Source organism: Notechis scutatus, chromosome 5 (assembly GCF_049901735.1).
Source record: "Notechis scutatus isolate UNSWTSFEM ecotype Mainland chromosome 5, rNotScu1.2, whole genome shotgun sequence".
NCBI lineage: Eukaryota > Metazoa > Chordata > Lepidosauria > Squamata > Elapidae > Notechis > Notechis scutatus.
The window spans coordinates 28,998,720-29,142,898 of record NC_142013.1 but is presented as its reverse complement, the minus strand read 5'-3'; the positions used below and the strand labels follow the sequence as shown (position 1 = coordinate 29,142,898).

At 36.5% G+C, this 144,179-nt stretch overlaps 1 protein-coding gene and 1 long non-coding RNA gene across 2 annotated transcripts; one reads left to right on the top strand and one right to left on the bottom strand.

Moving 5' to 3' along the window:
* Nucleotides 1-59,679: 59,679 nt before the first annotated feature.
* On the top strand, nt 59,680-131,792 carry GAP43 (growth associated protein 43). Its single transcript, XM_087966397.1, has 3 exons — nt 59,680-60,069; nt 95,750-96,347; nt 131,007-131,792. Exons 1-3 carry the CDS (start codon nt 60,040-60,042, stop codon nt 131,093-131,095), a joined length of 717 nt encoding a protein of 238 aa, XP_087822523.1. The 5' UTR covers nt 59,680-60,039; the 3' UTR covers nt 131,096-131,792.
* LOC148130420 (uncharacterized) lies at nt 122,703-124,926 on the bottom strand. Its single transcript, XR_015749773.1, has 3 exons — nt 124,694-124,926; nt 123,393-123,470; nt 122,703-122,809 (listed from the first exon to the last, which is right to left on the bottom strand). It is a non-coding gene; the product is annotated as an uncharacterized LOC148130420 (long non-coding RNA).
* Nucleotides 131,793-144,179: the final 12,387 nt, after the last annotated feature.

The following is a 144,179-nucleotide window of genomic DNA, read 5'->3' as shown; positions in this document are numbered from 1 at the left end:
GGACCAGAATTCCTGTCACTAAGCAAGGCAGTTATTAAGACAGCTGTGCCTGTTTTGTGACCTGTTTTGCCATGGTTGTTAAGTGACTCACTGCAGTTGTTAAGCAAATCTGGCTTCTCCCATTAACTTTGCATATTGGAAGCTGAAAGTTGCAAATGGTAGTTACATTATCTCGGTATACTGCAGTTATCATATTGCCAAGCACCCAAATTTTCAGCACATGACTGTGGAGATGCTGAGAGGCCATCCCCTAACCACTGCAATCCTCTCAACTTACAGTGATAAAATTTATGTGGGAAAAGAACCACAAACCATATAGCTGCTCTTTTATGGTGTGCCAGCTCCATCCAGAATACAAGCTGTAAAATACAAAGGGCATAGGCAGCAGTGGTGGGATTCAAATTTTTTTACTAGTGGTTCTGTGGGCGTGCCGTGGCTTGGTGGATGTGGCTTGGTGGGCATGGCAGGGGAAGGATACTGTAAAAATCTCCATTCCCACCCCACTCTTGGGGGAAGGTTACTGCAAAATCTCCATTCCCTCCCTATCCCACTAACCTGCTTTCCAGCTCTGTTCTCCTGTGCAGGGCAACAAAAGAAGATTCCAGCCAATCAGCCGGGACTTGGGAGGCAAAGAATAAATGGGGGCGGAGCCAGTCAGAGGTGGTATTTGCCGGTTATCCGAACTACTCAAAATTGCTGCTACCGGTTCTCCAGAACTGGTCAGAACCTGCTGAATACCACCTCTGATAGGCAGGGAATCACATCAGAACATGCATTTTTTAAAGTTAAAATTGAATTTTAATTACTATGACTATAATCTTAATTATGAGGAGTGGAAGATGACATTTGTTTCTTTTTAGAGACAAACCAGAAGAGAGTATCAAGAGGCTAAGCCTCTTTACAAAAAGCTATTCAATGTATGGTAAAGATCCTGACCTTTGTGCATTTAGCTGATTACCTGGAGATAAACTGTGTGTACAAGGGCTGGCTGTGATATTCTCTTGCAAGAAATCTGAAATCCTGTGCAGACTGCGTGAAAAAAAAGAAAAGAAATGTGCATACATTGTAAATCCATAGGCACTGCAAAGCAATTACATGAATAAGATTTAAGCTGGAGCAGAATTATGTTCTTAAGCATTTCTCTTTTTAGCTTCCCTTCTCTTTCAGGTTTTTAAAATTTTTTGCTTGTTTACCTCCCCCTCCCCCTGATTTACATCAATTTATTGATTGGAAAAAATAGCAAGTTTCTTCTTGTGACTTTTGTAAAAGGTTTGAATATAGAAAGAGAGATTTCTATTATAATATCATTAATTAATATAATGCTTAGCTCTCCTTTCATGAACTAAACCTATATAACTGATTTTTCCATGGAGTCCATGGCATCTGAAGTCATATTGGGACTAATGACACTTGCACTAAAGAACTGAACACATTTGGGATTATGACTAATGGTATCTGCTTTCTCATTCTAATGTATCTTATTTGGAAAAAGACACTGGAAACATGGAGGCTGTTTGAGAAGATGGTTTAATGGTGGACAGGACAGGCTTGAAGCTCCAAAGTGAAAAGAATGATCACATGCTTCAAGGTGAAGGAAAGATCAAGAAGGGCTGATATGCTGAGAGTGCCTGGTTTTATAACCTTTGTTGGGATTTGAATTGGAGCTTGTATTCTGATTGGTTGTCAGACTCCCATGGGGCCATGCAGGGGCAACTCTGTAGGCTGTCCTGAGTTCCAGGCTTGGTTGAGCCTTGCTGGATGATGATGCACTGAAAGGGCTTTTGGGCAATTGCTATAGTTTTACCTGGAGATCTTTGTTATGTAAAGTATTCTGGCCCAGGCCTTAATGGCCCACCCATTAACAAAAGTGGGGGTGAGCTTCTGCTTCTGAGGTGTTTCTGTTCTTAAGTTTCTACTCTTTTTAGGGGAAATATTCTGCCTTTTTAATATTTCCTAGGATATTTCAATTTTCTAGGAGAGGGTTGGGTGCTAACTTCCTACAGTACAAAAAGAGATGGAAACCCCTTCCCCAAAAACAAAACAAAAAATGCAGCATATTTTAGCATTCTCCACAAAGCCATCCAAATAAGGATGAAGCATACAAAACCTGACTGACTAATGTGAAGGGGGAAAAAAAACCAAGCCCCAGCCCAAACATGGAAACTTATAGGTTAAGAAACTGGAGTACCCTGAAAAAGGGTAGAAATAGTTAACTGGAATTTGGGGGTGAATTGGGGAAACATAATATTGGAGCCTCTTATTTCTATAACTGCTAATCAGATTTGGAATGGCTTGATTTTCTGATAGAAGATGGAAGAATTCCATAAAAAGGCTCAGCTGTAAAATGAATCACTTCCCTTCTCACATAAACTACATCTGAAAGAAATTATTTGATTTATATCCTGCCTTTCTACTAGGTTTTCAAAGAAACATAAAGCAGCCCTTCTTCCAATTTCTTTCCCCATAACTGTGGGGAAAGCCTCATATACCTCCTGTGAGATATGTGAGGCTAAGATAGTGAGCAGCTCAAGTCACCTAGTGAATTTCTATCAGTCTGAATTTCCATGTGGATTTTAGTCCAGCTTCTTAACCACTAAATTACATATACTTCTATACTTCCATATAGCTTTTGTAAGTCTAAGAGCAGAATTTAAAAATGATAAATTGATCACATAATAGCACTATAGTAGTTATGTGTATTCTGAACATGAAACATTCAGATTAATTTTGAAATGAATAAGCACATATTAAGAATTAACAATTCTGCAGAATGGTAAAAAATAATTAACTGAAGTAAATCTTGAATCATTTTTTTTGGAATATTGAGGAACAGTGACTGACTTATCAAATACAAAACAAGTAGTTATACTAGTATACAAATGAAGGCAAATATATCCCAGCATAATGCTGCAGGATCTAATTTGAGTTGGTCACTGGGACCAGAGTGTAGTGTTTGGAACTTTTGGACTCATGCTGGAACCCATGTAGGGAATTCTCTACAATGTGTGCACCAGGTTGTTTTATGTGTAGTATTTATGTAGTGCCTGGTATTATTATTATATTTATATGATTAAACTTATATGATGGTAGTGATCCATGCACCATCTCTCCCAGTTATGTCTTTTCTCTGATCTTTCCTACTTTAGATGCAGACTGTCTGGATTTCTTTGGTTAATCATTGGGAAGGAAAGAATCATAGAGGTCTGGATTAAGTAGAACTTGAACTTGAAGAGCTACAACCCCCAGAAGCAGCAGATGGTGCACAGCCTATGCTGCTGGGATATTTCAAGAAAACACAGTCTGCTTCCTTCAACTTGTTTCAAAGAATGCCAGATATTTTCTGTTGCCTTCATATTTGCATGAAAGATGCTTGCTTTTCAAAACTGGCCAAGAAAATACAGCTTTTTCATTTTCTGTTCATACGGTAGAATTTATTCATTTGCTTAGCTGCATATGACACTTACTTTAAAATGGACATTTTATATATATACATTTTTGCATGTATTAAAATAATTTTTCCCCAACACTTTATTGGGTTTTCCCATTTATACATAATACCATTACTAATTGAACAATACTGTGACAATATATATATACATTTATACATCCTATCCAATCTTTCAATACACACTACTTCCATACTCTCGTAACAATTATATACATTATTTACATTTTCTATTCTTATATCTATTGTCAATCCAGATATACCATGTTTCCCGTATTGCATTGTATTCCATGTCAGCTTTCCCTTTTAGTTCCGTAGTTAATTTGTCCATTTCCACGCGCTTGAAGAGAGAAAAGTCTTAATTTTTAAAAACTATAAAACAGGAATGCAGAAGCATCATTGACCATTTTTCCATTTAGAATAAATACAAACATTTTTTATTACCTGTATCAGTATGAGCTAGACATGAGTCACACTTTTATTCTTTTTATTATTAAAGTATATTTATATACATTTGCTCTTCTATAAGATACTAGGTCAGTACAATAAGCATTTCAGGCAGGAGAGTCTTGACAAAGCAATCTCCTTAAAAGCTATGAGACTGGAACAATTCATCCTATTTATACTTTTGAACTGGAGAAGGCTGTTGTGCCAAGATTAGAAAAATCTGCCAATGGAAGCAGGTATTTGGAAGGCTGGAAAAGGTTATGTGCTACCCTTCATGTCAAACCTTGCCATCTGATTTTCACAGCAACACAGTTAGTGAAAATGACTGATGTGTCTGCACATGTAGGGTGGAGTGAAAAATCTTGTGGGTTATGAACAGATAGTTAGATCACCAACAGCAATAGTAAGTGACAGCACATGCCTTCAATCATAGCTGCCATTTATGCACCACTTTCACTTGGCACCCAGCCTGCCTTTAATGGAATGTGACCCACATCTGGGAATGAGATCATCTGTAATCCATTTAGCGGAACTGTATGAGCAAAACTCTGAGGCCAGCATTATGTTCCCAGTATTATGATTAGGAGAACAAAACCTGCTGCATCTATTTCTACATTTGTAAAGTTATTTTGCAACAAAATACAGCATTTCTGAATAATTTCTATATCAGGAATTATATTTTCCCGGAAGCAAAACAAATGCACCTAAAAACTATTTTATATTTTGGCCCATCCTTTTTCAGATTGGGTTTTCCAAAGATTTAACCGCTGGAAAATAATAGACAAAGAGTAGAAGCTTATTTGCATAACAGTCTAAGTAAGAATTAATAAATACATGCTGAAATTTTAAAGTCTGGTAATACTAATCTATAAGTAAGATTTTAAGATTACTATTTTTTTCAAACTGTAAATGACTACTATCCTGAATTCTTAACTCTGATACTTTATAGTTTAATTGCTGGAAGTTGGAACATCCAGTTTAAAGGGACTTCAGATAGTAGCTGATTGAGGATTGAGAAAAATCCAAGATGATAATTATTTTGGATTAAACTCCAATTAAATAGTGTGTCAGTCCTTCAAGGACAACTGACTAGGAAACCAAAATCATGTATTAATAGTACTTTTAATATAAGGTTACAGTGACAATAACTTGGAAATATGAGTGTTCTTTTTATCTTCTTTCCTCTAGGGAAGATCTTGTCTGAGATATTGTCTTATGTTACAATTATGCCTTACATTCAGATTTCTTTTATCTGACTATTGACTTGGTTGTGCCATTCTGTTCCTCAAGGTGATTCCTTTTTCCTATGCATTGTGTCATAAAAGAAAATAAAAAATGACCTCACTTATGTACTTGCTGACTGAGGTTTTTTGCACAGCATGTTGTGTTGACATAAAACCATGGATTTGTTTAAGAATTCTAGCAAAAGAGAGTTCACTACTTCATATGGCAGCTTGTCCCACTGGCTGACAACTTATACAGTCAGGAAGTTCCTCTTGATGTCTAGCCTACTTCTTTGTAGCTGTAATCCACTGGGTATAGCTTTCTGCCTTCAGCAATAGAGAATAAACTCGTCTTTCTTTTAATGTGACAATATTTCAATATTTTAAGATTAATATGCTATATGTCTGGTTGTTTTTTCTGTAGTTAAACATACTTGGGTTCTTTAGCTGTTCCTCTTGTGACTTCCTTAACATATTTTTCACCATTGGTACATTAGTACCATTAGTCTTCCTCTAAATATGCAACAATTTATCCCTGTCCTTTTGAAACTGATGGAATGCAGTACTTCATATCACATCTGAACAGAGCGTAGTAAAATAATTGCTTCACCTGATCTGGAATCTTTTTAATTGATTTATGATTATGCCTTCATTATCTTATTTTATAAGGCTTACCTCCTTCACCATTTGTTCCCTCTCAGGATTTCAAACCATAGGAACAGACTAAACTTTCCTCAAAGTCTACTTATTTGAAAGCCAACATGTAAATCTGACTTTTTCAGCTCTTCTCCTCAGGATACTACTAATTCAAGGATATTGTATTCAATGACTTTCTTTCAAGGTGACAATTACCTTTCATTTTGCAGCCAGTTCCTTCCCATTGATAAAAATTAGGTCCATGTTTCTTTTTTCTTCCACCTTCTAGAATAGGGGTGTCAAACTGGTGGCCCATGGCCTGGATGGGTCATGCACAGGCCACATCCACCTCAGCTCCACAAAGGGAAAAAACATCTTGAAACATCATGTGACGGCAACGTGTCGCTGAGAGTTTGACACCTGTGTTCTAGAAAATGAAAAGCACAAGAATAATAAATGTACAATATAGGACATCTCAATAAAATACTAGTTGTCTGATATATAAGAGTCATCTGAATCTTCTGCCTTTCTAGGTTGTCTATAATAAACTCCCACTTATAATAACATTTCTCCCTCCTTTTAATTTTACCCAATACTTTGCAAAGGATTTCTATATTCTGGTAGAATTTATGTGTAAGTATATATTTCTTTCTTCATATATAGTATCATGCCTTCATTTTTTTTCTTTGGGGTCTGTTCATTTTGAAGAAACTGTAGTTTTCCATTGTTGTGTATCCTAAAGAATCACACAATGCTTATCACATTTTCCAGAGTTATGATCTTTAATTCTCCATGTTTGCTTTCAATAGTCTGTACATTGATGTAAAATCACCTGAGGTTTTTTGAGTGGCACCACATGAAGGCTTCTCTGTTGCATTTCCTGCAAAATTCTAAGTCTCTCATGTGCCTGTCTCTCCCTTTATTTTCTTCTTTCTTGAGTCTAGTCCTTGTACACATGTTCATTTCTGGCCTATTACCACTTTTGTTCTAATTTAATAACCTTCTGATAAAGCAGGTGAAGCCAAAAATGTGATTTCCAGTTTTTGTAAGATGTATATCACTTCTTATTAGAATTCTTTCATGAAGGCATCATAGGTCATTTTTCCTGGAATCTAAACTCTTCTCAGTGATTATATCTGTCTCATGCATGCATGTCTCAGAAACTATTGTGACTTCCTACTTCTAAAATCTATCTCCAACTCTCTTGTGTGAAGGAAAATTTTAAAAAGTTTTCATTTTCTTCTTTTCAGCAGGCATAACAAGCATCAATTATGTTAATGTAGTGGCATATGTATCATGATATTATTATACCAACAGTGTAATGTTGCATAATAATTTCTGATTTAAATATAATCCTCTAATTTGGTGCTTAGATCGTGATGCATGTCTTCATGATTGCCCTTTTTGCCTACCATAATGGATGTCATCGCTCTTCTAGAATATAAGTAACAAAATCTGGAAGTGAGAATCTCTTTTCTAGTGCAAATTAATTTTATATAATTGATTTCCTCTAAACATGAATTAAATGGTTAGTAGCTAGTATCAGTTTATTGTGGAAACCTTGGCTTGTGCCAACTGCATGGATTTTGTTACTTCAGATGGAATAATAACAATTAATATTTGGAACACTCCACTCTTTGTGACTTATAAGCATTGGGCACATTAAATTTTAACTGGCAGCATCTTAAGCTTTGTAAAATTTGTACATCTACCTTGAAAAATAGAGCAAATTAGTGAACTATTAGTGCTTCCATATGGATGATTCCTGATGCTACTAATAATGTGCATTGATTATGTTTTTTAAAGACAGTTTGTGAGAAGAAAAAAGACAAAGGTAGTAGTGGGAGTACACATGAAATTTGCAAATGAAAAAAGATGTCCAGGTTTTTCTCTATATTTGTTAATAGGGAATGATGATTGCATGATAAAAGCTTTTATGAAAGTGCCTCAGGTTTCAGAAAACATGTAGAAATAGCTCTAGTCTTTACAAACTTGACTGCCTGTGTCATTAATGGGTCCATTTAAGTTATCTAGGGATGTAGAAAATATAATTACAATAGTAAGCAATTTTCTTGAATCATAACTTGTGTCTCCTGACAAGATTACCAGAAATAAAGAATTTTTCCTGTAGAAGAAAACTGACAAGAAGCAGGCCAGAAATGAGCTGCTAGAAATGATCATGGACATTATAAAGATTGTTGGTTGAAATCTGCTTGCTTCAGTCTTTCTAAGACTTTTAAGATTTATTTTTATTTATTTATTTATTTGATTTGCCAATTGTTTACAAGATAATAAGTATAAGTGTATACATAGTTGTGAATACATGAAATGGGTACATATAAGAAAAATAAAAGAATAAGAGAAACAATAGGACAGGGACGGTAGGCACGTTGGTGCGCTTATGCACGCCCCTACAGACCTCTTAGGAAAGGGGTGAGGTCAATAGTAGACAGTCTAAGGTTAAAGTTTTTGGGGTTTGGGGAAGAGACTACAGAGTTGGGTAGAGTATTCCAGACATTGACCACTCTATTGCTGAAGTCGTATTTCCTGCAATCAAGTTTGGTGCGGTTAACTTTGAGTTTGTATCTATTGTGTGCTCTTGTGTTGTTATGGTTGAAGCTTAAGTATTCATTGACAGGTAGGACATTGCAATGTATGATTTTATATACCATGCTTAAGTCAGACCGAAGACGGCGTAATTCAAGGTTTTCTAGTTCTAGAATTTCAAGTCTGGTGGCATAAGGTATTCTACAACGAGTAGAGGAGTGGAGAACTCTTCTTGTGAAATATTTCTGGACTTTCTCAATTGTGCTAATATCAGATACGTAATGAGGGTTCCAGACTGATGAACTGTATTCGAGTATTGGTCTAGCAAATGTTTTGTATGCTCTGGTTAGTAGTGTGATATTAACAGAGAAAAAGCTACGTAGGATTAGGTTAACAACTCTTAATGCCTTTTTGGCTATGTAGTTGCAGTGGGCTCTAGCACTTAGATCATTAGAGGTGAGTATTCCAAGGTCCTTTACAGAGCTTGGGTCATCAACAAGATCTTGACTATTCAGCTTGTATTTTATTTTCTGATTTTTTTTGCCAATATGTAAGACAGAGCATTTATTTGTTGAGATTTGAAGTTGCCATTTGTTTGACCATTCAGATACATAGTCAAGATCTTTTGTAGGGTAGCAGTATTGTCTGTGGTATTGAACAGCTTTACATCATCAGCGAAGAGAACACAATTGCTCTTAATATGATCACAGAGGTCATTTATGTAGAGTATGAAGAGAGTTGGTCCTAGAACACTGCCCTGGGGGACACCACTATTGACAGGTACTGGATTTGATAGGACGCTCCCGATTTTGACCATTTGTTGTCTGTTTGACAGGAATGCTTCTATCCAGTTATTCAGTTGTCCAGAGATACCATAGGATTTTATTTTTAGGAGTAGTTTGTCGTGTACCACTGAATCAAAGGCTTTACAGAAGTCTATGTAGATTGCGTCTATTGCTTTGCCCTGGTCGAGTTGTGTCGTCCATATGTTTTTGCAGTGTAAGAGTTGCAGATTACAGGATAGTTTTTTTCTGAAACCAAATTGTTTATTGGAGAGTAGGTTGTTTGTCTCTAAGTGGAGGATGATGGATTGGTTAATAAGTCATGTTTAAAACACCCACATATATCCACTGAGCTTTTTTGGAAAATCTCTCCAAACTCAGAAAGATCCATTGCAGGAAAATTATTTCACAGTAGTTAATATTTCTATATAGTACTTTCCATTGCCTAACCTAAATCTTAAAGGCAAGTAAGACATGGTGATATATCTACAGATATTTATCCAATTGTTTTTCAAATCTAAGGGAAAAAAATGTTGAGGTACCTTCTGAAGTAAAACCAGTTTGAAAGTTAAAATTGATAAATAATCTGTACTCAATTTTCTAAAGTATATTTAAATTTTGAAATGCCATTCTACCATGAGGAATTTGTTTACAATTCTGTCTCTGAACCCAAACAGGAAATCATAAATCAATATTAAGAAGGTTCAGAACAAAGGAAAGAAAAGACCCTGAGGATGTTTACTGAACACAGAATTCCAGCTCCAAATCAGAAATGGCAGATGAAAACAAATAGAATAGAATAGAATTCTTTATTGGCCAAGTGTGATTGGATACACAAGGAATTTGTATTGGTGCAAATATTCTCAGTGTACATACATTAGTCATGAGTCAAGAATCATAAGGTACAACACTTAATAAAAGTCATAGGGTACAATAAGCAATCAAATCATACTAGGAAACAGTCAATATAAATCATAAGGATACAAGTGACAAAGTTACAGTCATACAGTCATAAGTGGGAGGGGATGGGTGATAAGGAGTGATGAGAAGATAAATAGTAATAGTAGTGCAGACTTTGTAAATAGTTGAACAGTGTAGATTATATTCATGGCATTTTACTTATTGAATTATTGAAACTTTTATTAACTTTTGACTGTGTGGCTCAGCCTAGGGGCAGCTGTATAAATCTTATAAGTAATGGTTTTAGTATTTATCTATAAACCTACAGAATTGTAATTTCTAGACACATACCCACAGAAGTGTCTTTGGACATGATTGGTCAGGGGAAGCATTTAGCTTTCTTATTTGAAGTATTTTTTATGTATTACTTGACTGTTATTAGTATGTGTATGTATTTTGTAGATACACTCCACTGTATAGGCTATGATCATAATGGATCTGCCCATCATGGTCATAATACGTAATGGTCATAGATCAGGCCAGTCACATGACTGCTCTGATTTTTATTACCTTACGGCAGTCACTAAACCAACATTATTTTTGCTGAAAATAAAAATGCCATTTTTAAGCAAAACCTTCATAAAATACGTGATTGTGGCATGCTGCAAATGGCTGTAATTCAGGGTAAGTTTCCTAGTGCCCAAAGTGCAGTCATGTTCATTAATCTTAAAAGTACTATATTTTTATTGACCATTTGTAGTTTGGAAAAATGAGATAAATGGAAAATCAAATAAACTGATTCAATTAATAAGGTTTTCTCATTGTGATAAGTAATTTTCTCTTGAAACAGTTCTGCAAAAACCTCCATATGCCAATGTCATTAGTGATACCAATGAAAGATGTGCAAGAATACAAACTAAATTCCTATTGAAAAAGTTTTACAATGAATCAGGTGTAACTTTATGAAAATGTTTTTAAGTTTGACAAATTATGGAAATCTAGACAGATAAGAATAATGATGGAGCAGATGTATATTAAATCCTTCTGCTTGGAACTGTTCAGAGTCAGGCAATGAATGCAATCAGACAAATAGTTAAGGTTAAATACTTATTTTTCATGATTGCTGCCAGTGACCACATTACAGATTCAAATGTTTCATTCTTATTTATTCCTTCATTTGCTAATTGCAATTGGCCTCTCTTTTGTGTCTCCCTTCTGGTACTGGACATGATTCTCAACATAACCAATCACTGTGATAGAAAATAACAGTATTTATGTTTATGATCCTCTAATTGCATACTTGGAGAGAATAGAAACAAATAAGGTTCAATGATTAGGAGCTGAAGAGAAATAGAAGAGGATGGCTAAATATATGCTAGGATGGAAGGACAGACAGTGTAAGGAAGACTCTAAAGAAGACTCTGTTGTATTCAGGGGTGGGATTTAACTGGCATTACTACTGGTTCAGTAATTATGTTTTGTGCGTGCACGCGTGAAATAAAACTAAAGCTGTGCTGCCCAGACAGCTAATAAGTGCTGCGCATGGGTGTGCAGCGCTTGAAAAATGCCTTTTTACTGCGTTTTCAACCTCAGCTGCGCCGCGCAAAGCAGCTGAAGTTGAAAAAGCAGGAAATAAAGGTCAGGCAAGCGCCCAGGCGAGCGGGTGAGCCAAACAGAGCTACTGATTCTGTAGAGCCGGGCAGAACCAGTAGCATCCCACCCCTGGTTGTATTGGTATTACTCTGAATAACTTAGAAAATCTAATAGTAAACACTTTAACAAGTGACATTAAGATATAAATATTCTTGAACTTATATTTCAGACCTTAGAGCTCAACATCTTTAAGCTCTTTCACTATTTTAGAGGGTTAAATAAGTAGATTTATATTGCATTCTTGGATTTTTTTTGTTTTTTGTTTTTCACAGAGGTAATTACCTCACTAAGTAAATGGGTTACCAGATTGATCTTTGTTCATGAGCAGGCTCACAATAGGAGTTATAGCCATGTTTTCTAAATAGGAAATGTTCTCATTTTTTAAAAAAATGACAAATATAACCCTGCCTTAAGTATTCCAATGAGTTTTGAAAGACTATCATACAGATATTATATGATTTCTAGGCTCTTTAGACTTGGAATTCGCCTACTCATGTACTATGTAGCCAACAAGTTAAATAAAGAATAGAAAGATATTTATTCTTGTAATAGAATAATTCCATAGTCACAATTATCTGACCAAATTAGAGCTGGCTAAGGTGTTAATGGCACAATTAGCTGACTTGCTCATTCTGCCATTCCTATTTTTTTTTTAAATATATTTGTTATTTTTATATTTTAAAAACATCTCATTTGGTGAACAATGTGGTTCCAGGTTTTTACATTTCAGTACAAACATGACCTTAATTACATATTCATCTTTCATATTCAATTTCATATCATATTATTTTTTTTCCATTTTCCTTTAAATATTCTCCGATATTCTTATATTCATTACACTTATTTTATCCATTCCAGTTAATATCATAACTTATTTCATTTTTCTTTAAATATTCTCATATCTTGTTTTACAATAGTATCTAAGATTCTTATTTCATTTCTATATTCATGATACATATTTACTCTTATCTGTCATATTTGCAATTTTGTCACATGCTGTTATTCTATTCATTATTCAGTAAGTTTCATCCTAGTTCTAATAATTCAAAAATTGTCCCCTTTAATTGTTAATTTGAGTTTACTCATTATAAACATTTATAAAAAAAAATTATTTGTTATAAAAATTTATCATAGTATTGTCACTAATTGATTATCACATTCAAGGTTAATAAACAATAGTTTCCTAACTACTACATATCACATATACATGATATTTAACAAAGCGATGAATAAAGTTAAAATGAATTATGAGAATTGTAATGGAAAGATAGATTAATATCTTTGAAATAATAGATGATTTAGAATTTAATTGAGAGAAAGAATACCATGCGGAATCAGACTATATATACATACACGCATACACTCACACACACACACACACACACACATGTTTTCTTAAGTTTTCGCGGGTACTTATGGTATGGTATTCAGCTTTGTTTGGGTATTTTCCCATGTCATTATAGTTGTGCTTTTAAAGTTGTAGCAACATTTCGGCAGAATCTCATCTGCCATCATCTGTATTGTGTTCATATATATATATATGATTAATATCTTTGAAATAATAGATGATTTAGAATTTAATTGAGAAAAAGAATACCATGCGGAATCTGAATATATATATATATATATATATATATATATATATATATATATATATATATATATATATATATATATATATATATATTCAGATTCCGCATGGTATTCTTTCTCTCAATTAAATTCTAAATCATCTATTATTTCAAAGATATTAATCTATCTTTCCATTACAATTCTCATAATTCATTTTAACTCTATTCATCACTTTGTTAAATATCAATTTATATTCTTATAATAAATTCCCATTTCCACATTTATTCCAATTATTCCAATCTTTTCTATTTTTTAAATCTATATTCTTATATATCACAACACATTACCTTGTAGAATCCCCCTTCCTGTTCATCTTTTACCCATTGTCTCTGATCCTCCTGACTATGTAATTTCTTTTAATTTTTGTTCGCTTTCTGCTTCCTATCATTTTCTGGTCCTTTCTCTTAATCCCCCCTTTTTTTGCTTCTTACACCAATGTTTTTTCTCCTCCCTCTTTTGAGCTTTCATCTGTAATTCCCTTTCCTGCTGTTTTTTTTAATTTAACTTTCCAACAATTCCCTCTTTATTTATCCCATCAAACCTCAAGATTTTAGTTTTAATTCTCCCCCCGTTTTATTGTTCGCTGTTCCACTTGTTCTTTAAAGCTGATTTCTTTTTTGTTTAACTCCTCCCCTTCTGGTTCTATTTGTTCTTCTTTAATCAGCGTCACCATTTCTAATTTATGTAGTACAATACTGCACAATTCCAAACTTTCATGCATCATTTCTTTCATATTTCTTAGATCCAATTTTATTTCCGCACATATTTCTGCCATTTCATACACTTCTGTTTATTTTTATTTTCCCTTTCTTTAATATTTAAGTGCAATTCAATTTTCCAGTAATTTATTTCAGCTAGCATCTTTAATATTTATTTTCAACAGTCAATGTCCATAAATCTTTGTTTCCAAATTCCTTTTCCAATTCTTTTCCAAAATCACCAAGTAACTCCAGGGTAATTTCTTCACATATCTTTTTTATCTTTGTAATATTCTAGTATTTCACTTTTCAGGGTTTCTGTATTATTATTGCAAAGTTCCTCTTATTTCATTTTTTCCATTCCATTTTTTTAAAAATAAACTTTATTAGTCTTTTGTATATTTTAAAAATAAAACAAAAAATAAATATCATGAAGTTAACAGTTTTGTGACATCAATCTTAGCCATTTCTATCTTTTGTGCATATTTTCAAATATATACAATTTTGTGTGAATATATACATTTAATCTATAAGTTGCTTATCTTTAATTCCTTCATTTTTTGTCTTAATTCGATTCAATTATACCATTTCCCCAAATTTTACAGTATTCAGACTCCTTTCTCATGTACCATTAAAGTCAATTTGTCCATTTCAGCACATGCCATTATTTTTTGAACAATCAGTTCATCCAATTGTATACAGTTGTGCTTCCAGCATTGAGCATAAGCTATTCTAGCAGCCGTTAAGATGTGTAATACAATATATTTTATATTTTTTCCACATTTCTTTTTGAATATCCCTAACAGAAATAGTTCTGGTTCCAATTCTACTTGTTCCTTAAGAATTTCTTGTAGCCATTGTTTAATTTTAAGCCAATATTTCTGAGCTTCTGAACAGGAAGGACCACCACATGTGGTAGAGTGTACCCTCTTTCTTTCTACATTTCCAACATGGCAGATTCATGTTGGGATATATCTTCACCAATCTCACGGGGGTTAAATGCCATCTATAAAACATGTTATAAATATTCTCTTTGTATGATGCCAATTTTGTTAGTTTATAATTTAAGTTCTAAATGCTTTCCCACTCTGTCAAATTTATATTATGTCCTATGTTTTGAGTCCAAGCTATCATACATCCCTTAACAACTTCTTCTAATTCTACCTCTAACAAATATTTATAAATTTTTGTGATTTTTGTTTTCCATCTGGGCCTGTTAAAATTTTATCCAATTGTTGTAGTTCCAAGTATATTCCAAAATCTTCTATATCCTTTTTGTATCTATTTTGTAGTTGGAGATATGCCCACCAGTCAATATGTATCCCTTGTTTTTGGAGGTCCTGATTCGATTTTAATTTCCCTTGTGCATCTAAAACGTCTTTATATTTTGTCATTTTACATAAATCCTAGTTGTTTGGGTGTATCCTAGTTTCCATCGTAGATAGCCAAATTGGAATTTTCATATAGTATCTCCTTCTAATTTTAATCCAATTTTATAAAATCTAATCTAATCAAATGTCTATGGAAATATAATTGTTTTTTGGTTCCTGTATCCTGTATCCCACAAAAAGTAATGCCATCCTTTTTGCAGGTCATGGCCCTGTAAACTTAATATTCGCTTATTAGTTAAATTAATCCATTCCTTGGTCCAAATTAACATTGTCACTTTGTAGTACAGCTCCCAGTTTGGGAGTCCAAAGTCTCCTCTGCTTTTGTTATCTTGTAATGCTTTCATTCTTATTCTAGGTTTTTTCCCTAGCCATATAAATTTTGCCGTAATTTTATTAATCTCATTGAAAAATTTTTTTCTCTAATTTAATGGGAATTGTTTGAAATAAATACAAAAATTTGGGTAAAATGGTCATTTTGATGGCTGCTATTCATCGTACTAGTGATAATTGTAGTTTGGCCCATAGTTCTAAATCTATCTTTGTTGTATAAATTTGTTATAATTATTCTCTTTTATTGTTATGCAGTGAGCAGTCAACTATATACCTAAATATTTAATTTTCTTTGTTGTTTGTGGTTACATTACTCTTTCTAATTCTATTTTTTGTAATTCCTTTAAATTTTTAGTTATAAGTTTTGTTTTTTGTCTATTAATTTTAAGGCCTGATAGTTCCTCATATCTTTCCAATTCTCTAATTATCTCATTCCCTGTCTCTTTGGGTCTTCGATAAAAAATACCAGGTCATCTGCAAAGGCTTGGAATTTATATTCTTCCTTCTTGACTCTATTTCCTTTTATTCCTGGGTTCTGTCTAATTTGTCTTAGGAGACTCTCTAGTGACAAGATAAAAAGCAGAGGTGACAGAGGACAGCCTTGCCTTACTCTCCTTATTTTGAAACTCTGAGTATTTTTGCCATTTACTATAATGTTCGCCTTCTGGGTAGAATATATTGTTTTTATTATGTTCTCAAATTTATTTCCTAGTTTCATATTATAAATTTGTTGTATCATGAATTTCCAATTTAAATTATCAAATGCCTTCTGGGCGTCCAGAAAAACAAGGGCCACCTGTTTCTCCAGATGTGCCTCATAGTATCGCAGAATGTCTAACACTATCCTTATGTTGTTTCTAATGTGTCTACATGGCAAGAATCCATTTTGGTTGGAATGAATATATACTCTTTTCAGCCTGGTTGCCATTGTAGTTGCAAATATTTTATAATCGGCATTCAATAATGATATTGGTCTGTAATTTTGGATTAATCTATTATCTGTGTCCTCCTTTGGGATTAACAAGATATATGTTTCTGTTTTGTCTCCCCTTCCCTTTCCCCCAAAAGGTAAGGGATTATACACACACACAAACATCGACAGGCAAGCTGGCTCGAACTTCGCAGAGCAAATCCTCTGTAACTGATAACATTCTTGGCATCCCACTGCATCCTACCTGCCAAGTCCGAGCTGGCAGCAATTGTAAATCAAAGTCTTACTCACACAGAGGGAAATGGGTCTTTTACTTCACAAAGCACAAGGCAATCCACAAAACAATCGTTCTTCCAACATAGTCATGAATAAAGTCTAAAGTAAGTTAAACTTTGTCCCGTACAAAGTTTAAGGAGAAAGCACAGCCACTTTTATCCCCTGTGGGGTGTGGCTTAGTAACTCAGCTCACTCTCTGACCCTCCCATGCTTCCTACGTTGCTGCTCACATTTCTCCCTACGACGCTGCTTGGGATTGAGCCAAGATTCCTCCTCTTCACTCCTTGTCAGGGGCTGCTCCGACATGCCTTCCTCCTGATTCATCTCAGGCTGTTCTTCTCGGTTGTCTGATGGAACCTGAGGCATTACCAGGGAGGAAGGCATTGGCAGGGAGGAAGGTCCTGGGGAGGAAGGCATTGCCAGTTCCTCCCCCTCATCTTCCAGGTCCTCTTCCTCTGACAGCATAGGCTCGGGAGTCAGGGCCACAACATGTTTCCTTCCATGATTCTGGCATTTTGACTTCTGTCAAGACTTCATTGTATAAATCTAACATCAGTGGTCCTATTTGCTTGTCCATCGTCTTATATAATTCCCCTGGGAGACTATCTGGCCCTGGCATTTTATTGTTTTTCTGATTCCTAATTGCTTGTTTCAATTCTGTAATAGTTATTTCTTTAGATAAGTTTTCCCTTAAATCTTCCGCTATTGATGGACTCCCTTCCTCTTTCAAATATTCTCCTATCTTTTCTTCAACTACCCCCTCACATTTATATAAATTCTCAAAATACTTGTATGCAATCTTTTTTTATCCTTCTATTGTATGTTGGTAGCCTCCATTTTCATCTTGTAATTGATGTATTGTTCTTTTTTCTTTCTCTTTTTTGAGTCTGTATGAAAGCCATCTTCCCAGTTTGTTTGCTTGTTCAAAAAATATTGTTTGGCTGCCTTTAAATTTTTCACCATTTCTTCCTGTTCCACTATGTTGCGTTTATGTTTAGTTAAGGTCAATTCTCTGTTTAGTATTTTGTGGCATTTTTTGCAACTAAATTTCTAAATTTTAATTGCTTCCTGCAGGGTGTTTTGTTGGATCCACGTTTCTTTATTTCTTTTAGCTGTATAGGATATTACAATCCCGCGCATATAGGCCTTCATAGTATCCTACAAATTTCATGTTGATGTGTGTTGTCTATTATTTTCATTAAAAAATAATGCTAAGTCTTCTCTGAATTTCAGAGTAAATTCTTTATCTTTTAGTATTTGTGTATTTAAAGTCCATCTTTGTCTTGGGTTTTTTTTTTTTTTTTTTGGTCTCTCCAGGTTATTTTAAGCAGATTGTGATCTGCCCAAGTGTTTGGTAATATTTCTATGTCTTCCAATTCTCTTCCTATTCCTCCATCCATCCAGGCCATGTCGATACGAGACCATGATTGATGTGGATTGGAATAAAAAGTAAATTGTCTTTTTTCCAGGTTCAATTTCTCTAAATGTCTATCAAGTTGATTTCTGCAATCATTTCAAGACATGATCTTGGTAGTACTCTTCTTCCCATTTTTCTTTTCACTACTATAGTCTTTTTTGTAATCTGTTATTGCATTATACTAAGTCTCCTATGATGCATATATTTCTTTGTTCTGATTCAATGATTTTGTTATGTAGCTTTTTATGAAACTCTTGTTGATTTCGTTGGGTGTATACACTACTACTAATAGTACTGTTTTAGGGCTATCAACACTTCCATCACCAATATTCTTCCTTTGGGATCCACAAAAATTAATTTCGATTTTATTTCCTCTTTAATACAGTATACAGCTATTCTTTTTTCCATCTGCTGAAGCAGTGTATAATTTTCCTAATTTAGAGCGTTCTAAATACTTTTCATCTGTTTTTTTGGTTTTGTTTCTCTTGTAAACATACTATATCTACTTTTTGTTTAATTAGTTTGTCTAATGTTCTTTTTCTCTTCGTTGCCAAATTTAGTCCATTTATGTTAATCGATAATAATTTGATTTCTTCTCCCATCGTCTTATTTGCATCTCAATCTTTTTTGTCTACTAGGCCTTATATCTCTTTGAGATTTTACTGTCACCTTTAGATCTTCTTGTTCTTGTTGTGGTTGATCTATCTCTTCCATTCCCTGGTCTCCTTCTTTATTTTCTTCTTGTTGTTGTTCCTGTTCTTCTGACTGTTTGATTCAAGTGCTTCTTTGCTGCTTTGGTCCTCCGGTCCAACTAGCTGGTCATAGAAGTCTTGTGCCTTCTCTAAGGTGTCAATTATTTTTTTTCCTCCTATGTAACTAGCATCCCCAGGTGACCAGCCACCTGTAGAGAATGTTCTGCTTGGTAAGCTGTGTAGCCAGAAATCCTGTCTCTGCTCCCTCACCCTGCTTGGGACCTGTTTTAACATCTGAATCTCTTTCCCCTTGTACACTATTGGTTCATCTCTTGTCATCCTATATATTATGTCCTGAATCTTTTTCCTTGTGAACTGTATGTGCACTTCCTTCCTTCCATCTGGCATAGTTTATGCTCACCCTGTAGACGTCATCCATTTAATTCAATATTTCATTCTTGTCTCGCTATAATGTTTCTGCTAGGATTTCGGCCATCATTAGTTCTAAATTTTCTTCCTTTGTTTCCACGACATTCTGGAGGTACGACGCTGCCCGGTCCATCTCTATGTGAATAAGAGAATCTTTCTTTATTATTTTCATTTTTTGGTCGACCAATTCCAATTTTTTCTCCATTTGTTCTGTCCGTTTTTCGACTTCTTTTATTTTACGTTCATTCTTTTCTAGTACCTGCTGAATTGAGCCAACTATCTCATCTAATTTAAGTATATCTGATTTCATTTCACTTTTTAATTTTCCCATTTCTTCTTTGACTTCATTTATTTCTGCTTTTATTTCAGTATGGTTCTCATCATTTTTTACTGAAGCTTTATCATCAATTCTTGTATCGTTAATAGCATAGTTTGTATATTAATATTTGAGGCTGCACTCTGCTTTTCTGTTGTAAGCATCCCTTCTATTGTTTTTTGTATTAGAGGTGAGGCTACCGCTGTTGAAAGTGTTGACACAGTTGTTGTCTTTTTTCCGGTCTTCACCGTCGTGGTAGTGATGCTTGTCATTTCCTTTAATATTTCACTCTGTTTCTCCAAGATACTTTATATATTATACCAAATCAGCATTCACTAGATCTTTGGTACAATACTCTGGGTTTGTCCCTTCCTGGATTCCTATAGATTCATTCCTTGTTTTGGAATTTCTCTTTCGGTATATCTTATTTTAACGTTAATTAATATAAACTACTAACAATGGAAATTACAAGTATTATATCTCTAATTATTATAACTCTTAGGAATCTCACTTTTCTATATAAAACCCTTAATAACCCTATATAGTCTTCAATTGATAGTCTTCACTTAATATCAAATACTATAAAATATAATAAATTCTTAGACAGAATATAAATTCATATATAATATATACAATAAGACACTTATTTAAATAATCACAGTTATCCCCAGTTCATCAACAGTTTTCCCCCTTATTAATATTTTTAAATTAAGAAATTAAGAAATTTATATGACTATATGGCTATATAAATATGAGTATACAATATATACATAATAAATATAAATATAATATGGACTAATAGGAAGAATTATTCTCTATATCTCTAATCATATGTTACTAATTTTATCAACCTTTACATTTTATAAGGCACTTTATAAATATAAATACGTTTCTAAAATTATATAAATAAACACTTATTTCATTAAATCATTAAATCAACTACAAGCAAGCAAAAAGCCAATAATTCAACAGTTCATCAGATATTTCACCCCTCGAGATCTCTTTCTACCAATCAGCCCTCTTATCTTAAAAGCAGAATTGCTGAATAATAGTTGTTCTCCTCAATGGACATCAGATCACCTCTGTTATTTCAGCTGCTTCCTCTTCTGTTTTTCTCTATCACTGACAGTGTCCAGTATAAGCAGTCTAGTAACTAGCATCAAGTTCCAATTTTAAAAGGATCAAACACTTTTCAAAGAATTACTGAAATATTTCCTTTAGAGAAGTGGCACTCTCAATTATGTCCAAGTTCCACCTTTTCTTTTAGCTTTCCCCCCCTTTTTAAGGCTTTTAAGTTTCAATAATTCCAATTATTAGCTATTATTTCTCTTTAACACGTTCAATTCCAGCATTTAATTATGCCTATTTAGTGCCAAAATCCATATAATTACCCAGTTTAATTTCCAAGTCTTTTATAATCTAATATTTTCTTCTGAATTTTCCACCCCTGAATTAGTTCTTTTCAAAGTCCAAAGCCAATTTCACCAGTTTCCAATTTTCTTCTCTCTCTCTCTGGTCGCCACTTCTACAAAAAAATTCTAAAAATTTCTTTATTTCTTAATTCTGGGGTCCCTTAATGTCCATGTGTTTCACCTGGTTCACATACCACTCACAAATTCTCTGCTCCAGCACAGTCTCAGTTTCTTGGACTGCCTCCTGTCTTCTCGGTGGACATTTTAGACTACCCCTGCAGCTCATCTTTGAAGGGGGTTTTCCTTATTGGGGAGGGGAGATGCAGCTCCCCTCAATCCTCCAATGGATTTCCATTTCTTCACCATCCCTCCAGGGTGATTCTGGTCCCAATTGGGACCCTCCAACAAGTGAGCATGGAGCAAAACCATGCACAATTGTGGATTCCACTCTGACACGACAGAAGAGTAACCTGAAGTCATCTGTTGTTCCTAATTCTGAAATAGTATATCAATTGCTAATTGTACTTTTCTAGAAGAGCAATAGCAATAGCACTTAGACTTATATATCACTTCACAGTGCTTTACAGCCTTCTCTAAGCAGTTTACAGAGTCAGCATATTGCCCTCAACAGTCTGGCTCCTCATTTTACTGAACAATTAGTCACATTCATTTCTTGCCTTTTGCTATTTTCAGCTTTAGAAAGTGATTACTATAGCTTGAGGAAAATAGCATGTTAGCTGTATGTTATGATTTCCCAAAATCCTGATGTGTCAGTAAAATATCTGACAATAATAATAATGCAATCATTATTTATTTTAAAAGTGGATCATTCGGAAAAAAAAGAAATATATTGAAATTATTTGAAGAACTTTATTCTTTGTTCTATATCTTACCAGGGTTATTTTTTCTTCTTTCAAGATAGCATTTGACTTTCATCTCTGGTGAGGTGGATGTCTCTTTCAGGATAAAATGTGGTGCTTTTGATTGGGCAGTTGGTCTGAGAGTATGTATTAATTTATTTATTTATTTTATTTATTTATTTGATTTGTCAATTGTTTACAAGATAATAAGTACAAGTGTATACATAGTTGTGAATATATGAAATGGGTACATATAAGAAAAATAAAAGAATAAGAGAAACAATAGGACAGGGACGGTAGGCACGTTGGTGCGCTTTATGCACGCCCCTACAGACCTCTTAGGAAAGGGGTGAGGTCAATAGTAGACAGTCTAAGGTTAAAGTTTTTGGGGTTTGGGGAAGAGACTACAGAGTCGGTAGAGTATTCCAGACATTGACCACTCTATTGCTGAAGTCGTATTTCCTGCAATCAAGTTTGGTGCGGTTTACTTTGAGTTTGTATCTGTTGTGTGCTCTTGTGTTGTTATGGTTAAAGCTGAAGTATTCATTGACAGGTAGGACATTGCAATGTATGATTTTATATACCATGCTTAAGTCGGACCGAAGGCGGCGTAATCGAGGTTTTCTAGTTTTAGAATTTCGAGTCTGGTGGCGTAAGGTATTCTATAACGGGTAGAAGAGTGGAGAACTCTTCTTGTGAAATACTTCTGGACTTTCTCTTTGAATAAATTTTATTAAATTTACAATTAAAAACATATCGACATTACATACACAAAAGGAAAAAAAAAAAAACAACAACAACAACAAAAAAAAAACACTCGGTCTTACAAACTGGAAAGAAAAGAGAAGAGGAGATGTAAAAGAAAGAAAGAAACAAAGGAAGAGAAAGAGAAAAAGAAAAAAAAGATGCGTTTAAAAACAGACAAGATATTACCAGAGAAAAAGCAACGTAGGATTAGGTTAACAACTCTTAATGCCTTTTTGGCTATGTAGTTGCAGTGAGCTCTAGCACTTAGATCATTAGAGGTGAGTATTCCCAGGTCCTTTACAGAGCTTGGGTCATCAACAAGATCTTGACTATTCAGTTTGTATTTTATTTTCTGATTTTTTTTACCAATATGTAAGACAGAGCATTTATTTGTTGAGATTTGGAGTTGCCATATGTTAGACCATTCAGATACATAGTCTAGATCTTTTTGAAGGGTAGTAGATATTAAGATAGATTATGTTTGGTTTGCTTTATTTGGAGATTTTTGATACAGATGGCTTGATTTGTTTAGTTCCATTGCTTCCTTTGGTGTTAATTTATGATGAGTATGAGATTATTGGGGGCAATTTGCTGACATTGTAAACCATGAGGAGAGTGTATATACTGTACAATATATACTGGAAGTATGCACGCAAGCAAGCATATTTCATCAGAAAGTTTAGAAGATATAAAAAATGAATGGATATATGTCAGGTATAAAATGAAAGGTCAAACTAAACCTAACTTTAGTGAGGTTCACAAGGTGTAATTTATCTTGCATATTTTTCAGATTTTAAGCAACATCTGATTGATGAGCATGAATTCTCATTAATAAATATTATTTACCGTTCCAATTTAATTTTCATTTGTTTGTTTAATAAATATAATATACTAAACATAATGCCTGTAATTCAGCCCATTTCTTGAAATGTATGTGTTATTTTTTACCTTTACCACACAATTCTTTACCACACAATTTCTTGTGCAGGTCTGAGGATCAAAATGATAAGAGATACATGATTTTTAATCTCAGGAAAGACTGTTGTGGAAGACAACAATTTAAATATTTTTCTCCATTTTTGTACCGGCACATATGATATTTCCCTTGTGTTAAGTTTGACTCATTGTGATTTCATGATGAAACCCACATAATTTTCTTTATTGCTATGGAAATCATATGGGATCTTTTTTTCCCAATATTGATTTCTGACTTCTATTCCTTATATTTTTATGAGCTCATATCCACGTATGAAAGTTATGTTTGTTACATCTGCCAAATTGATTGGTGTATTATTTTTCTGTTTGGCCATGTTTATTTTTACTTATATCTTCATGTGTTTTTCATTTATTTGCTATGCAGAATCATGCAGAATCATTAAGGAGTTGGGTGGCTTCTAAATTTGAATAAAAAAAATAACTAATACTGTTTATCTTTCACAAATCATTGACAAAGTTGCTGTCACTTAGCTGGACACAGTGTTCTGTATCCAAATCTAATCTTGTGTTTCTGCAATGATATGATCTCAATTTTTTTCTACATTCCTCTGACATTATTCAAGAAGACCTCTTTCAGAATATTAAAATATATTTCTTTGAGTTGAGCTCATTTTCTGGTAACTTCATACACACTTCCGTGTTTTTTCTCTCTTTGGTCATAATTCATTAATGCTTTCTTTTTTTAATTCCCAGTGCAGCCTAATGGTCACCCACCAAAGTTATAACCTAATTCTGCATAGCTTTATGAGATGAACTTTTTTTTTATTAACTAGTTTCATCTAACTGGACCCTGGTGAATTATATACCTAGAATGCAATGTCATGCAAAAAGCCAAAGAAGCTTGAGACATAATCAAAGAAAGAAAGAAAGAAAGAAAGAAAGAAAGAAAGAAAGAAAGAAAGAAAGAAAGAAAGAAAGAAAGAAAGAAAAGAAAAGAAAAGAAAAGAAAAGAAAAGAAAAGAAAAGAAAAGAAAAGAAAAGAAAAGAAAAGAAAAGAAAAGAAAGAAAGAAAGATGAGCACAAATGCAAAATATATTGCTGTGATCTTTTTTTGTACCAGCTCATATCCCAAGGTTTTGGATATTGTATTTTATACTTTAAAAATACTGCATTTTAACATTTATCAGACAAAATGTTTTCATTTCCAGAGAGATGGTTCACATCAAGACAGGCTCTACCCCAAATTCAGCTTTTTACACTCAGTTTTGAGATTGGATAGAAATACTTATTGGCATCTATATGGACATCTCAGTGTTATTCTGTAGGAGTATTCCTGCAATTTAGCAAAAATTAATGTTTGTATTCAGCAATAGCTTACTGACCATTTGCTACATCATGCTTTCTAGCTGAGACTTTGTGAAGCACATCCTAATTACAAAGTGACTATTGTTAGCTTCTTGAAATAGGTCAGATCAGGAAACAAGAGTTGTTAGGAATTTTGTAATGTAATTTAATGCAGTTAGCATACTGTAACAGTAGCTGGAAAACTGTCAAAGCTTCTCTCTAATTTAGAGATGGAGTCATTTTGAGTTTCTTTCTCACACTTTGTTACTTTCCCAAGCCTCAAATATCTTTTCTATAATAGCTCAGCATTCTTCTCGCCCTTCTCTGAGTCAAACCCACATTCTTTCACACCTATCTTCCCTCCTCCCCTGAAATAGTTGATGGTGGCAAAGGGAAAATGGTTTTTGTATTAGAAGTAGAAGATGAAAAGGTAGGGAAAATTAAAAAGTTATTTCCTTGGGTTTTGCCAAGTTTATTATACGTGTGTGATGAAATAAAAACACGAGGGATAGATCCACTTCCAAAACAGCAGTGAATAAGGTTCAAAACTTATAAAGGCAAGTTCTCTCGACTAAACCCCAACATTTGCAACTGTAAAACTCCACGAGTAATGCAGGAGAGAATTACATGAGGGCTCCTATGCTATTATCTGTTCTAGGTCAGTGGTGGGATTCAATTTTTTTTTACTACCGGTTTTGTGGGTGTGGCTTTGTGGGCGTGGCAGGGGAAGGATACTATAAAATCTGAATACCACCTCTGTTCTAGGTCTAATAGGAAAATGTTGTTATATATCTAATATAAGTTAGATTGATAATTGTATATAATGAATTATAAGATTCAGTTATAAGATTTGAATTATTTTTCTATACTGAATGGTATTATCCAAAGCAAATCAATGTCTGTATAGCTTCTCTTTTCCTATCAGTAAACATGATAACTGTAGAATAGTTGTGGGATAGTGTAACATCCACAATAAATAGCCTTCAAAGTACTGCTTGGGTTTTCTCACACCTGCCATAAGGTAAAAGATCCAGGACTAAAATTTAGAAAGTGGAAATCACAGCAGCAATCATCACAGGCTATTGTAGTAAAAGAGGAACATAACAATATTTCTGGGTAATAGCTATTCATTAATTGAATTAACTTCAACTGGGGAATGAAATGTTGTTGGCAAAGACATGCAAAAGGAATATGTAAACAATGGAGCCAGAAGGCTTGAAATTCAGAACTGCAGCCCATGATATTTTTGAGTAGAATAGAAGTACATTTAAGTAAGAACAATGCAAACACCTGTTGTTTACCTGATTTGTATTACTTGACCTTTGAATCCATAAGACAAGGCTCCTTGAGAAAATCCATTTTGACTTTAATTCTATCTTACTATCAGTTTTGAAGGCTGGTTACTAAGCGAGGCCATTAAAGTCCAATAAGCTTCTAAATGTCAGTTCAGAAGAAAAGGCCAGTTGCCTCCTATTTTGCATGAGGAATCTAAAAAACAACTGTCAAAGTGAAGATATAGGAACAGATGGAGATTTAGTATAATGAGTAGATGTGTTGTCTTCTCTCCTAAGATCAAAAGTTTCAATGCTGCCTGGTGAAGACATTTAAAACAGTCCTGCCTTTTTCTTAATTGGAGAGTGTTTCCCATAAAATGAACATGAAATCTAGTTGCACATGGGAGTGTGGTGACAAAGGAATTGAGTTAGGAAGACCCAATGCAGGAAAATGGGAAAAACCTCCAATCGAGAGATGAGCATCTGAGCTGGAATACCAACATGACATAAGGAACAGCAAACCTTGAAACAGGCAACAACAAGCAAGCCCCACTCAGCCAAATTCAAAAGACAGGGAGTAGAGCTGACATCTGGCATCTGCTAAGAAGCAACCAAAGCAAATCTATCCCATGAAACATCTCAAGGGCGAATTCCACAAACCAAGAAGAGAGGACTGCAAGTGCTTGGAAGTGAAGGGAGATATAGTATGAACAGGTCCATACCCATATCAAGACAGAAAAAGAATGAAGAAGGTTTTAAATTGACTGTGTTTGGCTACAAGAGCTAAACATCAAAAAATAAGAAAGATTGAAAGAGCTAGGAAATTTTCAAAAAAAGAAAATGTAGTGCTAAGAATTTAGAGAAAGGAAAGCTCATATATTAAATAAGAAGCAATAGTTGTACAAAATTTAGAGGAATAGGAAGACCATAGATTGAGATGAACAATAAGTAGGAAGTAACTATAAATATGGAGTTAGTTTTAAGATCAAAAGAATGTTAGCAAACATTTTACTTTGTATAATAAAGTTAGTCCAAGTAGGGCAAAAATCAAGTGGATTTTTGGCAGATTTCTAAATCTTTATATCTGAATTTGTACCAGCTTGAGAAATTCTTACTGAAAATTCTTAACATTTATTTATTTAATTATTTAAAAGACATACTATCTTTAGGTTCTCCTCCTGAAACAAAAAAGTACATCAAAGTGACTAAATGGTCTTTTTTCAATTTATAATAAAACAAATAATACTCCTATCTCTAAAATAATCTGTCCCAGATGATTAAAAGCCTTCTAAAAAACCAGCTGTTTTTCCAAGCTTTTGGAAATAAATTAAGCAGTTTCCCTAGCAAAGTACTGTAGTTGCTTGGATGGATTACCTCTTAAAGTTTAAATATGCTGGAATTCTTTCTTCAAAGCACAGCTCTTTTAAATCACGGTGTACTAATCATTATGACAAACATATTTATCTAATAAGTTTAAAACCTTATCTCCCATATAGCCTACTTTCATCCCTTCTCTATCCAATTAATGTAAAGAAAATGGATATAATTCTGCATGTTGTTTTCAGGATCATTCACATATACAATAAAGAATATAGTTGAATATTAATATCATAGATTAAAGCATTTTGGACTGTATGTAGATGACTTCATTATTTTGAACACTCCTGTACATTAATATTTCCCTGCACAACAACCAAAGGGACAAACCAAACCTCTTTCCTAATACATTAGCTTTCTTTTTCTTTTTTACACCAAATTATGCAAAGTGCTACTTATAGCTCATAGAAAATCACTCCAAATTGGGGGGAGGAATCAGCTTTTTGGCATTCTATGAGTGCAGATCTATTCTTATTGGAAAAATCATTTGTCACTATTATGATAAATCCATCCTTATAACTTGAGTTAGTTATGGAAACAATATTTGGTTTCCTTCCTTCCGTCTCTCTCTCCCTACTCTTCCAAAAATATTTATCTTTTTGCTAGAATTGGATCCTTATTTGTATGAACCATTTCAAAGGTTTTAGTCAAACAGTCAGTTTTTGTGTTCAAATGTATGCACATACACTCCTGCAGAAAATGCACACATAAACATAAACTTTTTAAAAATGACCTTTCTTATGAGAAGGGAGCCACCATGTTTGGTTATGATCATGGTGATGATTTCTGGTAAGACTTTCTAATCCAGACAATAGCAGAAATGTTAAAAATATCAACTATTGAAAACAGTAAACAATAGAAGGCCATTATTACTCAGCAAGGAAAACATAAATTCCACTGTTCAATGTATTCTCAGCTTTTTCTAAACTGTTATCCAACACTGTAACAGGAATGGTGGGCATTATGCTACCATTTCTGGAGATACTTGGTTGGAAATATCTCTCTGTGTCTTAATGCTAATGTGTATTTATTCCTGCACAAATGCACATTTCTCCATTTTCCTTCCCTTTTGAGAGCATGAAAGTTTTGTTTTCACAGCGCTTGCTTTCGTGCTTCAGCAGAGAACTGCAGAGAACTGAGTGACGTGAACAGACAGAATAACCCAGGAATAAAACAGTGATTGTTGAGAATCTGTAATTTCCGCTCCCTTCCTAAGCAGTTTTTAAAGCCCTTTCAAAGGTTTCTTGAATGCTTCAAAATAGAATGTCATTGAGATTTTGCTTCTCTAGTTTCCTTGGCAACAGGTTGGTGATGCTTCACCTAGAAATATGCTGTGTTTCCGTGGAGATGATGGCGTGGGTATGCTCTGATAATCACAATGAACATATAGCTTTGCCAATCCCCTCCTCTCTGCATGTATTAAAAGAGAGAGAAGAATGACATATTTTTATTTTTATCCAGATAAGTGTTAATTTGATTTATTTTCATCATACTTGCCACAAAGACATTACCAAAAAAATAATGCTAAGACTTAGCATATCAGTAGCAATAGTACCAAAATGTCAGTTTATCTCACATAGTCAGGAAGCCTTACAACAAAGCTGTAAGTAAAGAAATATCACTTTCCCTCTAATCAGAAATGGAGGCTGTGAGGCCAAAGAAAGCCACAAATCAATTCCTCTCAGAGATGAGACTTGAGTTCAGATGTCCAATTCTTAGCCACTTACTAAATGCCCTGAATTTTGCATGAACAGAAGTACTCAAATGTTTGAAAATTATTTGAGGCAAAGGTTTGGGTAAAAAGAATATACTGTATATTGCCTTTTAAACCTGCACGTGCTAAGTATATGCATCCTGGGTAATGAATTCCATAATTCAGCTGTGGTTGTGTGAAGTATTTCCTTTGTCTGTTTGATCATTTGCTTTGATCACCACCACTTAGTCATGATTTTTAAACTATTTCATTGAATAAGCCACAATTTATTTCACAACAGTCAACAGTCCAATAGTGTTTTATATAGATTAAACTGAGGAGGGAATTAGGATGGCTTATTGCTTAAGGTGTTAGGCTAGGATTGGAGAGACCAATTGAAGTCCATCAGCTATGAAAGTTTACTGGGTGCCTTTTGGGTACTTTCTCTCAACCCCAAATACTTAATAAAATTGATGCTGAGAGAACAATTGTTGGACAGGCCATTATGTACACTGCTTTGAAGTAGAAAAAAAGGAAAAATAAAACAAGTTGAGTAGTCTGAAAGAGTTCTGCTTTTTCAGTTTTTTTTCCTCCACAGCAAAAGCCTTTTTAAAATTTGAAAAGCCCAATAACAGAATATTATCTTGACTTCTCTACACATGTTCTCACTCCATGTCAGATCTTTTATAATGTTTCTGTGATCAAATCAGTTGTAAGCCACTCTTTGAAGGACATAATAATAAGCAACCAAATGATCTTCACTGATCAATTGTTATATTATACAATCATGGTCCCTTCTACTCCTTGTATTCTGTGATTTTTTTAATTCAATAAACATGAATTATGTCTATGTTCTTCCACTAGTTTTATATCGATTGGAATAATAACCCCATAACTAAGAGTCTGTATAAAACCCAAAATACTGAAGAAATTCTTGAATTAAAATTTTAATTAATCAATTTTATCAACCTGAAGAGAAAGTGTTAATACCGTGTTTCTCATATAATAAGTCCGGGTCTTATTTTTTTTGAGCTCGAAAAAATGGCTAGGCATCTTTTAGGGGTGACTTAATTTCCCCCCTTGCATCTTCGGGCGGGCGGGCGCGACGGCTTGGATGTTGACCTCGCTTGGTGGGGCACTTCGTATTGGGGTCAACGCAGGCAGCACCATATCCGGGTGTGCAACAAAAGTACTTCCTAACGGCAAGCCCCACCCCACCATTCCCCCATTTTACATGTTTTAATATAGGCCTTAATTTTGGGGGAGGGGCTTAATTTCATTTCATGCCTATAAAACATGCTGGGACTTCCTGTTGGGAGGCCATATTGTTGGAGAAACAGGGTAATTTCAGATACTGAATCATGTTTTGATGGTCAGCCCTGGAATTATTGTTTGTTTTCTTTTCAATGCCCTATCCTTAGTACATTGATTGGTTCATCTTGCAAACTCTACTACCATAAAAGTGTCTGTTCTGTAACACATATCACTTAAGGTTTTTCAAAACATAATTTATATGGCTGAAATGCAGTGGATCATTCTTGCTAAGAAAACAAGGTACCAGATTTACAAAAGGCCTCCATACATGAAGACAGAAGAACAATACATTAATCTGAATCTCGTCAAGATATGTGCAACATTTCTAAAGAACTATAATAGCTAGAACAAACCTTCTCATAACCACAATAGTTTTTTTTAATTCCAATGTTCTCTTTCCTCTGACATTGTCTCATACCAGAAAATTCAGTAGAGCCCTGTAGAAAGCTTGTAAAGATATTTTTATATATAAATTTGCATTTGCCTAATAAGCACAAAGCTGAAGCTGATATCCAGCATTAAATTTTCTTCCATACAAATGGCTAATTAAAGGATTAACTGAAGGAGAAGCCTGCAGCAGGTTCGGTTTACTGAAAAATATTAATAAGTTTACCAGGTACTGCTCCAGGGATTAGATTCCTCAAGCATATGCAACATTTGATCCACACTAAAAAAAATTAAAAACAAAAAGCAAAAATGATAAAACTTCAAAATAATCAGATTTTATTTCCAAATTCCACTGTAATTGACACTATCACATCTGTAACTTTTCACAGATTCTCAGTGCCTTCTTTAAGAAGAGAGGCAAATGTTTAAAGGCTTTCAGTGTCAGAATGCACAGTTTTAGACATATGTTCTTTTAGTATCTGATTCCAGATAAAAACTGGAAGTAAGAAAGCTAACTGAATTGAGATTAAGCTTGGAAGGAAAGAATGGCAGTTGTTGGCAAATAGAATCTTGTTCAGCCCAGCACTTACCTAATTCTGTCTGACCTTGTAAAACTAATCACCTCTGACCTGAAGTTAATCTATATCTGAGACATGCTAAGATTGAAGCAATATTGGGAAGTTGAAAACACTCTGCAAGAAAACAGTGACAAACCACTTCAATTTTGAGGGGGTCTAAATGCAGTGGTGGTATTCATTTTTTTTTACTACTAGTTCTGTGGGCGTGGCTTAGTGGGCGTGGCAAGGGAAGGATACTGTAAAATCCCCATTTCTACCCTACTCCAGGGGAAGGATACTGTAAAATTCCCATTCCCTCCCCACTTCACTAACCTGCTTTCCAGCTCCTTCTCCTGTGCAGGGCAACAAAAGAAGACATAGCCGATCAGCTGGGACTCAGGAGGCAGAGAACAGTTGGGGGCGGGGCCAGTCAGAGGTGGGATTTGCCGGTTCTCCAAACTACTCAAAATTTCAGCTACCGGTTCTCCAGAACCTGTCAGAACTGGCCGAATATCACCTCTGTCTAAATGATGATGCCAGCAGGCTTAAACGCAACTCCAAACAGACTTTATCTTTCAATCTTGTTTAACAAGATCCAATTTAGAAGACACCTAAACTGTGTCTGTGTATTGTATTTGAAGTTAAAAAAAATATAAATAAAAACTCTCAGGAAACTGATAATAAGTGAAATTGTGGCAAGTTGGACTTTTATCTCTTTTTTTTTCTATGCACCCTGACTAAAGTACTGACAGGCAACGGCTTCCACAAAAGCAAAATCACCGGCTTGATCTACAAAAACACACTGAGACATAATGGAGAACTAGAAGATGAACAGACCTATGGAACAGCTGTCCTGCCCTACATAAGAGTTACTACAGACAAAATCAGTAAGATATTACACAGGCGTCACATCAAGACTGCCTTCAAAACAGACAGAAAAATAGCAGCCATCCTTAGAAACCCCAAAGATAAAATTGACCTGGAAAACCAAGGCATATATGAAGTCCCCTGTGCATCATGCCTGGCCACATACATCGGACAGACCAATAGAAGAATAAGTACCCGCCTGGATGAACACAAAAATGCAGTAAAAAAGCTGGAACACACTTCCTCACTAGTCCAACACATGAAAGCCACAGGTCATAGCATCAACTTCAGTGGCACCAAAACCCTAGCCACTATAGAAAGCCCCAGCCACAGAATTATCAGAGAAGCCATAGAGATTGAAAAAAGACCTGAAAGCACGAATAGAAGAGATGATTCCACCAGACTGTCAATTATTTGGAAGCCTGCACTCACAAACAAAAAAAATCTCCACACCACAAGCCAGGCAAACACCTGGGCACAAACAGATCCCCCCAATACCTCCAGCTCAAACACACCCCAACCAGGCACCCAGATGAAACCTAGCTTCCTAACAAATGATAGCTGTCCATTTACTCGGAGCCAAGCTGCACTAAAAGTCTCCAATACAGGAACACAATGTTGCCAGCCAACCAAGACAAAAAAAGCCACAAAACAGACAGAAGATATTAGAAACACCAATCAAGCAGAACACAGCAAACTCCAAGACCAATAAACACAGACCAAGACTCCCAACCAATCAGGATGAAGAAAAATCCATTCTGGCACAGCAGTAGGCTAGCCCCAACTTTAAAACTAAAACAACTGTAAAAGTCTGACTCACAAACACAATACAGAAGCCTGATGATGGCAGATGAGATTCTGCTGAAACATTGCTACAACTTTAAAAGCACAACTATAATGACGTGGGAAAATACCCGAACAAAGCTGAATAATATATATATATATATATATATATATATATGTATATGTATGTATATGTATGTATATGTATATATAGTATGTATATGTATATGTATATGTATATGTATATGTATATATATATTCTCTTGAAGAACTTAGTGCGTATTTTAAGAATATACCAAGCAGAATTCGACTGGAAGTTATGTGTTATATTGAATGTTATAATTGTAAAGGCATAAATTGAAGTTTAAATAAGAGTTGAATGGATAAAAATTAAAAGATACAAAAGTGTCCATACTCCAATTAGTAACTTCAGGGAAAAATGAGAAAAGAAAATATGAAATTGAAACAGGACAGACAAAAGTATAAATATAATGACTAGAAAGGTATTGAAACTTAGAAAAGATATATAGATAGATAGATAGATAGATAGATAGATAGATAGATAGATAAATAGATAGATATAGATAGATAGATATAGATATATATAGATATATATAGATATATATAGATATATATAGATATATAGATATATAATTGAATTTAGAAAGGAATGAGATAATTAAAAGTAAGATTGAGAAAACTAAGGAAAAATTATTCAGAAAATGTTTAAATAGTAATAAGATATGGAATAGAACACAAAGATGAATATGAAATTGAATTTGTGTCTGTATGGAGAAGTGATAACCCGGGACCATGCTATTCTCAAAAAAAGAAATTTTACTTGAATTATGTTTTGTGAAAACCCAAATAAATTTTTTATATATAAAAAAAGACTGATCCCCGCCCCCTGGACTGCTACAGATGCAAAGGGTTAAATTAATCTTTCATTTAAAATCTGTGCAGGCTGAATTCAAATATACATTTAAGATCACAGTAAATTCAATCCTTATGCTTACTATCTTAGAATGCTCTGGGCTATGATGATAGTTTGAAGTGCTTTTCAACATTTTCTAAACCACATTAAGTAGACCTGGTAAAAGTATTATATAGATTTTGCTGTAAAATGAATGCTGAAGTAAATTCAGGTAAAACATCTAAGGAAGTATAATAAAGCTAAGACAGTATAAATAGCACTTCAATTGAATCTATTTCTTACAATAACAGGCATAAAATTACAAATGATTTAAAAGGTAAATAAAAACACATACAGACAGGTTAACTTTACACAAACATATATCCAATAATCATATGGTCCACATGATTGAGGATAAAATTTAGGCCATTATGCACTGTTTATGAGTTTTTATAGCAAAAAGACAGATCTTTAGTTACGCTTCTGTAATATTTTTTTATTTGCCAAAAGCAGTACTAAAAAAGATCTGCCAGTGTATTTTGCTGTTATAAGACTATAAATCTTATAAGCACATCTCTGTGAAAGTATTTCAAAAATATATGGGTGAGTGATTCTCCTTTACATTCTTCATATAAACAGGTATACCTACAAAATGGTTCTCCATGAGTGCAGATAGCAGGGTGTTACATCATAGCAGTTTCCTATATTGTCGATTAATCTTATAGTTCAGTTGTTCGTACATCCCTCAACTAAATTAAAAGACCCAGTGAAACCACAGAACACCGCTTGGTTGTTGTGGTTAAAAATGATTTGTTTGCTGGTGTCACTTATCCATATTTTAAGTTTAAATGTTTAAGTATTACAAACACTCATTCAATTCCTGAAAGATATATTTTAAATCTAATATTGCTTTGCATTGGAGAGCTCCAATGATTCATAACTATCATTTCAAATAAAGGTTGTGCACATAATACCCAAATATTTTTTTAAATTCTTCTGAAATTTCTTCTATCCCTTGTTTCTCATTAAAGAAAAACAATCTGTGCAAAAAGGCATCATTGATATTTCTGAATATGAAGAGATGCAGAGTGGAGAAGCTAAGCAGAAGGAACAGAAAAACAAGCTTCTACTTAATAGAAGTAAACAGATTAGAAGTCTGGGGGAAAAGTACAGTTTAGAACTTCCTGAAGAAGCAATGCCTATAGAAGAAAATAAAGGATTTATTTAATTTTTCTATATCCTTTTTCTAGGCTAGGTCTCTCCCAAGAGAAAATTCCTGATCCAAGATGCAATTCCTAAAAATATTGTCTCCAACTAAATCAGAAATGCAAGAAAACACCTGTTGATTATGTTAACATATGGCTAGATTCATAGTTAGCAAGAAGGGCATAACAGATAGACAGTTATAGAGATGATATAGATCAGGGGTGTCAAACTCGCATCGTCATAGTGGCGTCACATGACGTATCGGGACTTTGCTAAACTGGGCGCGGGTGGGGCCAGCATGTGATGCATCTGGCCCGCGGACCGCGAGTTTGACACCCCTGATATAGATAGAGATAATAGAGTTAAAGATAGAGATAAATAATGATAGAGATACATGTATATATGATAGCTCAGCGGTTAAGATGCTGAGCTTGCAGGCTGGAAAGTCAGCAGCCCAGGTTTGAGATCAGAGGTGCTTTTCAGCAGGTTCTGACCAGTTCTGGAGAACCGGTAGCGAAAATTTTGAGTAGTTCTGAGAACCAGCAAATACCACCTCTGGTTGGCCCCGCCCCCATCTATTCTCTGCTTCCCGAGTTCCAGCTGATCGCTGGGTCTTCTTTTGTTGCCCTGCACAGGAGAATGGAGCTGGAAAGCAGGTTAGTGGAGTGGGGAGGGAATAGGATTTTGCAGTAACCTGTGATGACCCAGAGTGTAACACAAACATAACAAAATCCAAAACATAAATAAATGTCCTTTAATGCCTCCAACTTGGCCCCACTGTTCAATAATTCTCAGTTGGAGATAAAACGTACTCAAAAATAGTCTTCAAAAGAAAGCGATACAGTCCACATTTAATGAGCAGATAGAGGTGAAAATAAAAACCAAACAAACTGATGAAATTTCCACAATGGAACAGAAGTATTTACCAAATTAAAGAAGATGACAAGGCGCAGTCTGTTGGAAGGACACCAACCAAGCAAAATAAAACACGCTTTGTCTCCAACGTTTGCCAGAACACAGGTCCAATGCAGTTCTTACACGTGCAGCCCATGAAGAGGATCAAGGCCCTCTCCTCCCAAGTAGACCACGTCTCTCCCTTATCCTCTCCTCCCTGCATGCCCTAGGATGGATAGGGAATGGGCCTGGGTCCTCCTCTGATTGCTCAGCCAGCAGCTGCCCTTCCCCAGCCTTCTCCACAACCTCCGGAGCCACACTTCCCCTCCCTGTCAGCTGTTTCTCCTCTCCCTCAGAGTTAGTCTCCACCAGGAGTATGGCATAGCCTTCCCCCAGGAGTAGGGAAAGAATGGAAATTTTGCAGTAACTTTCCCCTACCATGCGCACCAAGCCACACCCACCAAGCCACACCCACCAAGCTACACCATGCCCACCAAGCCACGCCCACAGAATCGGTAGTAATTTTTTTTGAATCCTACTGTTTGAGACCCAAGTGCCACACAATGAGGTGAGCTCCCATTATCTGCACCAGCTCCTGCCCACCTAGCAGTTTGAAAACATTAAAATGTGAGTAGATAAATAGGCCTCACTTCGATGCAAAGGGATATTTATCTTTCTCTATTTCTATTATCTATGTCTATAGAAAATAAAATAAAAACTTCTTTTTGGGCTGAGGGCTGTCTTTGATCTTTGGATAGAATGCTGGGGTCTTCAAAAAGCAAGCAGCGCCAAGGCTCACATTTGGACTCTGCATCTAATTTTTTTTTTTAATTTTTAAAAAAAAAAAAAAAAAAAATAATAAATGTGTGGGAAAAAAAAAAAAAATAAAAAAAAAAAAAAAAAAAAAAAAAAAAAAAAAAAGGGGGCGGGGGCCCCCGCGGGCCCTCTCCCCCCCCCCCCCCCCCCCCCCTAAGGGGGGGGAGGGCTCGAGGAGACACTCCAAGGGACCTTTGACTTCACTGCCACCATACCCTACGTTTTGTTGCTTGTTTTTACTTTATCATAGTATCATTTTACTACAAAATAAAATTCAGTACATGCTCATTTCTTTACTACAGTAGTGAATTTTATCATATTTTCTCTTGTACCAATTTGATTGGAGACATTTCTCATCTCCAACCTTAGGCTCTGTCCAATTCTTCTTTTCTGATATCCCAGTGGAAAAGGCACTAATACCTCAGACAACTGGCATGGCTCTATACTGGTTATATATTCAGCTCTCTTGCTGTCTCTTGCTTTTCATTCTTAGGATAAGCTTGGGCTGACCACAATTAGGTCTATCAGCAGATATTTCCCTTTAGGTCCAACTTTCCTTCCATTCATGTGAAGATCTTTCCTATCTCCATACTCTAACCTTTTCCAGTTAAAAATCCAACCCCATCTACCATTTTTTAAACATTCTAACCCCACTCCAGATCAGACTTCCAACAACTTTCCCTAATTTGCCATAAAACACTCCCATTCCAGACCAGAAAAACATTATCGTAATTAACCATTGGATGACATACAGTATATCTCTTTTTTGCACAACACACAGAACATGAAAAAGTGCTATTAAGGTTATTACTCTTTTAAATTTAATATTACTTTGAAATTGTTGTCAGCATATCTCCAAAGTAGAAGTTGTCAGGGAGGTAAAGTAGATCTCCATCACCTGCTTGCAAGCAACCTTAGATGCTAGAATTATCAATCCAACAGGATGATGATGAGCTTGGTGAATCAATAGTTAGGATTCAATTTAAAGGAAGCTTCTTCTCTTTTTTCAGAATTGAACATGCTAAAGCAATATCAAGATTAGTTTTATTAGTGGAAAATACACGTTATTGATAGAAGAAATTTTTTTAGTTTAGGGATGAACTGGGGTGGGTGGATGTTGTTGGTACTCTCTGAACTTGGTTGCTTTCTTGTAGATGTTTCATTACCAAACCAGGTAACACCAACAGTGATCATGTTGATGATCACTAATAAAACTAATTGTCAGTGTTCCAGAAAAACTTGACTCCAACAGATAACTCTGAACCAGACATATTCTCAAAGTTTCCTTTTATTAGAGTAGTAAACTGGCACATCTGGGAAATCCCGAATCTGAAAGTTCTGGGTTTCCCTCCAATAAGTAAAATATTACAAATCCATCCCCTGCCTCCATCATTCCATCACATGCCCCAATCATCATCTGTCCCAACTTGAGATGTCCCCTCTACTACTCCTCAGCCAAGTGCAGGAACAACATGATCTTGACTCTAAAGAAGAATGCTATTATGTCTACTACATACACTCCATGCAATTCCTCCCTCCCATCTTCCTAGGCTCAAGAATGTGGCAGCGTGGAAGCTTCTGGTGCTAATATGGCTTCCAAAGTTGAAACTAATGTTTTTTTGATCTGGGGTGGGACTGTTATATGGCAAGGTTATTATCTAGTTTATGTAATCAAGGACCCCACACACGTTACTACGTACCATTTATTCTGGAGGATTTTTTTAAAAAACTTTTTTTTTAATCAGCCAGATATATTCAATCGGAGGTACTGTGGGATCTTTAGCTTTGAAGAATATTTTTTATACCATCTGTATGGGAGAGTAGATCTGTCCTTGTAACTCAGGACACAATTAAAACCCTGATTCATGTTCAATTGCATTGTTCCTTTTATTGAAATATTTATGACCTCATATCTCAGGCCCTGAATTCCTTTGGAAGATTTGATGTTTTATATTTCCTTTTTATTAGCACATGTAGATTCAGCTGTTAGTGGAGCTAAATTTTGTTTTTCTTGTCAAGGATGCCAAATAATATTTTGGGGATTGGGTTAGTGATGAATTATCTTAATTTAGGCCCTGAGATTTTTCTGGTCTTCCAACTTAATTTTTCTTTCTTTTTTGCCAATGTTTTATTAGCTTTGTTCTTTTGGATTTGTTATGAAGGTTTTGAGCTATGATTCTATAAGAAGGAACAAGACAGAACAGTGACAACCAAAATTTCTGTGTCATATAGTGAACATGCAATTTTTGGAAATTAATGATGTTTATATGTTAATTATCCTATTTTTGAATGTTGAAACATTGCAGAATTATTCAAGTGAATGTTTAAAGGTGATAACTAAAACCATAGTTCTTCTGAATGTTCATTACAATGTCTGGATTTGGCAACATTCATATGTAAATATTAACATGTTACATTCTGGTATATAAGTCTAAGGGCTATTGTTATATTTCATTAACCATTGAGCATCTTAGTTGTTTTATTTCTGATCAAATTTCATTTTAAAATTAAGAAAAATAATTAAATAAGTATTTTTTTAAAATAAAAGCTAATACCTTGCTAGTTTATTATGGCTTATAATACTATAAACAGTAATCTTGCATTAAATATTTTTAATCTTATTTCATTTTTTCATCTTCAAATTCCCTAAATAACATCCTGACAAATATCAGAAAAGGGAAGTGCTTCTGTCCATGAACATTCACTTCACCTACTGCCAACCAATAGTGGGCCTTAAAACACGCTGACTCTCAAAACTAATTCTGTAGAAATGAAGATCTCTGCAGAAATAAATTGTTCACCCTACTCCAATCATAATTATTCAAACGAGCTACTTGCTACTCCAAATTGCTAAGCTTAGTATTACTATCACTTTAATTTACGTGAAAGAATACCAATAGATGGTAACTCATTCAAATAAATATAGAAAAAATGTACTGAAATGTTATACAATAGAGATATCAACACTACAAATAACTTAAAAGATACTGTGTTTCTCAAGAACTTCTAATACTGGAAGAAGTTAAATCAGCACTTGGCATTACCAAGTTTGAAGGCTGCAGAATTGATGGAATACCTTGAGAAATATTGTAAGGAACAGAAGAAGAATTAGTGACAGTTCTTATTACACTATGTGTAGGAGATGACAAGGCTGAGGGGTCAAATGCATAATCAGTCATGAGTCCTTGTGTGTGCCACAAAGATCCACCCTGAATGCTTTTCTTAAGTCCCATTAATTTCCCTTGACTGTTAGTAGCTCAGATTCTTGTAGAAACCTTAACCTTCCAATAGATCTTTATACTAATTTGAACTGCCTGAATCTCTTGATTTCCCCAGCACTTGACGCAATGCCGACAAATCTAGAAAACAAGCAGCCATCTGGCTGGAAGCCAATCTACATTCCACTACCAAAACATGGGGACTTAACAGAGTGCATAAACTATCATCCTTATTTCATGTGCTAGCAAAATAATATTTAGGATTTTGCAATGCAGATTTGTAGAAGTAGTGCTGTACATAGAAAAAATATGCCAGATGTTCAACCTAGCTTTAGAAAAGAAATATTGTTTTCTGATTTCTGATTTATGCTGGATAATTGGGAAAGTCAAAGCATACCACAAAGAAATCAATATGTACTTCATTGATTATAGAAATACCTTTGATTGTATCGAACTTATCAAGCTGTGGAATGTGCTTAGAAAAATGGGAATCCTGAACATCTCTTTGTCCTCATGAAAAACCCATATATAAGTCAGGAAGCTACAGCAGGGACAGAACATGGCAAACAGACTCTCTTGGTTGCCAAAAAAGTGCAACAAGGCTATAAACTCTTCCCTTATTTAGTCAACCTATGTGCTGAATATACTGTATTTTAAGGCTAGCTAGGTGGGAAGAAGATGGGCTTCAAAATCTGAGGAAGAAACATCAATAACATGTGCTATAATTATGACACTATTGTAACTGCCAAAAATGTAAAGGATCTACAAGTTCTACTAATAAAACTCAAGGAGCACATTGAAAAAGTGGGACTAAAATTAAATATAAAAAATACCGAACTAATGATAACATATACAATAATTATCCTTATAATTGCTCATGAAGATATTTAAATGGTAGACAGCTTCTGCTTTTTAAGAGCAACCACCAACAGTAAAAACAAAAACAAAAAGCCAAGCAATCAAAAAATATACTGCAGACTGGCACTTGGTAGAGCGGCCATGTAGGTCTCAGAAACATATTCAGGTACCTTAATGTACTTACAAATATCGGAATAATGCAAACGTGGTTATTCCTTCTGATATTCTTTGGAAATGGAACCAGATAGGAAGAGTATTAATACTTTTACATTATTGTGGGAGAAGACTCCTAAAAATATGAATAACAGCCAAGAAAACCAATAAAAGGATCATTGAACAAATCAACACAGAATTCTCATTCGAGACACAAATGACCAGACTTACATTTCTCTACTTTGGACATAATATACAAAAGCTTAGCTTGATGGAAAAGGCTCTAATGCTGGGAAAGGTGGAAGAAGGTAGAAGAAGAGAACAACCAATGGCAACTTATGTGACTCAGTTAAAGCAAAGACTGCACCATTGAAAGACCTGCAATATCAGGTTATATTGCAATAGAGAACATCAATGTCTACTAAGGATTGATGCTAACTTGATGGCACAAAATTCAAGTTTGGATAAGTGATTATGTTTTTCTATTTTCCATGAAACAACAGTCTATAACTGCCCTTGTTCTATTTCTGTTCTTCAAATATCCCATCTACACATCCCTTGATTTTGTTACTGTTAATATTCCCATTGCTACCTACACATTTCTGGTCTTTATAGAAACTCAACTTCCCTAATTTCCATCATTTTGTATTTTTATAGGAAGAATTATTAGCATTTGTTTTAATATGAAATATTGTTTCTCCTTTCCTGTGTGCATGTGTATAAAATAAAGCTTTAAATTTGGAAACTTCATTCAGCTATTTACTCCTCAGTATTTTTTTTAAATAAAGTTTTATTGAGTTTTAACAAAACAAATAAAACATCTTATTTGAGTACAGTATTGTTCCGGGTTATCACATTTCCATACAGACACAATTTCATATGCATATTCATCTTATGTATTCAACTTCATATCTTATTACTCTTTTTCCAACTTCTCACTATTTCTCCCTTTACTTCTCTTAATTTTCTTTTATGGTTATCTCATTTTCTTCTTATTCAATTGTATTTCTTTTACCTAAATTTCTATATCTTTTTATTCATTGTACTTATTCTTTCATCTGTCTTGTTTACAATTTCATATGTTCTCTTCCAACATTCTTAAGAAGCAAAATTCCCGCTATGATTGCCAATCGAAGTGCAACACCTTTAAATCTTATTGTTATTATCATATGAAATCACATTAAACATTGAATTTGTGCATTCTAAAATTATAACATTCAAATTTCTAATATCTATTTTATATCATGTAGATCTCATCATTCAGACTCTGCTTGGTACTTCCTCTTGAAAATGTAAAAAGAAAAATTCTAAAAACATAGCAAAAACAATATATATATATATATATATATATATATATATATATATATATATATATATATATGTGTGTGTGTGTGTGTGTGTGTGTGTGTGTGTGTGTGTATGTGTGTGTGTGTGTGTGTGTATGTGTATGTATATGTGTATGTGTGTATGTGTATATGTGTATATGTGTATATGTGTATATATGTATATATGTATGTATGTATGTATAGTATGTATGTATAGTATGTATGTATGTATATATACAGACGGACACAATACAGAAGCCTGATGATGGCAGATGAGATTCTGCTGAAACGTTGCTACAACTTTAAAAGAACAACTACAATGACGTGGGAAAATACCCGAACAAAGCCTAAGGCCATACATGTAAGTACCCGCGAAAACTTAAGAAAACACACACACACACACACACACACACACACACACACTAGTGTGGGAATAACTCTGACTCCAGTATTGAGTAATGATTAATCTAAGACCTTATACATACATGTCTGCCTAAAGGTCACCTAGATAAAACAAGGAAATTAAAAGTAAACACCAAAAACAATCATGCAGCTCAGACAATTGTTAATAATTCCATGTATTATGTTTAATTATTATCCACAATGTGAATGCTTACTATGTGTAAAATTCTCAATAAAAAGGGAGCACTAGAAATTGCTCTAGACTCTCATCCCGAGTTCACTCACTTGTGTCTCATCCTTTCCATGGGAGTCCACCACAAGTGGTGACCCCGACATGATCCACTGCGGCTGGTACGTGTCCGGACCTCTGTGTTTCCTCGCCTGGAATAGGTAAAGTACGTACTTAACTATTGCTGGACAATAGGATTTTTTCAGGGAGCATGGGGGAAACTTTCTCAGCCACAGGAACAGCATGTTAGTGAGCTGCTGAGGTTAGTCAGGACAAACCTCTTTTCTTTAAACCCTCTGGGGGAGCAAATAGTTCTTTCAAAAGATAAAGTGAAAGAGGTGCTGCAAGAGATCTGGCGGCAGTGTCCCTACTATCCAGAGAAGGGATCTTTAAAGTTAGACACATGGAGGAGAATTGGAACTATCCTTCATGAAGAGCCACGGGCAACAGCAAAAATTTTGATATACTGGAAGGTTGTTATGACTGCTTTAGAAATCCAGCAACAGCCTCTTTTAAAAACTTTAGTTGAACCTCCTCCTTATGAAGGAGTTGTGTTGCACCCCCCAATTTCAAAATTGGAATATGCCTTCTCTACCCCAACAGCGCTTACGCCTGTAGAGGAGAAAATCCAATCACAAACAGGGAAAGTTCAAGCAATGATGCATCAGGCTTTCAATGAAGGGAAATTAGAGCCTGACGAGATTACCCAGATGAATTTGTTTCCAGTTAATAGACAAATAAATGCTCAAGGAAATATGGAAATTGAATGGATTCCGATTCCTTTAGCTGTTCTTAGAGAAATTAAAAAAGCAGTTAAAGATTATGGTATTCAAAGTCCTTTTACAAAGGGGCTTCTGACAAGTTTGGCTACCTCACGCATGATTCCTAGTGACTGGAAAGATTTAATGAGAATGATATTGAGTTCTACTCAGTATGTGGTCTTTGACTCAGAATACCAAAGAGAAGCTATCACTAGGGAAGGAATTCAGGGGGCTGTATACGCCAGACCAAATCTATGAGGCAGGCTTGTTTGAATCCACTGCTGATCAAGCTGCTAATTTGCCTGATCACGTATTTCCAGTGGTTATGGCAGCTGTCCTTGGGGCATTGTCCCGCATCCAGGATGTGGGAACCCCAGCACAGTCTTTTTCTCAAATTAAGCAAACAGCATCTGAGTCTTATAATGATTTTGTGGAAAGGCTGCAATTGTCTATTACCAGACAAATATCTAATGAAGAAGCAGCAAAGGAACTTTTGCTGAAATTGGCAGTTGAAAATGCAAACGCTGACTGCAAGCGTATTTTACAGCCTTTGGTGGCTAGAGGTGAGATTACTCTGGCTGATCTGTTAAAGGCATGTGCAGTGGTGGGTTCTCAGGCTTACAACATGGAGACTTTGGCTATGGCATTACAAAAAGGGATGAAACCTACAGGAATTGTTTTAATTGTGGGAAACCTGGCCATTTTAAAGCTCAGTGCCGTGCCCTGGGGGGGAATGGCATTTAACAAAAACAAAATTAAGGACATCCGCCCAAAATCAGTCTGTCCAAAATGCAAAAAGGGTTTCATTGGGCAAATCAATGTCGCTCTGATCAGAACCAAAATCCGGAAACTAAATTTGGGGCGTGCAGCTAGCCCCGTCCCCAAGGCTGTCACAAAAGCATCGACTGCAATTACTGGGAATGCAGGTTTGAGTTTAAAAATGCTGAATTCAATTGATGTGACCTTTCCTAATCAAGTGTACATTGAGGACATTCATTTGCATGGGCCATTGCCAGAAAAAACAGTGGGATTAGTACTTCCCAGGTCTTCTGCATCAGAAAAAGGGTTTCTTGTTATTCCAGGAGTTATTGATCAGGATTATAAAGGGGTTATTAAGGTACAATTATACACTGATACTCCTACATCATTAATGGCCGGTGAATCTATTGCCCAGTTATTATTGCTTCCATACATTCCTATGAATCCTTTAATTGGAATCCCACGAACTGGCGGTTTTGGGTCCACTGAAATGACCAGTTCTCCAGTTGCTGCAGAATTGCTAGTGCTGACAAAAAATTTGACTACAGACCAACCAAAAATGACAATTGAAATTCAAGAAAAATCATTTTCTGGCCTTATAGATTCCGGAGCAGATGTCTCTGTGATACGCCAAAAGGAATGGCCAAATGAATGGGCGCTTGAGGACTCTCCAGCTGTTCGTGGAGTGGGTGGTATGCAGTTTGCTAGAAGTAGTGTACATTGGTTGAAGGCATTGCATAGAGAAACTGGTGAGACTGCAAGGATTCAACCTCTTGTGTTGCCCTTGCATATAAACTTGTGGGGTAGAGATTTGCTATCACAATTTCGCACAAAAATTGTTATTGGATAATGGAAAAATTGCAATTGTTAACCTCTCAGCCAGTCTGGATTGATCAATGGCCACTTCCAAAAGAAAAGCTTACAGCTTTACATCAATTGGTAGCTGAGCAGCTACAATTAGGACACATTGAGCCAACTTCTAGTCCGTATAACACTCCAGTATTTGTTATTAAAAAGAAAAATGGAAAATGAAGATTTTTGCATGATCTGAGAACCATTAACTCCATCCTTCAACCAATGGGAGCATTACAATGTGGTTTGCCTAACCCTAACCTGATCCCACGCAATTGGGATCTAGTTGTAGTAGATTTACGGGATTGCTTCTTTTCTATCCCTTTGCATGCAGATGACAAGAAATTATTTGCCTTTACAGTACCTGAATTGAATAACAATGCACCTACCTTCCGTTACCAATGGAAGGTTTTGCCACAGGGAATGCTAAACAGTCCAACGATGTGTCAGTCATATGTTCGAATGGCTCTGGCTCCATTCAGAACCTCTCATCCTGGGTGGAAGGTTTACCATTACATGGATGACATTTTAATTGCAGCTCCCGCCCACCGGGAACAGTTAAGGCAGCGTTACCTTGTCTTAAAGAGGTATTATTACAATTTGGACTTCATATTGCCCCAGAAAAATTCAAAGTCAACCGCCATATGCCTACTTAGGGCATAAGGTCCTTGCAACCTATGCTCATCCGGTCATTCCGGAAATCAAAATTGAGGAAAAAATTTCTCTAGTAAAATTACAACAAATACTAGGAGCAATTAACTGGGTTAGACCCTACCTGGGGTTAACTACAGCGGTACTCCAGCCCTTGTTCTTTGCCCTAAAGGGCTCTGCCAGACCGGATTCTGCTATAACCCTATCAGCAGAACAAAGGAAGGTACTGACACATGTAAATGCGGCTTTAACGCAGCGTTGGGTTGATCGATGCATTCCTGATACTCCATTTGCTTTGGCAATTTTACAAACCCCAGCCTTGCCTACTGCAGCTTTATTTCAATTACATGAAGCGCAGGTTTATATCATTGAATGGTTGCATTTGCAAAACACTCCCAGAAAAACAGTTTCTACTATGGCTATGCTTTATAGTGAGTTAATCATCAAAAGCCAAATCGCAGTATGCATTTATATGGCATAGATCTAGTTCAGTTATTTTTACCTATCTCCCTCACTTTGTGGGAAACTTGGTATAGTCAATCCATTGAATTGCAAATTGCTCTTGAAAATTGGCCAGGGAAGATTTTTTGCCACACCCCCAGTGACCCTCGTTTCCAGTTGCTTCAAACGTATCTGTAAATTTTAATTCAGTTATTGCTAAGCAGCCAGTTGAGGGAGTGACCGCTTATGCGGACGGTGGCAAGACCTACGGCGCTTGTGCATGGAGACAGGAAGGGTATGGAAAACAAAGATTACCCCTCCTCAACAATCAGCACAAAGGGCTGAATTAGCTGCTGCTATTTTGGCCTTACAGGAATTTGCACAAGAACCGCTAAATCTTATTGTAGATTCTCTTTACGTTTATCAATTGATACTTAACATTGAATTTGCTTATCTTTCTCCTGTTGATGCTAATCTTATGAGTTTGTTTCTAGCCCTGCAAAACTGTCTTCATTCTCGCACACATTTTCTGCATATCGCACACATTCGCAGCCACCAGCCACTTCCCGGGAGCTGCAGGAAGGGAATGACGTGGCTGGCCGAGCAGCCTCGGCCATGTCCTGTCTCTCGCTTTCTCCTGTTACTCCATGGGACTCACATAGCTATTTTCATCAAAATGCCAAAGCTCTTTGTAAACAATTTGGTCTCACTGCTGCAGAAGCTGCAGCTATTATTCAGCAATGTCCTAGTTGCAGTGCTCAATCCACTGCTCTTCCTCAAGGAGTAAATCCTCGGGGAACATCTGCTTGTCAGCTATGGCAGATGGATGTCACACAACACCCTCCTTTCAAACCATGGCACCATTTGCATGTCACGATTGATACCTATTCAGGATTTATTATGGCAACACCTCAACGAGGAGAGGCTACAAAACATGTAGTCAACCATTGTCTCCGCACCTTCACACATGTGGGGCCACCTATGGAGATCAAAACCGATAATGGCCCTGCTTACATTAGCACCGCCTTTTGCGGAATTTTGTCATCGATGGTCAATTATACATAAATTTGACATTCCTTACAATTCCACTGCTCAAGCCATTGTGGAACGAGCTCATCAGACGCTAAAAAAAGCACTCCTTCACACAAAAACAAAAACGGGGAAATGGATGGATATGGCTTGCCTTACATACAAAACATTCTTAATATTACATTATATACTTTAAATTTTTTAAACATGACAGGATCTCCGCTGCTACGGCAGCCAATAGGCATTTTGCTTCCTCCCTTCTGCAGGTACACCAAGACCGAAAGTTCGTATAGGAGACTGCCAGATCCAACGTGGAAAGGACCTGTCCCGCTGATAACTTGGGGCAGAGGATACGCTGCTGTTGAAGATGAGGGGACAGTTGTTTGGGTTCCTGCTCGCTGTGTTCGTCCTTATCATCAGCCAAAGGGGCAAGGGGATGGATTTGGGGGAATGGAAAAGAAACACGTTGATCCAGGACATGGGGAAGCTAGCAAACCTTCATAATAAAACTGATTGTTGGATATGTATGCACATGCCAACTCACAAAACATCAGGGCTTCCAATGGTTGCAGTACCTCTGGCCGAAGGTGACTGGTATAAGGGACAATGCTATGGTTGTTCAGGGATGTGGTCTAACAGTTGGACTATAAGTAACATAAATACCTTGCACCTTGGAAGCCGAATCCAAGAGGTGGCGGGTATCTGTTGGACCCACAATGAGACAGTAGAAAATATGACTTACTTGGGGACATATCCATTTTGCAATAAAACAATTGTTATTAGCAATGGAAGTCGGGTTTATCCGGATGACATGAAAACTAAAAATCTCACTTACTTTGTGCATAACATCACTAAATTTTCTATCACATCTTTGATCAATGAAAATGGGTGCCCATATATTCCTGCTACATGTTGTCCCACCATGGAGGACAGCAACCGGTTGCCTAAATGTGCAAATGGGAAATACGCACCACCATCCACTTATTTGGCTATGTTAATGGAATCCTTTGCACAATTAATCTATGCTGAACCAAATACGGTTGGTCATCTCCTGGGAGCAAATCTATGGTTGCTGTGTGGACGGATGGCCTATGATCGCATGCCAGCACGATGGAAAGGAGTCTGCACCTTTGGGAAAGTAATCTCATTTCATTGAAAAATCTTTGGGGACTGCTCATATCCGCAATGCGCGTTCCGCAACGGAAGTAAACTCTGTTTTGACTCATGACTACTGGACACAGATATCGAGGGGAGTTATTCCTCCTTTAGGAGTCATGATGAACTATAGAGATTTACATCGTTTAAACTATTGGACAATTACTATGTTTAAAGACACCATTAAAACTCTAAAGCTGCTTGAAGAAGAGCAAGGAAAAATCCTTGACTTTGTCCTGCAAACCAGATATGCGGTGGACACTATTTTGGCAGCTCAAGGGGGAGTTTGCGCTGTGATTCATACGCATTGTTGCATGTATATCTCTGATTTTTCTCCAAACATTACAGCTACTATACAGCATATGGAACAAACCCTGAATGAGAATCCATTACGATCGGAAGACGAGGGACTGGACGTGTGATCTGCACTTTGGTCCTGGTTGCCAGATGGTTCATGGATTTGTCATTTAATTGTTGGAGTGATATTGTTTTTTATACTTTCTCTTTGTGTATGCTGTTGTATCCAATGTCTCCCTGGACTTTTAGGAATGTGTCGGGTGAAGCCTACGGAAGGAGAGCTGTTGTTGCAGATGGCGCTACCGAGGCATCCGCGATCATCAAAAAACTAAAACAGGGGAGATGTGGGAATAACTCTGACTCCAGTATTGAGTAATGATTAATCTAAGACCTTATACATACATGTCTGCCTAAAGGTCACCTAGATAAAACAAGGAAATTAAAAGTAAACACCAGAAACAATCATGCAGCTCAGACAATTGTAAATAATTCCATGTATTATGTTTAATTATTATCCACAATGTGAATGCTTACTATGTGTAAAATTCTCAATAAAAAGGGAGCACTAGAAATTGCTCTAGACTCTCATCCCGAGTTCACTCGCTTGTGTCTCATCCTTTCCATGGGAGTCCACCACAATTAGTAAACAAAATAGTTATTCAAAATCATTCTAGTACTGGTATGAACCTTGTAAATCTTTCATGTTTCTTTTCAATATCTATCAATCTTTGAGAACAATTGAAATGTTTCCCTCCCTTCTTCATTATTACTTAACTGTTAATAAGTATACCATTGGATAGTCAAACAGTTTTATCTTATAAATTATTTACTATTAATAAGCAAAATAATTATTCAAATTCATTCTAATAACTGGTATAAATTTCCCTATAAATCTTTCACATTTCTTTTCAATATTTTATCAATCTTTAGAAACAATTGCAATGTTTTCCTCTCTTCTTTATTATTGCATTAATTATAAATAAACATACCATTACATAACAATACAGTTTTATCTCATAGATTATTTACTTATTTCATTTCTAACTCATTACAGTATTCTACTGTCACAACACTATCTTTTGTACCTTTGCAGAATCCTTACTTTTAACTTAATTTAACCATTGTCTCTGTGTTTTCCAGCTGAGCAAATACCTTTAATCCTAATATGTTTCCCCTTTTTCTTTATTTCCTGTTTTTGTCCCTCATAAGTTCTTTCCCTTTTGATCTTTCCCCCCTTTTTCTCATCCCTTTTTTATACCCTTCTCTCTCTAATTTTCCCTTCTGTAGTTTTCTTTTCTGCTTCTCCTTGCTGTTATACTTCTTTTTCAGACTATTTTTCTTTTTGGCTATTCCCTTTGATCTCAAACTTTTAACTCCTTTCCCCCCTTTCCCCCTTATTACCACACTTTGCATTATTTGATCATTGAAAATGGCTTCTTCTTTGTCCCGCGCTTCTTCTTGCTCTTGAAGCTTTTCCTTTTGCTTTTCATAGTTCAGGATCTCCATTTCAAAAAATTCAAATATGAAGCCAAAGGATCTTCCTCCCCTTTCTGCATCTTTTTTCTGTTTTTTAAGACTCATCTTCAATTCCTCCAGGAGCGATGGCATTTTAAACACTTTTGAACAACCACCCAATTGACTTTAAGTAAAAACAGAAAAAGAAAGAAAAAAAACCAATGCCAAAAACTTTTTTTTAAATCACCAAATGATCCCAGACTGTTCCTTCTTGTTTCTTTCTTTTACTTTTACTTTCCATGGGTTACTGTATCTTTTAATAAGATTTCAGTTACAATGTATCCTCAGGAGTCTTTTCAAAGTTTCACTGTTAATCCTCTTTATTTTTCCAGGTGGCACTCCATTTTTCCATTATTCCAAGTCCCACCCTTTTGCCTCCACTCTTCTCCTTTTTTAGGGCTTTAAAATGACCAAGAAAAAATCTTTATTCTCCTTTTGACACTTAGATTTCAGCTTAAGGTTGCCTATTAGTGTCAAAATAGATTAATATAAATTTCCTTCCATACCATTTGTAATTGTCAATATAAAGGTAAAAAAAGGGTTTTTAACCTCCTTTTCTCTCTCTTTCGCTGCTTAAAGATCTTCTTTCAGAAGTATCCCTCTAGGTACATTTAGATTCAGGGTACCTTGCTTAGATGTTCTCTGTTGTTTAGCCTGATCTGTCCTGCTTTTCTCTTTGTCTTCTTCCTGCACAATCTTATCCAGTCGGGTTCTTCTTTGAGGTGGCCATTTCTGACCACTGCTGCAACCACCTTCGAGGAAGGGAGTTTAGACCAGCCAAGGAGGAGAGATGCGGCTCCCCTCCCCTCAGCTAGCAATCTCCCCGCTCTTCACCACCTCTACGGGGTGGCTTCAGCCCCGAACCCAAAGGATCAGGGCGCTCCAGCGGCGAGCACAGATCGAAACCGCGCACGATCACAGATAGCTGAAGAGACCCAAACCGGAAGTCCTACTTCTCAGTATTTGTGTATCTGGATATTAGTATGAGATAATTATTTTTTGTAATAGATGTTTGATTGATAGCTTACAATTATCATTCTCAGTGTAAATGTAGAAATAACTTTTTATAAATTAGAGAAATAGTAATACATAAATATGGGACAAGCCCATGATATTTCTGTAAAAAATCTTTTCATTCTGGCCTATACAAATATAAGAACAAACTGCATATGCAGATTAGTATAAATATAAAACACCCAGCAATAGTTTTACCATGATCCCAAAGTTAATATATATCTTGCATACATTAAACTTTGAGGAGATTGTCCAGAGTTCAAAATGACAGTGCCATGAGGATACTGATATGAGTGATGTCTTTATTCTATTTCAATTTCAGTCCAAGGAAAGTATTTTACTTCTAAATAAGTTTTTGATGTTGATAATGAAATAGATGAGAACAATTAATGGTCTTGATTAGTTGACGCATCAAAGAAAAAAGATCCATGTTAGTCAGGGTCAGAGTGTTCTTACAGTTAAAAATTCATAATTTGTATATGTTCCTGGATTCATTCCAGAACTTGGGTGGTGATTATCTGACAATGTCAAAAACATTTACAGAGCTAAGATGGTGACTATTCCTGAAAATGTCAGATCTGGACACTATGATTCATGACTTACTTAATCTTTTTCAGAGTTCTTTGGCATGCTATATACGAACAGTTTTTCAACTATACTATAACAATTATAGGAAGCACATGAATCTCTAAGGACAGTGATACACTTCTTTTTGGATCTTTTCTGCATAAAAAAATTAAATGCTGATTCATATTGATAGATTGCTAGGATCTTTTCTGGATAGATTTGACATCTTTGAAACAACTACTATGGTCTTGCCATTATTCAGTATTTTATATTACATAGTCTGATAGGATCTAATGGCTAATCAATAAATTTTTATCATTATTACTGTGGTTTGTCACACAATCAGGCAGATGTTTAGATTGGGTTTGGCAGTTTTATCCAGCTATCAAGTCCTTCCCAAGGACCTGGGATAAGCAGATGGTTTCACCATTGTTGCTACTTTGCCATGCCGTTGTTTGTAGTCAGTCTGTACAATCCTCTTGCAGCAGATAACAAGGTGCTCCACTGTTTCTCCAGTTTATTTGCAGAAGCAGCATTTGGCTGTATCTTGCTGCCTTCTGAACTTTGGCTTTGTATGCATTTGTTCTTAAGGCTTGGTCTTCTGCAGCCAGAATTAGTCCCTCTGTCTCTTTCTTCAACTTTCCTGCTCTTAACCATTGCCAGGTCTTGAAAGTATCTGCTTTCCCTGCTATTCCTTTTTATATACTGGCTATATAATACTTTGCCTTGCCATGTCTCATTTGGATATTTTGTAGACCAGTTTGGTGTCTTCAATATTCGGTAAGCCTTCCTGGTATGCTAGCTTCAGTGCACCTTCTTCACTATCCTTCAGATATTCCTCCAATACCTTTCTTCTTCTTCAACCATCTTGCAACACTCTACACTGACCTATTTTTCTTGGTAAATAGAGTCTGCCATACATGAAGGGCATAATTCATTATCATTATTTTTCTGGTCTTCCTATACTTTTAGTTCTATTAAATTCAGTTCACTATTCCAGTTAAGTATCTAATGACCAGAATTGCTCAGGTCTTAATTGCCTTGACAGTGTTTCCTTCATTCAGTTTGGACTTTTCTCTTGATATATTCACTTCTGACCTCCTTCTTAACATTTGTAGTGATCATCTTCATCCAGACTCTTGATGTTATTTTCATAAAACATCTTGATTTCTTCAGCTTTTGCTATTTTTCCTTGTTTGATGGTGACTGTAGCACATTTGTCCCAGTCAAACTCCATTGCAATATCTTGTATATATAGATAATGCTGAGAAGCAATTCAGCTTCAGATGGTGCTTTTCTATATAGCTTCAGATTGTCCATGTAAAGGAGGTGGGATAGCCTGGCAGAAGTTTTTGATGTTAGGTAACCTTGTTCAGTATAGTTATCAGAAAAATCAGTGCAATGACAAGGTAATAGTGAGTCTTCTTGAAATATGCCTCTCTTGATATTAATCTCTCCCACTCTATCACCATCAACCAGCAACTTTGTCTTCCATTATTCCATTAATCTTTTGCATTGAGCTTCTGAAGTTTCTACTGACTTATATTATTTCTAGGCACTCAGTTAGCCAATCATATGGCAGGGAATCAAATAAACTTTAAATGCCATTTGGTAAAGCTAAAGATGTATACACAGTTTAACAAAACTTCTAATACAGTAAAACAATTCACATCTTCATTAAAGCAATAAAAGATAGCACATCTCTCCTAGCATAAAGTAAGCCAAATTTCTGGTAAAAACTGTTGATCTGATTCTAAAAAAAGAAGGTAAATCAAGGCCAACTTCATTACCACAGAAAGAATTTTCCTCAACTGGAATTCCATGATATTTTTTTCAAGAGGGAAACCAACAATTTAGTAAAAAGAATGCACAATTAAAACAGTGAATTATTGAGAACTAAGAATAGACTGAATGGCACTAGGGCATTTCTTCTTTGTTACATAATGCCATGGAACAAAGCTATTATGGAATGGAAGAGATGTATGCTTATTATCAAGATTAAGGGAGCAGATTTTGCCAACATATAAAATAATGCTTTGAATGAAAAGAAATTGTGAAGCTGAAGACATCTTTTAATTAATAGTCATAAATGTTAAAGCATATTACATTCAATAATTTATTTATTTAGCTTTTAATTATTTTTTGCTGGGCTTATATGTCATCCAATTATTACTACTTGGAGAAAATATGATAAAAAAGTTCATATCCTTTCATGAAATGGAACAGTGGTCAATTTTTTGGGTGGCCAAGATCTGTACTACTTTTTTAAAAAAATGAAGACAATAGGTGAAATGGATGTCGCCTTATTACCTATTTATAGAGCTGGTTTTTTTTGTCTCCTTTTTACTTTTTCTCTCCTTTGTTGTGATTTTTTTTCAATAGCTTATGTTATACTTCATGGGTTTATTACTTCACAATGTAAAGGAAATGAAACCTTCAGAGATGGAAGAATTTCCAGGTCTTTTAAGGGGAAACTTGGGAAGCACATGAAGCTCTACAGCCATAATGTTTCCACCACTGACCAAGCACAATTTCTGAAGGAGCCACTACAACACTATGATGGCTGGCCATTTCTAAAATAAATTACATATCTGGGATTGAAAATAGTAAGGTAAACAGAATAGAGCTAAACATGTTTTTTAATCAATTTAATTTTGATTGAACTCAATAGACTACATGTTTTTAGGCTTTAACTGTGTCATAAACTTGCAAGAGTGTTAATTATTTTGTATACAGTTTTCTTCAACGGGAATCCTACATTGTGTAACTTTAACTCTTATCCACAGCCAGGATAATGGGAGTAGAAGTACGGCTCTAGAATTCATTTGGCTAAGAAAGATTGCTTTCATCTCTATGATTTTGTATTGGCTGATGTATTATTGGCAAGAGAGAACTGTATGGGGAACAGGGGAGCAATTGCTTTTATTTAAACCTTCATTTCAGTAACTTCAAAATGGCTCTGATCCACAGATTTCCTGGCTTACATAAATTTTCACATTTCTAGAATTAGTCATTGTGCATCAGTTTCTCAGAAAACCCATGGAACTGAATATTCTAATTATGTTTGTAAAGCACAGGCATGCAAAGCATTTATTTTGGTATCTTGTTTCTTATATCAAAAACTCAACAAACACATTTTATTTTTTAAAAATAATTTTGATAGCTAGTAAATAACATTTTGAAAATAAGTTATACTGCTTGCAGATACAAGATAGAGTAGATTACCTGGCTTGACCATAGAATATATGAAAAGGATTTCAGGATCATATACAATCACAGGTTGAACTGAGATGCAGTTACAAAAAATAATCTATAATGAACTTCCGGTTTGAGTTTCTTCGATGACAGACAAATATGGAGCGCCCCGAGCTGGCTGGTTTCGGGGCTAAGCCACCCCGTAGAAGTGGTGAAGAAGGGGGAGACTGCCTGCAGGGTTGAGGAGAGCCGCATCTCTCCTCCTCAGCTGGCCATTACTCCCTTTCCCGAAGGCGGTTGCAGCGGTGGTCAGAAATGGCCACCACAAAGAAGAACTCGACCAGAAAAGAATGTGCAGGAGGAAGAAAGTTTTGGTTGACCGGGTCAAACAGCAAAAGCAACAAATAAGGTACCCTGGAAGTTAAACTATTAAAAAAAAAATAATAACATGGTTCCCAAAGAAGATTTCTAAGCAGCGAAGGAGAGAGAAAAGGGAAAGTATTTGGGTTTTTTTCTTCTCCTCCTATACTGACAGCTAAGAGTCTTAAGCAAGGAATTGGGGGAAAAAAATCCACTTTGACATTAATAAGCATTTAATGCTGAAAATAAAAAGTCAAAGGGATAATAAAGATTTTTGGATAATTAAAAGCTTTTGAAAACAGGAAAGGAGAGAAAGAATATAAGGGCAGGATCTGGAAGGGAGAAGACTGCCTGGAATTAAAAAGAACTTACAGTAAAATCTCAACAATACTTCCAAAAGATACATCTTAACTGAAACACCGCAGCAAAATAGTAAAACCCCAGGAAGAGAAAGTGAAAAAAGAAATAAGAAGAAACAGCTTGGGACTATTTGGATTATTTGGTGATCTCTGGATTCTTGGTTACTGCATTTGAATGACTAAAATCAACCGGGTGGTTGTTTAAAAGTGTTTAAAATGGCTCAACTTTTAGAAGAACTGAAAATGGTACTTTAAAAGTACAAAGAAGATGCACAAGAAGGGAAAGGTTCTTTTGGCTTTGTATTTCAGTTCTTGGAAACGGAGATTTGGAACTATGAGAAACAACAACAAATAATCTATAATATCACTTATAGTTTTAGACATATCATTGAATGGGCTAAATGATCATATACCATCATATCAGAGTAAATTCTTGATAACCACATAAATAAATATGATTTGTACTCATGTGTCCATCAGATCTTCCAATGGCTAAACCATTGCTTATTTATATTTGGGTCTACCCACCTCAGTGCTGGCCATCTTTTTCTTTCTTTCTACTTTTCCCAGCATTATAGACTTCTCAAGAGTGCTGGGTCTTTACATAATATATCTGAAATATGATAAATTGACCTTGGTCAATGAGTGAGAACTGTAGAATTATTTATTCCATAATCCATTTGTTAATTTTCTTAGCTACCCATGGTACTCCCAGGGGTCTTCTCCAACACCATATTTTAGGGGTGTCTATAGGGTATTATAAAAAAAATTAAGATGGTATCCATAAGAATGATCAAAGCTCCATCTGTTATTTAAGTGTCATGTGTAAATTAGAAGAACTTTGATCACATAATTGTAGCTACCATCTTGAATTCTGGTAAAGTCCAAAAGCTTCAATAATCTTTCAAATTTGGCTTCCATAGAGTGTCACAGGGAAAATTATTCTCTGCACAATTCTGCCTTGAAGATATCTAGATATCTTTCCCAACATCTTCATTGCTACCTTATGAGTGCTATTCTAAAGTATATTTTTTGACTGTTGGTTCCTTTACGGTTGATAGTTGATTCTAAAAGGCCAATAATTCTCACTTCATTAGCTTTATTTTCAAAGGTTGAAATAGGGTAATGAAATTTTGGCCATCACACCTGCAATGACAAGTTTACAAGAGTGAATATGATAGTACTCTCCAAAAAACTGAAGAGCTGCCATGTAGCAATGCTGGAAAAAGCTCCGTTTTTCCCCCCAAGCAAAATAAAATGATCAAAACAATATTCATATTATTGGGCATAAACTATACAGTAGTCCTTGATTTATGACTACAATTGACTCCCAAATTTCTGTTGTTAAGTGAGACATTTGTTAAGTAAGTTTTGACCCATTTTATGACCTATCTTGCTGCAGTTGTTAAGTGAATCACTGCAGTTCTTAAGTTAGTAATACAGTTGTTAAGTGAGCCTGCCTTCCTCATTGGATTTTGCTTGTCAGAAGATCGTAAAAGGGGATCATATAGCCTTGTGACACAGCATCGTTCATAAGTATGATCCAGTTTCAAGCATCTGAATTTTGACCTCATGATCATAGGGATGCTACAAAGGTTGTAAATGTGAGAAATGGTCATGTCACTTTTTTCACTGTTGTGGTAACTTTGAATGAACTGTTACTAAATGAACTGTTGTAAATCGAGGACTTTAATTTAGGTAGAACATTTGGAATTAACCTTTCTAAAATTGTATTACAAAATGTATACATTGAGGAAAAGTAAATGATATTATTTTTTATGATTGAAAGTTTTTCATAATAGGAAGTTTTACACTTTTACATTAGGAAAAGTTGAATACAAAAACAAATTCTTTTCCCATTATTTTTAATTTATAGCAGCAAGCAAATATATAATTGATAATGGATGATTATTGAATACATTTATTAGTTATATAGATGAGACATGGGCTAATCCAGTGGTCCCCAACCTTTTTTTATGCCGCGCCCGGTACGGCATCAGTTGGTGCGTCGCCATCTTGTTTTGATGAAAAGGCTTCCGGTGAGCTTTCTACCCGAAAAGCTCACCAGAAGCACTTTTTCATCAAAACAAGATGGCGGCGCCAGCAAACCAGCGGCCCGGTAGGATTTGTTCCACGGACCGGTACCGGTCCGCGACCGTGGTTGGGGACCCTGGGCTAATCCATACTTCTTTATAACCCCAAAGCAAAGAAAAGACTAGATAATACAGGTAGTCCTCAACTTACAACAATTCATTTAGTGGCCATACAAAGTTACACCTTTTGCAACATTTTGATAAGCAAAATCAATGTTGAAGCCAGATTTACTTAACAACCATGTTACTAACTTATCAGCTGCAGTGATTCACTTAACAACTGTAGCAAGAAAGGTTGTAAAATGGGGCAAAACTCACTTAACAACAGAAATGTTAGGCTCAACTGTTGTCTCAAATCGAGGACTACCTGTAGAGACTTGTTCTCTTTAAGGTAGATTTTAGAGATTTTATAACAGAATGGTAAAAGCAATACTTATAGTAAACGGGACTACTTCCTTGGACAGAAGGCGAACTGGAGAACTTGATGTAGAATTGAGAGATGTTAAGCATGCCTGCTTGCAATACTGTAGTTCTGGATTTCTTTAACAGACTATGCGGCTGGATTGGATAAACTAAAGTCTACTCCATATTTGTCTGATTTCATGCATCTGATACCATGCACCTGTCATTCTGTTAAGTGGAGATTGTTCTCAGTCTATGAAGGAGTATGTACAACTTCATAGTTTGCATGCAAATTGAATTTTTTTAAAGTCTTATTGAATGGACTTCCTAACATGTGCCTATAGATTTGTATACTTAAAGAATGACATCACATGGATTTTTTCCCCCTAGTGCTGCATAATGGATGAGCTTAGAAAATGTACCTAGAAAAGTAGCAAATGAGGAGCACATATGCTTGAGGGCTACTGGGACATTTCTGATTTTGTCAATTATATTCTGTCCACGCAAAGAAAAAAATACATGTGCTTGCAACATATTGTAATGCAAGTACTTCTTGGAGAGGGACATTTATAAACACACACACACACACAATCTCTGGTGTGTGTTTAGAACCCTTGTTTGATCTTATTCTACATGTGTGATATCTTCATAGTTGTTTATTGTTTTCTTTAAAGAAGCACAAAGAAAGGCAGCTGCCTTCCGACCACCATACCTTGCCACACCCCTCCGAACAATCTGCAATGGACTTCCCTCCCTCTCCCCCTTTTCCTAGCAATCTCTGAACAGTGGGAAAGTCGCTGGGTAATTGGGTCCAGATTGGATATGTTTAAACATTCATGAGGCTGGCAAAGGACTGAAAGGGGTGGTTGCCTTGATAGTGGGGGTGGGGTGAAGGGCTAGTCACCGAGAGCTGCCAGAGAACAATTCTGGGAAAGGGGAAAGGGAGCGAGCGAGCGAGCAGGCGCGGGCAACAGCATGTGTGATGAGCAACAGCGGTGAACCTTACAGATACTGCTAACTGTCCCGGTGTCTGCGTGCGTGCGTGCGTGTGTGTGTGTTTGACTCTCTCTCTCTCTCTCTGTGTGTGCCTGTGTTTGAGTGTGCGTCCGTGAGTGTGTATGTGTGTGTGTGTGTAAGAAGGAAGGAGGGGGAGAGAGAGAGAGAGGGAGAGAAGGGAGGGAGTGGAGAGGGTGGGGGAGAGATAAGAGAGAGTGAAAGAGAGAGGAGGAAAAAGGAGAGAGAAGGAAGGAACCACAAGGAAGAAGGGGACAATACAATCATGCTGTGCTGTATGAGAAGAACAAAACAGGTAGAGCTGGAGATATTTTTTTTATACATATATATCTGTTGGGGAATTCCTAGGCTGTTGACTAAAATGTTTCTGTATGTGTTGAATGTGTGTCTCTCTGTCTATACGCAGACAGACAGACAGACACACAGACATTTGGAGGGAGAGGCGACTGCTTCTAAGAGGCTCTTTCCTTTGCAATTCTTTAAGCATCTTTGCGCCGAAGGCTCAGATCACACACCCCTTCCATGAATGCAGTGGGGTGTGTGTGTACGCGTGTATGTTTTGCCTGTGGAGTCAGAAGGTGGAAGGTGGGAAGGCTGTTTAATGATCAGAATTGGGGAGAAACAAGGGGGAAACCCCCTCCCCCTGAAACCAGCACCTGAGAGAGTGGGAAGAAGATGGAATTTCTGAGAATAGTCTGTCTTGGATTTGGAGAATGTGGATTGCAAAGAGGAGAGAGTTGATTTTGGCTTGCACTGAAGGAAGGAGGATAGTCATTCCAATTCTGTCTATTTTTCTGAAGCTATGATATAAATCTTTCCAAGATATAAGAAAGGTTTTAATATGTTGGTGTTCACTCTGGCAGATACTAAAAGGCATGCTGTATAGAGATTTTGAATCATGGGTGTTTCCCCATCTTCCATTGTAAGATAATGTAAATGAAAAGAGAGTTACCCATTTGTTATCTTTTAATTTTCTTTTTCTCCTACATATGATACCATTTTTCTAAACTGAAAATAAATTAACTGCTAGGAGAAATTTGATGTAGGATGGAGAAATGGCTAAGAAGAAGAACTGGGATTCCCTCTTCTTCACAAATTTTCATGCCAGAAGCACTTGAACAATCTGGTAAAACGATAGAGGACCACGCCTCTGTTAGGTCTTAGCTCTGATGGGATAGGAAAGATGAAATGGAATTAACTTGGTGGAAACCTAATTCTATGATATTGGTTCCATGTAATTTATTTTAATGGCAGGAGAGGTGGATTGTGAAGAAATTGGGAAGGCATCTTTCACCTGGCCATGAAACAAGGATTGTGCCAAACTCTTTCTCTTTGGAATCACCAATGTACTCAAAATGCTGCTTTAGGAGGAATAGTATGGATTTATGTCATTCCACATGGATTTATTGAAATCATAAAATATTTTTGGCCTTGATATCTGTACCTGTAAAAAGGTTTTAATATATGCATTTTAAAGAGAAATGTACTTTTTCAGTGAAATAAAATGTACTCTTTCAGAAATGGTTATTGCCTAACGCAGTATTCTAACAATAAAGAAAAAAATGATATGATCCTATAAAAACCTCGGTTGAAATAATTACTGTAGATATATTTGATTCAAAAATGTAAAATATTTTTCGAAGCAGCATAGTGTTGGAAAGATAGTCTGGTATACCACTAGGGTGGGGCTGGTGTGAAGAACTTCCCCTTGCAATAGTGTTATTATTCTCCATACATGTCTGGGACTTCTGTTCGTATTACACTTAGTAAAACCTGAAATATTATGGAAATGAGACATGGATTAGCCAGAAGATAATGGGGCGAAAAAAAGGGAGGAGGTAGAAGGCAGACAGAAAGGCAAATTGAAACACAGTAATGGTGAAGCTTAGTAACTATTCGAATAAGGTAGAATCATTTCAAGGTTTGGAAATGATAGGCTGTAAAGTTGTGTCAATCATCTTTTCAAAACTGAGCTACAAAAGATATGGAAAAAAATCCATTTCTTGCCTTAGAAATCCTATTTTTTAATGATTTTTTATGAATCTGTAGCAAAGAAGCTGCTAAATCATAAAATTACAAGCACAAGCACACGCAAAAGGCAAACCTCCTCATACATCCTTTATGTCACACATTTTCATGAATGTAAGAATACAGTCAGAAATTGATAGATCTAAACATACTTATCAATATAGAAATCAATGTATTTTTGGCAGACACAAAGAGACACACCCAGGCATGTATATTCCGGTTCACATATTTATGACATAGAAGTGCAACTTCAACTTTGACACACCCACAAACACATGTATCCCCAGTCTTACCCTTTGAGCCATACTGCATTTTGCATACTGCATTTTGCATAAGCCAATTACACTTAACCAAAAAAAAAACTGCACAAAAAGTTTTAAATCATTCCATAAAATTCTGATCTGAAAAAGAGCAGACCCTTACCCCCTATTTGACCCTTGTCTCTCTTTTCTCTACAGCCATTCAGAACAGGAAAGCTAAATAGCAGTGATGCCATCAAATTGCTATGATAGGAAGTGGGTGTTTCTAAATCATAGGGAGGTCTCCTTGCTACCTAGGGAATCCCTCCCTGGATTTGTATGCAAAATGCAAGTAACAGAAATTGTATGTTAATTACATAGGGTGCCTGTCTACATTGGCCCATATCCTTGTGTTTGTCAGATACACTGAATCCTATAAAGATAAATGTAAGATATAAATAAAATTAATTGTATAATATTGTTGGGTTTTATCATACATTTCATCTGTCCCAACCAATGTCTGTAGGTTGTAGTGAAATGACAAAACCTGCTGACCTGACAGTGGCAACTAGCCTGATTTTTAACATACCCATTAAGGCTTTCAAAACACATTCTTATAATGTTGATAGGTACTGCAGATGGCAAATAGGAATGTGGAGTTGGACAATTGTAATCATGCACTCCTGAAGCTGATATTACATTCTGGATCTGGAGATAGGAATTGACTAGACATGCTACTCCGTGAAACAGTATCTCCTGTACGCATGTATGTATACAGGAGATAAGTACGTGGATGCTCAATTGTGAACAGAAGGAAGGATAAAACACTGGAATCAGTGTTTCTCACTTGCACTTGAAATTATTCTTATCTTATTATTCTTATCAACACATTAATGCTTGAAATTATTCTTATCTTATTATTCTTATCAACACATTAATGCTTAAGAGAAAGAAAGGTTTGAACTATGCCACACCCATGAAACTGAAAGAAGGGGAGGGGTGGAAGAAAGAGGTAGGAGAAAGCCTGCATTTCTTTCCTTTTCCACATGAGCAGCAAGGATAAGTAGGGCTCATTTGTCTGCCTGCCTGCCTGCCTGCTTGTCTGTCTATCTATCTATCTATCTATCTATCTATCTATCTATCTATCTATCTATCTATCTATCTATCATCTGCCATGTAATGTAACTGGCAAGGAAACTAGAGGATTGTTGCTATAATCACAGCCATATAGTGCACTGCTTATTAACACTAGAAATGCCAGGAATGGGCAAAAAAGGACAGGAGGATGGGAAGAAAAAGGCAGAATCAACTCTGAGAGGAGGTTACATTATATTAGCCTATTGCAGATCCCATTTGAAAACAACTGAATTCTGCCTCATGCTATAAAAATTGCAAACTCACAGGGGTGGGTGGGTACTGCTTTTATACCATTCAATGCTGAAGCAAGAGGGGGGAATGAAGGAGGGAAACAATTTTCTCCTTGTGGGGGTAAAGTGGGTTGAATGGAGGAAGCAGACACCTGATTATTACAGTAAGTGTGCTGTAGTAATAAGCCAGTAGAACCCAGCCAATTTCATTCACCATAAATTAAAATCAAACTTGAGTAGTGATGCTAGGTAACTTTTCACAACTTCTTAATTTCAGCATGCAAGTTTTTCCATGGTTTTATGATTTGGCAGATTATGTGTTCCTTTTCTCCCCTGATGTCTTTAAAGACTTCTAATAAATCAAATGGAAACGCTAACTCTTGATCCTCCCTTTCTTTCTCTCCCTCTGAAATTTTCTGAACTCCTTGGTTATTATGGAAATTGATTTTTCATAAATCACTTACTGTAAGCCATCTCTCACTGCATGTATGAACATCCCAGGAGGCTTTATTGAATGTAGTTCTTCCATAATGTAAAAAGCAACAAAGATGATTAGTGGAATAAGTCATTATTTTTTTGCAAGCACAACTTTTCTATCAGTATTTCATTCTATAATAGCACTGATAAGAGGTTTAGGGTTTCTGATAAAATATTTGAAACAATCTGAAGGCATATATGTGGGGGAAGAGCACACATGTAATATATTCTGTCCTAAACTCAACAGATATTTGTGCACGCAGAAGAAAGTAATTCTTCAGATGGAGATATGTATATTTGTTACTGTTGGACATTGGGAAAATCCCTCAAATCATTTATTTATAATAAAATAAAAGCATATATCAAACCCATATGGAAAATATTGCTTAACCAACAGCTGTCCTTCTGTGCAAGGATAAGATGATGTGGTTTTCCTAAAGGCAGTATTCTCAGATTATGAGTTTAGTATACATTACCTTGGCTGCAGATATACTACATCCTTTTCAAAACAGTTCTGTAGTATGAGAGTACATATCATCTTGTTTTGCTGTGATTAGTGTATGAAACATTCCTTGCTGCAGGGAACAGGACTAGGCTGTTCATAATGACAGACAGGTTTTGTGTCTCATACGGATGCTCTGCTTGCATGTTGATGTGGTGGATGGCTGCAAGGCTCTGCATCTCCTGTTCATGAAATTCCATGCATATAAAAATAGTTGCTTGTATAAATATAAGCTGCAGGTTCTACACTGCAAGCCTGGGTAATTTTTTCTTCTGTTAAAACCAAATAGGTTTTGACCAATGATTTGGAGGCATGCATTATTGCAAGGCTTAATGCATGTCTTAAAAAAACCCCCACCAACAAACCCACATCAATTAGGAGGTTTTTCCCAGTTGCATGTTTTTCGTCTTCTTGAGGAGTCAATTGTTACCATCTGAGAGTTTGGAGCATCCTATTTTGAATGGACTTTTTAAAAAAATCAACAGGATGTTCAGTTTTCAAAGAAGAATATTGCATTGTCCAACCGCCTTCTGCTTCATTCTTGTTTTCAGGAATACAAAATAAATATTCATATAGTAGGGTCATTGATCAACATTTTAAAAATTAAAAAAATACACCAGTCCTTTGGAGCTTATGAAATTACGCATGTCATGTGATTTCAGTGTTATGGGTGGGACAGAGAATTATCAAGAGCTGCTATCATATTGGGTTTGGCAGTGTATGAGAAAGCATCATAACATTCAGTTTATGTGAGTAGCATTTTTATTTCTTAAGTGTGCAGCAAAAGGTTGAGGTCCTGAATTCAAAGTGTTTAATAACCAAAGCCAACTATTTTGGCTTACAAAGAGAAAATCTTATGACTATTTTTCCCACCTCTGGTAAAATAAATGTTTATTAATATTAATATGTTTTGATAACTAAATAGCTAATGAATAAACTGATACTAAGACAACTATTTTACTCAACTAATGGGGGGACAGTCTTGATGTGATATATGGCACTAGTGTTGCAAGTACCATGTATGCAATCTGCTGAGTTGCTCATAAAAAGTAGCTGTTGCATATCTTAACTACTTTAGAGTACTGTATATAATACAAGTATGTTATTCATTATATTGAAAAGGTATAGAGTTTTTCAAAATATTTTAAATGTATTTTTTAAAACTTTATCATGTTTCTGTACAATTTTAAGTGTGTTTTTTTTTTTGTTTAAAAATGAAAAAAACACCCCACATATGTTCTTTGAATATATGCACCACCATGGCTTTTAATGCAAAATAATCATAGGTCTGAGCTGTTCGCCTTGCTTATGTGATTAAGGAACTTCCACACCAGTTAGCCATGCATTATAAGCATTATTAAGAAAAAAAGCTTCTATGCAGTAGAGTCCATACAGTACTCTTTTGCATGAAGAAAACAAAAATAAAAGCTAAAAAGGCTCCCCAACAACAGGCACAGTTGAATCATCTGGACCAAGTCTGTCACACTTGCAGCTCGTGGCCAGATGCGTAATGTGCTGGCCACACCCATGCCTGGTTTAGCGAAGGGGAAAAAGTTGTGATATATCATGTGACGACGCTGTGATGACACGACTTTGACACCCCTGGGACTCTGGACAGTCCAACATCATGGAGAAAAAAATCCAAGCCATGAAGGTCAGTACATGGGAGCCATAAGAAGTATAGATGCATATGTAAGTCAAAATTCGAACTGGTCATAAGATATAAAATGGACATTTTTTTGCTCAGCTGAGTTCAAAGAAGAGTTCTTTGAAAACAATTTTTCATCTCTCTCCTCTCATTGCAAATGGAAAATAAGATTACTTTGGATCTTTTCTTCTTACTCTTTCCTCAGAAAAAGATTTCTCTAATTTATTTTGGACTAAAAAAATCCACAAATCCCTAAAGTAGTAAAATTGTAATGTAAAGAAATGAATTGATTACTACTTTACTAAAGTATCTTCCCTGGGTTGTTCTTCCTGTATTCTGCATATTATTGAAGTATGTAGGATCTTTCCTGAAGTGTATTCTCAGGGGTGATGATCTTCACATGAATGATGCAACTGGGGATAATTTGGGTAGATCCTCCCTCCTGCTTTAGTACCAGGTAGATGAGAGGAGTCCATGTGCTTGCATCATCAACAGATAATTCTCAGCCACACAGAAGTGCATCCCCTTTTAATTACTGGGATGAGTAAAGGGTTCAAAGTGCCTAACTGACTTACAGAGTTCCTTGCAAGTTAGAGATGCAGCTGTGGATTTTGTGAAGATATTCAGTACATGCTTCTTGTTCCTGATTGACATTCTCTTGAATATATTAATGAGCTCCCCATTTGTGTACTCTATTTTTATGCTGGTAAAGAGAGATTTCCAATCTATTCCAATCTATAAAGAGAGATTCCCAATCTGGTAGAATCCCACCCCTGGTGGGATTCTACCAGTTCGCACCTATTCGCTAGAACCAGTTGTTAACATTCTAAGCAGTTTGGAGAACTGGTTGTTAGAAGAAATTACTGGCATAATCCTGTAAGGAAGGCAGGAAGGAAACATTCTGGTGTTGCTTACAGAAACTGCTTCTCTGTTAACCCTTATTACATTCTTGGCAGGACTAGACTTCCTGTCTCAGGAACATCTCTGGAGTTTTATTCCCCTCCTTTGCTGGTACTTTGCTTGTGTGGAGTGACCATTCAGAGTTACAATGGCACTGAAAAAAGTGACTTATGACCATTTTCACACTTACAACTGTTGCAGCATCCCCACAGTCATGAGAGGCCAGGCAAGGAGATGCGTGCCTCAGTGTGAGTGATATTGAGTTGGCCACGCCCAACCAATAACATGACCACCAAGCCATGTCCACCCAGTCACATGATTACCAAGCCACGCCCACCACCTAAGCCATGCCTACAGAGCCGGTTGTTAAAAATTTGAATCCCACCCCGTCTATAGCCAGCATGTAGAAATAGCAAAATACTTATTCCTGCACTATGTTCACCTGTTGGATTTCCACTGAGTTTATTATTATTTTTTGTTCATGTAATTCTTTCTTTCTGTGATTCTGAAATGGATGCTTCAGTAGAATTCTGAGTTATAAATGTACTTAACATTGCATAACTATTCACAGTTCTCAGATGCTGGGTCACAGTAGTCTTCACTGAGATCTTTTATGAAAGAAAAAAAGCCCACAAAATGTTTTTCTTCAATATGTACAAAACATTAGTTAACAGCTGTAACTCGAGTCAATCAAGATGCATTCTTGCTTGATGCAGTGAAAATGAAGGAGCAAAAGCTAATGAGTGTATGTGTATGTGTGTGAGGGTGTTTGGTGTGTTTGGTGTGTGGGGGTGAGAGAGGGTGGGGAATATATTAAAAAAAGGGAAAAAGCAGAGGCGAGCTTGTGAAAAAGAGCTGGACCTTCCAGTTTATACATGTCTGAGTCATTCAGGTCAGAGAATAAATAAGACATATTTACCAAAGTTTGCTTTTCTTAGAAAATAATTGTTCTTATAAATAATAATTAATAATAATATAAATAATTGTTCTTTATATTAAACTGTGCTAATTTATTTCATCAGCAATAAAGACAACAAAGATTCCCCTGGTATAAAAGATTAACAGATGTACTGTGGCATCATCTTGTCTTTAATATTTTGTCTTTAATATTTTTATATAATAATAAGCTTAAGGTAAACCGCTCCAAACTCGATTGCAGAAAATACGACTTCAGCAACAGAGTTGTCAATGCCTGGAATGCACTACTGACTTTGTGGTTTCTTCCCCAACCCCCCAAAACTTTAAACTGTCTACTGTTGACCTCACCCCATTCCTAAGAGGTCGGTAAGGGGTGTGCATGAGTGCACCAATATGCCTACCGTCCCTGTGCTAATGTCCCCTTTTATTTGTACCCATTTCATGTAATCATAATCATGTTCTAATTATATCTGTTATCTAATACATGCTTGACAAATAAAATAAATAAATCAGTTGATTGGTTCCATGAATCTTCTTTCATCTTGGATAAAGACTATCAAATGTATTCAATCTTGAAAGGTAGTGTTTGTGATTTGAAGAATATTGTCCATGAGAATGAAGAATCAACTCTGTCCTGATTTGTTTTTGCAATTATATAAACTCTTATGCCAAGTCACATAGCACTTTCAACATCCCATTGATCCATCCATATGTGTGTGAAGATGGATGTCTAGGACAGAGTGAGGGCAAGGGTTTGCATTATTAGGCAGTATCTATTTTGTCTTGTGGAAATTGATATATGGATGATGAAGAGTTCTTAGTTTATATAGGACTTTTTTTTAATGTGTGCCTCTTGTTATTGCACAGGCAACTCATCCACATCCACAATAATGTACGTTTCTTTCCATGAGGAAACCATACTGATTTGCTTATGTGGAAAAATAACATTAGGAAAAATATGGATGTAATTGTAGTTAGTGCCATAAAGGTGCTATTCTTTTTCAGGAAATTAGCAGTATTGTGTGTCCTCCTACTCCTCATTTGGTTTTTGGATTTTGGATGTTTGTCTTTTCAACTTCCTCCTAAAATGTGATGAGACTAGGTTACTAGTCTCATCTTCAAATTTTTCAAATCCTTCTCAGTGTTCATTTGTGTTTATTCTGGTTTCTTCTTTCCTTTGGTCCATTTTCAGACTGCTTTCTTAAACAACTTATTTGTATTCATTGCACTAAACCTATGCAAAAGATGCAGTTGCATACATTTCTGCCTACAGATTGAGAGGTACATCATGTCATCTGCTGAGATCAGAAAGCATGTTCTGAACAGGTGTACTTTGTAGTCCCTGAGAGGTGAAGTTGGATGTGAATTGAATTTACTACTGAATTCCTTGATTCAATACAACATAATGTCAGCAACCATCACCCGCTAATCCCCAACATCTGACAGACAGTTGCAATCTCAGAAAATGGTAGCATAATTTGAATGCTGTGGCTATCCCTTGACCTAGTCTCCATAAAGTTATTTTATCTGTTGAAGGGAAAAATGTTCTGTGAAAGTGAGTTTTGCAGTAAATTATATGTGTGAAGAAGTCATTCTTTTTGTCTCTCTTGCATGTAGTAAGACTGATCTGTGATTTTTAAAGGTTATTCCGTTTTATTTATTCTTATCACACTGATCATGTTTTCTACAAAAACGAAAAAAACAACTGCTTAGGTTGTCCTTAGTCATCCTTTTTTCACTAAGTGTGTTCAGCCTTGTGATTCCCCCCCAAAAAAGATTTGTTTTTTTAAAGTACCATTGTCAGAGCATTTTTTTTTCTAGATAAGATAATCATAATTGCACTACTGTTCTAAATCAGGAATTTAAAGTTGTTTTCCTAATAATTTCCTTTATGTTTTTCTTTCTGCTATCTAATTAGCAACACTGTAGCTGAACTAATCACATCAGAACATCCAGATTCAGTGAAATCTTTTAAACCTTTCTTGTAATGTCTAGGCATGGCCCAGGATCAAATCAATACTTTCTCTTCATAGGGATTTATGGAAGCAGTAGTGGCTGGCTTGGAGGGGCGTAGACATAACTGACATAACCATCATCCTTACAGTGCAGCCAAGACAGAAAAGTTATGATTGCAAGGACCTTGTAGGTTTGGTCACATCATAAGAAATGCCATCCTCTGGGACTGCAGTTTGAAAAGGCTAGATAAGAAATGCAACTTAATGCTAAACATGAGCACAAAAAAGAGTGTTTGTTTTGAGGGAAACAGAAATGTACTTTTAACCCAGTTGCCCAGTGGTGGGATTCAAATTTTTTATTGCCGGTTCTGTGGGCGTGGCTCGGTGGGCATGGCTTGGTGGGTGTGGCAGGGGAAGGATACTGCAAAATCTCCATTCCCTCCCCACTCCTTGGGGAAGGTTACCACAGGTTCTCCAAACTACTCAAAAATTCTGCTATCGGTTCTCCAGAACTGTTCAAAACCTGCTGAATACCATCTCTGCAGTGGTCCCCAAACCTTTTGGGCACCAAGGACCATTTTTGTTGAGAGAGGTTTTTCTGCAGACTGGAGGGGGCATGGTTTTGCCTGCATCCCGCAGATGGGATGCTTGTTTGCGTGACCCGGTTTCTGGCATGCTGTGGACTGGAGTCAGTCGATGGACTGGGGGTTGGGGATCCCAGTTTCAACCTTTTTTTCCTCTGTTTCATTATCAAGTTCAAGAGGGACAAAGTAAGGCCACTGGCATGGGAATACATAAGCATACATTTAAGAATGTGATAAAATGCACTATTTGAAACTTCATAAAATTTTAAAGTTGGCCTAAAAATAACAATTTATATTTGTAGTTCTTAATCTGGTAAAATTGTAGTTGATGTCCATGGCAGCATACCCCCATTGCACAAATAGGGGTTCATGTGGACTGTACTTTTGGTGTTTCTATTATACAGCTGACCTATGTCTGCTTTCGTTAAAAAAAGAGGGGGGTAGAATAAGGAATAGCCTGCAATTCATCCATACTGCACACATTTAGAAATAATATTTAAATAACTATGAATAGCGGCTGATTATGGATGGTTCTAAGAGCTGTTCAGTATTTTTCCTTCATGACTTCATAACTCCCCTAAGACTAAGGAGGATCTAATTATCTAACAAATATGGTAGCTAAGTAAGTTTTTGATTTCCAATGCCCTGTTTAGTTGCCTTATACTGTATTGCTGTGATATTTGAGCTAGAAGAAACAGGGGGGGAAAAAAGATGCCTGAATTTTTTTGTGTATGAGCAACCTCATTAAATATGTTCAGATTGAATCTGTAGCAGAGGTCTATCTGGTACCTAGTCTTCATTTCTGTCTCCACAGTGGCCAATTACTAGGAAATATGATATTTGAGGCTATAGATTAAGGAAGATTGTTTTATATTACACGACTTCCTAAGTTAATCTTTAGCCAGTTTCATTGAATATAATATAAAATGGCTTGAAAGCTAAGTTATATGTTACGCACAGAGCACAATTGTTGATGAATGGCAATTTGAGGCTAAATTTATATGGCAAGATAGCAATCCATTTCTTCAGATGTTGGGTAGGTGATGGGAAATATATAAAATAAATCATATATAGTTTAGAACAAAACATGAAATGTTCTAATGCAAATGCAGTTCACATATATTACACAATGTGAATAATGTTCAAAGAAACCATTATGTTAAACTAAAGATCAACAGATCAACAGCCAATATTTTTAGTGTCTGTTCAATTATAGGAGCTGTGGTGGTGCAGTTTTAGAATTCGATATTGCAGGCTAATTTAGTTCACTCCCAGGAATTCAATCCTTAACCAGCTCAAGGTTGACTCAGCCTTCCATCCTTCCAAGGTTGGTAAAATGAGGACTCAGATTGTTGGAAACAGTATGCTGATTCTATAAACCACCCAGAGAAGTATGTAAAGCACTATGAAGAGGTATATAAGTACTATTGCTTGCTATTGCTATAACAAGTTCTGTGAATCCATACAGAAACACTGTACAAGGTAGATTAAAATTAACATCCATTGCTTCTTCTTATTCTTGCTTTCCAGTATGGTTTGTAACTAAACTCTAAATGTATTAAAACTGGTATGGACAACTACCCAGGAACTAGAGTTTAATTTTTGTTTTTTGATAGTCTGGGGTTTTCATTGGGCATTGCAGTGTCAGGCTGTAAATGTTCATGATGTTAGGAAGCTTCTTTTTTTAAAAAAAAATAGGATAGTCTATGCACAGCTTCATTTTTTATTTTCTTGTTTGTCAAAAACCTGCCTAAAACTATAATACTACATTTTGATAGTGTAACCTTTCTGGACAGTGGAGATCCATTCAGTGTGAGGTTAGATTATGCAACCTAGGACAAGCTACCTCTAAAATCTGACTGAACAAGTGTTAAGTCCTTAATCTTATTGCCATCATTTTTTATAAATGAAAACTAATTTCAACTGTATAAATTATTGGATTTATGCAATGTGTGTTGGCCTCTGCTGTGAGAGGGAAGTTTTGTTGATTTTTTTCGTGTGAGTCTCTCTTTTCCTAGAGCTCTGTCTTGCATGTGCCTAATTAGGAGACGACTACAACTGGTTTCCAGAGTTTCACTTCTAAGACAAGTTCTGAAGAGAAGTGGCTCCACTTGAATTCCTCTGCTTCAGCTGCAAACAAAGAGGGTTTGCCATTGGATCAAACCTTATCTCAGATCTTGTTTCATGAAGTCTATTTCATGCTGGGTATTTCACTTAGTTGTTTCTTATTTATTCCTATGTATATGTACCTCTAATCCAAACAAGGTTCTAAGTGATTTGCAAAACAAGAACATGGAAATAAAAACAGCGGTAAATCAAAGCAAAACAGCAATACTCCTATGGAAAACTAATGGTTAGTATCTTGATAAAAATGTTTATAATAAAAGGAATTTCCTTTAGATTCAAAGAATGACAGCTCCTTCTGCTAGATCAGAGCTGTCAAACTCCCGGCCCATGGGCCGGATGCATCACACACTAGCCAAGCCAATGCCCGGTTGAGCAAAGGGAGAAAAAGTCGGAGATGGGATACTGCTGATTCATACTTGTTTGGATGAACTAGTTGTTAAGATTCTGCACAATTTGGCAAACTGGCAAATCGCACCACTGGCTGGCCTTGCCCCCGCTCATTTTTGGCTTGTTTTTCAGGCCATTTCCACACTGTTTTTGTGCCAAAAATGGCCCCAAACCCTTCTCTAAAACAGCCAGAAAACAGCCTGGAAAATGGCCTGAAAAATGCCCCCAAAATGGCCTGTTTTTGGCCACTTTGGGACCATTTTGGGGCCATTTTTGGCTGTTTTCAAGCCATTTTGGGGCGGCTTTTTGGGCCAAAAATGGTCCCAAATGGCCTGAAAATGCCTCCAAAACGCCCAAAAATCTGGCCAAAAAATGGGCAGGGGTGGGGCCATTGGTGGGATTAGCCCCAATCGGCTGAATCCTACCTTTGCCTTTGAGGTGAGTGACCAGGAGGCGGGGCTGGGTGTGATGAGTAACATCATCCACCCAGTCACACGACCAATAGGCCACGCCTACCCAGCCAGAAAACCGGTTGTTAAAAAATTTGCAGCCCACCACTGCAAAAAGTCCCAGTACATCATGTGATGCCACCATGACGTGAGTTTGACACCCCTGTGCTAGATAATAGAATTGCAGTATGTTATAGCAGAAAACCATTTTTATTCTGTATTTATTGAATTGAAACAATAAAGGACTGTGAATGCCACCTGTCCTCAGAACTTCAGTACCAATTCAGATGCCTTCTGCTAGTGAACAGATGGTCCAATCATACTTCAGCCAAAAAAAAGGCCTTGTGTTTTCAAGATGTAAACATCTGGAAGAGGTTTCTTTCTTTCTTTTTTGCGGCCTAATAACAGCATTAGGAATATAATACTGTATGTGAGTGGGCGTAGTGTTAAGCTGCTCAAAATACAAGAAATGTAAATTTATGGATAAACTGTAAAAACAATATGTTCTATGAATGTAATAAAAGATTTCATTTAATTTTGAAACTATTGAGAAATAGTCTGTTTATTAAATGAATTTAGGAAATCATTTTAAATAAATATGAGTATGTCACCAACAATTCATTAAGACTCAGGTGTCATGCAAGTTTCAAAAAATTATCTTATTTCAAAAATGTTCATGGCTGATAATTTTTTTTCAACTGAAGAAAGCCTAATATTCTTCTATGAACATTATGATGATTATTAATATTTCCAATTATCATTTTTTCAATTAGCATTCTTTAATAATTTTACAAGCAGAATATTACTGCTTATAAGCAGTGATATGAACAGAACTCTTATATTCAGAGACGTGCATTTCTTCACAAATGCATTGCTTCTTCATAAACCAGTCATCTTTTTAATGTGTTGTTCTCCTTTGAACAAATAGTCTGATCAGTTCATCCCAAACTAAGCAGATTTACATGATGCAAACCAGATTATATTTGCTTTCCTTCAGATCTTGCAGTTTGTTACTCTGTGTTTGCTTATTGGTCTCCTTTACTGCAATGTGTCTAGGATTTCTGTGTACTCTCCCATTTTTCATGCTTCCTCCATTACCATATGCAACTATGTTCCTAATACCTAGCAGTCTGTGATGTTGTCTTCTTCTTCCTTATAATTTCATTTAAAATCCTTTGGATAAGATTTATAAATCTTTTCCCATTGATTCCTACCTTTTTGAGATACAGATCTTTCTTGTCTATGAGTTTTTGTTTTAATCAGTGTGTACAGCATGGTCTAGAAATCCATTTTTTTCCTTCAGGATACCATATTCCTTGCCAGATGTTCACTTCCAAACTTGCTTTACTTTCTTGATCCTTGACCATAAGTAGGTAAGTAATGGATAAGTAAGAAAGAGATTTGAAATCTGAGATTTGAAATGTTGGTATGGAAACAAGTTTCAACTAAGATTCTCAATTCCAGGAAAGTCAACAAAAATTATGCCAAGGAATGAAAAAGGAACCCAGCACCTGCAACCTAGCACACTTGTCACAATAACATATCTGACTTGCACATAGCTGCTTTTGTCTCTCACTATCACCACTTTTTTATTCCTTGGTAGAGTTTTTGTTGACCTAGCTGGAGCTGAGAAAACTTACACCGGAGAGTTAGAATGCTAGAACTATTTTAAGTTGTTGAAGCTTGCTCTCCATACTAAAATTTCAAACCTCACCATTCCAGTAGTGATGAACTACCCAGTTTATTCTCTCTGTCTGGTTACATGTTTCCAAAAACTCATTATTGCTACTGGAATGTCATCTTCCTGTTTGGGGCTCTTCTGTGTTTCTGGCAACTCCCTGTTCCATATCCTCCTTGGATATCTAATTCTGCTGAATTTGGAATTGTTATCTGTATGATATTTACATTGTACTTCACCAAGTCTTCAAGAAAAAAGGCCTCCCAATCTTTTTGTCTTTTCCTGCAAGGGAATAGTAAGATAGGATTAATTTACTCTTCTGGTAAGAATGCAATTATAGCACAAGATCATGGAGCTAAGATTATAGACAAGGAAAAACAACTGGGCAATACAACAGTTTAATAACAATAGCAGCAACTGGGGAAGGAGCAGGACAATGGAAGAAATGTGGGTGCAGTATGACCATCTCTGACAGGCTACTTCATCTTCACTCTGCCTTAGAGAATCTAGACTCATGTATCAATTCTTGATGAGATTAGAGCAGTTGAAGATGCTAGAGTAATTCTATAAAAAATAGTAATTACAGATGCAACATTGTTACAGAGGGTTTAAAGACACATAGAGGGAATTTACTCTGAAAAATGGTGGCTACTCCGTTTGTTGTTCTTTTGTGCAGAGTATAGACCTTAGAAACCTTAACCATGTGCCCAGAGCCATAGAAAATGACACCTTTAGCTTAGCAGTAAAGGCCATCTTAGAAATTCATTGTCTAAATTTAAAGAAGAGTGTAGCTCTCTACAAAGAAATTTAGAGGAAATCTCCAGAGAAGAAGAACAGAAATGCGTTTAGATGAAGTACTCTGGCTATTCTATATTGTGCATACATATATTTTAAATATATAGGATACCTTTTTTAAACTTTATTGTTGCTAAATCAATTTGCAGCAGGGAATTACCTCTATCTTCTGTCCACTGCGGCTCTCATCTGTATGGATTCCACATACTTTTGAGCAAAATAAAAGCAAAGAGATTTGCAGACCAATCATACAATATTGTATGCATTTTGATTCTCAGATACTAAAGAAGCTATCACATTATTGGATGATAATGTGTTTCCCTATAATGAAAAAGCACACCTGTGTTTCACTATAATAAATACAAATTATGGATAGGGATAGTGCCCTCCTATTTTTCCAGTTATATTAAAAAAAAATTTAATACCCAATTGGGTTAGTGTTTATCAGAATGTGAAAGTTGTTACGGATTCATTCAGCTTTAGATAATTTCTTGTTGTTAATTACTAAAATTCTATTTCTATTCATGTGGTAATTTCTTTCTGATCTGATTTTCATTGCTTTCTGCTCCCTTTTTGTAGTATGCTCTCTACACACATGTTTATTCTGACCAAGTTAGCAGCATGCCTAATTATCCTCATTATAAGCATCCTGTGTTTCATTAGCTCCTTCTGTTACAGTGACTGTTCATTCATTTATGGGGGAAAATATGGCTTCATTGATCAAAATCAGACTTCTGATGACAGATGAAAAGAAGGAGGTATAATTAGAACAGAAAGGTTATAAATTCAATGAGCAACATATGATTAACATGAGGATATGTGGTTCAGCAGAACCCCTATGCAGTAAAGACCATTCCACCTGAAATGCAGGGAGCTTGCAATCTGAACATTTCCAGAAGGCAAAATATTGGGGAAGTAGTGTGCGATTAGAAAACAAAAAAGCATTCAGCAATTCACTAGGACAGAACATGACAAAAGCTCACCAGGATTAAATTAACAAAGATCATTCTAGTGAAGGAAATTCTCAATATATTGATCTATGACACAAAATTAGATTACTAATCTCCTAGGAGGTGGGCTAGAGAAGTGTGCTGAAGGTAACAAATGGAAATAAGAGTAAAGAGTTTTGTTTCAGCTGGGAGATAAAAAAAATCAAATGTACAATAGTACATAGACTTACATAATACTCCATAATGCTTTACAGCACTCTCTGGGTGCTTTACAATGTCAGCATATTATCCCCAACAATCTGGGTCTTCATTTTACTGACCTCAGAAGAATGGAAGGCTGAGTCAACCTTGAGCCCTGTCAGGATCAAATTCCAGGCTGTGGGCAGCATTAGCTTGCTGTGTCACAAAGTCTCCTAAGTATTAAGTATAGGTCATAGGGATACCTACCATGGTAATATACTTGTGAAAAAGAGTTTAGCATATTAGCTTAGTCAGCAGTGCAATGTGGCTGCAAAAAAAGGTAAACATAGTTTAAGGCTACATCAACTGAAAAATATTTCAAATCATAGAAATTAGCAATTTCTGTTTAATAAATTTACAAAGGCTTAGAAATTTGGGCAGCATACTATTAAATGTAATGCAATACTTAAAAACAAGACCAAATAACATCACATAGTGCTAAATATAACAGAAAACATACAATAACCAAGATAGATTATACCGTAATGGTTAAAATGCCAATATCTCCATGAGCTTGGAGAAGAAATATGAGTGTTTAAAGATCATTTAAAAATTCATAGAGCCAGAACAGAACACAGAAAACATACTTCTAAGTTCCATCAAATGATTTTCCTTAAGAGAAAAGATACAAAGCATGCCTGGTCTTTCAAATCTTATGGGACAAGCAGAAATGATGGGCTAGGAGAGGCCCCAGATAATGAGACTGTATGCCATCAAGGGTTTTATAAATGAGAACTGGCGCCTTGAATTGCATCTGGAAGCTTACTGATAACCAGTGTAGCAGGTGAGGTGGAGTGTTATATGAACATAGATGCTGAAATGCACCTATAACTGCTTGCAGCTTATGACTGATCTTCAAGAGCAGCTCCATGTAACGCACATTGCAATAGATGCTTTGGTTGAACACAATCCCAGGAACTTTTCTTTTCACCCCACTCTAGGAAGGATTAACAGGAAAGCAATGAAGCTCGTCAGAATGCCAGAAATTAAACCTTATAAAGAGAATTTGATGGAACTTGGATATGTTTATCCTTAAGAAAACACTGGAGGAGAAAGCACTCTGCCAACACTCTACAAAGATGTGTTCTGCTTTTTCCAGAGAGCAGGACAATTAAATCTAAAATAATAGCATTCATTTTACACAGAAGTACACTGCAGTTGAATGTTAGGAACACTTTCTAACAACAAAAGCAGTTAATCAGAGGAGTCAATTGTCGAGAAGGTTTCTACTTCAAGTAGAGGCTAAATAATATCAATTTAAAGATAAAGGTTCCCCTCGCACATACATGCTAGTCGTTTCTGGCTCTAGGGGATGGTGCTCATCTCCGTACAAAACCGAAAAGCCAGCGTTGTCTAAAGATGTCTCCACGGTCATGTGGCCAGCATGACTAAATGCTGAAGGCGCATGGAACGCTGTTACCTTCCCACCAAAGTGGTCCCTATTTTTCTACTTGCATTTTTACATGCTTTCAAACTGCTAGTTTGGCAAACTGCTGGGACAAGTAACGGGAGCTCACTCCATTACGTGGTTCTAGGGATTCGAACTCCCGACCTTTCTGATTGACAAGCTCAGTGTCTTAGCCACTGAGCCACCGCATCCCTATAGTATCAGTTTGGGGTTCTATAATTTGAATACCTGTACTAGAAAGTTGGGTGGCATATTTAATAAATTATTATTAAAACAGTACCTTGATTTCTCCTCTAATTCTTGCCTGGTATAGGAGTGAAATGGAAACAGCCTTCAAGATACAGTAGCACAGCTAGAGGGTGACTTTTTTTTTTTTTATCAAGGGCCTTCCAAAGAAAGCAGTTAATATGACACAGGGGAAACAGATTACCTGGAGGAAATAATTTACCCCAAACAAACCCAGACTGCTTGGAGCTGAAACCAATTCTCACAAGCTTAATTGGCTGTATCAATTAACACAATATTAGGCTTTCTTTGTTCTGTGTCTTATAGCAGGGGTGTCAAACTGGCAGCCCGCAGGCTGGATGCGTCACACTCAGGCCACATCCACCCCAACTCCGTGAAGAGGAAAAAGTCGTGAAACGTCACATTATGGCAACGTGATGCCATGAGTTAGACACCTGTGTCCTACAGAGGCCTTATGTCTTTTGTTTAAAGACCGAAGAAGAATGTAAGGATGGCTTTAATAGAGGAGTAGATAAATTCATGAATGATATATAAATGTCATCCATATCAGCCCTAGAGCAAAACATTCTGGCCTTTTAGGACTGCTTTCCAAAAGGTCATTAGATAGGACAAAGACCTGAATAAAAATGTTTATTTCATATTAACATTACATTAAATGCGGTAAATAAAATGATTTCCCATAATTTTTCCATTCTGTCACATTAAGAAAATCAAACTTCAATGGAAATTTTAAGAGCTCTAGGAATGGAACCTAAACTTTAGGATGGGGAGTAAGGAACTGTATGCAGTTCTAGATTTTGCTGTGTCTGCTCTGTAAAATCCTTAATTGAGAGGAAGTTAACCAATTACTGGAAATGGAGTAGTGAGGTACATTTTTGCCTGTTTCATGCTTTTTCATGTCCAGACACATATGACTAAGCACGGCTAAAATTAGAATGTTTCCACTAGAGGTATAAGTGTGGAAGAATCTATAATTTCTCAGCAACCCTGTTTCTGATGAGACACTGAAAACATACTTTATACTTTAGGTCCCCTAAATAGAGAGTTCAGTCTTGAGTACAGTCTTGAAGAATAAGTTATATAGCTTAATTTGATTTTTAAAAAGTTTTCCCCCTTCACTGTAGATGGATTCAGGTTTGTTTATGTACTGAACTATGTACTTGCTAGGTGTAAACACTTCAGTGTGGTCACTTTAACAGAATTCTCTGTAATATGTGAATAGGTTAGTATGAACAACCTTAGACATTTAATGTTAAAAGTAAATGGGCTCCTCCCAATCTCTGATAGAATCAAAATATTTTTGTTTCTTTTAATGTGTATCATGTAACATATTCACTATATATGCCTTTAATGGGAGTGTGTGTGTGTTTGCGTGCACACACACAGACCTTTTTTCATCATGTCTAATAAATCTTATTTCACTACTATTGCCAAGCCATAAGTTGAGTTTGTTTCACCAAAACACAATCACAATTTGTTTCCAGTTTAGTTGATGTCACTTCAAGTGCTGTTAGTGTTTCTATGTTATTAGCCTTATCTTTTCTTCCTCCAATGTGCATTGCTTCACACTAAGTGTCAAATTAGATCTGATAATAGTTAAGCAAAAATGAACCTCATTTGTGCACAGAGATCATTTACTGTATGTTGGGGTTGCCAGTGAACCGAAGTGGTAACTGAAGAAAACCTTTGAAGCAGTAGAGATTTCTAGAGGGCCTAGCCAGTTTAACAGGTCAAGGACAGGAATTTCTCTCATACCACTACAGTTGCCAAATTACCCTTTTGATTGCTTTATACAATCTTTGTAAATGCCAGTTTTGAGGAATCTGAGCAGTCTCATGCCAATGGATGTTTAGTATTATATATATATATTTTCCACAGACAGACAGACAGACAAACTAAAACTTCATCTGTCTGTTAGTTTCTAGCTGAGATTTCAACTCCACTACTTAATTCCAGATGGTATTCTAAGATTGTTTTGGTGAGGCAAGATAGCCATGGAGCTTTGGTAAAAGAAAAAGCAGATGTAAACAAAATTGATTCTCCCTTCAGATTAGTCACACGTTCCAAGATTGTGTCTTTGGCCTTTGGTCTTTGGCCTGTCTTTTATGGTCATATACTATAGTTTGCCCACTGTCCCCCCAATTTATAATTTTAACAGTAGCTGAAATCTCATAAGAAATTTAAATTCCTGCAAGCTCTCATGTAGACAATTAAGCTCATAAGATTTAGTGAATTTACAGGATGTCCACTTTTTAAAAAAATACTCATTTTGTTGATTTTGATTAAGAGGGCTCTCTAAGCTATTTTAATTAAAATGGATGCCATAGCTCCTTGGACTGCTGTGTTGTAATATATGTGAACCATATATGATGTGTCAATCATGTCATGATTGTTCCTGGTGGCTAAGAGATTCATGGTGTAGTCTATAGGAAAACTGTGCCTATATCCTGGAGTTCGATCCTAACAGCGTAACAGAGTTGGAAGCAACCTTGAAAATCTTCTAATCCACCCCGCGCTCAAGCAGGAATCTATACTATTTCAGACAAATGATTGCCCAAGTTCTTCTTAAAAATCTCCAGTGTTGGAGCACCCACAACTTCTGAAGGCAAGTTGTTCCACTGATTAACTGTTGTAACTTTCAGGAAATTTCTTCTTCGTTCTAGGATGGGGGTGAAGGATTGAGAGTCAAGGGTTGAGTTCCGTCCTTCCAAAGTCAGTAAAAGAAGGAGCCAGATTGTTGGGGGCAATATGATGACATTGTAAACCACCCAGAGAGTGCTGTAAAGCACTATGAAGCAGTATATAAGTCTAAGTGCTATTGCTATTCTTTGTCTACTGTTATTCTTTGTCTATCCACCCTCCATTTTCTTTCTTTCTTTCTTGACACATTTCCTGCACTTTGGTGTGCAAATAGTTTCAAGTTTAATCCTCACACCAATCTTGTGAAATAAATTGGGTTAGTAGGGATTCAGATGTTTTTAGACCATATAGTTAACCAACGAAGCTTCAGGTCCAAGGTCCAAGAAGAGATGGACAAGGTAGGCCAGAATAAAAACCATTAACAAAAAAATAATTCTAATCTACATTAGAGAGTTCTATTCCTTGGAAGCTGTAGTGGGTACAGGGAGTACTAGGAAGGACATACTATGGCAAAGAGGCTGCTTTTATTGAGCAAATTTTATAGCTCTTCCACCTCCCATCAACCACTGAGCCATACACCCTTCTGGACTGTTTAGTAATAGGTTGGTATTATCTGAACTGGAGAAGGAAGCATTGCCTGAAGCAGCCATGCATTAATACATCAACTCACAAATCAATATTCTCTCTGACAAGGCTTATTCCATGGAGACAAGCTACTACCAGCTGTGCTTGGAAGGAAAACCTGGCTAGCCAAGGAAAATTTTAATGAAGAAGTGTCTGGAACCTATAGCAATTCCTAGGACCAATATAGCTGGTATCTGGGAGCCACTGTAAAAGCACATAACGAATCATGCTAACAAAAGCAGCAACCATTTTGTTTTGCTGGTTTGGGCAAATTTGTATACAGTTTCCTATATGAACTTCTCTTTTAGCATTACAGCCTTTTTTCTTCTTCACATAGTATATTTCACTGTTTGACCATTTTTCTTCTTCTTTTTGCCCATTTTCTTTCCCTTTCTGTTATGAGTCTTACACTATTTGTCTCTTCTCGATCATTATTGATCTTTCATCATTCTTATTCTCTTTCACATTAGAAAACTTCTTGTTGACTGGCTACTTCTGAGGAAATAAGCAGGCAACCAGGTCTCTGAAACACCCCCCCCCAGCCAAGTTTCTGAGTTTAAGAATAATAATAATGAAATCTCACTTCAGTGTGAATGATTTTTTGAAATTATATGTATAACCAACACATTTTCTTTAAACAAAGAAAAATAATAATCCAACTTCCTTTTCTTTAACTGCTTGAGATATTTATCTGATTTTAAGAAACCTGTAGAGCATCTTGAAAGTTAATCGTTCTTATTTCCAGTGACATGAAATATTAACAATACAAATAAACAAGGGCTGGGGAAGATTTGCTGAACTCAGCATCTTCTATTTATTAGGCTTGGTGAAAACATCAGCACTGTCAGCAACAGGACGTATACTGAGATTCAATGTTAAATCATATGGACAGAGGCTAGTGTCTCAGCATGATTTTCTTATACCTTCTAGCTGCAAGTTTGTATTGTTGTTGTTTTTTTGCTTCCTTTTGTTTGGGGCTATTTGATTTGAAACATAGATATGTATATAACCATTCAACTGGACATCAGGATGCTTGACACCTTCATTATTAAGTTGGTTATCTTTGTGTCTTGCTGTAAAACTCATATTTTGTTTGTTCAGGCTTACACATGGAAGCCAAAAAGCATCCAAAGCCTGTTCAGTATTTGAAACAATCAGATGGAGCAATATCTTTCCTTCATGGCAGATGAACCAATTAGCTGCAATGTAATCCCAAGAGTTATTTCAGCCTTTTGGGTTTTCTTACATACTTCAATAAACAATGGCAATCCTGTTGTTACTACAAATTTAATCAACATAAGGTCCATTCAATTATTGCCTTCTCGTGGTTTGATTGAGGTTGAGATAACTGAATCAAATCCAATTCTTCATCCAACAAGAAACAGTGGGCAGCTTTGCATGAAATAGTAACTAGAGAGAAACTTCTATACTATTCCTTTTATTTTATTTTCACCCCTTCCATGTCATCGGAACTCAACATTGTCACCAGCATTTGAAAGCAATATTTGAAGCTGAATACTCAATGTCTGCCCAGACTTGCTTAGGTGAAATGGGTGTTTAGAAATTTGAGAAACAAGTAAATAACAAATTATTGGGGGTGGGGAGAGAACTGTGATGGCGAACCTATGGCACACGTGCCAGTGGTAGCATGCAGAGCCCTCTCTGTGGGCATGCGAGCCGTCACCCCAGTTTAGCTCTGCTGCGCATGTGCGCACGCCTCCCACCAGCCAGCTGTTGTACATGCCAGGGAGCAGGCACATGCGGGGGATGTGCATGCATGCATGGGGGTGGAGTGCATGCACAGGGGACGTGTGTGCATTGCATATAGAACAAATGGAAAACAGAACTCTATTTGTTTATATACTTGTACATTAAATCAACCAATAGTATAATTCTGAGTTTAATAATAATAATAATGAAATCTCACTTCAGTGTGAATTATTTTTTGAAATTATATGCATAACCAACATATTTTCTTTACACAAAGAAAAATAATCATATGATGTAATGTGACAGTTTAGTTTAGGTTTGATTCAAATAACTATTCTGATCTTTGCACCCTCTCATCCACCCATTCTTAAAATATTCTTATCTGTTGTCTATGCAAAAATGAAAAAAAATCTCTTTGGGAAGTTCTAAAAATTATAATGGACTTTGGACAGTCTTGGGTTTTATTAAAGACTTGTTCTCTTCTACATATATCCACGTTAGAACTGATTTATTATGCTATTACAGAAGCTGTTTTATTTTCATAAATTTTTATTTGTGTTCTAAAATTCATTTGATCAATTTACCATTTTATACTACCATTTTTGTGTGTTTAATGAAAAATGGAATATAAAATTCAAATAAATTATCTTGGAATTATTTTCTCCTTAAAATATCAGATTGAAAATCTGGTGTATTAATGGCTCACAGGTGCCAAAATTGTATCTGAATTTATCCTTGTCTAACAAGCCACATCATCAGGAACCTGCACTAGGAATGGTTAATACAAAGAACATGTTTGTCTGAGCTCTTGATTATTAAGATTTATTAAGAATAAAGATAAAATAAAAACACAAGAATTCCAATCAACATACTCTATTTTCAATGAGAAACTGATGCTTAGGCAACAAGACTTATGCTTAGGCAACTGTGTTCAGTGAAACAGAAAGAAATGTGTCTCTTGTCTGTAACAGTGTGGGACAATGTATCTCTTGATTGTTTTGAAAAAATGTGTCTATGTGGTTTATAAATGTGAGAAGTAGTTTTCCACAGACATATTGAATCTCTGAATCATAGTATAGGTGAAGGAGTCCACAGAAATAAATTCAAATGACATATCTTGTATGAATTAATATAGCATATCAATCTTACTGCAGTTGAACAGAAAATGAGAGTTTATATTATATGTTAATATTAGCTGAAAGGTCAGATGAGACATTTGTCAATCTCTTTAAAGCAATAGCATGCATATGGTACCTTTTGACAATTCCTTACAATTGTCTAGGCTGGTTGGAATGAATGGTACTTGAGGTCCAAAGCATTTGGAAGAGAAGGGTTTGCTTACCCTGTCTTAAAAATGTGTGTGTATGTGTGTGTTATTTTAAATATCAAGAACTTGGAAGGCCCACTCTACATTAGGCTTCAGATTTTTTTCACTTATTTATTGTACTTTAGAATCAGTAAAATTTGTGGTTCTTTTCCATTTTTCAAGTAGAAAACATCATCTTGGCATGTACAATTCTATTAACCTACTGTGACATGGTTGAGATGGAAACTGCTGTCATTTTCTTCCCTCATGCCTCACACTGTTTAGCTAGGTTAAGTGAAAGTGTTCTCAGTACTAAATTACTTCAACACCTCAAAAGGTGTGATTTTTTCCCCTGCTTCATGTGTCCATGTTCTTATACAATTGGCAGAATATTTTTCTCTTGGATTTCTCAGGTTTTCATTTGCAGTTATCTGCAAACATATAGCTTCAGCAGTTGCCTGCTCTCTCGTTCCAGGGCAGTTTCTTTGATTACATATACTAGATAGGTCAGTAGATATGAATAGTGATATAGCTAATATACTAGAAGATGTTTCTTTTTCAGTATATCAGTAATAGCAAATTCTGCTAAGTTTAAGTGTAGAAATCAATATAATATTTGTTTTCATCTTATTTTCCCAATGATTACATATGAAACAACTTTTTATGAAGTTTGACTGTTTTTCAATATCCGGACAAATAGGGCCATGTTGTTTTCCATCCTCCCAAAAGCTACATCAAGCTTCAGTTAAGAAATAAAGAGAAAAGGTAGATTTAAAAAGAACAAATAACATGCAAGTTATTTGTTTGTATTTACTATTTTCGAATACTTTCTTATTTTTTTCCAAGAGTGAAAACAAGCTATTCTCTTTCAATAGGGTTATGAAAAACAATTTTCAATTGGGGCATTGATGCTGATATATACAGTTATAATGTATGACTTTTATTCCTATTTTAGGAGATGATGGTCCTGATAAGCTTTGTTTTCCTTCAGTGATACCTGTTTTGTCGTAATATTGCTGCCTTCCTAACTGAACCTGAATAAGCAGTTGACAGAAGGAGTGCTGCTATAATCCAGTAATTTACATGCGCTTTGATGAATGAAAACATTGGAAATAGAATCGTAATAGTTGTTCACATTTCCATACATAGATCCAGACAATCACATAGTAAATTATGTAAATTATGATACTATTGAAATATTAGTAAATATATCAATAGAGTCCCTGAGGTCTTTCCTGAACTGGGAAATTGTAATTGATCATGAATATACTTCATGAACAGGAAGAAGAAAAACTTAGCAAAAACTTAGAAAAGGAAAGAAAAGAAATTTTTTCAGCAATACTAATCGGAGAATAGAATTAACAATGGCCAAGTAGAATAAGTGATATTGGCAGAAGTAATAAATAGAGAAGTTAACAAAAACTGATTTTTCTTCCCAATAGGGGAGTATAAAGTACTTTAGAGCACATATGTGATGAGATTTTGTCTGAAAGAAATTATCAACAGCAAGCTTCTTGCTTAGGGCTGCCAATAAAGCAAAGGCTCAAAATGAACAAAGACTTGCAACAAAAGTGAAAGATAATTTTAAAAAGTTTCTTTCAACATATAAATAATATGAAAAAAGTCAAGGAAACAGTTGGCCCACTAAAGAGCTGAAATTGTATAGGATCTCCTGCTTGAGCTGGGGTTGGACTAGAAGACCTCCAAGGACCCTTTCAGGTCAATTCTGATTGATTGAAGTAACAGACAATAGAGTCTTCATGCAAAAATAAACTATAGCCCAATCTACCAAAATCACAACTGTAAAAGACAGACTAGAAATAAAAATTAAAATAAGCAAGAAAATGGTAAGAGAACACCTGTCTAACCTTGATAAATATCAAACACCAGGACCTGATGAAGTACATCCCAGAATTCTGAAGGATCTGGCAGATGTTATCTCAGAACCATTGTACCACATCTTTAAGAAATCCTGGAGCACCAGGGAACTACCAGAGAATTAGAAAAGAGCTAATGTGTTTCCCATATTCAAAAAAGGAGGGAAAAAGACCCAGGAAACTACAGATCAACCAGCCTAACTTCAATACCTGGGAAGATACTAGAAAAAATAATTAATTTGATCTGTGAACATCTAGTAGCCAGATCTGTGAACATAACTAGTAGCCAGCAGGTTTGTTAAAACTGATTTATTTCATTATTTGACAAAGTGACTAAATTAGTAGACTAACAAAATGCTGTGGACATAGAATACTTAGACTTCAGCTAAACATTCGACAAAGTAGACCACAACCTACGGTAGTTCTTGGTAAACTAGAAAAATGTGGGATAGACAGCTTCTTCACCAGATGGATTTGTATCTGGCTGAAAAATCATACTTAACATGTAGTCCTTAATGGTACTTCATCTACATGGAAAAAAGTAAGCAGTAGGTACCACAAGGTTCTATCTTAGGTCCAGTCCTCTTCAGTATCTTCATAGATGAGGGAATAGAAGGGGAACCATGAAATTTGCAGATGACACTAAGCTGGCAGGAATAGCCAACACCTCAGAAGACAAGCTCAGGATTCAAAAAGATCTTGAACAATGGGCTCTATCCAAACAATATGAAATTTAATGTGGAAAAAAGCAAGGTTTTACACCTAGACAGTACAGATTAGGTGAAACCTGGCTCAAAAACTATAAGAGGGACCTTGGAATCTTAGTGGACGATCACTTAAACATGAGCCAGCAGCGTGTGGCAGCAGCCAAAATAGCTAATGGAATCCTTGGTTGCATACATAGAGATATAGAATCAAAAGCATGTGAAGTATTAGTACCACTTTATAAAGCCATAATAAGACCACACCTGGATCCAGTTTTGGTCACCACATTACAAAAAAGATGTTGATGCTTTAGAAAAAGTGCAGAGAAGAGCAACTAAGATGATTAAGGGCCTGGAGACAAAAACATAGGAAGAACGCTTTCAGGAATTGGGTATGGCCAGTCTAGAGAAAGATGGACTAAGGGTGACATGATAGCAGTATTGCAGTATTTGAGAGGCTGCCTCAAGGAGCAGGGGGCTTCACTTATTTTCCAAAGCACCAGAAGGCAAGACAAGAAACAGTGAATGGAAACTAATCAAGCAACCTGGAATTAAAGAGAAACTTCCGAACAGTGAGAGCAATTAACCAGTGGAATAGCTAGCCTTCAGAAGTTGTAGGTGTTTTATCACTGGAGACTTTTAAGAAAAGACTGGACAGCCATTTATTTGAAATGGTACAGAGTCTCCTGCTTGAGCAGGAGGTTGGACTAGAAAACCTCCAGGTTCCTTCCAACTCTATTCTAATTGATTGAATGAACACTATACGATTTTTTTTTGGCGTGTGTGTGTGTGTTGCACTTAAGTTCCTTAAATATACCACAATATCAAATGGTCATGAAACAAGATATTATTTTTAAAGACCCAAATAAATTATGTTTTTAAGGAAACATATGGTATTTCTGTATTGTTTGTGATATTTGTATGGAAAACACAGATCATTAATACAGGAGATGAAAAACCCATCAAGTGTTGCAACTGTCAACATACAACAGTCACATCTAATAAGGGATGCTGAGAAATGTTTTTCAGAACTATCTGGAGAGTCACTTTTCTCACCCTACACTTATATTACATATTTTGTTTTTCATTTCAGGGTAGAGAATTGATCCTCTTTGTTCACAACTGGGTTGAATTCAACTGGGTTGAATTCCTTACTTGCTTGTACATCCTGAGTTTAATAGCGGAAATTATGAAGAACTAGGTAGTAAAGATGGCATTTCTAGTGAATCCCTTTTGAGTGAAAAATTCAGTCATGAATAAATGAAGCATTTTTTGCATTGAAACATCGTGGTCTGTAATCTTAAATCACCAGGTCAGTTGCTTCCATTACATTTTGTAGGCAAGGAAGTAGCAATAATTTTATTTTACTAGTTTGAAACTAGAAAGGTGGCTCATCTCTGACATTCAAATTTCTCAGGGAGGGATTAGAAAGGAATATGATCAGTTTCTAAAAACAAATTGATTTCATTTTACTTCATGGCAGTTGAACTATAAGTTTTGATGTTTTTGATATTGTGTATCGTCTATGGGGAGGTTCTGGGTAAGGTAAAATTGTCTCAGCATTTGAAGTACAGGTTCTGCAATATGAAGATTGCATTATTTGTCTATTCTCAGCCATGGAATCCATGGAGTAATTTAGCCAAGTTGCCTCTTTTATGCAAGTTTACCTTTATAGACTTGAGTTTATATAGAAAAAGTAGAGAGGACTGTGGAAGAAATAAAGGATAGGATCCAAAGGATAGTATGCTATAGTTAAACAACTGTTTAGAGATATAAATAATTAAACCAAGTAATTGCATTTAGTGTCTTGGTTTTTGTGCATTCAAGTCAGTGTTGATTCCTGGTGACTTCCAAGACAAGAAACTGCAATTTTCTTGGCAAGATTTCGGTAGTGGATTGACATTGTCTGCCTCTTAGGGTTGAGAGAGAGTGACTAGCTCAAGTCTTCCAATTGGTTTTGTGCCTAGCAGGAACAGAACTCAGTCTCCTTGTTTTTAGTCTGATACCTTAACTACTGTACAAATCTGACTCTTTTGTTAGATTTAAATCCAGTAAAGCGCTATGAAAGTAAACATAAATCTTGTGAATAAGGAGATTTTGTATATTAGAACTTCTTGGGCAGACAAATGACTTAAGTGGCTCAAAGAACCTATAATCAGCTGTGGTAGGATTGGCAAACATTGTTCTTCCTGAGTACAGAATCCCTGGCCAAAGTGATCTAGTTAAATAATTAGATTACCATAATGTATTGTACATAGGGTTACATTTGAAAATGAATCAAAGATTTTAATTAATACAGAGTCGAGTAGCTCTGGTAGATTTACATAGAGAGGGCAATGTAATATCAGTCCTTAAATAGTGTATGAGTTGCCGAAATATTTACCATCACATTCCAATCATGCAGGGTTTTGATACTTAGATACATTAAAAAAAAATTAGAATAGCATTTAAACTCTACTGTGCACTTGTGCACTTGTCTTCCTTTGCGATTACTCCTATATGGTAATAGCATTTTTAATAGTAGACATGAAGAAAGTGTATTGAATCATGATTCCTTTAAGTAGGAGTTCCATGTCTTTTTCTGGCATCCTTTTGTTATGTATACCTCAACAAAAGACACCCAAAAGAACTTGTAGGAGGCAGAATAAAGCTTAAATCACATTTAAATCCTGTTCAAGAAATGCTTAAATGAAATCAATGCTTGAAGGTGACTGCTATTTCTGAGCTTAATTTGTTGTTTTTCTAAGAAAAAAATGAGGATAAATTGGACAATACTTTGCCTTGGGCTTCTGAAAGAAAAACAGAACACAAAATCTAAGCAATAAATCATGTCATCATTATAGATTATCAGTTTTGTTCATACTTCAAACAAACAATCTGTTAAAAATCTGTTAATAAATTTCAGGGTAACAACAGATGATAGGATGGAATACATTGTGTTTTTCATCTTTAGTCTTGGATTATCCTATAAAGAAGCAATAACATCAAAATAAAAGTTTGACATAACAATAGAAGATAAAATGCAGAATAAAATCTCATCTGATATTTTGAAAACCTGAACAAAGAAAAAATCGCTCTTAAAACTATTGTAGAAAAAGGAACATTGTGGTCAAGATCAGTTCTTTGGAAAGGAAATTAAAAAGACATAGTGCTACCACCAAAGTTCTGTCTTTTGTCATCATCACCTATCTAAGAAGGACTGATAATGATCAGCTAGTCTAAAATGTTTACCCAAATAACTTGGTACTAACTCACCGATTCAAATCCCTAATACCATGTAACAGAGTGAGTTGCCGTTACTTGTCCCAGCTTCTGCCAACCTAGCAGTTCGAAAGCATGTAAAATGCAAGTAGAAAAATAGGAACCACTTTGGTAGGAAGGTAATAGTGTTCTGTGCGCCTTTGGCATTTAGTGATGCTGGCCACATGACCATGGAGACCAGACATGGTATTCAGCAGGTTCTGACCAGTTCTGGAGAATGGTAGGGGAAATTTTGAGTAGTTCGGAGAGCTAGCAAATACCACCTCTGGCTGGAGATTTTACAGTATCCTTTCCCTGCCACGCCCACCAAGCCACACCCACAGAACCGGTAGTGAAAAAATTTGAATCCCACCCCTAATGGAGACGTCTTCAGTTAGCGCTGGCTTTTCAGCTTTGTAATGGAGATGAGCACCGCCCCCTAGAGTTGGAAACCACTAGTACGTATGTGCAAGGGAACCTTTACCGCTAAGCAGCTTAGAACTTTCAGTCACAGCAGGCAGTTTGAATTATATCTAGAAATGAACCAGAAATCTACATGGTTTCTTAGCAAAAGGTATAATTAATGATGTGAAAAATATGATCAGGCTACTCTGTAAAGGAAAATATGCAATAGAGAGATCATCTTAAATACTGTAAATGTATTTGCTAATTTGAACATAACAACATAAAACATCATCATCTGCTTAACCCAAGTCCTTGCTTGGAAAATACTTGATAGGTGGATATAGATACCAAATCTAGTCTGAACATCTGGCTGTATGTGTGAATCATCATCCTCATCCTCATCATCCACTTACAGACTTCATTTAAAAGTGAAAGGATAACAATTTTGTGAAAGGTAACAAAAAGGTGATGGCAAGTGGTAGACTACCTTCATGACTTCAAGAGCGCCAGTCATTTAGTTTTAATAATAGGAGAAGAAAGGCCTTAAGTGCAACTTTCAGCCAAGAGTGCTGTGAAAAAATCCACTAAGGATAAATAATTACTGAATTGTGCATAGTTAATAGTGAAGGAGGCTTAAAGCCGAGTTATAGTATCCCTTTATTCTTGGTTGCTTCAGTGAGTTGATGATCCTGACCACTGAACTAACATTGCATCAAGAAGGAAAATCAATTTTATTGCACTATTAGGCCCACTGGTGTGAAGTCATAGAAACTTGCAGTGAGAACATGATGTTGAAATCTGTAAAGTACAGCAAAAAAAAAAAAAAAGCACTTGTAACTGACAGAAAATGAAGTCATAACGGACTAAATCAGAAACTAATCAAAGCATAATCTAGGTCAGAAATATTTATCACTAATTCTTTGATTCTGTACTTCTTAATTGAACTTCTTGCATCTAGATATTCCTGCCAGAAACCAAGCCACATGTTTATTCCCAAAAGTTGCTTTCATTAAAACCTCTTTTACTATGTCTGGTCAGATAATAGTTTTTATATGAGGCTCAGAAACTTTTTCTTCAAAAATAAATAAATGTAAAATGTTCATTCTATAAAATAATAAACAAATGAAACAAATATAAAGCTATTTACAGTTTTACTTATTGATGTCTCACTGATATGGCAAGACTAATGAAAACTAATGCAATATTTTTAAGATGATGGAGCTAAATTAAATCATAGTAGCATCTATATGTTCTATTAAACAAAACACAATTTCTCTATACCAGAATAATATATTACAACAGAATTGTACTGAAAATAACAATAACATAAATTTAATATCACAAATGAAGATGAATATACATGTCCCAGAATAATGTTGCAGTGGCCAACAGAGATTGGATCTTGGTAGATTAAATACTAGCTCGATACCCGTGCTTCACTACAAAACTATGTGGTCAGGCTTAGTTTTTTGGGAGGAAAATAAGAGGGAAAATTCTTCCTCTGCTTACCAGCATCCATCGGTATTCATCTGGCTAGCGTCCTGTCAGTGTGAGAGAAAGTTGAGGGCTGTTTGGAATAGTATTTGCTGTGTGAACAAGAAGGAGACAGCAAGGAGCCTGGGCATGGCTTAGCTCAGCTGTTCTATACTAAAGCTGCTTGGTGCTGTGAAACTAAAACTGAAACTGAAACTCCTCTACTCTGGTTGTGTTTTGCATTTGGAACAGATTTCTTTTTAGGTGGGGAGCGGGAGTAGAAATCGTTAGTATCAGAGCATGTTAATAATAATATACAAAATAATAATGCTCTGATGGTCATTTCGAAAAATCCTTTCTTAGTGAGCACCTAGAAGCCAAGAGGAACATACGTGCCAAATTTAAAGTTTATAGGCTTTACGGTTCTGGAGATTTTATAATGATGCATGAGTGGTATTTCGCATATGTATGTATGTATGTATGTATGTATGTATGTATGTATGTATGTATGTATGTAACAGGTATATTTTTATTAACATTGTTTCTGTTCTGCTCTATTATAAGTTTCAACAAGTTTGTTATTTGACCATATTAGCTGAAGGGCGCTAAAAACAATGATGAATTTCAGGGGTTTAGTTGCTTATTTTAATTATGAAAAAACTGCAAGTTATTTTCATGAACTGCTTATAGGTCTTTAGAATGGAATAGTTTAATAAATTATAAATAAATACAAATGCAAAGAAATCTGAATCCTGTAGTCTTCAAATGCACTTTAATAATATATTCTATTTTTGTGACTTATGACATCCATCAAATCCTTCTTTACTTTTAAACTGTGTGCCAATTTTATTTCTTGCAAGTATGTAGTGGTGAGGAAATCCCAAAACATGTTGGCTTAGATCTAATTTCACAAACTAATGTATTTAAATCCACTTCAAACAATTGTTGGTTAAAATCATGGCTAATTCAACTGACTGAGTTTTAGTTTCTTCACTCTTTTCTACTAGATCTGATCCTTTGTTCACAGCATTCTGTAAGATGAATCTAATTCAGATCTAATAGGGCTTGTCATGGTTACATGATTTTTGCTCACAGAGCACAAAAAATATGACCAAGTTAACATGTAGCATTTGCGTGAAGCTGGTTAATTTCGTTTAGATTTCCCATTGGAGTCATCACTCAATGGGACTATCTCAGCAAAAAAGCTAGGAAAAAAGATTCTGCTTGGGAGATTAACAATAATGATGGGCTCTTATCATTTTTATTAAGATTACATATTTCAGTCTGAAGTTTATACATTTATACATTTCCTGTTTGCTCTGTTCTAACATTTGGACAATAACTATTTGAAGAAAATAATCTCTAAAATTTGCAAGCTTTCATTAATGGTAAAGCATTACCAGGTTTACCCTCTAAGGTCACAGGAACTAATAACATTTTTCTTGCAAACTATGTATACATTGACTCATGTAAGTACATCTGTGTAGGCAGTTGCTCTATATTTTGAATAAAACTAAGTTTTCCGCTAAAGATATACTCTTCCTGTTCTGTTTATTTGTTTATTTTGGCAAATATTTGTTCCAGCTAAATATGTAAGAAAAAGTAATTCAACTAGTGTGTTTTGTATATTTTTAACTATTAAAGGAATTGGAGGATTATGGAATCTCTCCCTCCTTTCCTCTCTCTTATAGAAATCTATTTTAAAGGTTTTGTAATTAATAAAAAAGATTGGATTGCTCAAACAACCCACTTTATCTACTTTTAAAATAACATTCAAAACTATATTGGATAAAATACGCCCCTCCCATGCCCGAAACCTATTCCACATTTTTTCCTTAAGAAAATATTTAAAGTGAAAAAAGATGAAGTAGTAGCTTAATGTTTTTTGATTGAAGATTCCTAGCGTTACTAAAGAAGGCAGTGACCAAGTCACTTCCTCCTTGTTTTGAACAAAAGTATAGCGAAATAGCACATGAAATCACAGCTCAGGTTTGAATTGAAAGAGTTTTTACCATTTTTAAGCATTCAAAGTGATGTTGGGTTCTTGTATGTTTGAATAGGCTTTATATGTATGAATATGTTTCTTTGTACCTTGAGATAATATTCAAAAGAGACTCCCATGGTTGATCAGAGTTGTTCTACACTGCTAATATGCATAGCTAATTGCAATATACATATACATATACATATATACATACATACATACATACATACATACATACATACGTGTGTGTGTGTGTGTGTGTGTGTGTGTGTATATATATATATATATATATATATATATATATATATATATATATATATATATATTCTCAAGTTTTCACGGGTACTTACATGTATGGCATTCAGCTTTGTTCGGCATTTTCCCACGTCATTGTAGTTGTGCTTTTAAAGTTGTAGCAAGTTTGGCAGAATCTCATCTGCCATCATCAGACTTCTGTATAGTGTTCATCTGTGAGTCAGACTTTTACAGGTTTTACTGTAAAAGTCTGACTCACAGATGAACACTATACAGAAGCCTGATGATGGCAGATGAGATTCTGCCGAAACGTTTGCAGATAAATAAGTTCCTGTATCATCATTTCTATTAGTTTATGCTAGGCATGGAATAAAAAAAAGAACCACAAACCTGTAGCAGATTAATAAGGGGAAAAAGTTACTATAAATGTTGTATATCATATCTGCACAAATTGGGTTACCTGTACAATACTTTTACAAAATGCTGAAATACAAATACTACTTAAAGTATGAATTGCTTGTTGTGAGACTATTAGTAATTTGTATTCTACAGCATAATAGCAACCCAGATTAAATGGTAATATGTATCAATATTGTTTGCTTATAAAACATGGGGTGGATGAGGCATTTATACGTTAATTATTTGGGCATTAGAAATTTAACATTTGTACATTTTTGAACTTCGTATTTTTCAAGAAAAAAGAATTCTAACTCAACTATTTTATGCTACTGTGTTATTGTGTCCTTTGCAATGTGTTATGTAAATATCAGAACTATCTTTTTATTGCTTGGTGGAGACATTTTGAATTAATTGTTAATTAAGTGTTTTCCCTTTCTTTCATTTCCCCTTCATTTCAAAGGTTGAAAAAAATGATGACATTGACCAAAAGATTGAACAAGATGGCATTAAACCAGAAGATAAAGCTCATAAGGCAGCCATCAAAATTCAGGCTAGCTTCCGTGGACACATAACAAGGAAAAAGCTCAAGGGAGAGAGGAAGGGAGATGCCCCAACTACTGATATTGAAGGTGGAGAGAAGAAGGAGGAGGTCCTTGCCAATGGTCTGGCAGATGGCAAAACTGCTATTACAGAAATTGCTCCAACTGAGAATGCCCTACCTGGAGGTGAAAGCAAAGGAGAAAACACCCCAGCAGATGAGAAGCAGGCAGATGGCGTTGTCAACAGTAGCTCAGAGCAACCTGTTCCAAAGGCCGCTACTCCGGCTACTCCATTGGAAGAAAAGTCTGCTCCTGCTGCCACTGAAAGTGCCACTAAAGCTTCCACTGATAATTCACCATCCTTGAAGGCTGATGAAGCCCAAGTCAAGGAGGAACCCAAACAAGCCGATGTGCCTGCCACTGCTGTCTCCCCTAGTGCTGCAGAAGATGCTACTGCTAAGGCAACAGCACAACCCCAAACAGACATGGCAGTGAGTAGCCAAAATGAAGAGAAAACAGGTATGCTATAATAGCATGTGGGTAAGCTATTTTATAATACAGACGAGGAGGGAGCAAATGTGGAATTAATCCATAATTTGGCTGCTTATGAGATTAACGTAGAATAAAATAGGCAGTCATATATCAAAGTGGAATCTGAATGGTAAACTCCATGGCAAGGATATATAATCAAAAATCCTTGTGATAACATCAAGGTCAAGGGTAGGTATGTAGTGCAATATTAATCACTGATAATATCTGAACAGCATAATTTGAAATAGCTGTTAATCTGGGGTAGAAATATTATTTATACAAAGGAGTTAAATTAATATTTCAAGTGTCCAGAGATAACTGTAGAGTAGGCTCTTACCTTTTTAGTAGGAAATATAATGTCAAGATAGATTTATAGTACATGCACTGTCTCTATGACTCATATATTTGATCTGTGTAAATAATACCAGCTAATAAATTTAGGAGAGCACACATTGTAAAGGTTGATAACCAGGGGTGGGATTCAGTGGTGGGATTCAAATTTTTTTACTACCGGTTCTGTAGGCGTGGCTTGGTGGGTGTGTGTGTAAAATCTCCAGTCAGAGGTGGTATTTGCTAGTTCTCCAAACTACTCAAAATTTCTGCTACCGGTTCTCCAGAACAGGTCAGAACCTGCTGAATACCACCTCTGGTGGGATTCTGCCGGTTTGGATTGGTTCAGTCAAACCCCCTAGCTCTGAAGATCAGCTGGGAGAGAACCGATTCACTCCAATGATCATGTGGGCCCCTGGCGCTGTACTGACCTTTATCATCCCAACTGACTAGCACAGAAGAATGGATGGCCACTCCTCAACTGCATCAGGCATGTGTGCGCACAAAGTGCGTGATCACCAAACTGGTTGTTATACTGGCAGCATCTCATCCATCTTGATAACCGTTGAAAGTCTAAAGTAGGATAAGTAGCCAAACTGGATGATTTTTGGATTAATTCCAAATGATTTTAGTGGAGATGGGCCAAATATGATTTTGAATCACTTTCTTTCAAACTGGTCTTTACATCTCATGAGAAATCAGTGTCTCCTCTGGCTGACTATACAAGGGCAAAGTGCTGGAATGAATAATAAACTTTGCAGTTCTAGTTGCCTAAAGCAATTTACTAGGAGTAGAAACTGGAATAAAAGGATGGCAGAAAAGATGCATTTGGAATCAGTAAACTTGCAAACCTGTTTTCTTGGAATACGTATCATTTAGTTCAGTGACAGTGTGACAGATGAAACATGCTGCCGAATTGTGACAACCTTTCCACACAACCCTGTATTTGTGATTTGATTGTTCCCCCCTGTAGCTTGATTTGGCAATTTGATGGTTTTAGGCTTCTCGGTGACTATTGCCTGGGTCCAACAACACAGAATAGAACAAAATTTCTAGGAAAATTAAATTATTGTGTAGGGAATAACACACATTATAGACACTATTGAGATAAATGCAGAGATTTTAGAGGTTAATTTTTTAATGATTTCTTGTTCAGGTTATTTCCATAAGTTTCTCAAAACTTCAAGCAATCATTCAGGAACAATTTTTTAAGTTTTATATGATACTTTACTTGATTATACTATTTAATATTGAACACTGGATTGATAGGATCAAAATGGGAAGGGTGTTGCTAAGTTGGAAAAAAGTAGGAAAAAGACAGTGTATTATTTGCAATTTTGTAGAGTAGGGAAAACTAAGTATTAGATAAATAAGGCAACTGAAGATAATCAAGTGATATTGGGTTCACAAGAAAGAAATGACAACAAGTTAGAAGAATTAATCATTTGGTTGCCAGAAATAATGCATCAGTACAAATTTAATGAATTAATCATTAAATTATTCCAAAAAAGATTTCAGATGATAATGAGCTATAACTATAGTGAAAATGAATACATGCCAGCGAAACATGAATACTAACCTCACAATCAATATAAAAGCTACGAGTGGCACAAAGAGCCATGGAGACATACATGCTCGGCACCACAAGACAAGATAGAAAGCTCCTGCACATGGATTAGAGAACAAATGAAAATATACGATGCCATCAAAAGAGTGAAATAAATGGAAATGAGCTGGTCACGTAGGGAGAAGTACTGATGGCAGATGGACTAAGGCAGTCCCATAGAATGCATCCCACTTGATAAAAAGCATCCACAAAAGACACCTAAAACAAAATAGAGCGACAACATTGTGCAAGCATTGTGGCCCAACTGGTAAAGAAAAGCTCAAGACCGTATTGGTTGGAAGCATGCGGAAAAGGCCTTCATCCTGCAGTGGATAATGGCTAAAATGGTGATGATGTATTATAGTGAAAACAAATATATACATATCTTTTTACCCTTTCTACCCATGATCTGATTACCTGTTGTAATCTCTGTGGATACATCAACTATTGTCCTTCCCCCCGCTTCCATCCCTTTCTAAGCCATTTTTCCCAACAACAGCAAAAATTGCTTTATTTTTTAAAAAAAACATATTTTCCTTTATTTCCACTAAGTGACAGCATGTAGTCTCAGATTACAGATTAGAGGCCAAAATATAAACCAAATTTTAAAACAGTGACAAACTTCCTGTCAATTTTGTCAACATTTCTTCATTTAACTGCAGGTTCAAACTTCATATGGATGTATTCTTTGTTTCTTACGTATTATTTTTTATACTTTCCAAATAACTTATTTATATACCTTCCTAGCCATTTAGTAATTTGATTTCAGATGTAAACTGAAAGGCAGAGTTCATTTGTTGCAGTTTTAAAACTGCAAAGCAAGAAGTTTATTTAAATAATTTATATGGCCATCTATTTCACAACAATGACTCTGAATGACATACTGGGCTTAAACAACAAATATATATATATATATATATATATATATATATATATATATATATATATATATATATATATATATATATATATATATATATATCACATAAATTCTAAGATTAAAAAAAAAACAGAAAACATCAGTGTTTCAACATCAGAGTTCATCTAACTACCTAGGACAATGCCAAGGGAAACAGGCAGGTTGTCAAAAGACTAAGAAAATTGCAAAAGGCTAAGAAAATTGGAGCCATCCAGATTTCAAGATGGGTGCTATTCTATAGGACAGATGCTGCCACAGAGAAGACATGACCACGATCCAATAAAATAGTACTGTTTGAAAGAAGGGACTCAAGAGTATTATTTCTTGCTACATCTGCAGGCTAAGCAGAAACAGTGGAGGAGTGGTGGTCCTGCAAGTATTTTCCGTGAGTTCTTGAATATTAGCTTTATTAGCAGGGGTGGGATCCGACAGGGTTAACTACCAGTTCGGTGATTTATGAGGTTCAGTGATTTACGATGTGCGTCCCTGCACTCTGCCAGTGCACGCCTGTAAATCGTCATCAGCATGCTGCGTGCAGAGAAGCAGCCTTTCAAAAATCCCCTTTTCCCTGCTTTTTTAACTGCAACTGTGCCTCGCACGGCAGCTGAAGTTGAAAAAAGCAGGAAATAAAGGTCAGGTAAGAGCCCGGGTGAGCGGATGGGCAAAAACATCAGCAGACAGAACCGGTTCTATGTCTGCTGCTCTTCATAGCTACCAGTTTTACAGAGGTGGACAGAACCGGTAGAAACCCACTCCTGTTTATTGAGACAGCCACTGGAACTCTCCTTCCTGTGGTCTCCAAAAGAGCATCCTAGTCCCATTGTTCCACCTATAGTCAGGCTCTTTCTTCCATGCTTCTGAATTTTATAGAACTCTATAAACTCATCTTTTTATGCACTGCTGTCTCATTAATTTTTTGTCTTATGGACAGTATCTCTTTCCTTTCAGGGGGATAAAATTTTATGGTAGCTTAGTAGATAATACATAAATGGTGTTGGATTCATACCAAAAATGTCTGCATCACATCACTATATGTACACTTCCTGTGGGTGAATACACAATTCCCACAATCACAAAATTACTTCCACCAAGGACAAAGCTAGAACTTCTCTCTAAATGGAAATGGACATGTAATGGTTTCCCATCAGAGAAATTGTGCTTTTAGTTGAGATTTCTGATTTGGTATAAAAGGATGTTGCCTCCCTTTCATGTTCCACATAGTTTCTGGTGCATCAAAGGATTGGTGTAGGAGCAAGGAAGGAAGAGGTAGAGGCATCATAACTAGGAATGGCATCTTGTTAATCTTGAAAATGCACCTGAATATTCAAAGAGAAACACTTAAGAGAGCTTGTTTTTGAATGCTGATGACATATTTAGAAAGAGAAATTTCAGTATTATTTGCTTTCTTCACAATTTCTTCTGTTTATTTATTTTCTACATTGTGAGTTCTTCTCTAGCTCAATGATTTGAGAGTAGTTTATAAAATTTATCCCATGTTGTTGTATCCTATGTTGCTGTAAAAGGGACAAAGAAATAAAAGTGCAAACATTTGCAATGGGAAAAATAGTTTTTGCGGAAATTCTTCAAAAGGTTCTGACTCTTACTGTAAAAATAATATACAATATTGTCTCAAGTCAATGAGCAAAAAAAGCTATCAATGTAATTGATAGTGGAAAGCTGCCAATAAATAAATGCATTCCATGGCAACAAGCCAGTAACAACGGCTAACCACTAAGACTTGGCGATTACTATTACAAAAAATAAATGCAGCTCAGCCTTTTTTTTCTTACAGTGTTTCTGCAGTTACCTTAATTTTCTAATCCAAGAATATGATCTCATCAGTGACATTGGCAACATATGAGCTCACTCCTTTTCATTGTTCTTTGTCTGAGAAACATATTTTATGGAAGGGGATAGATTGAAGGACATATCTATTCAATCAGATGACAGCAAAAAGGCAAAATTATTTAGTTTGGTTTTCCCCCTTCTCTTATTATCGGTGTCCCATCTATTTTTACATGGATCAAGGTAATGGTTTTTCAGACAGTGACCACAGAATGCGAATATTCAGTTTTTGTTGAAAAAAAATGATAGAAGAAAAATATGTATCTTAGAATGAAAAGTCATTAGGAAAGACTTGAAGCAAGATGGAATTGTAGTACATGTTCTCAAAACAAAACCTTCTGGGATACTTACATTTAGCACAATTGAAAAGAATACTGCACATGATCTATTGAAAGAAAATAACATATTACATTCTATTAGGGTTTGGCAACGTGTAGCCTTTGGCTTGATTTTATTTGGAGCTTAGATTATTTTCAGAAATTCTCTAGAAACAAGCTTTGTTTCACCCTTTCTAGCAAAAAAGGTGATATAGAGAAAGAAGTATATAGAAAGAGAAAGAGGGGAACATCAAAAGAAGGGGAAAAAATGAACCCAAGAAAGAAAATGTTAGAAGGATATCATCATGTCCACTTTTAGCTCATCCCTGATCTGTAACAAGGCCCTTAGTTCTAGCAGATATTCTCAAAGAAGCATAGCTCTTGAAAGGAAGAAGTGACTTGCAATTATGTATTATGACTTTTGTTTCATAAAGAGCTTCGATATTTTTTAAAGTAAGAGGACAGGTACTTATCTTCGGAAAAAAACTTAAAGCATTTAACTTGAGTGGGAAACTTCCTACACATTTAGTAATAGAAGAATCCTATGCACGTATATTTTATTCTGCATTCGAGTAGTCTATGAATCACATTGATTTGTCTTATTAGTTTCATAGAGAAACCAATTTCCATAGATTCTTTCCAAATGCTTATTGGAAAAAAGGGGGAAATTAAGTGTTTTTTTGCATACATAGAATGGTTTCCAGGCAGTATTTTTGCTGTGTAAAAATGTACACAAAAATCTCCATCCTACAATTTTAGATAATTATATCTATGACAAACCTTCATTTTAGAACTACATTTTAGAATTACTCTTAAGTGAGCAAACACCACTTCCCTTGCAGCAGCACTACAAGGATTAAATATAATGTGAAATCTGTCTGTGATCATTTTCTTTTTCACAAGCTCTGGGTTGCACATGAATCTATAATTAAATCCCTGCATGAATTTTTTGTGTGTTAATTTTTGTTCCATTTGTTTTGTGTGACACTTTACTTTTCTTCTTCTCCTCTTGTCCTTATTAAGAAATACATACTGGTTTTAGTGTTTTGAATGTTTTAACGAGCAGTATCTGTCTCTTAAAATGGTATTACCATATTTAATATCAAATGTTGATAAAGTTGTAAAAAATTCAGTACACATTACAGGATAATATAGTAGTTAAGGTGTTAGACTAGGATCAAAGAAATGCAGAGGTTAAATTCCCCCTCAGTCCAGTCTCCTTTGCAGGAGACACACTATGCCTTGTTCTCTGAAATAAAGCTATGATATTTAGAAATAAATGAAATTATATTTATGATGCTTAATATATCAGTTTCATTCGTGCTTAAGTCCACCTCTCCATTATGATTTTCTCCTCTATAACCCATTGTACTGCTTGTTAAGAAGAAACAATGTAGTTATATCTCTATCAGCAAATGAAATAAATGAAAACTGTTTCCTGCCTCATATGAGGATGAAGGAATCAGCAATGGAACCAACTTTTTAGTTTTCCTGAGATCCATGTCCTGCCCCTTTTAGGTGTGTGTTGATGTCAGAACGGACCAGGCTTGGTTTGTGATGCTATGTCTACTCTCTTCAGATTTGACCTCTTGCTGATATCCATGGATGTTTACTTCCATCAGTTGACACCAATAAAATGTGATGTTTATTATGGAATTGTTGCCTAATGGCCATTATATTATTTTTTTAAGCATAAGGGTTGAGTAATATTTTTTGTCAACATTTTAATGGACATTTAAACACTGGAAGAATCCTCTATTCAGATACTGGATTCAAAGTTTCATTATTGTTTTATTTTATATTTACTTGCTATTATTTAGTTTTAATTATATAGTTTATTTGAATAGTATTTTATTATAGATAATATTTTATATTGAGCTTTACATGATAGTCTGAATGAATAAATATTGCTAAGGATATAGTACTAGCTTTAGCAGGTTATCAGTAGGATTCTAATCATATTTAGTTAAAAGTAACTGTATTCTCTGAGATTAATGAGACATCTTAATATATGTACTTATGGATGTGTTGTTAAAAGAAATTCATTTAATTAATCTTATTAAAATGGCTTGATCATAATTTGTACAAAAGTTCTAATATCAAGGGACTTCTTCATAGCTACTTAAAAGCCAGCTCACGCCTGCTGCAAGTGACCAAACAGACTGAGCACAAAGATGCATTAAACTAAACAAAAAACAGTGAATAATTCTTGCTTCCACATTGCTGGCTAAGAACTAGACTGATAGCGCTTTTTTTTAAAAAAAATCATCCTGGGGGTGGGAGTCTTCATTTAAATTGCAACCCAATGAAGATCCACTTTTAAACATGCTTATCTCTTGATCAAAAGAGCTAAAGAATTGGGGAACTCTTTTCAGCACATGGGCCAGAGTCAGGGATATCTTGTAGTGATATTCAAGACGTTTGATTAAAAGGAATCTGTGTTGTTTCAAGTGTAGAAACTGTTTTATGCTCATGCATGCCCATATGTATGATACTGTATGTAAGTCTTTTTCATATAGCTTCCAAATCTATGGACTCTGGAGTATGGCCAACAAAGCAGAGTGAAAGTTGTTGTGATTACTGAGTATTCTCGTATTTTAACAACATGCGAGGAAATGTTTTATAATTTTACTGATTAAAATTGCAAATCAGAAAAAGCTGTTAATGTTCATTATGAGAATTTATTGGATTTCATATCATTTTTTGAAAAAATAATCATGCCATGTAATTCTCATGAACAATTGTTAAATACCGCTGGGAATATAATATTTCTGTAGAGTTTATTTAGAGACCAACAATGGGAGCAGTTGCCCTAGGATGCACACAAGATAGACCTCCATCCAAAACTATAATTCAGTTTTGTAAGGTTGAAGGTTGATCCTTTTTATTCAAGGCACTAAAACAAACCTGTTGAAGTATAGCCAAGATCCAGAATTATTTCATTATTTTGGATGCAGTTAGTTGAAGAGTTTTCCATAGGGTTAGATCTGTGGCCATGTACATATGGTAAGTCTGAAACAGGACAAAAACTTTCTGGTTGTCAGTAGAAGGCCATACTGTGTAAAATGAAAATTTTGCCTCTTTAAGAGGTGGCAGTCATGTAAACCCTTGTACATGAAAAATCTTAAACATGAGATTGTGACTTATATAACTTCTATATTGTTCAGATTTGAGAGCTTAAGAAAATGAATACATGCTGAAATAGATCCAGTCAAATCCCTCATAAATTAGCCCTTTGTCACATTCCTCTATTTTTAAAATCTCACGAAAATATGAAAACTATTTAACAATGAGATAAATCACTAAATCCATGTAGTAGTTAGTAGTGCTATTGCAAACATCTTAGCAACACAAATTGTAGATGCTGGCAGGGGCTGATGGCCAATTAGATTTTCTCTTTTGAGACTCAGCTATTCACAGAATTGAACAATGCAAATCATTATCCCTTCCTACTCTCAACTGCGAAATCAATAATTCCAATTACTTAGCAACAAAAATAATGGCTAGCCATTCTTCTGCATTTCACCTCACACTTTTGCTGTGAAAAGTTTGTGTTGTTTTTTTTTAAAAAGGAGCGTAAAAATTCTTAGAGGTTATAATACTGCAATCAGTATTATAAATTATATTATAATAAATATTATAATAATATTATTAATGGCTTTTAATTTATGAAAACTTTTGCTATAGAAAGCTATCAGTTCCTTGGATAGAATTAATTGTTTCTTTTTTTAAACTATAACAAGTGCTATATGTCTGGAAAATATTTTCTTTTGGCATCTACTTGGTCACAAACAGAAAACCTTGAGAGGGAATCAAGCTGCTACAGCACAATGCACAATATTGATACTGGTTTTCATTATTTGTTTCTGACCGCTTGAGTTTCTCTAGTTGTCTTTTTAGGTTAAGTTCATTCCTAATTAAAATAATCTATAGTTTACCACAGCCATTATCCTGAGAGAGAGGGAAAGAAAGAGAATGGCATTTGAAAATCTAAACATTTTGATTTGCTATCCAAGAAGAAAAAGAAGGTATAATGTTTTAAACTTAAAATGCAAAATTTGACCAACACATTTACTGACTCTGACTATGGAGCAATATGGAAGTTTTTCAGTTCTATTAAAACTTTTCCCCAGACAATAAATTAAAAGGAAAGTAGAAGTAGATGATAGAATGTAAGTTCAGCATGAAGCAAATTCTGTTTGTTTCAGACATAATGGTAAACTGATAAATAATCTGGTCTCACTATGTTTAGAGGCTCCGTTTATATTAGTTTCTTAAATGAAAAATGGTAACTATTTGCAGAGATGTTCCATTTTGTAAAGGAAACCAATTGTATAACTGTTTTTCAATTTACAGTTTAAAATGAGATATAGGGCTCATTCTCATTTCTCCAACCATGGCATAAGCCTATTTAGGTAGCCATTAATTTTATGACCCATCCTTATAATTTTTTTAAATATAATTTGACATAATTCTTGTCATGGACCAATTTAGCATGATTCATCAATGATGTGGTTGCTAATGTTGACCAAGGTGGGCTCTGCCAACTCCTATTGCTACATTAGGATGCTGCAGGCATGCCCCTTCTCTTCTAATTGTTAAGAATTACTCTCTAGGGCCATTTTGATATGTGCTACCAATAGAACATACATCTGTCTTCTGCAGAAGCATCTGCCTATGTAATGCTTGACTGGTGCTTTCTGGAATGCTTGTTAGGTCTTATTTGGGCTCCTTATAAGCAGGAATTTAGCACTCTTTTGAAAAAGCCTAAGACCTGTATTTTAAACATGAAATGGAACACTGTTTTGTGGAAAATAGAAAAGGAAAGAAGGAAGGAAGGAAGGAAAAGAATGAAAAATGGAAAGAATAAAAGAAAGAGAAGAAAAAAGACAGACGGACAAAAAGAAAAAGGGAAGGAAGGAAGCTCTACCAGATTACAGCTGTTGAGAAAACGATAGTTTTGTGCTTGCACATTAAGTTGCTATGAACTTCAAACAAGGCTGGGTTGCCCTAAATTTGTGTTATTGATTCTGTTACTGTTTTTTTTATGGGGGGAGGGCGTTGGGAATTGCTGTTTCTGCTTATGTCAAGAGGTTTGCATGGCTGTACTTTATACTGTTTTTATTACTTTAACAGGGCAACATGATGCTCTTTTGCCGACACCATTCTAGTTCCATGGCTATCTATGTGCTACTTCTTAGTGTTTCCAGCAAAAAGGAGAGAGCTGGATTCACTGCTATTCCATTGCAGTACTAGTGGAAGATGAAATGTGCTCATTATCATTTCCTACCTGCCAGTTCAGCCTGTGCCTCTTCTGCCCTTTTGACCTGTCAGCCAAACTATTTGGGATCATGGGTTTAGTACTTTTTCAGAAGAGAGTTAGACTCATGAAATAGTTCAACTAATAAATGGAATGAGAAGCAGCAAATTCTTCTGTGCATGTGATCCGAATTGGACAATTTGACATATTAAATATGTTAAATATGCCATTCCAAACAACTGACTACATTTATCCAGTCCTACTCTAGATAATGATGAGTAAGTAAGCTACAGTTAGTGGAGAAGTAATGAAGCTGAGGCAATTAAAGAGGGCTTGTTCTGCATTAAAATGGTAAGGCTAATACTAATCACCAGCATTGTTACTATGGCAACTGGTCCCCAAATTTTATGCTGATATACTTTTCTTTTAGGTACTGCTAACAAGAAACCCATGGAATAGACCTGGAATAGGTAGTGATTTTAAAAAGTTTCACCTGCTGAGTACCTTCTTGTCTCGGAGAAACTCTACAAAACAAAATTTGACAAGTATAAAATAATAAATAAATAAACCTATTTTAAATTGCAATAGTTTATTGCTCTATTGCTAAACTTCCTGTGGTCCTCCTATCTTCCTGGTTCAGAACTAATTAAATGTGTCTGTTAGCATGACTCAAAAGTAATTACTATGATGTTTTCACACCTGGGCTTCAATGACTCAGCACAAGAGCTCAATATTCCCTTTCTGGGATTTTGGGGGTAGTAATTATTAGATTTGGCAGAATGGGTGTCTATGCAATCATTAAAGGTTTTGCCTTTGTGTCTGAGCAAATGACAAAACAAAGGAAAGGGAGTCAAAGGAAGAGTGAGACCATGGGAAGAATTGCTGCCCTGCTACATCATCCTACATAGAGTTTAATTAATATCTTAGTTCAATCCTGGATATTTTCTTTTAATGTCAGTGCATTGTGTGTACCATGCAACAATAAAACAGTCCTGCCAAGTACATGAAAAATATTTCTCATTTGTAATCATTCAGTCCCTTATTAATATTTTCTTAATTTTGTAGGGTGAGTAATAGGATTATAGCATGGCAAATACTTTTAGAACAATGGTAAGATCTACTGTTAAATTAATCTACTATTCATAGAGTCACAACCATGGGTAGAATTCAAATTTTTAACAACTGGTTCTGTGGGCATGGCTTAGGTGGTGGGGATGGCTGTGGTCATGTGACTGGGTGGACATGTCTGGGTGGTCATGTTATTGGCTGGGTGTGGCCAACTCAATATCACTCACATCGAGGCACGCATCTCCTCGCCTGCCACTGTAACTTTGAATGGTCACTCCACACAAGCAAAGTACCAGCAAAGGAGGGGAAAAAACTCCAGAGATTTTCCTGAGACAGGAAGTCTAGTCCTGCCAAGAATTAAGGGTTAACGGAGAGGCAGTTTCTGTAAGCAACACCAGAATGTTTCCTTCCTGCCTTCCTTACAGGATTAGGCCAGTAATTTCTTCTAACAACTGGTTTTCCAAACTGCTTAGAATGTTAACAACCGGTTCTACCAAATAGGTCTGAACTGGTAGAATCCCACCCCTGGTCACAACCATTCAGACCCCTTTGTCATTAATTTTAAAATTCATAACTCAATGGCAATTGCAGCATCCACAAATCATCTAATCCCTTAAGTCTCATGTCTGACACCATCATTGCTGGTTAAATCCATGTTACAATAACGGGATTCATGGGGAGAATTGGGATTGTCAACTAGTCATCCTAAATCTGTATATATCAGAAGCTGTCCTTTGTCCATTTGTTGGAAACTCAATGTTATGATGTAGAAATATAAAAATATTTATAATTTATCTCCAAAAGCTTGGATGTTAGCTTCAATTTATTTATTCATCATATTTAAGAAGTACCCATCTCCCTCAGAGAGGGACTCTGGGTAGTGTACAATAAAATATTCAAAGCATAAAAACAGTATATGAAATTTAAAAGAGGCAAAGAATGTTAACATTATTTAAAAGTATAGGGGAGATGCTCCTCTGTGTACCCTTGAAGGCCAAAAGAGTGGGGTCCTATCTCACTTCTGGGGGGAGAGTGTTCCACAGGATGGGGGCAATTGCAGAGAAGGCTCTGTTTATGAACCCCACCAGTTGGAATTCTTTGGGGGTCTGCAACATACCTTTCCTACCTAATCAGGTGGGATCAGGGCTGATATAACGGGATGAGGATGGCTCTGGCCCCATGCTATTTAGGTCTTTCTAGATCATAATTATATCTTGAGTTGGTCCTTAAAGCAAATGGCTCCCAATGTAGCTTGAAAAGCAGAGATATTATATGTGCCCTTCTTTGGGCACCCAATATAGCTCACACGGCCACATTCTGCACCAGCTTATGCTTCTGGATACTTTTCAAGGGGGACCTCATGTAGAACATATTGCAATGGTCCCAATGGGAGGTACATTCATACAATCATGAGTGACTGATCAGAAAGCTTCCCAATTTAGGAAAGGGTGCAACTTTACACAACACAAAGTTGAGTGAAAACCCCTAGCCACAACTACTATCTGCACTACCCACAGCCACTTTGACTTATCATGATTCAGTTGAAGTGTGATTTGGAGGAAGGAGTGTGAACTGTCAACGATGCCACCCACCTCCTAAACATCCTAAATCGGCCCCAAAAGATACCATGTTGATGGTATCAAAAGCTATCAAGAAGAGTAAAGATGGATGCACCACCTCCATCCCTGTTCCATCAGAGATAATCTGTAAGTGTGACCATTACCTCATATTTGTTTCTGTTCCATATCTGAATCTGAAACCTGATTGAAAGAGATAATTGATTTCCTCCAGGATTCTCTGAAGTTGTTTAGAAGTTTTAAAACAGGCACATCTCAATTAGCATGGATAATTAGTCCAATGAAATGGTCACATTATTTGAACCATTCAAAATGATATTTCTATGGAAAATAGAGAAATTGATTTCAGCTCTATGGAAATATACACTTATGAAAACATAAATTTTCAAATGTTTATTAAAGAAATATAACACTAAAGGATACAAAGAATATATAGTAAGTTGAAAACATTTATGCTCTTTAAAATATTTTTACAGTGTATAGACTGGACTGTTTTTCTTTAAATCTTCATATATAGATTCAGATGTCCCCTAATTTATCCCCTAATTGCAGAATTTGCATGCTTTGATCAAGATTATGATCAATATCCATAATTTTTTGCCTTACAACTTTTATATTACAAAAGATATCTTCAAAATCCTTGAGAGCAAACTCCTTCAATTAGCATATTGCTATTTTCCATGGATGGAATCTTTTCTCCATTGTGTGCACATAAAAATTATACTATCATCAAAACCGCAGTGACAACTGTACGTACATGAGCCTTAAATGTATATGTGCTACATTTGCATTTACTGAAATTTGGTTTATATTAAATATGATCTGGTATCAATTTATACTTCACATGAAATCAAATATTGCATTATTCAAATTTGCACTAATCGTGAACTAGCCGTAGCCAGAATCTCAAGCTGAATGTGCAGAATTCTGCTTTTACATGAGAATTAGTTTTTTTTTAAAGTAATATTTTAAATAAAGTCAGAATACAATAACAGAATTGGAAAGAACCTTGGAGGTCTTCCAGTCCACTCCCTGCTCAGTTAGGAGACCCTATAACACTTCACACAAATGGCTGTCCAGTCTTTTCCTAAAAACCTCCAGTGACAAAGCGCCCACAACTTCTAAATGCAAGCAGTTCCACTTGTTTTCACTATCAGGAAATTTCTCCTTAGTTCTAGGTTGCTTCTCTCCTGGATTAATTTCTATCCATTGTTTCTTGTCCTGCCTTTCAGGAGCTATGGAAAATATATTGACCCCCTCTTCTTTCTGGCAGCCTATTGGAATATGCTCTGTTTTTTGCCTTCCTGGGCCTCAGGGAAGCCTTCTGGGAGCAAAAACGCCCCACCCCCCAGGTGGCTTCCCTAAAGCCCAGGAAGCCAAAAAAAGGAGCACAAGGGGTGCTGTGCCCCTCCCTGCACTCTCTTTTTTGCCTTCCTGGGCTTCAGGAAAGCCTACTGAGAGCAAAAAGTGCCCCCCCAGGAGGCTTTCCTGAGGCTCAGGAGGCAAAAAAACAACAGAGCATGGAGGGGGTGCTGCACAAAAAAAGAAGCCATGCCAACCCAGTCATATGGCCACACCCACCTAGCCACACCCAACTATCCCTGCACACAGAACCGGTAGTAAAAATATTTGCATCCCACCCCTGGATAGGGTCCAGTGTTCAAGTCTGTCAAGATCCATCTGGATCTTGAGCCTATTATCTAGGACAGTGATGGCTAACCTTTTTGTTGTCGCTTGCCCCTGTGTTCCCCTGCCCCCCTGCGCATGTGTGCATGGCTCCACCCCCTGAACATGCACGCGTGACCTCCCTGCACCCCTGCTCAGCAACTTTTGGTACTATTCTTCTGGACTGTCTCTAGTGGAGGGGGGAACTGTTTTGTGGTCATTTTCCTCATTTCTCTGTGACCAGCTCCATTAAGAGTTGAGTAGGCTCAGATTGAACTCTAGGTGTCTGGAACTTGGGGTGCCTTAGGTCTTGGATCTCTGCCCCTCCTCTTTGATATCCAACAAGAACGCTGGCAGATGTACTGCACTGAATGCAGTATCCTCAGTATATCCATGTTTTCACCTTGAATAAAGCAAAGTGTCCTGGAGTTGCTCCATTGCCCATAAATTGTAAGAGTTTGGATGGGGAAGAACTGGCTTTGACTCAGACCTAGCAAGATAGGATGAGTTTTGGCCCTCTTAGGAGTTGTTGCACACCAGCTCTGTTGATGACACTTCAGCAGAAGTGTCATCAACAGAGCTGGTGTGTAACAACTCCTGGACACATGGTTCCTTCTTGAACAGATTGGAGAGCCTTTGCACAGATTCATCTTGTGCACCATTGTGCCTATTTAGGGACCACAAGTATTCTCTCACAGTCAATCATGCCCTAGTTACTATCAGGTTATAATGGATTCAAGTTATTATGAATAAATGTATTAGATTCCACTAGGAAAAAGAATTATTGGATTCTACTGGAGCCAAAGTAACAGCATGATCAGCACAAAACTGCCTGTATTCCTACAGACCCACAGGGGTGTTGGGGCAGGGGTGGGATTCTATTGGTTCAGCCCAGTTCTATAGAACCGGTTGTTACCGTTCCCGGTAGTTCAGAAACCAGTAAATCGGGCTTCTGGCTGGCCCCACCCCGCTTCTCCGCTCCCTGCCCAATCATTTCCTATTGTGCAGGCACAACATTGTGTGCATGTGCGACAGACTGCAGCCTGCTTTTGCCCACCCGCCAGGCCAGCCATTGCTGCCAACTTTTCACTGCAGCCCTTCCCAGCCCTATAATGATCTCCTGGCTGAGTGCAAGCCCCAGTCGCCTTTCCCCCACTTGCCTTTTGTTTTGCCCCTTCCCTCACCCCCACCACTTGTGTTTTGCCGCTGCTGCCAGTCGCCTTTCCCCCCACACACAACTTGTCTTCCACCAGAGAACACATCCTGTTGGCTCCGGCAGGTCAGCGGTTGCTTAACTCACCTGCTGCTCTAGCTGGGGAAAGCTTGCAAGTCCCCCTCTCTGCTGCCTGGGAGCTGTTTCCGCCAAAGTTGCCGCCTTTGGCCCCTCAGTCCCATCCCAACTGAGCCAAAGTCTGCACTGGCCCAGAGTGAAGCCAGCCTCTTTGAGCTCTCTCACCCCTCTTGCTTGCCGCCAATCCCCACCAGAGCCTCCAAGACAGGCTTGGGTGATCACAATCCTTTGTGGGGAGCTGGTAGCACAGCGCAGTGGTGACAGCTATGGCAGCAAAGTGGAGAGCAGGAGACGGCTTGCGAGACAACCCTTCCCAGGGGGCGAGCTTGACCTGGGTAAGGGATAAATAGGCAAAGCGAAACGAGCCAGCCAGCCCGCCTGGCTGTCAATTCAGTCATGCTGGCTGGGAGAGAAGATAATGTTCTTCTCCCCCTGGTGCTGCTGTGGCTGGATCCTGCTGGGGGAACGCCCCCCCAGGGAAGGCCCTGCCATTGCTGCCCTGGTGTGCTCTGCTGCCGCCCAAGAAAATTCCCCACCACCGGCACGGTTCCAGGATGCTCTGTCACCGCTCACCTTCCCCCACTGCCGAAGTTGCCCAAAGAAATTCCCCACCACTAGTGCAGTTCCAGGATGCACTGCCATCTCTCTCTCTCCCTCAAAGCCATGGTTGGGCCAAGCCAGCAAGCTTTCCTTGGCACTTTTAGCTACTTCTTTCATTTCTTCATTTTGGAATCCAGATTGGCTGAACAATGATCACCAGCCGTGGTGGAAGTGTCCCTTCGGGTGATGCTTCTCCTTCTCCTCCCCCTCCTCTTCCTCTCGTGACTGGCAGCTGTGGTGGGGCGGGGGCTGCACAGGCGTGGGGAGATGTTCCTCAAGCAAGTGCCAAAGCACAGCAAAACCGGGCACAGGGCAGGTGGCTGCTCAATTGAGGAAGGTCTCCCCGCGTGTGTGCACCCCCCGGCCCCACCACAGCCACCAGTCACAGGAGGAGGAGGAGGAGAATGGTAGCCTGAAGGGACGCTTCCACCTTGGCTGGCTTTCATTATTCAGCCAGTCTGGATTCCAAAAAGAAGAAATGAAAGAAGTAGCGAACAGTGCCAAGGAAAGCTTGCTGGATTGGACCAGTCAGCTTTGAGAGAAAGAGAGAGACAGAGACGACAGAGAGAGACAGAAACAGAGACACAGAGAGGGGAGAGAGGGGAAGATAGGGAGAGGGGTAGAGAGAGATACAGGGGGGAAAACCATAGAACCATACATACAGAGAGATACAGGGGAGAGAACCATAGAGAGACAGAGAGCGAGAGGGGGGAGAGAAAAAAGAGAGACAAGAAAGAAAAGAAAGAGGAAAGAAAGAAAGAAAGAAAGAAAGAAAGAAAGAAAGAAAGAAAGAAAGAAAGAAAGAAAGAAAGAAAGAAAGAAAGAAAGAAAGAAAGAAAGAAAAGGAAGGAAGGAAGGAAGGAAGGAAGGAAGGAAGGAAAAAGAAGAAAAGGGATATACAAAGGGAGAGATGGAAGGGAGGAAGGAAAAAGACAGGGAGGAGAAGGTGAGATATATGGATGGATAGCTACATGGAGGGAGGGAGGGAGGAGAAAGTGAATGAGATATATGGATGGATAGATACATGGAGGGAGGGAGGAGAAAGTGAATGAGATATATGGATGGATAGATACATGGAGGGAGGGAGGAGAAAGTTAATGAGATATATGGATGGATAGATACATGGAGGGAGGGAGAGAAAAAGAAAGGAGAGGAAGGAATAACACAAACCCTGGCTTCAGAAGACCCTGAATAGCAATCTAGGGCTGGAAGGGATCTCGGAGGTCATCTTCTAGTCTATCCCCCTGCTCCAGCAGGAGATCCTGACAGAATCATAGAATAGCAAGGTTAAAAGGGGGAGTGTGTGTGTGTGTGTGTGTGTGTGTGTGTGTGTGATACAGAGAGAGAGAGAGAGAGAGAGAGCAAGAAAGAAAGAGGGAGAGGAAGAGGAAGAGGAAGGGAGAGAAAGAAAGAGAAAGAAAGAAAAAGGAAGGGAGAGAAGAAAGAGAAAGAAAGAAAAAGGAAGGGAAAGAAAGAAAGAAATAGGAAGAAAGAAAAAAGAAATAGGAAGGAAGGGGGAAGAGAAAACTCTGTGCTATTATTTTTAATTGTACCATTATTTATCATATATTAATATTTTACACTGTCCCTACACCAGGGGTGGGCAAACTTTTTGGCTCGGGGGGCCGCTTTCACTTTTAAAATTTGTCAGACGGGCCGGGTCAGCACAAGATTTTTGGGAATCGCCCCCTTCCCCTTCTTCTCCTCCTTCCCCTCCCTCGGAGGCCCCTGAGTCAGGAGTTGCTACTGCCGGCACGGCTCCACGCGGCTCCAGTCCCACGTTGCCTCGGGAAGGGAAAGGAAAGAGGAAACTGTACTTTGCAACAGCAGCAGCGGCACCGGAGGTTCAGGCTCAGCGGCTCCTGGTTTTGCCTTTCCCTTCCCAAGGCAACGCGGGACTGGAGCCACGCGGAGCTGCGCCGGCGGTAGCAACTCCTGACAGCCCCAGCCGGACACCTGAGCAGAGCCCGGGCAGAACTGCCTGTTGCTGCTGCGGGCGCTGCTGCGGGTGTCTGGCTGCCCAAGTAAAGAACCGCACCAGCTCAGGGCAACTGTGAGGAGCAAGAGGGAGAGGCAGAGAAGGAGGCAGAGAAGGAGGAGAGCACCTGGCCAGTTGGGGAGGCTTTGTGCTGCGAAAGAGGCGGCTAATGATCTCCGGCTCCACTCTGCTTCTCCAACATCTGGCGCTGCCCTGTTCTGTGCGCCGGCTGCTCGGACTTGCTGGGCCTGACACAGAACAGGGTGGCGCCGGATGTTGGAGAAGCAGAGCGGAGCCGGAGATCATTAGCCGCCTCTTTCGCAGCACAAGAAGAACAGGGTGGTGCCAGACCATTGGAGAAGCGGAGCAAAGCCGGAGATTAGTAGCTGCCTCTTTCGGCGCAGAAAGCTTCCCCCAACCAGCTGGCTGGTCTCCTCCTTCTCTGCCTGTTTGTTCTGTATGGCTGAGGAGGAGGAGACCAGCTGAGAAGCACGCTGCCAGGCGGGGGCCACGCGGTGCAGGGCAATACGCCACCGCCCAGCCCTGGCTTGGGAAAGCAGTGGGCGTTCCCGGCGGTGGCCTTGGCCCCGCTAGCAGGAAGCAGCTGCCCAGCTCCGTGTTGTGTGTGCAAATTTTTGCGCGCGGCGCTGGGTCTCTTTTGGCGGGCCCCAATTTTTTTTCAGAGGGGAATTTTTTTTTCAGAGGCAGGCCGTATTAAAATGACCAACGGGCCGGATGTGTCCCGCGGGCCGTAGTTTTCCCACCCCTGCCCTACACCTAAAGTGATTTTACTGCCTTTCTATTGCCCAGGTATTTTTCAGGGTTTACATGTCTATAGTCCAGAGCATAAATACATGTATGTTTAACAGAGTTGAAAGGGACCTTGGAGGTCTTCTAGTCCAACCCCCTGCTCAGGAAGGAAAACTGAGGATGCCAAACTCTGAGTAGAAGTCCTGGGAAAGGTGTCAGAATAACAGAATAACACTCAGAAGGGACCTTGGGGGAAACCCTATATCATTTCAGAGAAATAGCTGTCCAGTCTTTCCTTAAAAATCTCTAGTGTTGGAGCACCCAGAACTTCTGGTGGCAAGCAGTTCCACTGGTTAATTGTTCTCACTATCTGGAAATTCCTCCTTAGTCTTAGCTTGCTTCTCTCTTTGTTCAGTTTCCATCCATTGCTTCTTGTTTGCCTTCTGATGCTTTGGAAAATACATTGCCCCCATTTCTGGCATCCCCTTAAAAGCCTGTTCCCTCCTTTCAGTGGTCCCTGAAAGTACATCTATAGTATGTAGATAATAAAGTCAAAAAATGGTGAACAATATTTTTACAGAACTATAAAGTTGAGGTTGGGTGTGACAAGGAATGGCTGGGAGGGGAGGGGCCAGGCGAGGCACCCCTTGACGTGAGTGACATTGAGTTGGTCACGCCCACACAGTCATATGACCATCAAACCATGCCCAACCAGTAAGCCACACCCACAAATTAAGCCACACCCACAGAACCAGTTGTTAAGAGATTTGAATCCCACCCTGTGTTGGGGCAATTACTGGAGGTTTTTTTTTTTTAAGGTGTCCTAAAATGACAATATTAATTGAAACAACAATAATAAGCTAAAAAGCAATAGGAATGAAGTTTTTCCTGGATTTACCTCTAAATCTACATGCCAAATTTTGATAGTAACCAAGAAAAATGGTCTTCAAATAATGTCTGTTGAGTTTATTTATATGTAAATATCCTGATTCTACCATAATTATATTTTATGCCATTTAGTTTCTTAATACTGAGCATGAAAACTTTGTGAGAATATATATATACAATAATTAATAAAGATATAATGTGGTATCTCGACTTATTTTTCACTGTTTATTAAATATAAATCCAGGCTAAAGCAATTGACAATTATGTAGGGCATTACAACATTCTGAAAAAATGCTGTAGAATGTTCACATTATTATTGCTTTTTTAAAAAAAATTTGTGGAATGTATGTATACATTGCATTCTTCATTTGAAGTAATATTTTTTTTTAAAAAAATGTAACATATCAAAGTTTCTTCTGCTGAATATAGTTTATAGGACCTCCCCAAATGTACTGTACAATATTTTATAGACTGCATATCATTGTTGGCTCTAAAAGTTGTAGCCTAAATCATCATCTTGTACTGTCTGTACGGCCAGATATCAGTGATGGGAAATAAATGATGCAACGGTGACATCACTGCACAGCGAGCTGTTCTGCCTTTGCTTTTCCTCATTGGCTTTGATGATTGCTGGGGTCGGACAACTTGCAGTGCAGTGATGTCATGCCACACGTTTCACCTTAATTAAGTCTCGAGCCGGAGAGAGAAGGAAGAAACACAGATTGTTGCTTTTGGTGGGAACAACGTACATCTGCCTATGACTTCCATTTTGTCATGCTAAAAGCAACAAGAAACAATGTAAGTTTTTTCAGACTGAAATCCTTCTACCTTTTCTTCTTTATTTGCATTTCGTTTAAATGACATCTTACTTTATTTTGTGCATTACTGTGTTTAAAATTATCATGATGAGAAGCAGCATTGAGCTGCATCTTTATCTGTGTTTTTCATTGGTCTTACTGCAGTATTTCACAGCAGAGCTAGTATTTCTCGGGTATGTGGTTTGAAGCAGATTTATGCATTTTTCACTTGGTTTACTTAGAATGTATATTCTTTTCTTAAGAGTAACAATAGCTCTGCAAACATACTAGTAAGATCTCAAGAAATCTGATTAAAACTGTAATCTTATTTCCCTTTACAGAAAGCCAGCTGTATTGAATTTAGTAGAATTACCGTCTAAGCAGACTCATAAAAACTTGTTCTGTAACATTTCTTGAAGCAGTGACCACTCATGCACTCTTTTAGCTAGTAATATTTACAGGAATGGATAGCATTTATTTGGTTTAAGCTGATGGATATGGGAGAAACAAATTCATGTGGGAGAAAACATAAATTTGCTATTATTCACATACACATTCACACACAACACACACACATACACATGTTACATATCTTAAGATTTCATGATATATTCATGAAATCTGAGGTGGAATTATTATGTTTTATATCACAAGCAGAAGTCTACATATAAGTATACTTGTGCTTTTGATCTAAAACAATATTTCTCTGCTGGGTTTCCCCAACCTGGGACCCCACGGATATAATGGAAGCCTGGGATTTTCGAATTAATTGGGTGAAACCAAAAACTCAGAACATCTGGGAAGTGTTATCATACACCTTCAATTTGTAGGTGTTTGACGAACACAATTTTCTCCAACCAATTGCTCTAGTAACCAAAAGTGCATTTCTACTTTATTTTGTTGTATCATTTACCAACAAAGAAAACTTTTTAACAGTTCAATGTATTTATTGTTATGTAAAATTATTTGTAGAGTAAATGTTTTATTGTTGAAATTGTAACTTTCTATGAATACCTTCATTGTGGCAGTTCAATTTTTTTTTTAAAAAAATCACAAGTTAAAATCAGGTGACAATTACATTTCCAAGTACATGAAATCAGCAAGAAGTTTAAAAACTACTTTAATTGGGAAATTATTTGGCTATGGCTATATAGAACTCCTCCTCCATAATCCTATTTGTTGAAAATTCATGGTACTTTTCTGTCATTCTGAAACATAAACATTTAAAATTGGCCTAGAGCGCTTAAAAAAAGATATCCCCAAAATGAATGTTACATAATTACCTCATCTATTGAAGCCTTCTAGACTTCCATAAGGTAAATATGGCTGACTCTAGTCTACTAATAAGTAACTTATTAGTGCTATCCACTGCTATCCTGAATACTAAGCCTCACTGGATGTATTGTGTCTTATTAAATTTGATCTTGTTTTGCACATATAACCAATTATATTTTCCAAACAATCATGACTAAATATACCATAGCACAGTACATAATGTGAACTTAATGTTTCTCATCTACTTTTGATGACAATGTTGCTATTACTGTTACATAGGTGAGCTAACAGACTTAAAAGAACACTTTGAATTACTACCAAGTGCTAGCTTAGTTGCTTCTAAAATTATTTAAGGAAATGTAGAGATTTAATGTCAGGATCACTGTCAGGTGACATCTGCTGTCAGATGACCAACATATTTCTCTTTTAAAGAAATAAATTTTCTGTTAAGTTACTCCCACACAGGATTAACTGGTGAAAGAAAACATATTAGTGCTTTCATTTTAACCCATGTTTACAGCAAAAGGCAAATGAGTTGGAAATGAACTGTTTTCCTCATGAACATGAAAGCATATGTTTTTGTATAGAAAGCCTGTCCAAGGCAGAACTCATTGTCAAAATGAATATATATTTGGGGTATGGACTGCACTTGGGGATGCCGGAAACACTGTTTGAAAGTGACCCTCAGCATTTGGGACCAGGTAGACAGATCAATAGCCCTTGGATCTGACTGCTGATCTTGAATGCCAGATTAGTGTATAATAAATCTGACCTTATCCGCGATGTGGACCAGGGTGCCAGCTTGGCATGCTGAGACCTGGGTGGGCCAATGGGGATGGCATATCTCAGAAATATGCCCACCTGTATTTCATGTTCTGCCCCAGGGACCTCAGGGAAGGGAGTTATATTGTCATTCATGAATCATTGAGAGCTTTTAGAGGGTCTGTTCCACAGAAAATTGGATGTGAGTCTCTTTTGCTTAAGTTATGCCTTCAGGATCAGTTGGGCTATTGCTGATTTACCATCCTTCCTGTTTAACTAGCATCATCCCTGCTTGAGCTGCAGTATTCCTTTGCAAGGTTGGTAGTTGAGGCTGATAACCCTAGAGGACTTTAACCTTCCAGTGATGTTAAAGGCAGGGCAACTCAGGAGTTCAGGGTCTCCACAGCAACCATAAATCTGTCCCAAATGATAGAAGGCTGAGATATTCCAGGAGTCTTGCACTAGATTTTTTTTTTTGTCTTCATATAGTTGCAATGTGCTCTAATATCACCATTAGCCTATGGCTATGGATAGATCACTTTTGGGTTGTTCTCTGACTCATTGGGACCACCAACTTCCACAGGAGAAAGGCCTTTTTTCGAGTGGCCCAGGCTATATATGGACCGTGTTAGCTTCCAGAAGAAGTTTTGGATTTTTCTCCAAGGCCAGTCAGACACTCTGACCAAGGCCTTAAACATGCATGTGATAGAGACCCTGGACTGGATTGTTCCATGAGCATCTTTCTGCATCAGTCTTGGGTGCTTCTTGGTTAATGGAGGTTCAGGAGGTGAAATGTTATAAGTGACACCTAAACAGTCCAAGAGGAACCCAATTGATATTCATTAGACCAGTGTTTACCCATAGTACTGTTAAGCAAGTAAGAGGTATGTCACAGTGTATATAAACAGGGTGGCATTTCCTGAAGTTATATAATAACTTCTGAATGAACAATTTGTGCCAAATGCTACTGCCAATTTGTTGGCAGGGAGTGATCCAATGTCTCCAACTTTTGATTCATTTGCATTACTTACCTGTTTGTTTTCACTTTAAAGTACTATTTATGTTTTAAAATCTCTATCTGGAAATCTTCTGTACATGTTCTTACTGTATAAGGAATTCAGTGTACCATGAAATTCTGTTTATTGTGTTGAGCCACCACTATGAGCAGATCCTTTTCAAGCTTATATAATGCCCTTTTGGGGGACACTCTAGTCTCAGCACCCAAAGTTTTCAGCAGAAACCTGCATTATAAAAAGTCTAAGAAACAATGATTTTTAAAGTATTTATTGCGGTTTTGCTGTTACAACATACACCTTTCTTTTTAATTGCTGTTTTTAATTTATTGTTTATTTCATAAATTTATTTTATCCATACTTGTGTTGAATAGAATTGGCAGTTGGGCATATATAGGGTTGCAAGCTTAAAAACAGTTTTCTTTGAAATAAGTTCCATTAGGTTTATGTAGTTTACACCCATATAGTTTGGGTATACATGCTGCTGTGACCATTGATACATTTGATAATATGCTCTTAACATGGTCAAAATTGTTTCCAAGTAGGTCATTTGTCAGCAGGGCTGATGGGAAGCTCAGAAATAATCCATTTATACCTTCTAGCATCAGAAGGTTTTTATAACAATTGCACTGAAATCTTAAGCTGGCATCATTCCCTTTGCCCTATTTACTACAGACAGCGGCAACCTGATATCTTGATATCATTAAAGAACTTTTACTCAGTCTGGTCAAAATATTAAGAAATAAAGAAGGAAAAATATTTTTATCACCCACCCAAGGCATGTCATATATCCTTGTTAGAGAGCAATATAATTTTGGACTTGTGATGAAATCTGTTACTTCCAATTTCTATGGCAATAGCTTGTAATTAGAATTATGAATTCCAATAAAAGGTGTGTCCGCAAACACAGATGATTACATAGCACAGAGGTAGGGAAACTTGGCTCTTTTATCATTTATGGACTTCAACTCCCAGAATTCCTGAGTGAGCCATAAAAGGTTCCCCATCCCTGACCTACTGGTTTTTCAGTTGTGGGGGAAATCAATTTTTGACTTGAACAGGACTGTTTAATATACAAAACATTTGTATATTAAATTGGCTCAATTTATATACAACATTTCCATTTGATAAAATCAGCATTGAAAACAGCACAAGAAATTCACTAGAAACCAATATGGGATAACCAAAGCAATTATTATAATTATTATATAGATGTTAAAGTGACCTTTACCTCCATTAAATTTTTAAGATGTTAACTGGAAAGAGCACAAAAGCATGAAAAGTCTGTGAGGGTGCTTTTAAAAAAATGGAAAGCTGCAGAACTGTATAGATAGAAAGTGCTTTCATTAACTTTTCATTGAAAAGCTGGGCAAGAAAATTTCCCCCAACTTAATTTTGGAAAGCATTCACAACTGTATAGAAATCCTATTCATTCTGTATCTAGATTTGTTCATATTGGCAAATTGAAGTTTTATTCAGGTACGTGGAAAGAGAACTCTGCTTTATCAGATTGAAAAGAATTTCAGTGCCTCCAAGTTAGCTCAAGTCCTTACAGTTTTCAAACACAATAAAAAATTTAAGAATAATCACGCCAAATGGCTAGAAAATAAATAAAATAATCTGTATGAAGCAACCACATGTGGTAGAAAAAGCTTTTCAAGGTCTGTACAAGCTGCATTATTTTGCCATCTGCCAGATGTCAGCCCACAGCTGGAAACATATCTAGACCTATATAGTCATGCTGGGAAAAATAGTTCACAGCTGTGGTTTTGATAAAATCAGAACCAGGCTTGGTAGGAATATCCCACAGGTGCTTCTATTAGAACAACACATCATTAGGAGTCCATAACCCATCATATCTCTATGCATCTATGTTGAATCATAAGCCATCTTGGCATAATTTTAATTTTCTTTGGGATTTTCCTGCCTCCTCCAAAGGGGCATTATTCAGATCATTCTTCCAAACACTGAAGAGTGACTATGCTCTGATTAGTATCTGCATGCTTGAAGAGTTAAATTTGTTCTTTTGAAATTTGTTTTCCTGCAGAAGATATCTGATTAAAATGTGTTGGGACTTCCAGAAAACAATCCTATTATTTTGAAATCTTCTGGCTCCCCTGACCTTTTTTGGGGGGGAATAATTTTGATTTTTGATTAATAGCCACCAGAATTGAATATTTGTAAAAGTAAAACTTTGGACATGGAAATGTTTTGAGATACTGGTAATCCTTGATTTATGATCACAACTGATACTAGAATTTCCATTGCTAAAAAAAGCAGTTCTCAACTGAGTCATGCCTGGCTTTAAGGTCTTTTTGCCACAGTTGTAAAGTAAATCAATGCAATCATTAAGTGAATCATGCAGTCCTTAAGTGATTCCCCATGGTCCTTGCTTGCCAGAAGCTGTCTTGGAAGGTCACAAATGGCGGTCATCCTATGGCACTGCAATTGTCGTAAATACATGCTGGTTTCCAAGGGCCTGGATATTCATCATGTGATCTTGGGGATGCTGCAAAAGTTGTAAACGTGATGACCATTTGTAAGTTACATGTGTCGTTTTAACTCTATAAACAGTCATCAAAGAAATGACTAAGTTGAGGATTACCTATATCTAGCATATATATCTTTTGATATATTCTAGCCTATGTAGCATTTCAAAACTCTCTAACTATAACTGTAAATAATTTGGACCATTTACAAAAATAATTTTGTAGCAATGGGCAAAACGTTATAATTTTTTTCAGATTGAGATTGTGACATTTTAAATTATTCTTTCTGGTTACCTGTTTCAGTGAGAATTTAAATGTGTATTAACCATGTCAATCTTCTGGGGAGTTATTATATGTACATGGAGTGCATGTTTAATTGCATTTTCATCAGTGCTGTTATATAAATGTGTTATATCCACCATCCACAATTAGATTTACTGATCAATGACTCCAGTATGGGGCAAGCCCAACCGCTAAGCAAAGTGTTATTACTGGCTCAACAGCAAAGGCAATATTGGAAGGTATAATTATGGTTGCCGCTGACAATCCTGCACTTTCACACCACCAGAATCTCTTCCCAATGCTCACAAAGCGCAATCTGACCTTCAATTGTCTTCACTTCTGGTGACCTTGGAATCCAGATAACACTATTACTCAATCAGTGCTCATTTTCCAGTTGTCCTAGAGAAAAGTGCAAGGATGTCATCCAGTCAGTATTGATTCCTAGAGATACTCCCCAGTCATAAAGTAACACAAATGCCTCTGTATGTGGTGGAATTCAATTTTTTTTTTACTACCGGTTCTGTGGGCGTGGCTTGGTGGGCATGGCAGGGGAAGGATACTGTAAAATCTTCAATCAGAGGTGGTATTTGCTGGTTCTTTGAACTACTCAAAATTTCTGCTACCGGTTCTCCAGAACTAGTCAGAACCTGCTGAATACCACATCTGTTTGCCACCTTTTATCAAATGCATTTAACTCGCCTTCTTTCCCCATAATAAACTGCAACATTTAAAAAATAATAGCATGCCAGAAAGTTTGTAAGGAGACACTTTTCGCATGTTATTGTGGCTAGGTTGGACATAAAGGATAAACTCCATGAACAGGAAGCTAAACCTCTTTGGGTTTGGGAAGAAGACAGAAATTGCTGTTTGAAGTATAGTCTGAGTTAAGGAACTAGATTTCCTAACAGTTCCTAAGTTCATTAAGGCTACAGTGACCAAAATAAAAGTGCCAGCTGTTCAGCAATGTTAGTAAACTAAAGCAGATTAAAAAATAAACCAAGTGAGCTCAAAAAGCAGTACATTAAGATTAGTCAGCTTGGAAGCAATCCCAAAGTGATGTAACACATTAATGTGGAAGTGACATAAGTAACTGTATTACTTTCAGGTGTGTGGAAAATTCTGTCTCCTAGCCAGCATTGAAATAAGTTTAAGTAACTAGTGTTGTTTATTATACATGAAATAGGAGGTATGTTCCTTTTACTTTTCGTCTGAGTTAGAAAACGTTTTGAGATGTCTTGCTCATGAAGGAAAGCTGAAGGACCATCCCACAAAGGCAGTCTCTTTTGTGTTTGTGTTGCCACAGAAAGTCCATTTTGTATTCGTTCAGTAATCTTTTTTCTTCGTGCTGCTTAGTGAATTAATTGAAATTTCTGATCAATAGCACTAAGAAGTGGTTAATTTTGAGAAGAATGATGAGCTGGTATAGTTCATGGAGATGACCACTTCTACAGTGTACAATTAAAGTGGAATTTGGTATAATCTGGGGCTTTGAGAGGAATGGACAAAGTCATACAAGTCTGGGCTAGCTAGGCCACTGGCTTAATCTAACAAATATTCTTATGGAACTTTTATATCCCCATTCTTAATGTATGAGAATAACAAATTATGTTTTGGTGTCTTACCTGAAATACTGCTCTTGCTATGCTGCTATGCATCTCACTCCATCCCATTGCATTTGCATGCTTTCACCTACCTGCTGAGTGAACTAAAATAAGAGTGTTGATGAAATTTGCTTTCAAGATGACAGCACCACAGTCGCTGAGAGTGGGGTGTTATTTTTCTTCAGAACTGGTGAGCAAATGGAGAGGGAGAGACTGGCATTCATCAGGGAGAGACTTTCCTCTGAATAGCACTAAATGCACCTGACAGTCTGCCATTTCCAGCTCCCTTGAGTGTTTCTTTCAGTACAATTAGGGTGTCTGTTGATGGAAGAAGGTTGATGGTACTGGTGAATGAGCACTCAGAGAAGGGAGGGGGCAGGAAGCATTCAGAAATGAGCAGTGAAGCATTTTCCCTATTATTTTGCTCAGCTGTCAGGCTTCTCTCTGTACCGCAAATGGCTTTGGAAGCAAATGGGTGAAACTACCATTCCCACATTCCCAGAAACTGAATGTTGTTGAGGTGCTTTATTCATAAATAATATCTCTCTCTCCCTGTCTCCCTCCCCCCTCTCTCTCCCACCCACCCCTTTGAGTGATGTCTCCGGAGAAGCATTACTGCTTCTGCTCATCAGCCAAAGTTGGAGGATTTCCATGGCAACAAGGCAGCTGGTGTCTAGACATAGGCAAAATGCCTGGCAATGTAGCTCTCATTGTGCTTTTCCGACCCTTTACATACAAAAGCACGTGTCCTGCATTGCCACCTCTTTCCTTTCTATTTACTACACATTTACATGTATGGAGATTCCATTCCACAGGTTTCAAAAGAGGAAAGTGGGAAGGGAAAGAATCCCAAACAAATCACCCAACTGTTCACATTAAGGAAGCAGGGAGATAGTTGCTTGGATGGGTTTTGGAGAGTGTGTAAATGGATTACAAAATGACAGGCATCTAATAGGATGGTGCAAAAAAAGTGCACCTTCTCTCATTTGTATTCTAAGAAATGTGATAACAGCTCTGTGTGCCATATAACTGAATTCCATTATCTTTCTTTGAAAAATATGGATTAATCATATAGTGAACTATTTTTTAATGTAAAGTTCCCGCCTGATGGTTTTGGTTTTAACTTTAAACTTTGAAAGAAAAATGTTAAAACAAGGATGGCTGATAATTTGCCTTTTGTATCATTATGAAAAATCACACTGATTGGGTTGTGGATTTTGTTTTGTTTTTCAAATCTTTTTGAAAAGTTTTGTTTTTCAAATATCTAGCAACCAGGAAAGACTGGTGTTCATCACAAATGGAAAGTCACCATTATGTATGTTTTGTATTACAGACCTCTTATAACCTGTGTTTTTAAAAGAATAACAGCTTTTTTTTTTACAAGTGAGAACTTTTCCCAATACCTGGAAAAGGGGAGAGGGAATTTTCCTCCCACATTAATTTAAAAGGTAGGATGAGTTAGCAATTTCTATTATGGGAAAATGGCCCCAGCATCTTCTGCAATGCTAAGATGTAAGACATATAAAATGGTACAAACCATAAATAAATAAAATTAGTTTTCCAATGATGTCTGTACAGGGGTTTTGTATGAACAGAAAAATTATTTTCCAACAATTGGCAGCTCTACAAATCCACTATGGTTTCAAGTTTGTGATGCAATCCATTAAATTTGTTCTTCTTCCATTGTGGGATGTTGAAATGTTCTCACACTTCAGTAGATAAGTTTATATACTTTGCCCAAGATTATCATATTAGCATTAATCTAACATTCTTCTCATGCATTCACACCAGATTATCTTTTTTTTTTTTAGCAATCTGTAATAATTCTTACAGTGCCATGACCTCATGCAAATATGTGAGAATAATTTGTTGTGTAGCTTTTAGAGCAAGGGTGGGGAATGATGTTTTTTTTTTAATCAATTGTGGACTTCAGTTCCCAGAATTCCTGAGCCACTCAGGCTCAGGAATTCTGGGAGTTGAAGTCTACAAGTCATAAAGGGCCATCATTCCACATCTTTGTTTTAGAGTTTTAAAACCTTTTCCATTATGCAGGACACATAAATATAGTGCAGGACACATAAATTTATACATGAAAAAATGGTAAAACAATACATTTATGGAGATTATATAAGAATTAGTTTTTTATAAAATAGGCATAAAGATATAATAAATAAGTTCAGAATATCTGAATGAATGACATCACCCTCATATTTTTCTATCTACCCTCCCAACTTCAGAATTTTTTGCAAAATAGGCAATATTTAAGATGATATTGCACTTTAAAAATAAGGTGGAGGAAATATAATACAATAGTAATGATAGGTTATAATTGATTATTATGGAATGAATTATAATATGAATTAGAATTAGTAAAAACTCAGATTTGATCTACAAGGATAATGCAAACTTGTGACTAAAGTCTAATGATGATGTAATAATAACATAACATGACATGGAAAATTGATTAATATAATTTGAATATAAATTTAAATCTGAGGGAAAGACTATAGATATTATGCCCAAGAAACATGTACCAACTGACACACTGTACAATTGAAAGAAGGTTTTATATGTTGTTTTATGTTTATGTTTGTTGTAAAAAAATTTAAAAAAATTACAAAAAAAATGAGGTGGAGGGATAAGACCTTTTTCCAGGGCATTTTTGAAATGCTCTGCCTTCCTATGGAATGTGCAACTTAGGAGGTTTCATTTGGCCAGGGAATTAGCTGTTATAATTAGTGCCAGTCAGGTTTATTTTTCCTTTAGTACCACAGTTTGATGTAAATAGAATTTGATTTTGAAATTTTTTTGAAAGTATAAGATATTTATGAAAGGTTTGTGTTTGTGCAGTGCATGCGTGCACATTGTAGTACGAAGAAAAATGCTCACTTAATTACAAGCTGACTGAAGATGAAGAAAGGTAGAGGAATATCATGTCTTTTATTGAACACTCATCATTCCAGCAGTCTATAGCCTCCCTGGCTTTCTATAATTCATATGTATCTCATGGAAAGATTATGGGGAAACTCTTCCTGTTACAGGATATGTTTTACCCAATTGGAATGTGCAATAAGCTAGGAGGTGTTCAGATTGATGGAAGGTTGGATAACACCTCTAGCACAGCATGATCTTCCTCTTTCCAATTAAAAATAAGCAGAAATACCATGCTAAGAGAATTCTCAAGCACTCCGAAATAACTTCTTTCTTTTGGGGGGAGGGCAGGGAGGAACAGAGAATGTGCAAGTCAGGTTTTGCTTATGGAATTGCTTAAACCATCTTTGCAAGAAATAATTGAGTTAAATTGGGATGTTATGTACCGGTGTAACACATTTATAAAAGTTTAATACATTATTAAATTATTTCTCTACTTAAAAGTGGTTTTGCATTAATGTTTGTCTATAGTGGTCTTGCCAGAACATGTACTGTATCCTGTCTGAGGAAGAAATATACATTTAAATGAATAAGTAATAGGTCTGCTTTCTTTTTCCAATAGGAGTAACAGACCTGTCTGTCTGGGGCAAAACTCTTGTTTAACTACTCATAGCGAAAAGCAACACATCTTTATAAGACACTTGCATGGTCAAATGCTGAGCAAAAGATTTTCTTAGAAACCAAGTGCAGATTCTAAGTGCAAATAGAGAAAGTGAGTTTTAAGACTTGATAATCTGAATAATGGACAAGGGAGAGATATACCAATCAGGAAGTTGATGCTGAATGTTAAAGAAATTGTTATAGTTGTTTTGAATTATTGATGTCAGCTGTAAAAGCGAAAACAATTTACAAACAAAGCTTCCTATTATGCTGAGTCCATAGAGCTACATATGATTTTTATTTTATTTTTTTATGTATTTCCATTATGTTTAATCATTCTAAAGTCACCATAAATGTAAAGCCAAGGCCAAAAGCCATCGGCCTTCAAAAAGAAAGAAAGGAAATGTAACAAAGGCAGTGTGTCGTTGTCTACTCCAATTTAATTAAACCAAGGAAGACAAAAAGAACTGGGCAGATCCCAGGAGACTGTCTTTTACCCGGAAATCCATTCAACCTAATTTCAGCAGTGTAAGACAGTAGAAGCACTTGAAGCGGAGCCTATAAACCATTAACATATAATGCGGTTAAAGTCAATTGAGAAAGCTGCCCTTTCTGGAAACAAAATTGCCCATCTTGGTTTTCAAACACCCACATTTATATTCATAGCTGTGATTCATTTACTAATAAATGCTTATCCACAATAACCTTGCCTTTCAAAAGAACCACATAGTGCGGAAGAAATAGACATTCTTAAGAAGCTGTGCTAGTTTATATCTACTCAAGGTCTGCTTTATATAGCGACCCACATATGTTGAAGAGAGATTATCAGCATTTAGAATTCCCCTTTAAATTTTTTATACTTGAAAGTATGACAGCTGTGTAGAATTTTACTTGTGCTATGCTTAATACAGTTTTGATAGTGCTCTGAGTATAGATGTTTCAACAGTTAGAAGCAAATAAGCAGAAATGTTCTCTTAAAATAAATGTAGATTGTTGAGATATTTAGAGGGGAAATGAATAAAACAATAAAAGAACAGAAATAAAAGTCCTTTTAATTTATTTACAGACAGCTTCATATATTAAAATTGTATATTAAGCAATGCAGAACAGATGTTTTGGGGATGTCTACGGTGGAACATATTTCAAATAGTTTTTATAGGCTAGTATCATATACTATTATTTCCAAAGTGAAATTTAGGGAGGCTAAATTTAGTAAAAATATAAACATTCAAAAACTGAGTATATGCTCCAAATGGATTTCATATAGAATTTAAGACAATCTAACTGAGCTGGAACAAATGAAGTCCCTTAGTTCACAGATTTCTTCTCAATTCGAATTCATTGAACTGATAAGATTTTTCGAATTCAGAATACATTATCCAGGTTATTTTTCTCTTTATTTTTCTTATATTTTTCCCCAGAAAAATGTATTTACCCCAGAAAATTATATGCTAATTGAAAAAATTATTTGAAAAGGCTTACCTCTCATTCCCTTAAATTTTAATATCTGAAATGTAATTAATTTAGTATAAAAATTATCCTGGTTTCATGGTTTTTTGCAAAACAGATAAGCATAAAAGAGAAGAACTAAATTAGATTTATCTGAGACATTCCATTAGTCCATCCGACATTGACTGGAAGTATCTGTGCAGGAATCCATATATCTGGGAGATTTATCTTTTCTAAATCTTTGTTCCCATCCATCATATTGATAACTGGAAAGAAATGCAGGATAATTTCTCTGGAAGCAATAATTTACAGATACGTGACTCTTTGTATGGAAAAAAAAGAGCAGGAAGAGACCCAATCAAGCAAGGTAAAATGGAACTTAAATGCCAATGGTGAAAATTTGAAAGCCCAGGTAATTTTTCAGTTTCCACATAACAATGGGGTTCAACAGCTTCCATTAGGTTAAAGGTTGCATCCTTTTATGGGCAATATTGGGGCTGCACTAGGTTAGTGTTGTGGTTGGACGGCAGCAGGAGCAGATGGCTGAGGAGAGTGAGGATTCTGATGAGGGGCCAGGACCATCAGGGAGTGGACTGCTGCCTTCAGAGATTGTGGGGGCTGGCAGCAGTGATGAGGAGGCTCCTGAGGAGCCTGTGCCAAGTGCACATGCATGAAGGATTACTCGGAGGAAAGAACAATTACAACAGCACAGGTGACTCTGGAGTAAGGCTGCAAGGTAATGGCCCCTCCCTCAAGAGGATAATAGCCAGGTTTGAAAAAGCATTCTTTGCAGAAAGCAAAGAAGCTCTGAAGCTCAGCTTGTGGACATTTTAGTTCATGTTTGGAGAATCTTATAAATTAATTCTTATCTCTGGGTTTTTGGCAGCATTGACGAACAACTTGGCAAGGTTCTTTCTTGTTGGAGCTAATTAGTGGAAAGCAGCCTTTTATCTGTAAAGGAACAGAATTCGTTATTAAACCTTAAAAGGTGGGGGCTGCTGCTTTTGTCTGTGGTTGCTCTTTGGAAACCCGGTTGGGTCAGAACAGTTAGGCATTACTGCAAATATTGTTTGAAAGTGATATTAAGCTTTCTGAGTAAAAGAAATTATACCTTGATTGTGACCAAGGTTTCATACTCCCACTTTGTCCTTCAAACCTTTTCTCCACTCACCCAACATATAAAAAAAGACCTGCAATTTGTCTTCGGCTCAGTTTAGTGATCACAAAAGCAATGCTGTTAAGACATCGTTTATTTTGTACTCTGCAAAAAGTTTCCCATTTTTAAAAAAATAACAAAACTACTAAATTCCATTCATATACTTCCTTGACAATTTTATTTATTTATACTTCTTAGATGCTGTAGAAGAAACCAAACCTTCTGAAAGTGCCCTGCAAGAAGAAGCAAAAGAAGAGGAGAGCAAGGCGGACCAAGAAAATGCCTGAACATTAAGAAATGACTTCCTCTTGCCCTTCCCTCCCTCCTTTTTCCTGTATCTTCCCTCCCTTCCTAGTTTCAATCTTTTCCCTCTTTCACCTGTAAATCTGTCTGTCCTCGTCCCTTTCTGACCCTTCCACCTCTATTCTCTCTGTGTGGCAAACATTTAAAGAAAAAAAAAAGCAGGAAAAATCCCAGTCAAACAGTGTGGCTTAAACATTTTGTTTCTTGGTGTTGTTATGGCGAGTTTTTTGGTAATGATGACTCAATCATTTTGGGAAAATTCTTGCACTGTATCAGAATTGTTTGATCTGCGCGTGTGTGTGTGTTTGTCTGCCCACCACGAGTGCGCTCTTTCTCTTGCCTCCCCTTTTCTCTATTCCAAGTGTGTGTGCAAAGTTATGTTCCTCTGAGGAGTCCAAATCTATTGAGTGAGTTAAGAGAGGGAAAAAAAAAAAGAACAAACATTTTTCTTTTCTCCCCATTTCAATGTGATGATGGAATGAACTACAGGAGACACAACAAACAAAGCAAAAAACAAAAAACAAAAAAAAGAGAGAGAAAAGGGAAAAACACAGAATGAGAATACAAGCCCAGTTTGTTTAATAAAATAAAATAAAGCAAATGTGCCAATTAGCGTAACTTGTGACTCCCAGCTCCTTTTTCAAATTGACAAATGATAATAAAGGAGAAGAATTATAATGATGTCACTGTGATGCATTTCTGTACCATCTCTTCCTCTCTCCCTTCCCCCATGCATAATATATTTGATGAATAAAATGCTTTACATAGGTTTTAAAGACAACAGCTGGAGACCAATCATCCAATTACATATGTACGAACAGTGGTATAGGTAGGGTAGTTTTTGTAAAAGTGAACATAGGAAAGGCATAACAGCTCTTGATCAGATATATACATATTTTTGTTTGTAGTAGGGTAAGTATTGTACATTACTGCAGGAAGAATATATTTGTGTTTTGAGATACAGAACTATTTATGTAAAATGTGGGAGGAAGCTATTAATTGAAAAGAAGTTTGTGCAATCTCCCTTTTCTAGTGTTTATTTGAGTTAATTTGATTTGTTCATCAAATCTTATTTGAAGAGATGGATAGCATATTTCAGTTATCATAGAATAGTCTTATTTCTTTCTATGCTAGATAAGAAGATTCGCAGACTAATTCTATACTGATGCCAAGAAAACAATGTCCATGAAGTTACAAAGAGTTAACCTGGATTTGAAAGAGACATTACATTTTTTAGCTATGTATATTTAAGATCACACCTCACTTGGATGATGATTTATGTATAGCCTAAATTTTTCTCCCTATTTTCAGATAAGGATTGGGAGAAAGACTCTTAAAGAGTACAGGGTTTATAGGGCATAGTAGGATATCCTTACAGAAGAATACTTGTGGTAATTATATGTATTCCTGAACTATTTTCTTTCCTGCTTGTTAATTCAAAGATGCTTCATATATTTTACAATGGCCTTAATTTTGAATTGATAGCACTGATATCTAGATTACTCCTTAGTGAGTTTTCAATCTACTGTAAACTTCTGTGTTATAGATTGTTAGGGGCTTAATTTCAATGGATTGGATAAATTACTCAAGTTGACTAGAGAGCCAAACTATAGTAGACCTCTAGATACTACTATATTCTAAATCCCATCTCTTCCACTCATTATGGCCAACGGTCAAGGGAGATGGGAATTGTAGTTTAGTATCAGGAGTAGCTACAGAATACAGTTCTGAAGTGAGGATAAGGAAATGAAAAGCCAGTAAGTGATTGTATTTCTACAGGTATATAAGCTAGCACTTTAATAGCTTATATAGCTGTAGAATTATCTACTTTGGGTCTGCAAGAAAACAAGCAAGCTTGGAGAGCACCAAGGAACCCTCATTCTATAGGTACTATATCTCCTAATTCCATTTCACTTAATTATGATTGTTGGGCATATATACGTGCAGCTGTTGGTGCTGCTATGTTGAAATCTTTCTTGCAATTGCAATTCAAGGCTGGCAGTCCAAGCCCTTCCTCTGGAATTAACAACTTCTGTTCACCTATTAACTGATTGTATGTATACTTCTATCTTTTCAAATCCAATTTCAAGAAGAAAACAATTAGAACTAATTCAAATAGCTTATGAGATCTAATGAACATACAAGCCATAATATTGAAATGTCACTCATGCTGGTTTATTTTTATTATGCTACATGGCTTTTACAAAATATCCAAATGACTACTAAGTGATAATACAATTAGTTTAATTTAATGCTGATTGGGTTAAAGATGCTCTACAAATGGGATTACTAATTCGTGTAAGGGCATTTTGTAAGTATCAAGATATAGAAGACTAACTCCCAATTTCCTACAATCAAAAATTTGGTTGATACTTTTATGCAATTTTAAATAAAAGAGGTACGCATTTATGCATGACTGTGTTAAAAAGAGAAATAAGCTATATTTACTTTATATATTTGGAGGAGTAGAAAAGTCAGAAGAAAAATAGCTAAGCTCCATGGAAAGTTTTTAAAAGCTGGGGGGGGGAAAGCAAAAATTCTGCAGGGTAGGATGCAGGAATTACACACAAATCTAAAGGTAACAGATACGTAAAGACATATATTCTTGAAGGTATACATTGCCCTCCACTGGAAGGATGTTGTGTTACAAGAATGAAAAAAAGGAAAACTTTCATCAGGAACTGAAACATGAACTGCTTTGAAAAACACAATGATTAAGACACATTGGCCCCTTCAGTTTAAAATCTTAGTCTAGCTGTTGAAAACATTTCCAGTGAATTAAGACCTGTAACATCATGGTAGAATATCTTCTATTAAAGCTTTGCTATCTTCACTGTAAATGTGTCACCAACACTAATCAAAACCAAGCTTTGGGGAAATGTTCAAAAAGAAAAGAAAAAAATAAACTTTTTTCTGGTAAATTGTAAACTCAAAAATATATCCTTATTTTCAAGTAGCAGCTATCTAGCTGAGGACCATCAGTTCTCAAGAATCTTTTACAAAATCTAACATTTTTTGTCAGAATTCATTATTGAACATGCAGCAGAACCAGCTTTTCTTATCTGATGAAACCTAACAGCCTCAAGCATGTTTTTTCTATCTGGTGTCTGCCATTCTTTTTCTTAGCTGGAGAGCAGTTTAATTGTATTGCTGGGAAACAATTTTTAAGGTTTCTTCTGTAAAAGAGCTCTTTAAATGATCATAAATGCTCCAGGTAGTGGCCTTTTATTGGTCTGATTAATGTGACCAAATTGTTTCCCAGCCTTTTAATAGGTCTCTTTCTCAATAATGCTGGAAACAATAGCCCCCATGATCCAAAGTAATTGCATTATACAAACACCACATTTGATATGATAGGAGATAAACTGATAAGCTCCATAACTGAAACATCAAAAAGATGTTATCAGGAGAAAAAATTGTCTGGACTTTGGAAGGAAACACATGTGTAAGGCCATGTTTGAAACATCTTGACAGGATTTTTTTAAACAGGACACTCTTTTAGGGACTAAATGTGATCCCTTGGTCTTCTTATTCTGGCCTTCTTGTTATGACTACTGAAAACTGTCTACACATATTACAATTCAGTTTATTACAGTCAGAGACCAGAACAAATAAAAACACTCAGCAAATATACAATTAAAAATTCTATAATAAAATAATAAATGACAGATAAAGTCTATGATAAATCCAGTCTTGTCAATTACACGTGGTCTAACTATACTAAAATTACAATTCATAAACTCTGACCCGTAGTCAGTTTAATACCAAAAAGGGAAAGGAATAAGCAGTGCAAAGAGCTTGCTACATTTGTTGTATAAAATAGCTACGGTGGGTTAGACACCCGTTTTCCACGAATCCCCAGTGCTGCTGCACAGAATCTAACCACCTGCACTGTAATTATGGACTGTTCATCCTTAAGCAGTCACTGGAGAAAAGGAGTGTCAGAACAGCCAGGATCCTTACCAATTATTGGAAGGATATGGTTTTTTTTCTAATCTCTCTGTAAAAGGAACATCGGAGTATCTGACAAACAGTCTCCACCTCTCCTGAGCCATAGGAACAGAGTTTTCCAGTCAATGGTATCTTTTTATATTTGCTGTACAGGACTGCTGATGCATGGCACGGTGTGAGCGGCAATGCTTTCTGATGGTTTGCCCATTCTAACTGGCTAAGATAGCTGGCAGGAGTAACAATATGTCTGGAGCCAAAAACAATGGAGCTTTCCCTAAGTCAGTTTGCCTTTCGATGTCCTCTGCCCTTTGTCGCAAGGTTTGTTTTGCTTGGTCATAGTCCAACTTGACTTTGAGGCTGGGGAGAAGCCTAGTTTGGCAAAGTTGGACTCGACAGCCTTGATCCCTGCTGAGGAAAATTGGAGGATTTCTTGGAGGATTAATGGAGCAAGGTCTTGTGGAAAGAAGTTAAACTTTAGCCAGAGGTTTAAAGACACTATACAGATTCTTGGTTCGACTTTTGTCAATCCTGTCTCCAGGCGCAGAAGTGCATTTGACACACAACCCAGGATCTGGAGAATTGCTCTAATAAATTTGGATGAAACTTTTTCCAATGGTGTGAAACACGAAGCTGAGGGTCCAAGCAAGATCCCATAAAGAAGCTGTGCTAGCGACTTGGCCAGAAAAAAATTAATTGCGGCAGGAACATAGTATCCTCCCTTTGTGTGGAAAGCTTTAAGGATGGCACTCAAATGTCATTTTAATTTGAAAATTTATGAAATATAAATTGCAATCTCCAAAATACCCATTTCACAGAAAATAGTGCAAATTGTAGATGTTATGTAAAATAATTTTATTTTTAATTACTTTAAAATTATTAAAAATAAAAATGTTCCCTTCTCTTCCAAATACAGATATGGGACAAGATAAGGGGTTCTGTTAATTTAAAAATAGAATTATGCAATCATAGAAGACATTGTAAGGATGAAAAAGGGTCTTGAAGTCCAATGTTTTCTCCAAAATTTGGTAATCTATTAGCACCTGACAATCGGACCATCATTTTGTTTTTAAATATCCCTGTTAAAGGAGAGTCAACCACTTCTCAAGGCATTCTGTCTATTGTTAAACATTTCCTAGTGTCCCACAGAATCTACCTGCTTATAATTTAAACCCTTTATTTCTTTGCCCATTTATTTCTTTGAACAGCTCTTAACATTTCTGGCTTGTCTTTTGTATGACAGTCTTTCAGAGAGTTTCAAAAAGAACTATTACGTTTTCCCATGATCAAATCCTGATCAAGATGATTGCCAGGACCTTATTCATGCACTATATACATTCAGCAGATGAAATTAATGTGGATACGAGGCACAGATGAATGTTGTTTCCTAAAAGTAGTAGTAAGCGTAGTAATAAGTTATCTGTTACATTCTAAATTTTATTAAGATACTGGATGTTTGAGCTGTGACATAATTTTGACTGTAAGTAAAATTCAGAGAGTGTTACTGTTTTCTGTACAAAAGAAAGCAAAAGAAAGCAAAGTTCATTGTGCAGTTGAACTTATTTGAACTTTTATTACATAATCCAGCCTGACTGGTAAAAAGGACAAATCTGGAGACATTGAATACAGTGCACATAGCTCCATATATATTATTCATTTATATAAAAATTAAGATAAAATACAAGGAACTTACAAAACTGCAATAAAACTTGCTTGAGATTTGAAAACATTTTAATGATCATTCTGAAAGTATTCTAGCAGAAGAGATATGGAATATAACAACAAAATCTTATTCTAGATGTTGGACTTGGACAAGGTAACTTAATTTTGAAAGCATCACAGACTTGAAAACTTTTCTGGAGAAATATATTTGCACATTTTCATATCTTGTTTGTGTTGTTTCACATCTTTCACTTGCAAACATTTTACAATCTATGGGTCTGTTAAACCATTTATTGAAGATATATAGTTTACAATAGCATGGGATGTCACAATGAGAATACTGTAGCAGATATACATGCCTTAGAACAGGGGTTTCCAACCTTGGCCACTTTAAGACTTGTGGACTTCAACTCCCAGAGTTCCTCAGCCAGCTTAAAGTGGCCAAGGTTGGAGACCCCTGCCTTACAATATAAGAGATCTTATATTATATTTTAATATAATGAACATTGATCAGTGACATACACTCATTTATAATGGATCACTTTTTTATTTTAGTCTGAGAGTTATTAGTTATAGATGGCCCTGGTCAAAGAGCCAGTTTGGTGTAGAAGTTAAGGCATCAGGCTAGAATTTGGGAGATCATAAATTCTAATCCCACCTTAGACCAAAACTAACTGGATGATCTTAGGCCATTACCAGTGACTCTCATTCCTTGGAAGAAGATAATGACAAATCAACCCCCCAAAAAAACCCTTGTGAATTGCAGGGACAAGTCAACACAGTCACCAAAAATCAATACTGACTCAAAGGCATGACAGCTAATTTGGTGTAGTCATTAAAGTACCAGGCTAGAGATCATAAGCTGTAGTCCAAACACAGAAAGCTACTGGAGTGAACTTGGGCCACACTCCCACTACCTCAGCACTGGAAAGCAGGCAATGGCAAACCTCTTCTGAAATCTTGTCAAGAAAACTGCAGGCACCACTTCAGGCAATCACCAGGATTCAACAATGACTTGAAGGCACTAACTCTCCCCCAAACAACCCCCCCCCCCAAAAAGTAGGGGTCAGGTGCTAGGTCCAGAACTATTTTCAGCTTTGCTTTGTAAATTAACACTAGCGTATTGAATTCATCTCTCAGAAATGAATGTGCAACTAATGAAATATCACTATTATATGAAAGCTATTCTGTTTGGTTTCATGGCAGCATTGTGTGTGTTTGTGTGTTTCTGATTCTGGATTCTCTTCAAGAGCAGAAGTATGCAAAAGCACTTTGTAGTGATTCAGATAAGAAATTGCCAAAGCAAAAGTCACAATAGCCTATGCACTTCTGTTGAAGAATTATTGTAAATAAATCTGTATTTACATCAATAACTCTATGTGCTTCCAGTTTGCCAAAGTAGGAAAAAGAAATATTCTTGCACAGCATTTTTTTTGTTTACTTAGTACTCAGATCCAGACTCTTAACATTCGAATACTTCTATCTTGAGGGCATTTCAGTCTTATTCACCCTCACCTAAGTTGTTACTGTTTGCAGATGTTGATCCAGCATCTGCATGGCTCCCTTTAACTCTGATGACATCCTGAATATAAAATTCTTGCTGAACATTTATGGTGGCTTCATACAGATGCTAAATGTCATAAAGGGTGCAATGAATGCTCAGTAACTGTATTTTGAAAAGTAATATGATTGAAATGGGTTCGGACTGTGGGATACTACACAAGTTAGTGTATTATGATGTTTAATGTGCTGGATTGATGAAACTCAGTGTCATGTCTACCATTAGCAATGGAAATTCAGTTGGTGACTTTGGACCAATCTCTCTCTTTCACCAAAATATACCTCACAGGTAAGTAGTGGTGGGGAGTGAGACAGTGCTCCTTAATCTCCTAAAAGGAAGTGGGACATAAATCTAACACCTAATTTAATTTAACATTGTAGTTTTATCTAGTAGGTCAATAAGACTGAACCTGATAGCATTCAGAGAATCTGGAAGATATTTTTTACAGAGGAAATTGTGTAAATCACATTCATTTTAAGGAGCCTAAGTCCCACAGTTTTCTAAGACTACCAGCCTAAAATATATCTATGTTTAGGTCATTTGCATTGATATCAGAGGTGATGTTCAGCAGGTCCTGACCAGTTCTGGATAACCGGTAGTGGAAGTTTTGAGTAATTCTGAGTACTGGTAGCAGATATTTTGAGTAGTTTGGAGAACCGGTAGTGGATATTTTGAGTAGTTTGGAGAACTGGTAGCAGATATTTTGAACAGTTCGGAGAACCAGCAAATGCCACCTCTGGTTGCCCTCGCCCCCTCTATTTTCTGCCTCCCAAGTCCCAGCTGATCAGCTGGGTCTTCTTTGGTTGCCCTGCACAGGAGAACAGAGCTGGAAAGCAGGTTAGTGGGGTGGAGAGAGAATGGGGATTTTGCAGTATCCTTTCACAGCCACATCCACCAAGCCATGCCACACCACGCCACGCCCACAGAACCGGTAATAAAAATTTTTGAATCCCACCACTGATTGATATCCTTGTCCACCAAACCCTTCTCAATACAAGAAGTATGCCTAAAGGGTAGCTGAATAGCTTTTGACTTAGGATTTAGATTGGAAAGGACATTGGATAAATTGTGATTAAATTAATTAATTTAGCACTGTAGCTCAGAATAGTGCCATTAAATTGTCACAATATATAATTATGGTAATCACATAAACAAAATGTTCATTCTTCTCCTCCTGAAAATGGTAATTTGTTTTTGGACCTAGAAAAATAAAACAAGTAGGGTGTGTGTGTGTTTGTGTGTATACTGAATTTTTCATATATATATATATACATATATATACATATATATACATATATATACATATATATACATGTTTTCTTAAGTTTTGGGTATCACATGTATGGTGTTCGGCTTGGTTGGGTATTTTCACGTCATTGTAGTTCTTTTAAAGTTGTAGCAACGTTTCAGCAGAATCTCATCTGCCATCATCAGGCTTCTGTATTGTGTCCGTCTGGGGTCAGACTTTTACAGTGGTTTCAGATTTAAATTTGGGCAGCTATTTTCCCACGTGCCAGAATGGTTTTTTTCATCCTGACTCCCAGCAATCAGGATGAGCAGAATCTCATCTGCCATCATCAGGCTTTTAAATCTGAAACGATGAGATGGCAGATGAGATTCTGCTGAAACTTGCTACAACTTTAAAAGACTACACTATGACGCTGAAAACCCGAACACCATAGCTGATATATATACATATATACATATATACATATAATATACATATACATACATACATACATACATACATACATACATACATATGTTTTCTTAAGTTTTCGCGGGTACTTACATGTATGGCATTCAGCTTTGTTCGGGTATTTTCCCACGTCATAGTAGTGGTGCTTTTAAAGTTGTAGCAATGTTTCAGCAGAATCTCATCTGCCATCATCAGGCTTCTGTATTGTGTTCGTCTGGCGATATATAAACTAACTTAAATAGGATTACAACCAATGGTAGGATTCAATTTTTTTTACTACCGGTTCTGTGGGCATGGCTTGGTGGGTGTGGCATGGCTTGGTAGGCATGGCTTGGTGGGCGTGGCAGGGGAAGGATACTGCAAAATCTCCATTTCCATCCCACTCCTGGGGGAAGGTTACTGCAAAATCCCATTCCCTCCCCACCCCACTAACCTGCTTTCCATCTTGGTTCTCCTGTGCAGGGCAACAAAAGAAGACTCAGCCGATCAGCTGGGACAGGATGCAGAGAATAGATGGGGGCGGGGCCAGTCAGAGGTGGTATTTGCCGGTTCTCCGAACTACTCAAAATTTCCAGTACCGATTCTCCAGAACTGGTGAGAACCTGCTGAATAACACCTCTGATTACAACATCTTTTTCATTTACTTGTGGTGATTTATGCTCTGCAAAGCACTCAGGAGTAAGGCAGTAATCATGATAAAAAAATGTCTATCAGAATGAAAGCATAATAATGAACTGCATTCAATTATCTTAAATCAAGTAAAGTATGTGATACAACATTAGCAACAACACTTTCTGCAATAAAGAATTACATTAATTTAATCAATGAATTGCCTGCTAATTTGTTTGGAATGATTTTGTTTCAATATCTAAAATTAAAAGTGCTTATAACGTTAACTACGTAGACAGAGATATTCAGAACATGGTCTTCCCTGTTGCTCTTTGTCTATTTATGAAAAGGAATCCCCAGAATCAGAGGTGAGAAATTTACCACATGAGCCCTTCTCCTAATTCCTGGCAGTCATCAGCTAAACTGCAGAAATTTTACAAAAGCAATTACGTTAGAAGGCCAAACCCGATCTTTATTATAGCCTGCTGTCTGTGAGAAAGAGGAAGTGAGAAGAAAACCAAGTAAAGGGATGGAAGAAGAAGCAGAATACAATTGGTTTCCCCTCTACTTTGGGGACTCACATCATATTTTTTCCTTCAGCCACATCAATAACTCTTAAAAGAATATTGTCCAAAAGAAAAACATAAGGAACGTCTCTCCCTTTGAGATTCCCTAGAACCCTGCCCATTTGCAAGACTTTTGGGGAAAATTTTGGGGAAATTTGCAAGGCCCTTAAATAGCATAATGTGATATCAAAAAAACTTTGCTGTTAAACAGAAAGTGCATATCAAATCATTATTTTGTCAGGTTGTTCTCTGGAAATGATTTAAATTTTATTAACATATAAATATTGTCTTATTTTTATAGAAGACAGCCTTTCATTTGCAGATGTCATTTGGTAGAAGGGTTTCCAGCTAGGACCAAATGTAAGACACACTGCAGCCTCAAATTATAAGTGAAATATGAGCCTCCCCCATAGCTTTACAAATTGCAAATGAAAATGATAGTTTTGCTTTTGTTTATACTAATCAGGAATGCAATAAGTAGGGGATCTTCTAATAAAAAGTTACATTGCAAAAAATCCTACTTACTTTAAGCTCTCCTTAAGGACATCTGCCCAGCTTCTTGCTCTAATAGAATGGCATAAATTATCTTTTTTGACATGGTACTATCTGATTGTATGACAGGATGTTTTTGCAGTAGCAAAAACATGGGGTTGATCTGCCTCTTTTTCAAATGAGTTATAAAAATTATCATTTTCTATGCACATACCCAAAAATTCTTCATTGTAGTATTGTTATTGCAGTTAACTCTTGGTTTTTATCTGCTTTGAAATTATTCATTCTATGCAATTTGCTGTTGTGTTAAAAATTGCTGTGTGATTGTTTTTATATTTTGAAAAACCAACTGAATTTATCTTTGATGATAACTTGATACAAAACCTGATTGGACAGATATCGTTCATTGGATTATTATATATTTCTATTCCATCTTTCCTCAAGCCAGCTTAATCATTTTATTATTAAATCATTTTATCTCCACAACAGCAACACTGAGAAGTAGATTGGTAAAAGAAAGTGACTGCCTTGATGACATTCAGTGAATTTGCATGGCTGAGCAGGACATGGAATTTGATAACTGTTGATTACATCTAGTACCCAGGCAATTATTCAAATTCAAATAGTATCAAATGTTGATACTATCCTTCTATGGACATTGTAGCCCTGTTTCTTGAAATAATTATTTTGTGTACTCTGGCAAAAAAAGAAATAAAAGTTAGAATATGAAATACATCAAGGCACATTCAGATGAAAACATGGCAAAGTTGTTATTATATGTTGCAAATAAGAATATTAATATATATGTCTGATGTATATAAAAATAAAGCTTTGGCTGCTCAGGTTAGAAGCTCCCTTATTTGTCTATCCTCCATCAGTCATTAAACAGTAGCAACATGGTTCATTTGCTGTGTTTGATTCTATGGGTTTTGTTGATAGAGCGGCCATTAATAAGGATTTCTAACCTGTCATTTCATGCAATATATGTTTTGAAGTTGTGTCCCTTTGGACCTATTAAAAGAAGGAGTCTCTGATTCTGAAACATATGAGTCTAGCAAATAGTGCCCACAGGTTGCTTAGATCTGTCCTTCAGGCCTGCCCTGAAACAGCAAAGGACTGGCCTGTGGTGCCTTTGCCAGTGAAAATGGAGTTCGGGGAAGCTGTGTGTGGCCCACAGGCTCCATTTTCAGCAGTGATGGCCTCCTGCAACCCTCTGCCAGTGAAAACAGAGCTTGAGGAGGCCATAGTGGCTAAAAAAGAACCCCGAAGAGTGACATGGAGCTGGCCACACCCACCCTAGCCACGCTCCCAGCCCCTTGAGGTCAAATACAACCCTGTTGCAGCCCTCAATGAAATCGAGTTTGACACCACTGTTTTAAAGCCACTTTCATTCAAATCCACTGATAGAAAAGAACTATAAAACTGGTGGATGATCTTTTGTGAATAAGTGAATCTTTTGAGAAAGTGATAATTGGAGAATTATACCGACTTGCAAAGGGCAGAAGCTCTGTAATGTCTATATGTCTTTAGAAATGAGGTCTGGGAACTGCTTAAAATGAAAATCCAGTTGGAACTTAATTATGTCTTGCCAGGAAAAAGGGTAGAGAAATTGGTGTGTGAACAACTGACCCAACCAATTAAGCCTATGATGATTAGCCTTAATCAAATGTGGTTATTTAGGATATATTTGGCCTACACTAGTTCCCCCTATACAGATAACTCCCCCTTATTATATGACTTACATAGCTAAAAGTTAGATACCTATCTGCAGGTTGATTAATTTGATGACCAGGTTAAAAAGGGAATACTGGCCCCTGTCCTAATCAGGAAATTTTAGTAACCCTTCCATTGAATTGTTATCCTTCAGTCTCAAGAGACTATGGTATTGTGCTATGAAACTGGTAACTGCCACTTCCCGTGTTGTTTCAATGCTGTATGCAAAGCTGGAGTGTCCTCTCCAGAGCACAAGGCCTGGATAATTTAATATGGAGGATAAACTGTTACCCAAGCAGCAGATCCCCCGTCTCCACGTCACTGAAATAGTCTAATGGAACGTCAGAGCCGATACGATTATTTCCAGCTGCATCGCAGGAGTTACCAGAATGATTGTACACAGTCATGAACTTCTGGGATTTAGTAGCCCTTCCATCACTGTGGCTAAATGGGTGAATAAAAAGATTCATACAGATGAAGTGGTTTTGCTATCTAAGCTTTTCAACATTGCTTTTATTATTTTATTTTGATTTTCTAGGGTACAGACAAAAAGAATAAAAATATAGAAATAAATAACTGAAACCTAAAATAAAGCAAAATACATTGTAACATGTTAAAAAATACAATAATATTATAAAAGCAGTTCACTTTTTGACCAATAGACTGAACTTTTACCATATCAATCATACTGATCACTCTTTTTTTATAAAATCAATACAAGTCCAGTTGAAAATTTTCACATTTCTTCAATCCAAAATTTTATATCTGGGGTTGTAGCTTCTTTTCTAGCTGCTTGTTACTATTGGTTTTGCTCCAGT

Excerpts from the sequence above, each read along its gene's own strand:
- GAP43 (XM_087966397.1), top strand. The coding sequence starts at position 60,040 with ATGCTGTGCTGTATGAGAAGAACAAAACAG. Across the intron at positions 60,070-95,749 it reads GTATGAGAAGAACAAAACAG|GTTGAAAAAAATGATGACAT; the intron begins GTAGAGCTGGAG and ends TTCATTTCAAAG. Across the intron at positions 96,348-131,006 it reads CCAAAATGAAGAGAAAACAG|ATGCTGTAGAAGAAACCAAA; the intron begins GTATGCTATAAT and ends TATACTTCTTAG.